The 144,179-nt window shown below is 36.3% G+C and overlaps 2 protein-coding genes across 3 annotated transcripts; both read left to right on the forward strand.

Annotated features, from left to right (window-relative positions):
- Positions 1–12,214: 12,214 nt before the first annotated feature.
- Positions 12,215–121,379, forward strand: LOC126817151 (2-(3-amino-3-carboxypropyl)histidine synthase subunit 2). Of its 2 annotated transcripts, none has more exons than XM_050543996.2 (7): positions 12,215–12,341; positions 29,401–29,541; positions 81,761–81,873; positions 84,602–84,822; positions 101,875–102,525; positions 107,716–107,892; positions 121,237–121,379. In XM_050543996.2, the coding sequence occupies exons 2-7, from the start codon at positions 29,401–29,403 to the stop codon at positions 121,359–121,361; spliced, it is 1,428 nt and encodes a 475-aa protein (XP_050399953.1). In that variant the 5' UTR covers positions 12,215–12,341; the 3' UTR covers positions 121,362–121,379. The 2 variants fall into 2 exon arrangements, with proteins under 2 accessions (XP_050399953.1, XP_050399954.1); XM_050543997.1 differs by lacking the exon at positions 12,215–12,341 and adding an exon at positions 39,667–39,760.
- On the forward strand, positions 20,120–23,335 carry LOC126817165 (uncharacterized). Its single transcript, XM_050544017.2, has one exon. It carries the CDS (start codon positions 20,642–20,644, stop codon positions 21,593–21,595), a length of 954 nt encoding a protein of 317 aa, XP_050399974.1. The 5' UTR covers positions 20,120–20,641; the 3' UTR covers positions 21,596–23,335.
- Positions 121,380–144,179: the final 22,800 nt, after the last annotated feature.

A 144,179-nucleotide genomic window follows, 5' to 3' on the forward strand; every position in this document is an offset into this window, starting at 1 on the left:
AATATACATAATTATAAGTTTTAAATACCTCAAAATTTGTGTGACGGTCCACCTTCTCAATCGCTCAATCGACAAAACAAGTATGGCTTAAAATATTATACTGCGCATGTATTAATTAGAACAAAGGAACAATTATTACAACACAGGATACTGTGAAACCTAATAAAAATTAATCAGTGTACCGACCAGGTATAAAACTTATAATAACAAAATTGATAATGTTAAATAATGTAAAGTTCAATCTGTTCACAACAGGGTCACATTCCACAAGGGGATATCTGGCTAATTCTTAGACCCAGTTGTAGGAGTGTGAGAACTTATTGTAGTATATATATATTAGCATGCAACACAAATTATTATATTATAAAACCCTAACTAAATGTATAACATTAACATCATCTTACAGTCCCCCCTGCGACGGAAAATCAGGGGTCGTTACTGATTTGAGTAGCACATAACTCCTCTCTAGTGGCTATCAAACAAAGTTTGTGAATTGGCCTTTCGTATTGACCAGTGGCAGGTTTTTTTTCACTTTCCTGACATGACCATCTGCACTAGGGTATATCTCATGTACCAGTGCGAGTTTCCATAAAGCTCTTGGTAAATGCAGGTCTAACAAAATACACAAATCTCCAACTTCAAAATTGTCTCTTGAATGAAACCACTTGTTTCTGGCAACTAATGTTGGTGCAAAATGTCTAATCCACTGTTCCCAAAATAACCGAATTCTATGCTGGACGGAATTATTTAAATGTCTAGGGTTAACAATATCTTGTTTCTCTGGCTGTGGTACGACAATGTTATGTCCTAATAATAATGAATTCGGAGTGATAGGTGGTGCATCACAAATATTATCTGATGATGGATATTATAGTCTACTGTTGACTAAGTTACTGGATTCGTAAAGAATTGTTATCCACTGACTTTGAGAATAGCTAGCAAATCCAAATACTCAATCATAGCTTTCCTGATGGATTTGATAAGTGATTCAACGGCACTATTCATATGACTGGCTGTTGGGCAATTAAATTTCCATTCAAATTTAGCTCATTGTTGGCACAGTTATTCCGAATTTTCACCAAGTTCCAATTATGAATCATTTCACGTAAGTAAGTCTGCGAACCGACAAAGTTAGTTCCATTATTAGAATAAATTAACTTTGGCCATCTTCTAATAGATGAAAATCTGCATAAGGCCATGAGGAAATGATCTGTAGATTCGTTCAATACGAGCTGTACATGGACGGCTTGTGTAGTGAGGCATGTAAAAATACATCCGTAGGCTTTTTCAATAGATCTTCTGGCGACTTTAACTTTCAGAGGACCAAACAAATCAACTGATGTATTAGCAAAGGCGGGTGTACTAACATCAGCACGAAATTGAGGCAAATCTCCCATCTGTTGGTTAGAAATTAGTGCCTTGCGTCTTCTCTTACAGATTAGACAATTGTAGTAAATGGATCTAGCAATATCTCGAACACCAATAATCCAATACTTTTGGCGAGCTTCTGCAACCAGACGTTTGTAACCTAGGTGACCTAATTTCCGATGCAAGGTTTCTAAAATTCTTCTAACCAATATGTGATTACTTGGCAATATAATGGGGTGACGTATACTGTATGGAAGGCTTTTGGCTTGTTCAAGTCTTTCTTTGGCTCTCCATATCCCATCTTTATCAAGAAACGGCTGAATCTCAATAAGTTTCTTATCGTCGGCGTCAAAGTTTTTTGGGGACTTATTGATTTAAAGCAATTGGGCTTGATCTAGTTCATCTGGTGTAAGATTACCGGATTTTCTGTCATATGAAGATAATTGACAGTTTTTTAGAAAACGTAACCATATGGCAGCATAGCGACGTATTTTGGACCAATCAAAACTGCGATTTGTGAAACAGTTTGCATTAAGGATCATCTTTACCAGATCTTTTGACGACCTCAAGAATAGGCCATTCGTCTTCAGGCAACCGAAGGAATTTTGGTTCGTTATACCAATTTTCCAGTTGATCGGGTCTAATTCCTTTGGTAAGAGAATCTGCTGGATTGCATTCACTGGGTACATATCTCCATATAACTGGGTCGTGGCTCTCTTGAATCTCAGCGATGCGTACTCCAACAAATGGCTTAAACGATCTGGGGGTGCTTCTGATCCATCCCAGAGCAGTTGACGAATCACTCCATAAAATGATTCTTTCGAAGTTAGTTCTCATGGCAGATGTGACAGTGTCTACGAGGCGAGAAAGGGTAACGCATCCCATCAATTCAAGTCTTGGAATGGTTTTCCTTTTAAGCGGAGCTACAAATGGCTTGGAGGCAACACATCGGCAATCTATGGATCCGTTTAGAAGGCGCCATCTAAGAAATGCACATGATCCATAACCATTTTCTCCTCCATCAGCAAAACCATGTAACTGTGGCAGGCCAATAGCATCACTAGGCTTCATACTTCTATGAGTTTTAAAATCTAAAATAGCAGGTAAGACATTAAACAGTTTATCCCATTTAACAGTAATGTCCATAGGTAAAACTTCATCCCAACAAAATCATTCTGACCAGAGATTTTGCATTTCATTTTTGAACTTGATCATTGGCGGGCCCACAAGTCCTATTGGATCCCAGCATTGAGCAATAACACCAAAAACAATCCTCTTTGTAAGTTTTTCAGGGATATTTGAGAAATCTTTCTCTTTTAAGCCAAAACATTCTTTATCTTTATCCCATTTATGTCCTAATACAGAAATAATTCTATCAGTATATGGTGCTTTGTCAACAAGTTGATACTATGCCAGACCATAATGTTGAAGCATACTTTCTGAAGAATGTGATCCACTTCTGTTATGGTTTCCAGAGCATTGTTCTCATTACTACTGGAGTCTGCAACATCATCCATATAAATATGATTTATTAAAGCGTCTTTACCTTTAGGGAATTCAATTTCATTGTTCTGTGCTAGAATCTGGATTCCTGAGCAGGCTAGGTCTGGTGATGACTTATCACCAAAACTCAGTCTTACCCACTGGTACACATTCGGGTCCTTTGACAAATCACAATCCCTCCAAAGGAAACGATGAAAAGGCTGATCATCAGGATGGATACTAATCATGTTAAACATCTTGCGTATCTCTCCACATTAGGCAATTGTGTCTTGTCTCCATCCGATTAAAACTTTAAACAGATCGTTCAAATAATTTGGGCCTTTCTCTAGAGCATCATTAAGGCATTTACCCAAATATTCTGCGGCAGAGTCAAAAACGATTCTGATTTGTGTGCTTTAGGCGTCTGGTCGTACAACTTCTCTGTGAGGCAGTAACCAGAAAGGTTTAGACCAGTTGATATCTTCAGGCTTTAACTTAATGCAGAAGCTGTCATCAATAAGTTTACGAATCTCATTGTTATATAGTTCTACCTTGTTACTTTTAATTAGACGTTTTTCCAGTGAACAAAGTCTTTTCAGGGCCATAGGACGATTATCTGGAAATGATGGATGACCTGGCTTCCAAGGCTTTAGTAGGCTTTACTCCAAGGCTATCAATTTCGAACAGTTTGGCAATATTCGGTGTATCCATAATAGTGACATGATTGATGTACGATACTTCGGACTGTTGTCCTAATTCTCCCAAAAGTACCCAACCTAAAGGTGTTTGCTTGGCTATTGGTGCACTTTCGTCTGAAATACAGCAGGAACCTAAGTCTTTAAAAGCGGCTGGAAAGTTGGTCCCAATAAGCAAATCGACCTTTCCACCATCGCAATAAATAAGGTCTAAAAGTCCAGACAAGTGAGGGTACAGGGACAGATTATGGTTGTCGATCGGTGGAATATCACCACAGACAGTTTCAAGCGAAGAGGCAGTCAATTCGTAAACTTGCGAATTATTAACATCAGATATTTTAAGTACATAACTTCTTGACTTTTCAACCATTTCACAACCACCAGCTAATCTAATATGAATGTCTTTGGGTTGGCCACCATGCAGTCTAAGTTTATGAGCAAACGATTTTCGAATAAGTGATTGTTGGCTACCAGAGTCCATCATTTTGATTGCTTCGTGTGTGACACCATAGTCGTCTTGAACATGAACTTTTGCGACTGGCAAGTGACCACATCCAGCTGTATTAATTGAATAACTACTTGAGTTGGCTTGTGTTGACCGACTGTAATCCTCATGAAGAAGTGGGTGATGATTCTTTTCACAACCAGATTTCGTGCACTTTTTCTTTTCAAAACAGTTTCTTGTCTGATGATTAGGTCTCAAACAGCAAAAACAACATCTATTGTCTTTAATTATTTCCCATCGATCTGGAACTTTACGCGCATAAAATGCAGGACATTCCTTAAGGGGGTGTGAGGCATCACATTTCAATAGGCAAGGCTGACTGGTGGCCTTAAACTTCTGAGGAGGCTTAAACGTCACAGAATTAGAACCGCTGACCTTGTATGATTTTCGCGCGTCATCACATACACTGGAGCGTAATTGGGCTTCATCTCCTAACCAATTGACTAAAGTTTCTAAATATTTAGGTAAATCTTTTTCATGACAATAAGACTTAAATTTGTATTGATCTTCGGTTGTTAATTTGTCAATCAAATCCACAACAATATAATCAGATTTTAGATCATGTTTTTTTATTTAAGTCGTGAATCCTGATAATAAAACTACGAATTTCTGATGCGAAAGCTTTCAACTCTTAGCTTCACCACCTCTAATTGGTTTATATGATTTTATGTCACTCAGAAATAATGTCATTAACTCGTCTGAATTTCCATATTTTGATCTAATATTTCAAATGTTGACACAATTGATTGGCAATGTGTAATGTCCTTTCTAACAGGTGGCAATACAGCTTCTTTAAGACGCTGAAGTTTTTCTTCTTCATCTTGGCAATATTTTCTCATAGCGAACTGAAAACTAGTCTTCCAGCCTGGGTAATCACAAATGTTACCCGAAAAATGTTGAATTTTCAATCTTTCAAGTTGACATTTCATTTGCATATCTGATACAGGGTGTGAACGAGGCGGTGATTTATTTTTCTCTTCTTTTTGTGCTTTCTCAACTTTTAAAACGGTCAGTTTTAAGTGTTTGACGGCTACAGTTATATCGGCTCGAACAGAATCCACTTCTTTCATATAACTCATATTATTCTGAAGTTCCTCTTCAGCACAATCGTCAGGTAGGGCTGCTAACACAGATTCGTTTGCAGTCACAAGATTATCATAGTTCAACTCCATTTTTTCAACAGCTTTCTCAATTTGGCTTATTGTGGCGAAGCCTTTTAAGTCAATATAGAAGAAAATGAATTAACAGAAAATGCGAACAAACGTTTGGCAGTTTTTCTCTGTTTTTTGGCTTCATCCATTTTCCTCGTGTAGACAGGGCTTTAGTTGACCAAAACGTTTCTCAGGCAAATTTTGAAATTGTTTGGGGGTTGCCGGCAGGCGGGCACGATTGAGATGGCAAGTTTTTTTAGTCAGATAAGGCAGAGGCTTTTCACAATAATTTGCGTATAATATTTAATCTTCAAACAGGCATGGCTTCGTGACAAATAAAAGTATTGAAGTATTTCTTATTATCTGAAAATATATAAATAAACCTTGGCTAAGTAACTAATTGAGGGATTGACAGTACTATTAAAACATGGTAAATAAAACACTGAACAATTATTAATCGAAATATGACAATGTTATACATAATTATAAGTTTTAAATACCTCAAAATTTGTGTGAAGGTCCACCTTCTCAATCCCTCAATCGACAAAACAAGTATGGCTTAAAATATTATACTGCGCATGTATTAATTAGAACAAAGGAACAATTATTACAACACAGGATACTATGAAACCTAATATAAAATTAATCAGTGTACCGACCAAGTATAAAACTTATAATAACAAAATTGATAATGTTAAATAATGTAAAGTTCAATCTGTTCACAACAGGGTCATATTCCACGAGGGGGTATCTGGCTGATTCTTAGACCCAGTTGTAGGAGTGTGAGAACTTATTGTAGTATATAAATATTAGCATGCAACACAAATTATTATATTATAAAACACTAACAAAATGTATACGTAGCAGGAGGATCGCATGATCGACTCCAGGTCGGGGTTGCACATAACAGTTGAGACCAGTTAACAACAACAGTTTATTACAGGACAATGTAATATATACTTTACAGAACAACAAAAAAAAAAACACTGAAAAGATACAAAATGATTATTTACAGAAGTGAATTATTAAATGATGTATATATTCTATTAATTACTTATAAATCAGGAGGCAAGTTATAATATAAGTACTATATTATATGTATTAAAATATCAAGACTATCTATTTACATTTAATCCATTATGACAAAGATATAAATATAGATATCAAACTAACATACCCTAAGACAGGTGTTTTCCAGGAAAGTAAATGTGACCATAGAGTTGTAAACTTTATAGACAACACAATTAGGAACACTATAAAACAATTAACAAGACATTACACAGGGGATACTATATTTAATCAATGTTTACTTATGAAATATAAAGCTACCTAGTTTCTATATATATATATTTTAATTTGCTAATAATTAATTTACTAGTTTAGAATTACTTATATAGTTTAAAATGTCTATAGTCCAGTCAAACAAATATTAAACCTACCTTGAAATAAATGATTAATTGTGCTGTAATTAAGTAGAGATGTTGATAGTTGACCAGAAAATAAAAGAGTGAGGTTAGTAACTGGGATAAAAAAAAAGCAGGTTTCTAAGACACTTAAATCTACTCACTATCTTACAATAGCATCTTTAAACTATATACTAAAGTAATTATAACTACTGGAAATACAAGGCTAGCTGGATAAACAGGACAATGGAAACTGACTAAAATCTTTAAACAGAATATAACACCCTACTAAAATAGTTAAAGAGAATATACCACCCTACTACATATAACTTTAACATCATCTTACACTTATTCTTAGTTGTGGACGACATCACCAATATTTGTGGACGAAATTACCAATGCCTTGTGGACGACTCCACCAACGGGTGTGGACGACTTTGTTTGTGGACGACTTGACTGCACCCTTCGTGTCTTGTTATTCGAGTCTAAATCGTCAACAAAGAAAATAGTGTTATACAGTACTAAGCGAGACCGATTTTTACGATTATGCTGAGCGAGGCAGATGTAAGCCTCGCCTCTTTCTTGTTTAAGTCCCTCCCATTTTATTTGAAGGTCGAGTTTAGAAAGGACTATTTATTGTTAATAATAAAAGAAATCTCAAGAACTACTACACTTACCCGCACCTAGTGGTTTCCGTGGTCCTAGTGTGTGATCATCAATAGTCGCTCTTAACACATCCTGAAAATTTAAAGTCTCTACGACCACGGGAGGTACAAGCGGTACGAAAATTCAATAGCGACAAAATGTACTCTCCCTGACCTGTTCTACATGTGTACTCGGACACTCGGAGTAGTAGAAGTAGGCTAGTCGATGAATTTCCCTATTTATGGAATATACTGTCTAATATTCTAAAAATATGTGAATCACTTTCTGAAATATCATTTAATTTACAAAATATTATTTTTCAATGTAAATAAATTCATAGAAATACTTTATAATCTTTCAAAATTAAGAAAAAGTCTCGCTACTAAGCGAGGCCGATTGTAATACTTCATGCATAGCGAGGCCGATTAGGCTCGATACGCGATATTTGGTGATGTATTTCCGTGTTTTTGGGATATATAGTATAATGTCCTTAATATACGTAAAACGTTCGAAAGAAATATGATTATTTAATCAAAATCAATTAAAAAAATATCCCCCAAATCTTTTAAACATAAGAAAAAGTCGCACTGCTAAGCGAGGCCGATTGTATACTTCATATGGTATCGTACAATGAATTCCGCTATTTCTGTGATATAAAAGATACTACTCTTTATTTATATAATACAATCACTCAAGTATTATTTTTCTATGAAAATTAATTCATAGAAATACTTTATAATCTTTAAAAAGTTAAGAAAAACTCCCACTGCTAAGCGAGGCCGATTGTATACTTCATGTGGTATAGTGCGATGAATTCCGCTATTTCTGTGATATATAAGATGCTATTCTTAATTTATATAACACAATCACTCAAGTATTATTTTTCTATGAACATTAATTCATAGAAATACTTTATAATCTTTCAAAACTTAAGAAAAAGTTCTACTGCTAATCGAGGCCGATTGGGTTCAAAGTGTGCATACTGCATATATATAGCTAGGCCGATTAGACTCTATATACGCGGTATTGGTTAATGCATTTCCGTGTTTCTGGGATATATAGTATAATGTCCTTAATATACGTAAAACGCTCGAAAAAATTATGATTATTTCATGAAAATCAATCGAAAAAATATCCCCAAATCTTTTAAACATAAGAAAAAAGCGGACTGCTAAGCAAGGCCGATTGTATACTTCATGTGGTATAGTGCGATGGATTCCGCTATTTCTGTGATATATCAGATACTATTCTTAGTTTATATAATACAAACACCCAAATATTGTATTTCGATGAAAATTAATTCATAGAAATACTTTATAATCTTTCAAAATTAAGAAAATGTCTCACTGCTAAGCGAGGCCGATTGTATACTTCATACAGTGGTATAGTGCGATGAATTCCGCTATTTCTGTGATACATACGGTACTATTCTTAAATATATTCAAAACTAGATAATGTAAAGGCAATTTGCTGAAAATTTCAGTCAAATTGATCCACTATGAACCGAGAAATAAGCAGTAAGCGATCGAAAGTTCCGAATAGCCTCGGTCATTATTACTAAAATCGGTTCGACAAAAATCATAGTCTCGATTATCCACTTAATCGTTAAATAGAGAAGGAGTTATGCAGCAAATCGGATAATAATCCAACAATTGTCTAATTAATAGTTAATATATCATTTCAGGCCTAAAGAAAGACATAGAATAGGCAAATTTAGCTCTTGCATAATGCATGTTTAATTTATATAATACATAGAAATATTTTATAACCTTTCAAAATTAAGAAAAAGTCCCAGTTAGGCCGATTAGGCTCTATACGCGGTATTGGATGGTGCATTTCCGTGTTTCTGGGATATATAAGATAGTGTGTTTAATATACGTAACACATTAGAAAGAAATATCATTATTTTATAGAAATCAATTGAAAAAATATCCGCAAATCTTTTAAACGTAAGAAAAGGGCTGACTGCTAAGCGAGGCCGGTTGTATACTTCATGTGGTATAGTGCGATGAATTCCGCTATTTTTGTGATATATAAGATGCTATTCTTAGTTTATATAATACAGTCACTCAAATACTATTTTTCTATGATAATTAATTTATAGAAATACTTTATAATCTTTCAAAATTAAGAAAAGGTCCCACTGCTGAGCGAGGCCGATTGTATATTTCATGCATAGCGAGGCCGATTAGGCTCTATACGCGATATTGGGTGATGAATTTCCGTGTTTCTGGGATATATAGTATAATCTCCTTAATATACGTAAAACGTTCGAAAGAAATATGATTATTTTATGAAAATCAATTAAGAAAATATCCCCCAAATCTTTTAAACGTAAGAAAAAGTCTCACTGCTAAGCGAGGCCGATTGTATACTTCATATGGTATAGTGCAACGAATTTCACAATTTCTGTGATATATAAGATGCTATTCTTAATTTATATAATGCAATCAGTCAAATATTATTTTTCTATGAAAATTAATTCATAGAAATACTTTATAATCTTTCAGAATTAAGAAAAGATCCCACTGCTGAGCGAGGCCGATTTGGCTCTATACGCGATATTGGATGATGTGTTTCTAGGATATATAGTATAATGTCCTTAATATACGTAAAACGTTCGAAATAAATATGATTATTTTATGAAAATCAATTAAAAAAATATCCCCCAAATCTTTTAAACGTAAGAAAAAGTCCCGATGCTAAGCGAGGCCGATTGTATAGTTCATATGGTATAGTGCAACGAATTCCGCTATTTCTGTGATATATAAGATGCTATACTTAATTATATAATGCAATCATTCAAATATTATTTTTCTATGAAAATTAATTCATAGAAATACTTTATAATCTTTCAGAATTAAGAAAAGATCCCACTGCTGAGCGAGGCCGATTTGGCTCTATACGCGATATTGGATGATGTGTTTCTAGGATATATAGTATAATGTCCTTAATATACGTAAAACGTTCGAAATAAATATGATTATTTTATGAAAATCAATTAAAAAAATATCCCCCAAATCTTTTAAACGTAAGAAAAAGTCCCGATGCTAAGCGAGGCCGATTGTATAGTTCATATGGTATAGTGCAACGAATTCCGCTATTTCTGTGATATATAAGATGCTATACTTAATTATATAATGCAATCATTCAAATATTATTTTTCTATGAAAATTAATTCATAGAAATACTTTATGATCTTTCAAAATAAAGAAAAGGTCCCACTGCTGAGCGAGGCCGATTGTATATTTCATGCATAGCGAGGCCGATTAGGCTCTATACGCGATATTCCGTGATGAATTCCCGTGTTTCTGGGATATATAGTATAATGTCCTTAATATACGTAAAACGTTCGAAAGAAATATCATTATTTTATAAAAATCAATTGAAAAAATATCCCCCAAATCTTTTAAACATAAGAAAAAGGCTGACTGCTAAGCGAGGCCGATTGTATACTTCGTGTGGAACAGTGCGACGAATTCCGCTATTTCTGTGATATATATGATATTATTCTTAATTTCTATAATACAAACACTCAAATATTATTTTTCTATGAAAATTAATTCATAGAAATAGTTAATAATCTTTCAAAACTTAAGAAAAGGTCCCACTGCTAAGCGAGGCCGATTGTATATTTCATGCATAGCGAGGCCGATTAGGCTCTATACGCGATATTGGGTGACGAATTTCCGTGTTTCTGGGATATATAGTATATAATGTCCTTAATATACGTAAAACGTTCGAAGGAAATATCATTATTTTATAAAAAATCAATTGAAAACATATCCCCCAAATCTTTTAAACATAAGAAAAAGGCTGACTGCTAAGCGAGGCCGACTGTATACTTCATGTGGTATAGTGCGATGAATTCCGCTATTTCTGTGATATATACGATATTATTCTTAATTTCTATAATACAATCACTTAAATATTATTTTTCTATGAAAATTAATTCATAGAAATACTTTATAATCTTTCAAAATTAAGAAAAAGTCCCACTGCTAAGCGAGGCCGGTGGTATACTTCATGCATAGCGAGGCCGATTAGGCTCTATACGCGATATTGGGTGATGTGTTTCTAGGATATATAGTATAATGTCCTTAATATACGTAAAACGTTCGAAAGAAATATGATTATTTTATCAAAATCAATTGAAAAAAATATCCCCCAAATCTTTTAAACATAAGAAAAAGTCCCACTGCAAAGCAAGGCCGATTGTATACTTCATATGGTATAGTGCAACGGATTCCGCTATTTCTGTGATATATAAGATGCTATTCTTAATTTATATAATGCAATCACTCAAATATTATTTTTCTATGAAAATTAATTCATAGAAATACTTTATAATCTTTCAAAACTTAAGAAAAGGTCCCACTGCTGAGCGAGGCCGATTGTATATTTCATGCATAGCGAGGCCGATTAGGCCCTATACGCGATATTGGGTGATGAATTCCCGTGTTTCAGGGATATATAGTATAATGTCCTTAACATACGTAAAACGTTCGTAATAAATATGATTATTTTATCAAAATCAATTGAAAAAATATTCCCCCAAATCTTTTAAACAAAAGAAAAAGGCTGGCTGCATCGCGAGGCCGATTGGGGGTTCTATATGTAGTACAGTGCGATGAAATTCACTATTTCTGAGATATATAAAATAAAAGAGAGAGAGAGAGAGGTGGGGGCGAATAACGATTTAGTGGACGATCCATCGATCATCTCATTTTTGCAACTACTATACAGCGAGCCTGTTTAGATTCTTTGTGATAAAGGGCGATGAGTTTGCCTACTAGATATAAGATAATATTCATAATTTATATTAACATTCAAGTATGGAACTTAATTGAGAAAATTTATATTTTGAAAATATAAACATAAGAAACGGGTGCAGGAAGATCCAAACTCTCATTTTAACCACAACTAAACATAATATCAAGGCCGTATATCGAACTGTCAATCAAATTGACTGACATGCGGCCTCGCTCAACAACGGTCTCGCTTAGCACGCTTTATCATTTACCAAAGAAAATGCCGACGAACGAATGAACTTCTCTCCGCACGTGCCTTCCCTCCCGTTAGAAATTAAAAGGTCGGTAAAATAAAAAGTTGTTTATCGATTCGGCTGATCGGGAACTGGTAGAGGTGCGAAAGTCAACAAAACGTGCAACAAGTCTCTCTTCTTTTAAACAGAAGCTCTCCGAACATGACTCTAAACCCCCAAAACATTTCTACATTGGCTCTAGGAAAACTTACTCCAGGGCGACCTTCGGATGTAGACTATAGTCGCGACTACAGTCTGAACTAGCACCCAAACGCAAATGGCCCTAGCCATTGACTATTCAATATGGTGGCGACCATGTCAGTTGTTCCGCCTGCTATATTTTCACCTATTTACTCATGTATTTGTAAGAACTGGTTAATTTTCCATACTGCGATGTGAAAGCAAGCTTAAAATAGGTTACAAATAAATAGGATTAGTCAATATCAGAATATTTTTCATTGGAATTATGTCACCCAACCAAATCATTTCACACGTACAGTTTTTTGTCGGGTGCCTACATATATTTGAATAAGAAGATCCTAATCTGTCAAATTCATCAAAAAAAGTAGCTAAGTCTGTAACTCAATATCATCCAAAATCTTTGACAATGAAAACACGAATTGTTTTGCAATTTAAATCAGTATTGGTGTTGTGATCTTACCTGGAAAAGATTGGCTTCTGATATCCAATATTTAAGACAAAATAAACATTTTACCATTGGTACACGAATCGTGTACCATAATGCGTTTCAGCGCCATTTGTAACAAGGTGCTCTTTAGAATGAGGCTAGACATATTCCACAAGTCATGTCAAACGGTGATATCATATTCTTTTTTGGAGAGCATGCGCAATAAATAATATCGGTGTTGACTTGCGGTTGAGACTTCTGCCGTATAACTGATGACAATTCACAGTAAAACGGACACGATTGAATAGAAAAACAGTTTATATAAATTCATATTACATTATTATATCTGTTGCGACCCATTTGTGCCAATTTCTAGGTCCAAAATATTAGCGATTTAGCTCCTTTAACATCTATACTACAATGCCCATTCACTAACTTTCAGGCGTTAACATGGACCCTATAATACCGACCAAGGTGTAAATAACGCAACGGCAATTGGCAATTTTATTATATTTTTTAGAAAATCTCTCAAGTGTCAGTTTTGTCAGCCATCTTTGAACTATCCCGACCGTGCTTTATCGCATGGTACGGCTGGTCACGACCACTGGTTGAACTAAATGTCATTCGCATGCAGATGGTTCCTGAAGCTGTACTTATTTGGAGCGAACTGCGACTGAATTGTTGGCGAATCAAAAAGCCACGAGCTGAAAGGCGTCAGTCGATAAATTCTAAATGCATGTCCTACCTTATTGTGTGATCCATCTCTGAACAACAAATGAATGACACTTACTGACAAACAAACGTTGTTCAGTGAAACAGGTTTATCCAATATCACATACACCAGCATTTCTTTCAGTCGCCATGTTGGGATAGTTTGACCTTTTCTTGACGTCATATCCCTTGCATTAAAATTTGAGGATCCCTGTTTTACGCGAAATGAAATGCATTTTTGTACAATATTTTTATGGATTGCGTATAGTACTGTTTTTGTAGAGGTTTTATATCGGGATAGAAGACGATGTTTGTTGAAGAATAATTAGGTCACTCTTCACACGTAGTTGAAATACACAACGTCTATTGAGAACTTAATAATTATTTGTTGCATGATTAATTAGTAGTAGTATGCCTAGATCATGACCAGTGCTTGAAATGAAGATTCTTCTACAACGGCACCAAAAATTTATAAATGCCGTAACAAAAATTAGCTGACAATTATAAGGCACAGCTGCCTTTCTTCATATTTAACAAATATACTGTTATATTTGTAGATAGACAAACGGTCCGTGCAATGATTTCCCATGTCAATTAATCTGGTTCTAATTGCGTTTGGTGGTACTGTCATAAGTATAAAATTTACAGATTCCTCTTGGAGTAATAAAGTCATCGAAATTTGTTTTCCTTTCGATCCTTTAGTTATTCGTGTTCCAAATGGTTGCCATCATGTCAACCATAACTAAAATTGATTCATCAAATTTCCCACGGCTCTGCCATAACCTTCTATAATAAGGGCACTATTTTAGAAAGTGAGCATTCTTATGAAAAAATGAACTATAAGGGTAGGCTTGGGACACTATTTACAACTAAATCTTGCATTCCTGAATTATTGACCTAATCCCAAGCCCAGCCGCCCCTGAACGACTGTATGATATATTGAAAAGTTATTACCTATCCATTTCATACGTCTGATGTATATAAAAGGCATAATTTTTTGATACGTGGACAACAGCGCGATTTGGGCTAATTTTATTATCGTGGCAGTCCGTGTTTGCTTCATCTTTTACTTTTTACGACAGTTTTGCCGTTATGCCGTGGTAAATTCTAGCATGGGCGGTATGATTGAGATTATTATTTATAAAATGTTATTAAATGTTCATTACAATATAAATCCTTAAATTTGTCGGCGTTCGTAGAATGTTTCATCGCTACCGCTTGATTATGATAGCTTCTGTCTTGTCAATGTCACGTGACATTTTCCCGCTTTTCTATCGATAGAGTTGAAAAGATCTATAATATTATGAGTCTTGTATCACACACACGGCAAATAAATAAAAGGGCCGAGTGTCATTTTAAGTAAGAGACTAGAGAGAATGCTTTGTTCACAATTTGAATAATATTTTATGAAAAGATTTATTGGCTGCTGAGTCATTTTGAACAGATATCGGCTACGCAAATATCGGTAAAATTTCTTCTGATAGGCCACTCATCGGCCAATTATGCTACTGAATAGTGAAACCGATAATTGGACCATCACTAAAAATAAATTTAAAATGATCGCCTTCAAATTATAGTCTCATGATTTAGTTTCGTTTAAAGAATTCCGTTCCAATATGCACCATGCCAGATTTCAACTTTCGCCAATGTAGGTCATTTCCTGTTTCACTGTGTTTTGTTGGTTGTAGGCGAAGATTTTTGTGAAATCTCTTAAAATAGACAGCAAAAAATATTTTTCGGAACATAGATGGATATATTTTATGTAAGTTGAATGTGTTAGCAGTGCAGATAACTGACAATTGTGAATTTTGCCGTCCGCTGAAAGAAGTAAACTAGTTATAAACTTTTGCGACAAGCTTTTGACCGTTCGGATGTTAGATGTTACGTCCTCAGAATATCAAAGAGTAACATCTAACTTGTTGGATTATAGGAAAACTGAAATTATCCACAGCAAACTACGACTTAACTTTCATGCAGTGACTAATAAATGGTCACCTGTTTTTTAGACACATCTCTGAAAATCCAGCTTGCAATTGTGGTCACCTTTTTGAGGATAGCGAACACTATCTTTTACACTGACACTGTCCAAACTTCAATACTTTTCGAAGAAAAACCATTTCTACATTACCTGATGAGTATAAGAACAGCAAAACTCTACTCTACGGCTTGCATGACTCCACAAACGAAATTTATAACCTTATCTTTACAACAGTTCAATCATGGCAGTGGCTATTTGCCACATGTGGTAAGCAAGAATTTCAAAATGGCCTTACGACTACAGACCGCAATTGTTACCCGATTTTAATAAAACTTACAGATTATGATAACATTGATAACATCTCTGATTAGCAAAACTTTCGGCCATTTCCGGTTGGCGGTTTCCGAGATATGGGGTTACCACACATTTCATGTGGCAAAGCTACAGACCGCAATTATGAACCGATATCCATGAAACTTACAAAATATGATAACATTAATAATACTGTATCTCAGAGTAGCCAAAATTTTGATCACTTCCGGTTAGCGGTTTCCGAGATGTCAGGTTACCACACATTTCATGTGGCACGGTTACAGACCACAATTATCAACCAATTTCCATGAAACTTACAGAATCTGATAACTTTAATAATATCTCAGAGTAGCCAAAGTTTCGGCCAGTTCCGGTTAGCGGTTTCCAAGATATCAGGTTACCACACATTTCATGTGGCACGGCTACAGACCGCAATTACCAACCGATTTCAATAAAACTTGCAGATTATAATAAAATTAATAATATCTCAGAGTAGCCAAAATTTCGACCACTTCCAGTTAGCGGTTTCCGAGATATCAGGTTACCACACATTTCATATGGAACGGCTACAGACCACAATTATCAACCGATTTCAATGAAACTTGCAGATTATAATTACTTCAATACTATCTCAGAGTAGCCAAAATTTCGGCCACTTCCAGTTAGAGGTTTCGGAGATATCAGGTTACCACACATTTCATGTGGCACGGCTAGAGACTGCAATTACCAACCGATTTCAATGAAACATGCAGATTATAATAACATTAATAATATCTCAAGAGTAGTTAAAATTTCGACCACTTCCGGTTAGCGGTTTTGGAGATATCAGGTTACTACACATTTCATGTGGCACGGCTACAGACCACAATTATCAACCGATTTCCATGAAACTTACAGAATATGATAACATTAATAAAATCTCAAAGTAGCCAAAATTTAGACCACTTCCGGTTAGCAGTTTCCGAGATATCAGGTTACCACACATTTCATGTGGCACGGCAACAGGCCGCAATTATGAACCGATATCCATGAAACTTACAGAATATGATAACATTAAAGGAGTACTTCACTTTACAAACTTTTCGTGATTTATGATAATTTTCAAATAAAAGAGTCAATTTAAGATGTAAAACAGTATAAAAAACATAAAAAATAAACGAGTTATCTTTCCCTAGTTAGCTCTTTCGCCATGGCGTTATGATTTCTATGCTGTGACGTCACAGTTGAACAACAGCCTTTGTTTACATGTGCTTGTAGTACAGAAGTTTTTAGCACCTGATCGGCGAATTTTACAAAAAAATGGTTCTTTGTGCTGCTGTTGGTTGTAATAATGATTCAAGAAGAACGGCTGGCATTAGCTATTATAAAATCCAGTCTCGAGCAGTTGATATACAGAAGAAATGGATGATTAATCTAAGACGAAAAAACTACGTAGTCACGGCACACTCTTGTATTTGTTCCGATCATTTTGAAGAGGGCTGTTTCGTTTGAGATTTGCAGGCAGAACTTTTAAAAATTACGAGGCCTCGTAAGATTAAAGATGACGCCTTACCAACAGTTTTCAATCATGGCATGAAGAGTTTACCAACAAAACGGAGACTACACACGGAACAACGTCTGAATGCAAAATAAAGAAAATCGGTAAGCGAAATTATGATGCAGATATTTTGTTTACTGACGCGGCACCGGAGCCACTAGTAAAGTAGAAAGATTCGTGGCATTTTATTTTTATTAAAATTACTGTAGAATAGTTTGAATCTACTATAAAATGAAAATGAATTTCCATGTAAAATACATCTATTGTATAGTTCTAAGCCAAAATCATCTAGGTCTAACAAAGGGGATCTATGGAAAGTTGCATGTGTTTTTGAATCCACGAATGTGCGTGGCAAGGAGTAGGTTCGCATGTCCAATTCATTGGTTTTCTCGGGGTCCCCCGGTTTCCTGTCATCACTTAAGACCCCTACGAACAAGTGAATTATTGAAATAAAATTGAACCATGTGTTAGCCCCAAAATGACATAGTTTGTGTCGAGTGGAAGTTACATGTAAATCCCATTTCTCTTGTTTTAAAATCGCTAGATATATGTTTATTATTGTTTTACAGGAAATCCATAACATAATATTAAGTGATGTGTCCAACATCAGTACCAGTACTGGTAATCTAATACAAGACAATCCTGAATCAGATATTTCAACTTTCGAAGCAGAACATACATATCAAAGAACGGAAGAAAGGGGCTTTCAAACTGATTACATTTTATTTCCGGATGTTTTTCCAGCTAATACCTTCAAAGGAACTGTTTCAAGGGCTACGCAAACATTTCCGAAATATTGTAATTCTTCAACCCAATACAGAGAAGAAGATTTTCTTGATGTGCAAAGTTTATTAGAATGTCATTCATACTGTTCTACTTCAATATCAACCCACTCTCTTGATAATTCACATAATCCACAAACCAGTACACCAAAAAAGAAAGTACCTATAGAATTTCTTTCTGATTCATCATCATCATCATCTGATGCACGTGACACGGATTACCAACCTAGTCAGGGTGTTGGAGATAGTTCATTTTGTTCAAGTAATGGTAGTTTTTCCAGTGACGATGCAAACCCTAACATCTGTTTAAGTAAATTAAATACAGTAGAACCACATGTAGATAGAAAATATATTGTTTTTGAAAGTTCTTTATGTAAGCTTTTTAAATTTTGCCAAATTTGTGGTAGTAACATTATTAATACAACAAAAAGTACTAGCGGTTCATTATTAAAGGTAAAAATTGTTTGTGTTTTTGGACATAGTTGTACTTGGAACTCACAACCATACATCCGGAAAATGCCTGCTGGAAATTTACTGATTGCTGCAGCTTTACTCTATGCTGGGTGCTCTTATGCTAAAATGGAAGAGTTTGCCGATTTATTAAATCTAGAATTTTTTGGACATTCGACGTATACTATTCAAAAAAAGTAGGGGATATTTGATTTTCGGGGCATAATACTAAAATATGCAAATGACTACGAAAAAAGTCACTATAGAACCTAACAGAAGAAACATTTCCAGTTACATGTGACGCCCAAACGCACCAATAGCTACCGCATGGAATGCAGGTGATGCTTGGGATCATCATGGGGGTCCAACCCAAGATTTGCACGACTCTGACTTTGAATGTTACAGTCATTGTGGCATTGAATTCCAGGGTGGAAACATCAGTTTAATTGTTTTAGTGACCAGAAAACAAATTTTGATATGCGTCGGCTTACCCAAAATGAAAGGTTACGTGCCCTTGGCATGCTACAGATCGACACAACACAGGCGGTTGTGGCGCGGACGATGAATGTTTCTCAGTCTGTCATAAGCAGGCTATGGTCCAGATACCGTGATACACAATCTGTACAGGACAGACCACGTTCAGGTCGACCAAGGGCGACAACTCAAGCCCAGGATCGATTTATCCGTACCTTGGCCTTGAGATATCGTGTCATCACAGCAAATCAGATCAGCGCTCGTCTTCAAACAGACACTGGTGTGAGAGTGAGTGGCCAGACGATTCGGAATCGACTGCATAGGGGTCACCTTCGCGCCCGACGTCCTCGCGTGATCCCTTGTTTGAGAGATCATCACATTCAGGCAAGACGTCGTTGGTGTAGGGATCGTCAACACTGGGATAATCGACGCTGGAGCAATGTGATGTTTTCAGATGAGTCAAGGTTCACTGTTGATTTTTTGGACAGACGTAGGAGGGTGTGGCGTCGTCGAAACGAGCGCTTCCAAGACGTTAACGTCATCAGACATGATCGATTTGGGGGTGGTTCTGTTATGGTGTGGGGAGGCATCACTGTTGCTGGAAGAACGGCTTTACATGTTGTTGCAGGGCGTGTTACAGGCCAGTACTACCGGGACAACATCTTGGCAGTCCATGTTGTGCCGTTCGCACGACGTCATGGCCGCCGTTTCATCTTCCAGGATGACAACGCAAGATGTCACAGGGCCAGGATCGTTACAGGTTACCTCCAACAACAGAACATCACCACATTACCTTGGCCAGCACTGAGTCCCGACCTCTCCCCCATCGAGCATGTCTGGGACATGCTTGGACAGAGGTTACGTCAACGTCAACAACGTCCTGCCAATGTCCAAGAACTTGCTGCTGCGTTGCAACAGGAATGGGACAATCTGGACCAAAATGACCTTAGACGTCTCATTAGGAGTATGCCACGTCGGATCAATGCTTGTTTGGCAAACAGAGGAGGATTTACCCGTTACTGACTTGGTTGTGATGCTGTGGTAACTTTGCTGTTTGACCCCGGGTATCATTTTACCCTTATAATGGTCAGTCTGTGCCTTACTTAGTCTAACGATCATTTGGAATAAATCGATGAATGTGAACTTCATTTCATTTTGTCATTTGTTTCTTCGTCAGTTTCATTAGGTGACTTTAATAACACTTAAAAATCAAATATCCCCTACTTTTTTTGAATAGTATATTATAAAATACAAACAGATTTATACACTATAATTAACGAGGCTTGGACAAAAGAAAGATTATCTGTTGAGAATGAATTAGTTGGCAGAGTACTGTGTGTATCTGGGGATGGAAGATGTGACAGTCCAGGATTCAGTGCAAAATATTGCACTTATTCCCTGCTTGATAGTGGTAGAGGAAAGTTAATTAACTTCAGTGTTGTACATGTTGGGCAAGTTGAACTGAAATCCACAAACATGGAGAAAGAAGGTCTAAGGCAATGTTTGACAACACTGGACGAACGCTTGAATATTAATGTATTGGCAACAGACAGGCACATACAGGTCGGATGCATGTTACGAAAGGATTATCCGAATATTATCCATCAGTATGATGTCTGGCATGTATCAAAATCATTAATAAAAAAATTATCTGAGAAAGCCAAGTCCAAACAAAATGAGCCCTTAAAACCGTGGATTCAGTCGATCCGAAATCATTTTTGGTGGTGTGTCACAACATGTGACGGTAATATCATTCTTTTGAAAGAAAAATGGATTTCTGTTCTAAAACACTGTTCTAACATCCATGAGTGGACATCAAATGAACAGTTTCATCAGTGTGAACACCCAAAACTTTCAAAACATGAAGAAGCCCAAAAAATGTGGTTAAAACCTGGGTCTGCAGCATTCCAAGTATTACAAGACATTGTTTTGGATAAATCATTTTTGAAAGTTTTAGAAAAACTTACATTAGCATGTCACACTGGAGACCTTGAAGTTTATCATTCGATGATGCTAAAATATTGTCCAAAACGACAGCACTTTTCATTTGAAGGTATGGTTGCTCGGACCCAGCTTGCTGCTCTTGACCATAACAATGGGGTTGGCACGGATCAAGCAATAGCATCCAGCGGACCCAATGAAGGCACTTACAAATACAATCAAGTGTTCCCAAAACGAACGTCTGTCTGGGTGGCAAAGCCTATCTTTGAAAAAAAGACCTATGATTTTAAGATAGATTTGATGGCTAGAACTGTTGAGGTGAGAACTGCTGGAATTGTATTACCAATATTTAATTTACCAGTTGTGCCAGAAAACATTGCTTCTGTGCCTAAGCCGCCTAAGGATGAAACTGTGAGGAAACACAGATCGCGCATGTCTAAATCCATTTTAGACGAGTCACCAGCCGTATCAGAATTATTTTGTGAATAGTTCACAAAATACTGACATTCTTGTTTATATAAAAGATGAAGTTTGTTTGTTGATTATTTGTGGTTGAACATATAAGTTTATTATAAGTAATTTAATGATTCTATTTAATTTGTATTATGAAATCATAAGGTCTGTTATTGAGTCAAATGGTGTGCTTTGGATTCTCCACTTGTAAGTGACATAAATGTGACATTTTTTTATTAAGATGCATTATGTAAGATTTAGATAAAGAGTTGGCCATTCTCGGCTATAATGGTTTAAAAATGAATATATTGAAAATTTGTCTAATTACTGCATTCTGGGCGCTGTTATGACAAGAAATAGTGTAGTCTTGATTGCCAAGCACTATATTCACAAGATAAAAAAAACAAGTCTCGGTTATCTTCAATAAAGGCAGCTATCTAAAAACTTTATTTTTAAATGGTAGTAACATAGTGAATTTTAGAAATTTATTCTGCCCACTTAAAACCAGTATAATGACCAGTTGAAGATGGGAATATTGTCCTTATTTCAGCAACAACACAGGATGGTATTACTTTTCTGATGTGTCTTCCCAATCTTTGATGTATCCAATATATGAACTGTCTATAGGCTTGGTGTCGTAAAACGCTGAAAGAAAAAAAAAAAAATAGGGGTTGTTACATTTTAACTAGGGTAATAATACTATTTGAAAAGGAAAGATGTCTTTGTTATCTGCTCTGCATTGTGTAATCAGATCTATAATATGCACTTATGTCGTAGTTATGTACATACATATATGTATGAATAAGTTTTATGAATAAGTTTGAATTGAAGATACAACTTTAATACATTTTTAGTATTCTGTATAATATGTATATACTTTTTCTTTTTACTAAAATAACTTGTATTGTAATGTAAATTGTTTTTTTTTTTCACACCTCATTTGGTGTCACTTGTGTCAAATGGGGTCTACCAACACATTTTATTTGTATTTTATTAGTATTGTTCTGATAATCTCGTTTGTATGCAATAACGTACCTTTATGAGAGTTTGTTGTAGATAAATCATATTTATTTACAAAAGAAAAACAACCAACCACTGGTTTCCAAGCTGATCTACTTCCAATTTGTTTATTTATAACGTGTTTTTTGATTGGCTAAAGAGTGTTTCCCGTACATATTGTCCAATGAAATGATAGAACAGCAGCCAAAGTATCTATTTATAGTAATGTGAGAAAATGTCGCCGAACTGTAACTCGGTAACTATAAACTGAAAGTTAAAACTTACTCATTTGAAATCGGCTGGGCTTTGTCTCCTCGCACATCAGCCCTAGCAATAGCCGAAACTTTAAGGACTTTGGCATTTAAGCAAACTGTACGAAAATCCTCATTTTCTATTACACACAAGGTTGTATGGGCGAGTCGGTGAGAAATAACGTTGGTTTCCTTGCAGCACACACATTCGTCTGACAATGGCATCGAAGAACAATTAGTGCACAGATACCAGTCTGTATTTCCTACTCGAGTATTATTATCAATAACTTTGTCCTCCGATGTATCGGTATCCGAATCCGTTCGCATTTCACCCGGAGAATATTCTGGCTCGAATTGGTAAGGTGCTATCATAGCGGAGTTCCGAGCAGCCATTACAAACAATGCTGGATACGGCTTTACTTTGTTCGCGAGTGACGTCATAATTCCATCGCGTGATATTCCTGGTTTTCAAAAGAAGAGTTCTATTTGGCAATATGGCGGCGCCCATGGCTCTTACAAATTGTTTTATAATGCCAATTAAAATATAAATAAAAATAGTTACTTAATGGGAATTGCGGGGCTTATTTGTATGAATCAAATACTTGCTTTAATAAATATTTCCATGAATAATGGAGTACTCCTTTAATAAAATCTCAGAGTAGCCAAAATTTTGACATCTTCAGGTTACCACACATTTCATGTGGCACGGCTACAGACCACAATTATCAACCGATTTCCATGAAACTTACACAATATGATAACATTAATCATATCTCAGAGTAGCCAAAAATTCGACCACTTCCAGTTAGCGGTTTCGGAGATATCAGGTTACCACACATTCCATGTGGCACGGCTACAGACCGCAATTACAAACGGATTTCAATGAAACTTGCAGATTATAATAACATTAATAATATCTCAGAGTAGCCAAAATTTCGACCACTTCCGGTTAGCGGTTTCGGAGATATCAGGTAACCACAGGAAACAAAAATTAGACATTGCACCAACCGCAGACAAAATTATTACAAAAAGAAAAGCAAAGGATCCGAAATATTTGCAAAGGCTGCCAGAAAAGCCAGATTGACACATTCAAAGTCCGTAACTAAAACAACAAATAAAGGCTAAACAGAAATGATCTTAGTGTGTTGTAATATTGTACATATTGTATATATTCTTAGTTGGAGGGCAAACAATGTGAATTGTTAACTTTATTTATTTTTTTAGTAAGTATTCTGTAAGTGAGGATAATGACCGAAGACTGTCCATTATGTAAAAGAAAGAACAACGGAGGGGCGTTAGCCCCGAAGTTTTGCGTTGTATTTACATAATGGACAGTCTGAGGCTATTATCAAACTTAAAACATAGCACTATAGAGATACAAATAATGGATAGTTTTCTAAAACAACAAGCCATAGAATAATGGATATATTCTTAAAACAACATGCACCTGCTCATGAATGCATGTGACAAAACACTCCAGTCATACAATGCAAACATACAGACAGTCCAAAATATTCTACATACAACACAGTCGAAAACAAATATTAATAATGAGAATATATTATGTGATAAGCATTTGGATACTGATTACATTGGTAGGGTGACCCACCATAAATAAATATCTCCATATATCTCGACAATTACGCCACAATATTTATATATATGCCAAGCCTCAAATTAGTTTCACACAATTATAGTCACTAAATAAACGATCATGTTGTACTTAATAAGCTATGACCATTAATCATCTATAAATAATAGACTGAAAACTGGTTCCAAGTGTCGTCCATAACATCCAGACACTTTTGAATAAAAGATAGGTTACGTGCCCTTGTTTTGAAATTAGTCTCTCTTAACCAGTCTATCGACCATTCTACGTCTGATTGACAGGTCGGGATAATCAAGACTACTTTTTTACGAAACATAACAGAAAGCTAGAACAAGAAATTGAATTTAGAAATAAGCACGTTAGGTAGCTCAACAATCGTTTTAAGAACCTTGTAAAAGTAAAATGAAACTACTGCTAGTATCATGTTCCTGTCTAACCCGAGTGATTCAGAGATATTATTTGTACTAAACCAAAAGATGCCGCTCTTAACGGTACAGTTAATGATAAAGCGATTTAAAAAATGAAACAAACGTATTTTCTAAATCTGCTGTAATAACCAAGAAGCTTAATTTCACTGCTATTCAAAATCGTCAACAATAAATTTTTTACGGCTGTAATAGTTGATAGATTTGTAGAGAATTGCACGTGCCATGGCTATTTATAGTATCATACTGTCAGAAAGTTGGTCTCGGCACGGCGACTGTGCACGCTTCAGTGGTAGTCTCGAACTATCAGCGGTAGACTTTATTTCTGTAGAGTACATGGGTCACCCTAACATTAGTAATGTACTCAATATGGAAGGTAATAGCGGTAAAAACTGTGATGATCTTGATATGGGGGATAATAGCTGTCAAAGTTGTGATGGAAAGGCTGCTCACGAGAATGATTTAGATATTGATAACTGTGGTTAATATGGAGGGTACTAGCTGTCCCAATTTTGATTTAAAAATTAATATATACTCTGATATAAGTGACAGGACACAGGATCAAAGGCACAAACCCATTCACGAAATTCAAACTCAAAACTGTCATTATGGTGAAACGGTGATATATTTGAACGTTTTTTGATATACCATATTTTTACGCTATTTGAGAATTAAGGGAGGCCATTTTGTCTGTCAGTTTTGGGCCGATTTTCACGAAATTCGAACTCAGTCGTCCTTAGGGTATAACGGTGATATAATAATACGTTTTTATACGCCCACATTTTGATGTGGACGTATATTGTCGTCGCCCCTGTCCGTACGGACCTCCGTCCACAATTTGTTTGTGGACTCTCTACAGGTCACAATTCTTGTCCGATTTTGACGAAACTTGAAATATAGGTTTATCCCCAAAAGATCTCGGCTGCTTTCGATATTGGCATGTATCGGATTGAAACTTCATGGATTATGGCCCCTGTTTGTACGAAAAATCACGTTTTTAGCTTGTGGACCCTATAGAAGTCACAATTTTTACCCGATTTTGTTGAAACTTGACATGTAAGTTTATAACCCAAAGATCTCAGTTCATTTCGATATTCGTGCATATCGGACCGTAACTTCCTGAATCATGGCCCCTGATTGTACGAAAAGTCGCGTTTTTAGCTTGTGAACCCTATAGAGGTCATAATTTTTATCTGATTTAAAAAACCGTATTATTATATCACCGTTACACCCTAAGAAAGGTTGAGTTCAAATTTCGTGAAAATCGGCCCAAAATTGACAGACAAAATGGCCGTCGTTCGTTCTCAAATAGCGTTAAAATATGGTATATCAATGTTGTGGACACTATAGAGGTCACAATTTTTATCCGATTTTCTTGAAACTTGAAATCTAAGTTGATAACTTCATGAATTATGGCCCCTGATTGTACGCAAAAACGCGTTTTTTGGCTTGTGGACCCTATAGAGGTCATAATTTTTATCCGATTTAAAAAAACGTGTTAATATATAACCGTTACACCTTAAGGATGGCTGAGTTTGAATTTCGTGAAAATCAGCCCAAAACTGACAGACAAAATGGCCGCCCTTCGTTCTCTAATAGCGTAAAAATATGGAGGTCACAATTTTTATCCGATTTTGTTGAAACTTGAAATGAAGTTTATAACTCGAAGATCTTGGTTCCTTTCGATATTTGCGCATATCGAATTGTAATTTCCTGAATTATGGCCCTTGATTGTAGAAAAAATCACTTTCGTTTTAGCTTGTTTTCTATCCATCTCTCGAAAATGTGGGCGTATCCTGCCTGGCAGCCGCTGGTTATCCGATTTTGTTGAAACTTGAAATGTAAGTTTATAACACAAAGATCTCAGTTCCTTTCGATATTCGCGCATATTGAATTGTAATTTCCTGAATTATGGCCCTTGATAGTAGGAAAAATCACTTTCTTGTTAGCTTGTTCTCTATCCATCTCTCGAAAATGTGGGCGTATCCTGCCTGGCAGCCGCTGGTTTAGCTTGTGGTCCCTCTGGAGGTCACAATTATTATCCGATTTAAAAAAACGTTTGATTATATCACCGTTACACCATATTGAAGGTTGAGTTCGAATTTCGTGAAAATCGAACCAAAATTGCCGGACAAAATGGCCGCCGATTGTACACGAATAGTGTAAAAATATGGTATATGTCAAGGTTCGATTTTGATGAAACTTGAAATTCATGTTTATAACCTAAAGATCTTGATTCCTTTCGATATTGTTGCATATCGGATCGTAACTTCATGAATTATGGCCCCTGATTATACGAAAAATCGCCTCTTTTAGCTTGTGGTCCCTCTGAAGGTCACACTTATTATCTGATTTTAAAAATCGTTTGAATATATCACCGTAACACCATAATAAAGGTTGAGTTCAAATTTCCTGAAAATCAAACCAAAACTGCCGGACAAAGTGGTCGCCACTTGTACGCGAAAGGTGTAAAAATAAGGTATATCAAGGTTGTGGACCCTGTAGAAGTTCCATTTTTAATCCGATTTTGTTGAAACTTGAAATGTAAGTTTATAACCCAAAGATCTTGGTTCCTTTCGATATTCGCGCATATCGGACGGTAACTTCCTGAATTATGGCCCCTGATTGTATGAAAAATCACTTTCTTTTTAGCTTGTTCTCAATCCATCTCTCAAAAATGTGGGCGTATTCTGCCTGGCAGCCGCTGGTTTTAAATCGGATAAAAATTATGACCTCTATAGGGTCCACAGGCTCAAAACATGTTTTTTTGTTCAATCCAGGGCCATAATCCAGGAAGTTACGGTCCGATATGCGCCAATATCGCAAGGAATTGAGATCTTTGGGTTATAAATACACATGTTCAGTTTCATCAAAATGGGCTAATAATTGTGACCTCTAGTGTGTACAGTCAGGGGCCATTAAACGGATAAGTGACATATAACGGACGGATTTAAGTGGAATTCTTTATGTAGACAAACACGTGAAATCAATATTCGGTCATGTGACATTTCGGTAACTATGACTTTTAAAGTAATTTCATGTTCTGTAATTTAATTTGTTTAGAGAATAAATTATCCCAAAATACATGTTCATTTTTCAGATACGTGTCTATTATTGATATTTTCTTAAACAATCGTCTATTATTTATAAAACTGTCCATTATTTATTGAAAACAATGGACAGTTTTATAAATAATAGACGATTGTTTAAGGAAATCGTACATTCTCCTATATAATGGTTAAAAACATCAGAGGGTGACGTCATATCTATGTTTTAAACTAATTTACTCAGTATTTTTGCTTACCGGTTACTTTAACTGATATTTCTGTAAATGGTAGAAGTATCAATTACATAAGTTTTGTATACTAAACGTTAGCATGGGGCAGAACTTTATAAAAAACAAACAAATTCTAATGGTTTTCTGATAATTACTTCATGAGTTGTTACATTTAATCAGATTTTAGTGTATTATAAATGTTTCATTAGCGAAAAAAGTAAAAGTATGCGACAACACTTGTTGACTGCCCGGACGATTTAGCTGCTGTGGGCGTATGTTTTGTTGCCTGGCAACCTATTTTTGATAATTACTGCCATAGTTATGGCCCTTGATCACTTCAAAAAATCTTGTGGACGTTCTAGAGGCCAAAGTTAATATCCGATTGACTTCAGATTGATACACAGAGTTTAAGGTTTTGAGATGAACAAGTATATTGATTTTCAATGAATTTTGATAACTTGAACAGCTAAATCCATGATATTTATGACAAAAACAGTCGGCTCACAAGGCCGACCCGGCATCTTCAAAATAAACTGATGTCGGCCCGTCCAGTTATTTATCGGTGACGGACCGACGTAAGTTTTAAACACTGTTTCGTATACTAAACGTAAGCATGAGGCAGAACTTTATAAAAACTAAACAAATTCTAGTGATTTTATGATAATTACTTCATGAGTTGTTACTCTTAATCAGATTTTAGTGTATTATAAATGTTTCATTACTGAAAAAAGTAAAAATATGTGACAACTCTTGTTGTCTGCCCGGACGATTTAGCTGCTGTGGGCGTATGTTTCATTGACTGGCAACCATTCTTTATACTACTATGTAGTATAAAAGCTATTGTTTTTGTTCGGATTATTATTATTGTTGTTATTATTTTTTCTTCCATCGCGTTTTTGGAAAAAGTACATACTCTACAGAATTAAACTCTATACTATCCGAAAGGTGTTTAGTTGGAATCGTGAATGAATCACTAAAAATTTAAAAATGGTTTGGTTTTTTTTTTCAAAGTGCCAATATTTGAACTTCGAGTGTTTTACTGTTATTTGAAGTATTTATGTGTTCAGTTCTTTAGTGCAACTGAACTCTGACCGGTAAAGCGAATACTGTTTACATCCTTACCCGATACCCCTCCATAGGTAGGGGACATTTATTGCTTCAGCAATACTCTAAGAATTCTTATTTAATAAAACAAGTTATCATCCCACCTGACTTCCATGTGATAATAACTTCTAGTAATTGTTTCCTTACATTAGACATTGAATTTTATTGATTTTCAGATGACTTTGGCATTTAGTTCCAGCTCTACAGATATCATAGAACAAAATATAGATACAGATAGTTGGTGTGTGGAAGATGTTGATTTGTTTTATGAAACAAAGAGATGTGCACAATTTATTTTGGAGGGAAACTATGAAATGGTTCGTATAAAACTACTGAGAATATTAATAATGTGATATAATAAAGTGATATGAGATTATTGTTGTAGGTGGTCAAATTACGGATAAAATAACAACACAAGGGTTCCGTTTTCAACAGTTTAAGAGATAAATATTACCCTAACCGAGGTTATTAGGGTAATATTTGTCTTACACACCGACATCAATGTTAAATCTATCCTAACTGATTTCACCTACAGTATAAGACAATGATTTAGCCCATATCGGCCCTGTGACTGATATGACAAAATTAAGAAAACAAGTCGTAAGTTGCACATGCATTACATTTTAGTAACCAGGCACGGATCCAGTGGGGGGGCAGGTGGCCGTCCCCCCCCCCACTCGTCATCACTGTTCATTCCAGCACCTGCAGCCAGCAATGGGATTCCCAGATTTTAGTTTCTGTTTAATGAGGTTGTGACGAAGACTCAGGGGACTGCACCAAACCACTAATGCATGCGGCACTCTGATGATTACCCTTTGCTCCAATGGATGGCCCTCACCCCCCCCCCCTTCGACAAAATCCTGGATCCGGGCCTGGTAACCACATGTTCACAAACTGACATTCATTTCGTGTAATGTTATGAAATGATTTGGATGACGAACTGATCCACACAAATCAGTTTTTAGAAAATATGGCTGAAAAAGAAAACGTAGATTCTGACAAAGAATTATTTAAATTTAGTCAAAGTGCAGAATTTATGCAGAAAATATTTAATAAGGATTTAATGTACTCGGATATTTCGAATTATGAGATACAAATGATAAACGCTTTTTATACGCCCACATGGAAATGTGGTCGTATATTGCCGTCGCCTCCGTCCATCCGTCGGTCCGTCCGTCCGTCGTCCACAATTTCTTGTGAACACTCTACAGACTACATTTATCATCTGATTGTTTTGAAATTGATATATGTTGTTTGCATTAGTGAGATGAAGAATCCTATTTAATTTCAATAACTTCCGTTAATTTCGTCTGGAGTTATGGCCCTTGTTTCACTTTGTTGCACCTTGTGAACGCTCTAACGACAAAAGTTATCAACCGATCTGTATGAAATTTATATGCATCATTTAAATTAGTAAAACATAGAAGCCTATTGAATTTCAGCAATTTCCATTAATTACATCTAGAGTTATGGCCTTTGTTTCACTTTGTTGAATCTTGTGAATGCTCTAATGACAACAGTTATCATCCGATCTGTTTGAAATTGATATGCATCATTTAAATTAGTGAAATGAAGAAGCCTATTGATTTTGAGCAATTTCCGTTAATTACTCTGTGAGTTATGGCCCTTGTTTCACTTTGTTGTACCTTGTGAATGCTCTAACGACAAAAGTTATTATCCGATCTGTTTGAAATTTATATGCATCATTTAGATTAGTAAAACAAAGAAGCTTATTGAATTTCAGCAATTTCAGTTAATTACATCTAGAGTTATGGCCCTTGTTTCACTTTTGCTTCTTGTGAACGCTCTAACAACAAAAGTTATCAATTGATCTGTATGAAATTTATATGCATCATTTAAATTAGTAAAACAAAGAAGCCTATCGAATTTCAGCAATTTCCGTTAATTACATCTAGAGTTATGGTCCTTTTTTCACTTTGTTGAATCTTGTGAACGCTCTAATGACAACAGTTATCATCCGATCTGTTTGAAATTGATATGCATCATTTAAATTAGTGAAACGAAGAATCCTATTGAATTTCAGCAATTTCCTTTAATTACGCTGTGAGTTATGGCCCTTGTTTCACTTTGTTGTACCTTGTTTATGACAAAAGTTATTATCCGATCTGTATGAAATTTATATGCATCATTTAGATTAGTAAAACAAAGAAGCTTATTGAATTTCAGCAATTTCCGTAATTACATCTAGACTTATGGCCCTTGTTTCACTTTGTTGAATCTTTTGAACGCTCTAATGACAACAGTTATCATCCAATCTGTTTGAAATTAATATGGATCATTTAAATTAGTGCAACTAAGATGCCTATTGAATTTCAACAATTTCCGTTAATTACACCCTGAGTAATGTCCCATTTTTCACTTTGTTGTACCTTGTGAATGCTTTAACGAAAAAAGTTATTATCTGATCTGTATGAAATTTATAGTAGGTGTCACAGCTCCATTGCCGCGTTGGAAGAAAGTCATTTTTTCCAGATTTGTAACCCTTTTTATACGCCCACATTTTCATGTGGACGTATTATGCCGTCGCCCCTGTCCGTCCGTCCACAATTGTTTGTGGACTCTCTACAGGTCACAATTCTTATCCGATTTCGACGAAACTTGAAATATAGGTTTATCCCCAAAAGATCTTGGCTGCTTTCGATATTGGCATGTATTGGATCGAAACTTCATGGATTATGGCCCCTGTTTGTACGAAAAATCACGTTTTTAGCTTGTGGACCCTATAGAGGTCACAATTTTTATCCGATTTTGTTGAAACTTGAAATGTACGTTTATAACCCAAAGATCTCAGTTCCTTTCGATATTTGCGCATATCGGACAGTAACTTCCTGAATTATGGCCCCTGATTGTACGAAAAATCACGTTTTTAGCTTGTGGACCCTATAGAAGTCATAATTTTTATCCGATTTAAAAAAACGTTCTATTATATCACCGTTACACCCTAAGGATGACTGAGTTCGAATTTCGTGAAAATCGGCTGGTTAGCTTGTGGACCCTATAGAGGTCATAATTTTTATCCAATTTAAAAAAACGTATTATTATATCACCGTTACACCCTAAGGACAGCTGAGGTCGAATTTCGTGACAATTGGCTCAAAATTGACAGACAAAATGGCCGCCGTTTGTTCTCAAAAAGTGTAAGAATATGGTATATCAAGGTTGTGGACCCTAAAGAGGTCACAATTTTTATCCGATTTTGTTGAAACTTGAAATGTAAGTTTATACCCAAAGATCCCGGTTCCTTTCGATATTCGTGCATATCGGACCGTAACTTCCTGAATTATGGCCCCTGATTGTACGAAAAATCACGTTTTTAGCTTGTTATAGAAGTCATAATTTTTATCCGATTTAAAAAACCGTTCTATTATATCACCGTTACACCCTAAGGATGACTGAGTTTGAATTTCGAGAAAATCAGCCCAAAATTGACAGACGAAATGGCCGCCATTCGTTCCCAAATAGCGTAAGAATATGGTATATCAAGGTTGTGGACCCTATAGGGGTCACAATTTTTATCCGATTTTGTTGAAACTTGAAATGTAAGTTTATAACCCAAAGATCTCGGTTCCTTTCGATATTCGTGTATATCGGACCGTAACTTCCTGACTTATGACCCCTGATTGTACGAAAAATCACATTTTTAGCTTGTGAACCCTATAGAAGTCATAATTTTTACCTGATTTAAAAAAACGTATTATTATATCACCGTTACACCCTAGGGACGACTGAATTCAAATTTCGTGAAAATCGGCACAAAATTGACAGACAAAATGGCCGCCGTTCGTTATCAAATAGCGTAAGAAAATGGTATATCAAGGTTGTGGACCCTATAGAGGTCACAATTTTTATACGCCCACATTGAAATGTGGTCTTATATTGTCGTCGCCCCTGTCCGTCCATCCGTTCATCCGTCCGTCCGCTCTAGAGGCTCAAGTTAATATCCGATTGACTTTAAAATTACATACAGTGTTTAAGGCCATGAGACGAAGAAGCCTATTGATTTTTAGCGATTTTCGATAATTATTGCCAGAGTTATGGCCCTTGATCACTTTAAAAAATCTTGTGGACGCTCTAGAGGCCAAAGTTAATATCCGATTGACTTTAAATTTATACACAGTGTTTAAGGTCATGAGACGAAGAAGCCTATTGATTTTAAGCGATTTCCGATAATTATTGCCAGAGTTATGGCCCTTGATCACTTCAAAAAATCTTGTGGACGCTCTAGAGGCCAAAGTTAATATCCCAAAGATCTCGGTTTCTTTCGATATTCGCGCATATCGGACTGTAATTTCCTGAATTATGGTCCCTGATTGTACGAAAAATCGCGTTTTTAGCTTGTGGACCCTATGGAGGTCATAATTTTTATCCGATTTAAAAAAACGTATTATTATATCACCGTTACACCCTGAGGACGACTGAGTTTGAATTTCATGAAAATCGGCCCAAAATTGACAGACAAAATGGCCGCCGTTCATTCTCAAATAGCGTAAAAATATGGTATATCAAGGTTGTGGACCCTATAGAGGTAACAATTTTTATCCGATTTTGTTGAAACTTGAAATATAAGTTTATAACCCAAAGATCTCGGTTCCTTTCAATATTTGCCCATATCGGACCGTAACTTCCTGAATTATGGCCCCTGATTGTACGAAAAATCATGTTTTTAGCTTGTGGACCCATTAGAGGTCATAGTTTTTATCCAATTTAAAAAAACGTATTATTATATTACCGTTCCACCCTAAGGACAGTTGAGTTTATATTTTGTGAAAATCGCCCCAAAATTGACAGACAAAATGGCCGCCGTTCGTTCTCAAATAGCGTAAAAATATGGTATATCAAGGTTGTGGACCCTATAGAGGTCACAATTTTTATCTGATTTTGTTGAAACTTGAAATGTAAGTTTATAACACAAAGATCTCGGTTCCTTTCGATATTCACGCATATCGGACCATAACTTCCTGAATTATGGCCACTGATTGTATGCATCATTTAAATTAATAAAACAAAGAAGCCTATAGTATTTCAGCAATTTCCGTTAATTACATCTAGAGTTATGGCCCTTGTTTCACATTGTTGAATTTTGTGAACGCTTGAACGACAAAAGTTATCACCCAATCTGTATAAAATTCATATGCATCATTTAAATTAGTGAAATGAAGAAACCTATTGAATGTCAGCAATTTCTGTCAATTACTTCTCGAGCTATGGCCCTTGTTTTACTTTGTTGAACCTTGTGAACGTTCGAACGACAAAAGTTATCATCCGATCTGTATGAAATTGATATGTATTATTTGAATTAGTAAAACGAAAAAGTCTGTCGAATTACTTCCAGAGTTACAGCCCTTGTTTTAGTTTTTAGAACCTTGTGAACCCTCAAACGACGAAAATTATAATGTCATCTGTATGAAATTGTCTATTAAATGCCCCCTAATTACCTACAAAAGAACAAATATACGACAACTCTTGTCGACCGCTTGGACGATTTAGCTGCTGTGGGCGTATGTTTAGTTGCCTGGCAACCTATCTTTAATTTCGAGTGACAAGTCATCAGTGAATGTGCAAACAGTTGGTCAGTGTGACAGAATAATAAACACGATAGTGAGCGAAAAATCCTGTGTGTGCTGGAAGATATGAGGATATAAGATTGTATTTTATGGATGTCTAGGTTCGTCTCGGAAGTAAGCAAAATAAAATGATGAATATTACCCGTATTTAGTTATGGGAATAGTTTCACATTTTCTGGATTAAGAATAAAACTGATATGGATATACTACATACTCCAGAATTTGAGTTTCAGACAAGTTCTTGATGGTCAGATGAAGAAGCTAAGTAACATGGGCCTGGCAAAGTTCGTCTTCTGAATCTTTTGACAACATTGTACAAAAAGGTGAATAAAATGTTAAAAGAAAGAATTTGTGTCCTTTTTCATTGCAGAGTGAAGTAAACCTGTTGTGACGTCATCTGAGAGGGTGATATCCGATATTGTCCCTAGGGCCGATATCAGATATCGCCCTCTGATGACCTCACAACAAGTTGATATGTTTTAGAACATGCATGGGAGATCAATGGAAATAACATCCCAAGGAGTGTAAATATCCAATAAAAACCTTGAAAGTATACAATTAACATAACAAAAAACACATATAATCAATCAGACATTTAAAATCAATTCATTCATACTCATTAAAATAATATATTACGTATCTGGCCGAATGGGTTTTGTTGTACAGGTATACATGCGTAGCTAACTTGTAGACCGCGTCTCTCACTAGTGGGTTAGTCTTAATCGTGTAAAGGTGTCACGTGACAAGTGTGCCACTGGCGTCAGAGGGATGAGGGAGAAAAGAGTATGAGACAGGCCGACAGCACTGCTCCATTGTTCTTTGTAGTTTATTTTCCGATTAAACGTCTACAACCCATGGTTTGTGTTGGCAACCCATTCAACTCTGCTGCTCGGTTACAATTGGCGTCACCGTTAGGATTGCGAACAAATTTTTGGTAAGAATTTTCCTGTTTTAATGTTTTCAAGTATTTTCCCGAAGAGAAAATGGTGGTGGGTTGAAGAGCATATCACCTGCTTGATTGCACGTTTGTTTTATGCGCCCACATTGAAATCTGGTCGTATATTGTCGTTGCCCCCCTCTGTCCGCCATCGGTCCGGCCTCCACAATTGCTTGTGGACGCTCTAGAGGCTAAAGTTAATATCCGATTAAACTTTAAATTTATACAGTATTTACGGTCATGAGACGAAGAATCCTATTGATTTTCAGTGATTTCCGATAATTACTGCCAGAGTTATGGCACTTGATCTCTTTGAAAAATCTTGTGGATGCTCTAGAGGCCAAAATGTATGCAACAATGAACAACTTACAATTTTTTTACAACGTATCATTATATCTTCGTCTATAACTTAGATGTAATCCATCAATTATTGGCTGCTATAAAATCCAAACTTTAAATTATATACGTCATACGATGAGCTTGCAGCTTCAGTTAATCTAAATCAATCATTCATAGAGCACTCGATCCACTCCACAGGGCGCTTAACGGTAAGTCACGTGGTCAGAAACGTGCCATTTTTGGGACTATATTCTTAGTCTGTCTGTTTAATCGGCGACAAATCTCCGCTGTGACAATATACATCTACTTTAAATGTCGCCCAATTCATTTCGGTGGAAGCGGATATTGAATAAAGCCATTTCACACACGTGTACATTACATGCGCATGTCATATATTTATACAATGTCCACGATGTGTTACATGTAATTGTCGCCTTCACTCCATTATTTTGAGTAGCCTACACTTTCTGAATGATTCCATTCTTTTGTACGAATGCATGACCACTTGGACCAACTAATAGAACACTCGGACGAAACAAAAAAGACTACTCGGACCATACAAAAGGACCACTCGGACCAATAATAAAGTGTTGTTTTAATACGTTTATATTTGTGTTTGTATTAATATGACTACTCGAATCAATAATAAAGTGTTGTTTTAATTGTTGTTTTAATAATTGATAATAGTGTTTGTTTTAGTATGCATATGTTTTCTTTGAAATAATAAAGTGTTATGTACTTACCTGTCGCATTGTTTCATCATGAAGCACATCAAAGAAAAACAATTAAATTGTTGATGTAATAAAGATATATATTTGCTAATATGTACTTACCGGCAGCGGATATTCTAAAGTTATGTATATACTCACCTATAAATTGTTCGCCTCTTTGTATTATGATACAATATGTTATTAATGATTAAAATCATTAATAACATATTGTCTGTATTATATTTTTAAAATGAATAAGTCAAGCCTTATAATGTAATTTAATTGGTCCGTGTGGTCCTTTGGGTTGGTCCGAATAGCAAGGATAAATATGGGTCCGATATTATGGAATATAGATGCAGGTTTGGTTTTTTTTTCTCCTTTTTTTTCTAACAATATTTATTCAATATTTACATATTATAAAGATACAATGTTCAATTATGGGATCTGAAAACAAGCCGTACAGTTATATAAATGCATTGTTTATAATTATAATCACGATTTACATACAGTTATAATTACAAAAGCAAATGCAGGTTCAATCAAGAAACTTGCGTGTTTACCGTCTAGTATAACTTTCGAGCTTCTGATATCTAGATTTTAAACGTAAACATATACATGTATGTATAAACTTCTAGATTGCAGTTACACAGGGTACATGTATATGCAGTAGGAATTCGGGAAGTTGGACGTACAAAAGAATGGAATCATTCAGAAATTGTACTCAAAATAAGAAAATTATAACGGAGTGAAGGCGAGAATTACATGTAGGCCTAACACACTCATGGACATTGTATAAATATATGACATGCACATGTAATGTACACATGTGTGAAATGGCTTTATTCAATATCCGCTTCCCCCGAAATGAATTGGGCGACATTTAAAGTAGATGTATATTGTCACAGCGGAGATTTGTCGCCGATTAACACAGACAGACTAAGAATATAGTCCCAAAAATGGCGCGTTTCTGACCACGTGACTTACCGTTAAGCGCCCAGTGGAGTGGATCGAGTGCTCTATGAATGATTGATTTAGATTAACTGAAGCTGCAAGCTCATCGTATGACGTATATAATTTAAAGTTTGGATTTTATAGCAGCCAATAATTGATGGATTACATCTAAGTTATAGACGAAGATGTAATGATACGTTGTAAAAAAAATTGTAAGTTGTTCATTGTTGCATACATTTTGGCCGACGTTATATGCATGTACAGTGCGTTAGAAAAAAATCCTAACCGATACAGAATGCCGGTAAATGTTTTCCCGAGATTACCGAACTCATTTTGTTGTTATTCAAACCAGCCTGTACATTATACATGTACACGTTTTCACGGCAGCATTACTATATTACAACTCCTTCAATATAAACATTTCATTAAAATCTGAACAACAGATTGGATGTTCAGTAACAGAATTGAATACCTGGCATAATTGGACACCTTGACTAATTTTAATCACAACTCGGGAAATTGAATGGTCCAACTAATTATTGAACAGTCATTAAAATTAAGCGGGACGCTTATAATTACACACGTGTCGACAAACTAAAAACTAGTTAATTAACGCTTGGTAATCAAAATTGCACGTTGAGATTTAAGTTGTATACAAGGACAAATTGAATGATATTAGGCCAAATTCAATGATATTTATGAATAATTCTACATAGATTAGATAGTAATGCTATTTACCCGAGATTCCACGGTACCAGTCGTATAGTGTAGACTACCTGTTTTTCTTATACATTTCACCTATGTGGTTACTTGTATAGTTAAAATTTACTACAATATGCTTACATTCATATTTCTTGTAACACATAGCAGATCATGACTCATGCTGGCATTACACAATGGTTTCTCTGGGTTTTATTCCGGATTGTTATACGCCCACATTGAAATGTGGTCGGATATTGTCGTCGCCCCCGTCCGTCCGTCCGGCGTCCACAATTGCTTGTGGACGCTGTAGAGGCTAAAGTTAATATCCGATTGACTTTAAATTTATACACAGTGTTTAAGGTCATGAGACGAAGAAGTCTATTGATTTTCACCGATTTCCAATAATTACTGCCAGAGTTATGACCCTTGATCACTTCAAAAAATCTTGTGGACGCTCTACAGGCTAAAGTTAATATCCGAATGACTTTAAATTTATACACAGTGTTTAAGGTCATGAGACAAAGAAGCCTTTTGATTTTCAGTGATTTCCGATAATTACTGCCAGAGTTGTGGCCCTTGATCACTTCAAAAAATCTTGTGGACACTCTAGAGGCCAAAGTTAATATCAGATTGACTTTAAATTTATACACAGTGTTTAAGGTCATGAGACGAAGAAGCCTTTTGATTTTCAGTGATTTCAGATAATTACTGCCAGAGTTATGGCCCTTGATCACTTAAGTTATTATCCGATTGACTTCAGATTGATACACAGAGTTCAAGGTCTTGAGACGAACAAGTGTATTGATTTTCAATGAACTTTTATGACTTGAACAGCTAAATCCATGATATTAAAAGTTTTGTATAATAAACGTTAGCATGGGGCAGAACAAATCAGATTTTAGTGTATAATAAATGTTTCATTACCGAAAAAAAGTAAAAATATGCGGAAACTCTTGTTGGCTGTCCGGACGATTTAGCTGCTGTGGGCATATGTTTCATTGCCTGGCAACCTATCTTTTGTCTGGATATTTTAGTACTGTAATGCGGATATTGTTGTTATTCAAAACCATTACCTGCAATTAGTGGAGACGACTGAAAGTCCCGATTTTGGCCCAGTAAGTAGGAAGCAAAAGTTCGCTAGGGGCGTCACAGATACTATTTTTATCACAGTCGAAAAATCTGACCGTAAAATAAGCAGGTTTTGTTCCGCAACTTCAGGAACGTGTATGAACACAAACATCGATGAGTTTACACTTTTCGTGAAGGGGAGAAAATGGAGTTTGTGTCGAGCATGGTTTGGACATCTAGAAAGGTATTTACGACTTATTTTTTGTATTTTGAAAAATTAATATCAGGAAAAAGCAAAAACGGCACTCGTCACACGAAGAATAGTATTTTCTCATAGAATGAATGACCCCTTTTCTTGTCATATTGTAGGTGTCACAGCTCCATTGCCCGCGTTGGAAGAAAGTCCATTTTTCTGGATTTGTAACCTTTTTATGCGCCAACATATTCATGTGGACCAGTGTTCACTCTGGGTTTCATTTTTTGTCCGCCAATTTCTCATTTGAATTTATTAGCCATATATTTTTTCCGCCAAAAAAAAGAAGAAAAAAAGTATCTATTATATTTTTTCAGTAATTTTTATTTACATAAGTATCTACAATATATCTTTGATATTGTAATTTACAAAATTACTCTTTACTTTGTAGAAGCCCATTTTTGGAAAGCTATTTCAACATATGGGCTGGGGTAACCACTTTTCCATTGCTTAGTAACATTAAATTACAGTGTATTTGTTTCAATGAATATCCGTATTTGTTTTTTTTTATAATATTTTGTCAACTAAACCCTCTTTCACAGTCTGCAGTTGACATATTCTATTTACGTTATTTATTATTCGATTTTTATACGCCCACATTGAAATGTGGTCGTATATTGTCGTCGCCCCCGTCCGTCCGTCTGTCGGTCCGTCCGCTCTCCCGTAGATATACTTGTGGGGACTTTAAACAGTATATGGGTTACTTGTGGGATTTTTGGTCACTTTCGGGTTGCACCACAGAAGTGATGATGCGAAAGTGCGTTTAAATGGTATTTGTGGGCTGCTGAAAGAATATGGGAAAATCACCCCTCAAATATTACGGACGAAATTTAAATCGGACAATCTGAACGGACGGACAATTTATTACCGTGAGTCTCGGCTCCAAATTGGAGTTATCTCTCTTAAACGACTTGTTAATCAAAACTATTGATCTATACATGCGCAGTAGAATGAAGCGCGAGTACAGCTAGTCTCAATCATTCAGACAAGTAAATTTTGTACGTTGAAGACTATGGAGTTCTGGGTGTCCGGTACTAGAGTACTACACGTGGGGTATTTCCTCCGTCGGCATTTTTTTTAGTTAGCAGAATCACGTGGTAGATCTACAAGAGTAATAGTTTTGGATAAGTAAAGAGAGAGGTAATATATTTTGTTTAACAATGCATGTCTTTTTGAACATGGATTAATATTTTTCCACTCTGATATGCCAAAGCCTGTCGTGGCCAATTCACCTCACAATAATTTTTCCTGACACTCAGTTGAGAAGGATTGGGCATTTTTGACTGACCCAATTAATCAATTATACGTAGAAATTGTGGAATATTACCAAACATTATATATGTATTTGCTAACAGAGGTAAGTTCTTTTGGCAGCTAATTTATGAATATCTATGGTGAAATATCTCAAATTATTTTAACTGTTGTATAATATTGTGTATTCACAGCCAGTGCTTATGGGGTGTCATATCCGTTCTTCTGGGTTGTCCTAAATGTAGCAATGCAAAAGCTTTTTTATATTTTTGAATCTGACTAAAACTGAATATTTACTAGCATTCCAGCCCCCTTCCCATTTAAAGATGGGTTCCTGCGTACAAACTGGGTGATTTAATGGTATATATGGACTAAAAACATATTTAAACTAATTAATTTGTCATAATTATGCTTCAAATCCTTCTCAAACATTGTAATTGCAAACCAATGCCCTGCTACTAAAATTCGATCAAACCAGGTCATGTTTACGTCACGTCTTGGAAATCAGAGGAGAATTCATTGCATACATAAGACGATGTTGTCTTTAATTGCTTACTATTTATTACAAATATCGAATCCTAATTAAATTCTTGTCTTTAATTGCTTACTATTTATTACAAATATCGAATCCTAATTAAATTCTCGGATTATCATTTTTATCTCAGAAAGTGTTGTACGTCTAACTCTTCATAAAATTTATCAACTTGTACATCAAGCGCTCAATGTTCGCGTGTGACCTTTGACATCACGCGTGCAGAAATTCGTAATCGTTGGGCTGTTGATTAGGGGAACCCTTACATTTTTGTCCTGTATACGCTCCATGAGTGTTTTTCGGGGAATCCAGTATTTTTCTAGTAAGATTGGAAATCTCTACTTTCCATATATACCAAAATTGCCATAATTTTATTGGAAATAACCACCCCATATATACTTTTCTGGGAACCCATCTTTAAGAAACCAAAAAAAAAAAAAAAATCGGTTAAGAAATAAAAAAGTTGTTGCACTTTTAAGACCCCAAATTGATGGATGTCAGTAGACACTTTTTTTTTAAATATTCCAAAAAAGTGACCGAAGACTATTTCTTAGCAACTATTAAAGATATTGGCATCAAATTGTCAGGAAATATCCTTCCGACCATTAACTATCTATTGGAATTTTTAAATTTGGGCTAAATAATTTATTTTGATATGGGGTCTGCAACATGGATAAAAAACCCAAATTTGGTTAATTTGCGTTGAAGACTTTTTTAAGATAGAATTCACATATGATGGACCTCAAATTTTGGGTATTGCTTTATGCCGGCAGAATTAATCCAACTTCCTAGACTGCTCCTAGATTTGTAGGTATCTAGGGATCTTTATTGTTCGCCGCTAATCTGTACATACGACCTTGTTTTTCATTCAACCTATCATTGTCAGGTTCTCTGATCCGCAAAACAAAGTGAATTCTGAGGATGGAGCACTGGACATCCCATACTCATCTAGCCCATTCTCTTTTCTGGCAACAGGGAGCCACGGTAGCTCAGTGGGTAGAACATTGGCTCACTCAACTTGATGTGCCGTGTTCAATTCCTGCATTAGCCGAGCAAATTCATTGTGTTATACACACCAGCCTCCCCCCAAATGTACAACGGTTGACCTAGCAAGTGACAACATAGTCATTCAGATAGAATAAAAAACTGATGTCCCATGTGCGCATAAAAGAAACCTCGGCAGTTGGAATTCGAAATAATAGTAGGCTATTGTGCCGCTGTTTTGGCAAAGTTTCCCCTCATAGCACACTACAATGGCGTGTTCCCCCCTACCCACACCCCCACCCTCTTCATTAGCCCAGTAACAGTAGAACATTAAACACCATTTCATTTTCTTGTATCAGATTCCATATGGCTGTCATTTGATCACCAACAAAAGAGAAAGTAATCCAAGAGATAATTTTTAAAAAAAAATTATTTTAGGGAAGTGTTATTAGAATCAATAAAATATTGTAACAATACAAAAGAAAGAATTCAAACCGTGCACCAGACTTTATACCCCTAAAAAGTGCACTTGAAAATCGTGCCTCAGAATCAGCCCACTGTTAGCAAAAGGGAAACTTGGTTTGACACGTTCACAATAACAAGAAAGCTGCTGTGGTCTGCACCCACATCAGGTGGAGTTATCTTTTCTTTTCTTCCACATGATTTGTTTTCCCGAGCTCTGGCACTAGTTCCAACGGTGATGAGATAGAGCAAATACAGGTGGCAAAATTCCTGTTATTGCAGGATACTGGTAACGTTGAAAAGTTTGCCAACAAGAAGTTAGAGGACATTCAGCTAGATGGTAGTTATTGATTTTCTTGTTGAAGTTGTCTTCATACATAAAGATCTCTGAAAACCAAATCTGAAATAAATTTCATTTTGAACAAATATGACATGAAAAGCAGAGTATGCTTGCTTTTTCTTGAACACCATGTCCCTTTTCACTGGTTTGTGTCACGTACAGGAAGTCACATTTAATATAATTTCTCAGTTCTGCCAATGTTGGAATAGATTTTTTATTTGATTGCCATTTTCAGTCAACCACCTATTTAAATTTATATCTTCTTGGTAAACAGCTGAAAACATTAGGTGAAGCTATTGTGAATGGATTGACTTCTAATGTTCATTAAAAAAATTTTACTTACAGATATTACTGTAGATGAAAATGCTGATGATGAGAAGGATTTTATAGACCCGATTGAACCAACTACAAAGTGACGCAAATGTAATGATACGAGAACCAAATCGACAAAAGAAGAAATAAGAACAACTTTTAAACCCTATTTTGAACAAAAAATAAGACAAAACCAGCGGCTTGCAAAAAAGCCATCGAGCAGAGTGGGAAAAAAAATGGCTTAATTCGTAAGCGCTCAAAAGAAACCTTGAAAAAAAAATTATTCTGGATGATTGACAAAATTAATAAAATGTAACAGAAATTTCATACCTCTGGAGGTCACAATTATTATCCGATTTAAAAAAACGTCTGATTATATCACCATTGCACCGTATTTAAGGTTGAGTTTGAATGGCCGCAGCTTGTACGCAAATAGTGTAAAAATATGGTCCACAATTTTAAACCAATGCATGTTTATAACCCAAAGATCTTGGTTCCTTTTGATATTTGCACATATCCAATCGTAGCTTCCTGAATTATGGCCCCTGGTTGTACGAAAAATCTCCTTTTTTAGCCTGTGCTTCCGCTGGAGGTCACAATTATAATACTGAAAAAAATATGCCCGATTTTGACTCGGGTATGATCTAAACTCCAGCAAAATCATGTTAATAAAAATGAGTTATACTGAAATATATATGATTTTGAGTTTGTCTTTTACCATGCAGAAGAGTATGCATACATGTACATGTATCATCACATTGGCAAAATCATGCTGATTAGTGAGTGCTAGAAATAGATACAAATATGATCAAGCAGGATATATTAATGGCATCTTGATTATGATTTTGATTACTATCAGATAGTTTGACTAAAATGTTAGCTGTACTATCATCAAATATATTTTTAAAACAGAATTAGTGTGCTACTTTCTCCAAAATTAAAGTTGCTTTTTCAACTAAATTATGGGGTGCTAACCAACCCTATTTGGGGTTTTCCCTATTTGTCACCTTTTGCACTGAGGACCGTGGGGGAACAAGAAGGGGCGTATTTTCGGTCGAACATTGACATGCACGTAAAAGATCCCTTGACAGTTGGAATTTGATGTAAGAGGCCATAGTGCTGTCTAGTCGTTTTGATGGGATGAAAAATCAAGGTCCTGTGTAAACATTGGCATGCACGTAATAGATCCCTCAACAGTTGGAATTTGATATAAGAGAGGGCTGCTGTCTAGGCTGGCTAGCAGCCCAAAATTTTAATGTACCCTTGCAGTAGAAAGTACGAAGGCACAGCAACAATCTCAAGGCGATAGTCCCATGGGAAGGTTAAAAAATATGGACTTATTTCGGTCGAATATTGGGCATGAACGTAAAAGAGCCCTTGACAGTTGGAATTTGATATTTGAGTAGGACGTAGTGCTGTCTAGTTGTTTGGATGGGACAAAAAAAAAGCAAGGTCCCGCGTACACATTGGCATGCACGTAAAAGATCCCTTGACAGTTGGAATTTGATATTAGAGTAGGCCCTAGTGCTGTCTAGTCGTTCGGATGGGACGAAAAACCAAGGTACCGCATTGGATTTTTCAACTAACTTGTGGGGTGCTAGCTAGAACTTAAGGGGTCATTTGTCTGAAATTAAAAGTTGATTTTTCAACAACGAATAGTGGGCAGCTTGGCAAGCTTGAGAGGTAGTATATATGACATGTAGTGGCCCGTAATTGACTCAATTGTGGGCTCATTTGTCTGAAATTTAGTGGGCTCTTGTCCAAAATTAAAGTAGATTTTTTTAACTTAGGTGTGGGATCCAAGGAATAACGCCAGTCTTTTGTTCCGTGAGGGAAATTTTCCCAAACTGCGGTAATACGGCTGACTATTATTTTGAATCCCAATGGTTATTGTACGTGCACGCCAAATTATTTTTGTAACATTTGAAGGACTGGATACTGTTCCTTGACAGGCCCTTCGTCCTGTCCCGACAAAGTGGAACACCACATCGAAAGTCCAGAGGAACACTGTGAGCAGTTGAGTAAAATAACATGCTACGTTTCTACAACTTAAGTGGGTTATTAAAGACTTAACATATGTTTGCAGTAGGGACAACAGGAATATAACTCTCCTCCTCTTCAATTTATCATTTATGAACTGCAAAAAAATTATTCCCCGAAAAACGGCCAGAATTCCTCTAGAAGGGGGCGTATTTTCAAAAAGGTTACATAGAGAAAAGTGGTCATGGCTGGGGGTAGAAACCTGACCCACAGGTTTAGGGAGGACTAGGATAACCCCACAGGTTGGCCTAGGTATTAACGGGAAAAAAGAAAAATTTTGGGTTAACATCCCCAGGGGTGGGGGGTCCGATACCTGCCTACCTATAATTCGACTTTTACGGGAGAACTTGAATAAAATCGGAACCCCTTGGCCGATCCTGCTCATTTTTGGTGGACACCTGCCCACGAACCCCCACTGACCACCCTCCAAACCCCCATAGGAGATGAGTTATGGGCGTTTTCTAGGGTGGCACCGAAATGACAAAATTGATTTTTTCTGTTTTCGCCGATTTTTCATTAGGATTATCGCTACACCCGACCCTTCCAGCTTTACAATCGACACCAAATTTTCAGGGCACGTACATCGCCCATCTCTCAGTCACATTTGGGATCCCTCAGACACCAAATTTTCAGGGCACGTACATCGCCCATCTCTCAGTCACATTTGGGATCCCTCAGACCCCTGGGGGATGAGGACGGGCCCCTTTTCGGAGCAAAATTCTAATAATTTTGGGTTAACATCCCCAGTGGGGATTAGGTCGAGCAGTGTTCTGATCCAATACTTGCCTACCTATAATTCGACTTTTACAGGAGAACTTGAATAAAATAGGAACCCCTTGGTCGATCCTGCTCATTTTTGGTGGACACCTGCCCACGAACCCCCACTGACCACCCTCCAAATTTCATGGACCTATTGCCTATAGGAGATGAGTTATGGGCATTTTCTAGGGTGGCACTGAAATGCCAAAATCGATTTTTTCTGTTTTCGCCGATTTTTCATAAGGATTATCCTGGATTATCGCTACGCCCGACCCTTCCAGCTTTACGATCGACACCAAATTTTCAGAGCAGGTACATCACCCATCTCTCAGCCACATTTGGGATCCCTTGGACCCCTGGGGGCTGAGTACGGGCCCCTTTTCGGAGCAAAATTCTAATAATTTTGGGTTAACATCCCCAGTGGGGATTAGGTTGAGTAGTGTTCTGATCCGATACTTGCCTACCTATAATTCGACTTTTATGGGAGAACTTGAATAAAATAGGAACCCCTTGGCCGATCCTGCTCATTTTTGGTGGACACCTGCCACGGACCCCTACTGACCCCCCGCCAAATCGCATGGACCTATTGCCCATAGGGGATGATTTATGGGCGTTTTCTAGGGGGCACCGAAATGCCAAATTCGATTTTTCAGTTTTCGCCGATTTTTCATTAGGATTATCTCTATGCCCGACCCTTCAAGAGTTACGATCGACACCAAATTTTCAGGGCAGGTACATCACCACATCGCCCATCTCTCAGCCACATTTGAGATCCCTCGGACCCCTGGGGGCTGAGTACGGGCCCCTTTTTGGAACAAAATTCTAATAATTTTGGCTAAAAATCCGAATACGCGTGCCCGTTTGTTCACAACATCCGTACCTTCGGGGGTTTCAACGTGAAATTCACTGGGTATCTACCCCAGAACATTGCGCAGTGTCCCATATCACCCACTTCTGGTTCCGACTTCCGTAAGTCGAGGGGTTGCCATTTTTCCCCAGGTTACCGACATAAATTTTGTTTTCCGAAAAATCGTAGAATATTTTGATTTTAGTTTTGAGACCAGATTCGGATGGCCTAGGTCGCCGTTATTCCATTTTGATGTGACCGGGCGACTTTTCGGGGTCGATATACTTAACGAATACCCAACATGGGACCTTGCCCACGAGCCGTTCGGGGCGTTTACAGACAAGGGTGTGTGCCAGGGGTAGCCGCGAGGACAAGTTCCGCAGAAGATTTGGAAAAATGAGAAAAAATAATTAATAAACTGCCAGAATTCCTCAGAATTTTGTCACTTTTAACCCTTTAATTGCCGTCCGAAAACGTGTCGCGCAAGTAGCGTTCGTACCCCCATGAAGCCCGCAAGTCAGAAATTGCACAAGTATATCTACGGGAGTACGTCCGTCCGTCGGTCCGGCGTCAACAATTGCTTGTGGACGCTCTACAGGCCAAACCTAATTTCCGATTGACCTTAAATTTATACACAGTGTTTAAGGTCTTGAGACAAAGAATCCTATTGATTTTCAGCGATATCCGATAATTACTGCCAGAGTTATGGCCCTTGATCACTTCAAAAAATCTTGTGGACGCTCTAGAAGCCAAAGTTAATATCCGATTGACCTTAAATTTATACACAGTGTTTAAGGTCATGAGACGAAGAAGCCTATTGATTTTCAGCGATTTCCGATAATTACTGCAAGAAGAGTTATAGCCCTTGATCACTTTGAAAAATTTTGTGGACGCTCTAGAGGCCAAAGTTAATACCCGATTGACCTTAAATTTATACACAGTGTTTAAGGTCATGAGACGAAGAATCTTATTGATTTTCAGCGATTTCCGATTATTACTGCCAGAGTTATGGCTCTTGATCACTTTGAAAAATCTTGTGGACGCTCTAGAGGCCAAAGTTAATATCCGATTGACCTGAAATTTATACACAGTGTTTAAGGTCATGAGAAGAAGAAGCCTATTGATTTTCAGCGATTTCCAATAATTACTGCCAGAGTTATGGTCCTTGATCACTTTAAAAAATCTTGTGGACGCTTTAGAGGCCAAAGTTAATATCCGATTTACCTTAAATTTATACACAGTGTTTAAGGTCATGAGATGAAGAATCCTATTGATTATCAGTGATTTCCGATAATTACTGCCAGAGTTATGACCCTTGATCACTTTGAAAAATCTTGTGGACGCTCCAGAAGCCAAAGTTAATATCTGATTGACCTTAACTTTATACACAGTGTTTAAGGTCATGAGACGAAGAAGCCTATTGATTTTCAGCGATTTCCGATAATTACTGCCAGAGTTATGGCCCCTGATCACTTTGAAAAATCTTGTGGACGCTTTAGAGGCCAAAGTTAATATCCGATTGACCTTAAATTTATACACAGTGTTTAAGGTCATGAGATGACGAAGCCTATTGATTATCAGTGATTTCTGATAATTACTGCCAGAGTTATGACCCTTGATCACTTTGAAAAATCTTGTGGACGCTCTAGAGGCCAAAGTTAATATCTGATTGACCTTAAATTTATACACAGTGTTTAAGGTCATGAGACGAAGAAGACTATTGATTTTCAGCGATTTCCGATAATTACTGCCAGAGTTATGGCCCCTGATCACTTTGAAATATCTTGTGGAGGCTCTAGAGGCCAAAGTTAATATCCGATCGACCTTAAATTTATACACAGTGTTTAAGGTCTTGAGACGAAGAAGCCTATTGATTTTCAGCGATTTCCGATAATTAATGCCAGAGTTAGGGCCCTTGATCACTTCAAAAAATCTTGTGGATGCTCTAGAGGCTAAAGTTAATATCCAATTGACTTTAAATTTATACACAGTGTTTTGAGGTTATGAGATGAAAAATCCTAGTTATGGCCCTTGATCACTTCAAAAAATCTTGTGGGCGCTCTAGAGGCCAAAGTTACTTTTCGATTGACTTTAAATTTATACACAGTGTTTAAAGGGACAATAACACTCTTGCTGGCTTGAAAGCTCCAGAAAATAAATAATATCTCTATCTAAGTACTAGATGTTTAAGTGTCCTACCTGCTGGTAAATTATCCATTAAATCCTATTTTACTTGTCCAGAGGGTTCGAAAATATTTTTAAATCGAAGTTTCATTTGAAAAGGTTTACGTTAGACGTTTCAAACCATTAATTGAAATATTCTAAAATAGTACAATTTGTTGACCAGAATAAAGATTGGGACATATTATTCAGTTACAACAAGAGTGGTATTGAGCCTTTAAGGTCATGAGACGAAGAAGCCTATTGGTTTTCAGCGATTTCCGATAATTACTGCCAGAGTTATGGCCCTTGATTTTCAACGATTTCCGCTCTAAAGGCTAAAGTTATCATCCCCGATTGACTTCAGATTGATACACAGAGTTTAAGATCTTGAGACGAACATGTATATTGATTTTCAATGAATTTTTATGACTTGAACAAATTCATGATATTAAAAGTTTTGTATACAAAACGTTAGCATGGGGCAGAACTTTATAAAAACCAAATAAATTCTAATGGTTTTCTGATAATTACTTCATGAGTTGTTGCTCTTAATTAGATTTTAGTGTATTATAAATGTTTCATTACTGAAAAATGTAAGAATATGCAACAACTGTTGTTGACTGCCCGGACGATTTAGCTGCTGTGGGCGTATGTTTCGTTGCCTGGCAACCTATTTTTATAAAATCTTCACCATGTGATTTCTTATGCCATTTATGATTTCATAGAATTAATTTAACATTTTTATACGCCCACATTTTCATGTAGACGTATATTGTCGTCGCCCCTGTCCGTCCGTCCACAATTGTTTGTGGACACTCTACAGGTCACAATTCTTATCCGATTTTGACGAAACTTGAAATATAGGTTTATCTCCAAAAGATCTCGGCTGCTTTTGATATTGGCACGTATCGGATCAAAACTTCCTGAATTATGGCCTCTGATTGTACGAAAAATCGCGTTTTTAGCTTGTGGACCCTATAGAGGTCATAATTTTTATCCGATTTAAAAAAACCATATTATTATATCACCGTTACACTCTAAGGACGACTGAGTTCGTATTTCAAGAAAATCGGCCCAAAATTGACAGACAAAATATATGGTATATCAAGGTTGTGGACCCTATAGAGGTCACAATTTTTATCCGATTTTGTTGAAACTTGAAATGTAAGTTTATAACACAAAGATCTCAGTTCCTTTCGATATTCGCGCATATCGAATTGTAATTTCCTGAATTATGGCCCTTGATTGTAGGAAAAATCACTTTCTTGTTAGCTTGTTCTCTATCCATCTCTCGAAAATGTGGGCGTATCCTGCCTGGCAGCCGCTGGTCATTATTCCCGGAAGTAATGTCATTTTGGCAAAAACTGTATTTTTAGCCTGCAAAACAAACATTTGTTAGAAGTGAGCTATATTTATTATTCGTTTAATATTATGATATTTGACTCAAATGGACATATAGATTGAAACAATACGATCATATAGATGTCCAAAAATAGCTTGTCGAAAAATAATCAATTTTGTCAGGATCACTTTTTAAGATTTTTTTCTCATTTTAATTTCCCATTAGAAAGTCAGCTAACTTAGTGGTAAGTTAGTAACAAATTTTGTCAGGATCACTTTTTTGACATATGTAACACATGGTAACAAAATAAATGTATGAATGGAATTAATATTGCCGGATTTGATTGATTCTTCGTCCATTTTACAACACGGCTGCAATGTTTATGTGGAAATCTGTTTATCGGTTCCATTGATACTGGAAGTGATGTGAGTTCAAGGGTAACGTGGCATCGAAAGGGACATACATTCAAGGGTAACTGGCACCAGTGAAACGTGTCATTACTGCTTCGCAGTTCTAGTGATGATTGTTTTTACCAAAAAAAACCCAAAACAATCATCCAATACGTTGGCCGTTTTATTTTCCACTTGAGCATATCTCAGAAACTACTTGTCGAATCGATCCCATATCTTTGCTTTTATGGAAAAGTCGGCATGACTTAGAGATTAAATCTATTTCGAACATTCGGCGACAATGCGAAATGTCCGAAATCAACAAAGTTTTTTATTTTTTTATATATTGCCATAATATGCACAATAATCGGCAGATTTTAACATTTGCTACATTTTTGATTTTCGACGAATCCTCGCTTATATTTGGCGCAAAATTTTGAAAATTTTATTTTTTACAAAAAAAATATTTTTTGATGGTATTTTACATAGGATTAAAGGGTCACCTGACTTGAGCAAAAATGTGAACAATTTTTGTCTCAGTAATTTGTGTTAGCCGCCATTGGCTAATTCAGTTTTTCGGTCCTAGATTAATTATTTATTGTTCAATTTTTTTTAAAATAAAGTTCATATGCTCCTTTTTCAAAAATGTCATTTTTATACGCCCACATTTTCATGTGGACGTATATTGTCGTCGCCCCTGTCCGTCCGTCTGTTCGTCCACAATTTGTTTGTGGACACTCTACAGGTCACAATTCTTATCCGATTTTAACGAAACTTGAAATATAGGGTTATCTCCAAAAGATCTCGGTTGCTATCGATATTGGCATGTATCGGATCGAAACTTCATGGATTATGGCCCCTGTTTGTATGAAAAATCACTTTTTTAGCTTTTGGACCCTATAGAGGTTACAATTTTTATCTGATTTTGTTGAAACTTGAAATGTAAGTTTATAACCAAAAGATCTCGATTCCTTTCGATATTCGCGCATATCGGACCATAACTTCCTGAATTATGGCCCTTGATTGTACGGAAAATCATGTTTTTAGATTGTGGACTCCATAGAGGTCACAATTTTTATCCGATTTAAAAAATTGGTTAAATAGATCACCATTACACACTAAGATCTTGGTATATCAAGGTTGTGGACCCTCTGGAGGTCACAATTTTGTGCTCATTTTGATGAAACTTGAAATGCATGTTTATAATCAAAGATCTTGGTTGTTTTTGATATTCGCGCACATTGGATCGAAACTTCATGAATTATGGCCCCTGATTTTACGAAAAATTGCATTTTTAGCTTGTGGACATTCTAAAGGTTACGTTTTTGATCCGATTTTGATCAAACTTGAAATGCATGTTTATAACCCAAAGATCTTGGTTCCTTTCAATATTTGCGTGTATCGGATCGTAACTTCCTGGATTATGGTCCCTGATTGGTGGAAAAACCACATTTTTAGCTTGTGGATTCTCTAGAGGTCACATATTTGGTTTTCGATTTTAAAAACCGTTTAGGTCACTATTCCACCATAATGAAGATTGAATTGGAATTTTGGGAAAATCGAAATGAAACTGCCGACAAAATGGCCGCGCTTTGTATGCAAATTGTATATAAGTATGTAATTCAAAGGTTATGGACTCTCTAGAGGTCACAATTTTTATCTAAATTTTATATTCCAAAAATCTCAGTCCCTTTTGATATTTGCGCATTTCAGACCATAACTTTCTGGATTATGCCCCCTGATTATACAAAAAGTCTTTTGTGTTTTTAGCTTGTTCTCTATCCATCTCCTGCAAAATGTGGGCGTATCCTGCCTGGTCCCCACCGATTATGCTTTGGGATCATTAATCGTTTGCAAGACTCCCTGCCTTCAGATTCCATTTCTGAGCCATATTTCAATGTGGGTATTGCCATAGAGTATTTAGAGCGTGTCCGCGAGAGCACCATTCAGGGGGTGATAACCCTTGGGTCAGGGATTTGGGCCAAATTTTTTCTGTGAGATGGGTTAGTACCAAGATACATCCCCACAAAATATTAGATTGATTCAGTTGATACCGACCTGGAAAATTGGAAAAGTGTTTTTTAATCGAAAAATAAGCCAAAAATAGGCAATTTTGGATCCAAATTTGAATGACCTGCTATTCGGACAATCATTGATTTGGATAGACAAAATTTGGGGCATTAGTAGGACCACTCAGGTTCCTCCTTCACACTGAGTTTGAAGTTTCTACTGCTAATGATACCTTGGTACTGGCCGGATACCCAACTCTCTCTGAAAATTGAATTTAATGAAAGCCAATGTTTAAGAGGCTATAGCTCGTTCTTTGCAGGGACTAGGACCAAAGTTGAATGTTACCCACAACTAGCAACCATCCTACTAACAGAATAAAAATGACCGGAACAGTCATATTAAAAACAGGAGAAATATATTAAAAACACCAAAAATTAGGATAAAATGTCCCGTCTATCAATACCCCAGATGAAGTATATGTATGGAGTATGGACATCTTTACAAATTTAGTCGTTAGCAGGGATGATTTAGACATGAGAGGAACAAAGTAAAATGAGATTTTAAGTCCGCTGGACACAAACTAGGTCATTTTGGGACTAGCATAATATGGTGATGCATACTGTATCTATGGACATCATCACAAAGTTAATATATTCGTTAGCAAGGGTGATTTTGACTTAAGAGAGAGAAATGGGGTTTAAGGTCCACTCAACACAAACTAGGTCATTTTGGGACTAACATATGGTACAATTTTACTTCAATAATACACTTGTGGGAAAAGAGAATATCCATTAGTGCTACTGAATACAGGTGAGAATAATCGTTGCCTGATCCTGCAAAATTATACACCAGTTAAGCCCCTTTCCTACGATGACCGCAAACGTCCGATGTTGTCACAAAAACTTCATGATTTTTAACGAAGATAGTATATTTGGCACAAGGAACGTTCAAGTAACAAAAAATAGTACTAATGTTCATAATCAACGGTCATTTGAACTCTTGAAAATAGTAGTCGGTCATCAGTGAAAAGACGAATTTCGTGGAAAATACCGTTTTTACACATTTTCAGAATATTACAGCACTCTAGTGGGTTGCGTTCCGGTCAGTTTTTATACGCCCACATTTAAATGTGGTTGTATATTTTCGTCGCCCCCGTCCGTCCGTCCGGCGGTCCGGCGTCCACAATTGCTTGTGGACGCTCTAGAGGCTAAAGTTAATATCCGATTGACTTTAAATTTATACACAGTGTTTAAGGTCATGAGACGAAGAAGCCTATTGATTTTCAGCAATTTTCCGATAATTACTGCCAGAGTTATGGCCCTTGATCACTTCAAAAAATCTTGTGGACGCTCTAGAGGCCAAAGTTAACATCCGATTGATCTTAAATTTATACAAAGTGTTTAAGGTCATGAGACGAAGAAGCCTATTGATTTTCAGCGATTTCCAATAATTACTGCCAGAGTAATGGCCCTTGATCACTTCAAAAAATCTTGTGGACGCTTTAGAGGCCAAAGTTAATATCCGATTGATCTTAAATTTATACACAGTGTTTAAGGTCATGAGACGAAGAATCCTATTGATTTTCAGCGATTTCCGTTAATTACTGCCAGAGTTATGGCCCTTGATCACTTCAAAAAATCTTGTGGACGCTCTAGAGGCCACAGTTAATATCCGATTGATCTTAAATTCATACACAGTGTTTAAGGTCATGAGACGAAGAAGCCTATTGATTTTCAGCGATTTTCGATAATTACTGCCAGAGTTATGTCCCTTGATCACTTCAAAAAATCTTGGGGACGCTCTAGAGGCCACAGTTAATATCCGATTGATCTTAAATTTATACACAGTGTTTAAGGTCATGAGACGTAATTTCCGATAATTACTGCCAGAGTTATGTCCCTTGATCACTTTAAAATATCTTGTCGACGGTCTAGAGACCAAAGTTAATATCCGATTGACTTTAAATTTATACACAGTGTTTAAGGTCATGAGACGAAGAAGCCTATTGATTTTCAGCGATTTCCGATAATTACTGCCAGAGTTATGGCCCTTGATCACTTTGAAAAATCTTGTGGACGGCCTAGAGGTCAAAGTTAATATCCGATTGACTTTAAATTTATAATCAGATTTTAGTGTATTATAAATGTTTCATTACCGAAAATTAAAAATATTTGACAACTCTTGTTGACTGCCCGGACGATTTAGCTGCTGTGGGCGTATGTTTCGTTGCCTGGCAATCTATCTTTTTCTTTTGACATTTACTTGACATGCCCTTAACAACCACACCAAGCAATTTTATGTCAGACCTGCAAAGAAGCAGCTACATGCGTTTTAGGATAGCATAGTTTTAAACATATGTAAAATGACCACTTTATGATCACTCACAGAAAATTCCACACGATTAATTCATTCCCAAACGACTGCAGGATTTTAAGACGACTACTAGGCCTATCATACCTGACCAATATCAAAAATTTAGAGACACAACACTTCGGGTAGGAGCGTTTTGAAATTAGGGTAACAAATTGGTCGAAATATGCCAACTTTTGCCCCAAAACAACAATTTCCAGTTATACCGGAAGTTGTCAGTTCAAAATTTTTTCACTTCATCATGTGACTTCTGTCGCCTAGCTGTGTCCCCATAGACCAAGTATGGTTGAAATTTGCTGACCCCCCGGGTTATCGTTTTTTTCAATTTCTGCATGGTGCTCTTCCCTACAATTTTTTATACGCCCACATTTTCATGTGGACGTATTTTGTCATCGTGCCTTTCCGTCTGTCGGTCCACAATTGTTTGTGAACAGTCTACAGGTCACAATTTTTATCCGATTTCAACAAAACTTGAAATATAGGTTTATCACCATAAGATCTCGGTTCCTTTCGATACTGGCATGTATCGGACTGTAACTTCATTGGTTATGGCCCCTGATTGTACAAAAAATCACGTTTTTAGCTTGTGAACACTGTAGAGGTCACAATATTTATCCGATTTGGTTTAAACTTGAAATGTAGGTTTATAACCCAAAGATTTCGGTTCCTTTCGATTTTCGCGCATATCGGAACGTAACTTCCTGAATAATGGTCCCTGATTGTACGAAAAATCACGTTTTTTAGCTTGTGGACCCTATAGAGGTCATAATTTTTATCGGATTATAAAAAACGTATAATTATAGCACCGTTATACCCTAAGGCCGACTGAGTTCGAATTTCGTGAAAATCGGCCCAAAACTGACAGACAAAATGGCTGCCCTTCGTTCTCAAATAGCGTAAAAATATGGTATATCAAGGTTGTGGACCCTATAGAGGTCACAATTTTTATCCGATTTTGTTGAAACTTGAAATGTAAGTTTATAACCCAAAGATCTTGGTTCCTTTCGATATTCGCACATATCGGACCGTAACTTCCTGAATTATGGCCCCTGATTGTACAAAAAAACACGTTTTTAGCTTGTGGACCCTATAGAGGTCATAATTTTTATCCGATTTAAAGAATCTTATTATTATATCACCGTTACACCCTAAGGACGGCTGGCGCTGGTTGACATACCTTTAAGATTCAGTCTTTATGCTTATGCAGTAACTTCTGATATTCAAAAAGCTTTCCTTAATATTAATATTGTAAACGATCATTGTGATTTTCTTTGTTTTTTATGGGTGAAGGATCCCTTTAAAGAATCTCCAAATATAGTTGCCTATAGATTTAATCGTGTTGTCTTGGGGGTAACATCTAGACCATTTATTTTAAATGCCACAATTCGTCATCATTTGTATGTGTATTTTGATAATGTTGATTTTATACAATCTATCTGTAAGTCTTTATATGTAGATGATTTAGCTTGTGGCTCTGATAGACTAGAATCTTTATTTAACATTTGTAAACAATTTAAATTGCGTATGAAGACAGCAGGATTTAATTTAAGGAAATGGAAAAGTAACTCTAAAGTTCTAATGAATATGTTTGAGCAATGTAAAGAATTTGAGTTAGAAGAATGTAATTCCGACAATTTAATTATAGAGGATGATAGTGGTTATTTTAATTACTTAAGTGATACCCATTGAAATGTGGTTGTATATTGTCGTTGCATCCGTTGGTCCGTCAGGCCGTCGGTCCGGCGTCCACAATTGCTTGTGAACGCTTTAGGGGGCCAAAGTTAATATCCGATTGACTTTAAATTTACACACAGTGTTTAAGGTCATGAGACGAAGAAGCCTATTGATTTTCAGCGATTTCCGATAATTACTGCCAGAGTTATGGCCCTTTATCACTTCAAAAGTCTTGTAGAGACTCTAGAGGTCAAAATTAATATCCGATTGACTTTAAATTTATACACAGTGTTTAAGGTCATGAGATGAAGAATCCTATTGATTATCATGTGACGGAGAATCCTGTTGATTTTCAGCGATTTTCGATAATTACTGCCTGAGTTATGGCCCTTTATCACTTCAAAAAGTCTTGTGGACGCTCGAGAGGTCAAAGTTAATATCCGATTGACTTTAAATTTATACACAGTGTTCAAAGTCATGAGACGAAGAATCCTATTGATTTTCAGCGATTTTCGATAATTACTGCCTGAGTTATGGCCCTGTATCACTTCAAAAAGTCTTGTGGACGCTCTAGAGGCCAAAGTTAATATCCGATTGACATTAAATTTATACACAGTGGTCAAGGCCATGAGGCGAAGAAGCCTATTGATTTTCGATAATTACTGCCAGAGTTATGGCCCTTGATCACTTCAAAAAATCTTGTGAATGCTCTAGAGGCTAAAGTTAATATCCGATTGACTTTAAATTTATACACAGTGTTCAAAGTCATGAGACGAAGAATCCTATTGATTTTCAGCGATTTTCGATAATTACTGCCTGAGTTATGGCCCTGTATCACTTCAAAAAATCTTGTGGACGCTCTAGAGGCCAAATTTAATATCTGATTGACATTAAATTGATACAGTGTTAAAGGTCATGTGACGAACAAGCCTATTGATTTTCAGCAATTTCCGATAATTACTGCCAGAGTTATGGCCCTTTATCACTTCAAAATAACTTGTGGATGCTCTAGAGGCCAAAGTTAATATCCGATTGACTTTAAATTTATACACAGTGTTTAACTTCATGAGACCAAGAATCCTATTGATTTTCAGCGATTTCCGATAATTACTGCTAGAGTTATGACCCTTGATCACTTTGAAAAAATCTTGCGGACGCTCTAGAGGCTAAAGTTAATATCCAATTGAGTTTAGATTTCTACACAATGTTTAAAGTCATGAGATGAAGAAGTCTTTTCATTTTCAGCGATTATTGATAATTACTGCCAGAGCTATGGCCCTTGATCACTTCAAAAAATCTTGTAAATGCTCTATAGGCTAAAGTTAATATCCAATTGACTTTAAGTTGATACACAGTATTTGAGGTCATGAGACGAAGAATCATGTTGATTTTCAACGATTTCCGATAATTACTGCCAGAGTTATGGCCCTTGATCACTTTGAAAAATCTTGTGACGCTCTAGAGGCTTAGGTTATCATCCGATTGACTTCAGATTGATACAGAGTTTAAAGTCTTGAGACGAACAAGTATAATGATTTTCAATGAATTTTTATGACTTGAACAGCTAAATCTATGATGTTAAAAGTTTTGTATACTAAACGTTAGCATGGCGCAGAACTTTATAAAAACCAAACAAATTCTAATGGTTTTCTGATAGTTACTTAATGAGTTGTTACTCTTAATCAGATTTTAATGTATTATAAATGTTTCATTACCAAAAAAAGTAAAAATATGTGACAACTCTTGTTGACTGCCCGGATGATTTAGCTGTTGTGGGCGTATATTTCGTTGCCTGGCAACCTATCTTGAATAGTTTACGAGATATAACCGAGGTATTATTTAATCGCTGTGTTTGTAAAGAATTGAGTAACGCAACTTCTATACAACTTCATGTATTCGCAGACGCTTCGGAAAAGGCCTATGGGGCTTGTGTCTATTTAAGATGTGAGCATAACAGTATTATACATTGTAATTTGATTGCATCAAAAACTAGAATTTCTCCTATACCACGCCTTGAGTTGTTAGCGTGCTTAATCGCGGCTCGAATAATCTTGTGTATTAAAGATGCACGGTTTGATATTTTTGACCCTTCTGTTTATTACTCTACAAAAGAATATAAACAATTTGTTAACAATCGAGTGACTGACATCAGACGATTAACAAAAACAGATGATTGGTATTATTGTCCGACCAAAGAAAATCCAGCAGACATTTTGTCTTGTGGTAGTGCAGCAAATGATTTGGTAAATAATGAACTTTGGTGGCATGGACCTTCATATTTATTGATGACCTATGAAAATTGGCCAATTAACAAATCGTGAATGATGAGTTTTTAAGTGAAGTAAAAAGAACAACAGTTTGTTTAAGTGAAATGTCTGTTACGGCTGACATTGAAAAGATTATTGATATTGTTAGACATTAATATCAATGCAGTAGTTTATATTTGACATCTTTATTAGTCCCATAGTCAGTACTCAAAAACCATGTGCTCTACAACTTAACCATTACACCTCCTACCTGGAGAGCCTTCCTCAAGGGGTATAACTTTAACAACTATATCAACTGCATAAGGGATCAGACAATAGTTAACAATCCAATCCTACTTTCTTTACAATGAAATAAATAACTATGTTGACTGAATTATTTGAAATACATAACATATATATAACATACAGAATGATTAAGATCTTATAAAATCTTTTAAACTGATAATTATTTTCAGAATGCTAAGTCTGTATAACCCCTGTTCAAATAAAACAGAAGTGTCTCAGGAGATGCACCCCGTTTTGTCAAAACATCTGCTATTTGATTACATGCAGCTGTCCATGAAATTTCGCTGATTATTTGACTTCCAATCATCTCTTTTAATGAACTTATTTCTAATCTGAGTCTCTTCTCTGTAACATGTTTGTTTGAATGTAAAGCTTCATATAAGTCTTTATTGTCCACAAAACATTTAATTGGAATTTGATATGAAGCGTTATCAAATAATAGTTCACCGAGTAATGTGCCGAGAAATATTCCATTATCTACAGCATCAGCTAAAGAGAGAGTTTCAGCAGCCAAAGTACTTCGGACGACACAACAAATTTTTTTAGACTGCCAGGATAAAGGATTGAATTTTCCGTTTGATCCAGCTAATAGTATCATGTGGCCACCTTGACTACTTCCATCTTGGAGATTACCGAAAGAGGCATCACTGTAAATTACTATCTTTAAATCACCATCTAAATGTTGATACTTCAAATTCACATTATGATTATCAGATTTCACTTTTCTTATAATTTTGTTGACTTCATAAAACTGGGCAATGGTAGAAATCTGTATTGAAGTGGAAAGTTGACAAACATCAAAACTAATATCAGGTCTGCTTAGTTTCGAAATTCACAACAACTGTCTAACTTTACCACGGAGTAATGTCTTTTGTTTTTCATTAAGTGACAAGCTTTTACATAATTCGTGATCAATAAGTACTGGTTCAATGTTGTGAGCATATTCACTCTGATTCATTAAAATTGTCTCTCCATCTTGTGTTATTCGAAGTCCAACATATTTGAAATTTGTAGTTTCTTCTTTACCAATGTTAAAATCTATTCTAATTCTGTCAATGACTTCTTTCTCAAACTCGGTCGTTCCAGCCCATAGGAAATCATCTACATGTACTGCCAGAACACCAACCAGATAGGTCTGTCTATACCAGTAGAATACAGCCGGATCCACCTTTGATATTTTTGCTCCACTTCTTATAAGAGTCTTCTTCACAGTTTCATACCATTTCAGTGAGGCATCTGCCAACCCATATACACATTTGTTCAACAACCATACTTTATTTGGGGACTTGGCTTCAAATGGAGGTTTAAGAAATATTTTTCTGGAATCGTTTTCACCCTGAAGAAAGGCAGTTTTTATGTCCATACCATGCACATTCCATTGTTTTTGACTTACAACTGACAAGATTACCTTCAGTGATTCTCTAGAACAGGTTGGGGAATCTTTCTGGAGATCATTTAAGCAATCTTCTTCAAATCCGCGAGCAACAAGTCTAGCCTTTTGAGTGAGTTGACCATCTTTTTCCTTAACAGTGCAGACCCACCGAGTAGAAATGAGTTTTTGCCCAACATCATCACATTCAGTATACACATTCTGTTTCAACCAGCTGTCTAGTTCGGCTTGTTTAGCTTTATCAAAATTAACATCAGTGAGAAATACGTTTTCTGAATCATAGCAATCTTCTGTTGACTTTATCTTCAGATTATTTACATTCGTAAAGTCAATGGAAACACTTTTACCCTTCATACTATCAGGTTGACTATACTGAATGTTGTACAAGTTTCGTTTGTCTGTAGTCACTTTACCAGCTCTTCCTAAAACAGTGGCTTCATGGGTAATACCTTCATTTTCAAAACTAATGGATTGGCCTTTATTCAACTTAACCCCCTCTTCTTTGCTTTTCCTCTCAATTATTTCCTTTCTATAATGACTTTTATCTTTCTCTGCAGACTGACTTTTATTAACTGTAGTGGTCCGACTTTGATTCTACCATGCTGTATGACGTGGTCTTAGAGACCAAGCGAGATGCGCATGCTTAGACCAGATGATGTCATTAGCATGCTGACTTTCACCGTGAAAGCACGGTGTCTGATTGTCTGGGGAAAAAACCTAAGCATTCTTCGATACTTGACAGAATTGTCACTTTATTATCATAATTTTTGATAATTAATAAGCACACCAAGGTGGTGGAAAATTTTAAGGCTAAAATTAGTCTTATCTCATTGAAAATTGTCCCCACGCTGTCGCCATTAAAGTTCAAGAAATAGCCTAAGTAATAAATAAAATGGCGTCAGTGCCTGCTCGGTCCAAATCTGTTGGGCCCATTGCTGAGAATTTTGATTTGGCAAGCCAAATATTTGATAAAAACGCCAAAAAAAAGAAAGAACCTAAACCTGGTCAACATTGTAAAAGTGCAAAAAACATTTCTTCGTTAAATGAGAAGAAAGAAAATACGATGAAAAATAATGAAAATGGCGCCACAACTACAAGTAGTGCAACCATTGCTGATGAAAACAACGATGACGGGCATACTGTTTTTATTGAATTGGAGCCTTTGCAAAAATGCAAAAAAGTTATCATGAAGAAGAATTTGACATATTTAAGCGCGAAATGCGTAGATTACACGAAGAGTCCATTAAAGATTTAAGGCAAACTATAGAAGTTTCATTAAAAGATAATTTACGACAGTCGGTTGAAAGTAGACCGGATACACGACCTAATAAGGGTACTGATATTGTCAACAAACGAAAGCGGCAATATCATCATAGTGTTAGTGAGATTTCTGACTCGTCTGAAAGTGAAATTCCATTGACACAAAAGGTTTTCAAACAAGCAACAGCAACAAAAAAGGAAGTCGAAATTACGAATCAAATTGATGATTTATTGGCTGATTCTGACTTCGATGTTTTCGAAGAGGCATTAGAAACAGAATACTGCACAAACGATGAAAAAGTTGGGAAGAATATTAGCAATAAGATTGCTGGTATAGTTAATGATATTTTTTCTCATAGTATGACAGATGAGAAAATTAAAGAGATATTTGACAAGTATCCTAGTCCTGGGAATATAGATGTCTTCTTGCCTAGAGTTAACAGAGAAATTTGGTCAAACATTAAGCCACAGACAAGATCTTCAGACATCAAGTACCAGAAAACTGAGGATAGGATAATCAAAACAGCTTATGCATTAACGAACATTGTTGATCAATTAATGATTATCAAGAAGCAACCAAATAATATCAGTATGACTGAAACGATCTCTAGTATTACTAATGTAATCAAAATGAGTATGGACTCCCTAACATTGTTAGGCCATTCTTATCAAGAAATAAATCAAAGGCGAGGAGAAGCCTTCAAGCCCGATCTGAATTTTAGGTTTAACCAACTTTGTAGTGCTACTTTGGCATCTGAATTAGGGCCTTCTAAGTACCTTTTTGGAGATGAACTGGGTAAAAGAGTGAAAGATCTGAAAGAGGCCAGTCAAGTTAGTTCTAAGGTATCCTATACCGGTACTCACTATAATAGCTATCAACCTAAAAGTTTTAAGCCAGGACCAAATAATAAAAGGCCTTTTTTAGGGTACAGGAAGGGCCTGAATCACCAAAACACTTCCAGGAGATTGGGTCCAAACCAAAAGTGGCAAGGAAGGGAGAAATATCAGAAAGAAACTCAGAGAAAGTAATACTTAATAGAAATTCACCCAATCATTTGGTGAGTAACATTATATTAGTTAGTAAAAATACATGGTTATGTTTTAAACAAGCTTTAGAAATTAACTTATTACAATTGGTTAATAATTTTCAAGCAGGAAAATTGAAAGAGCATTTTGGATATTGGAAAACTTTAACATCAGATAAACATATCTTAAATGATATTTTGGGTGTTAGTATTGAATTAAATAATATTCCAGAGCAGAATTTTATACCATATCCATATAAGTTTACACAAGACAAATGCAAACCATATCTAAACAAATTTCAAAATTACTGAAAAAGGGAATTATTGAGGAAACTGAACATGAAAAGAATGAATATATTTCTAATATTTTCACAAGGGATAAAAAAGATGGATCTTTACGAATCATTCTTGATTTAAAACAGTTCAATGATGAGGTGATATATAGGCATTTTAAAATGGACACTTTACAACATGCTCTAAATTTGATAACACCTAATTGTTATATGGCATCAATAGATTGGTCTGATGCTTACTTTACTGTTAATATAAAGAAATCGCACAGAAGATATCTCAAATTCATATGGAATAACAAACTCTTTCAATTTACTTGTTTACCCAATGGGTTAGGTTCGGCACCAAGACAGTTTACTAAGATAACAAAGGTGCTATTTTCATATTTAAGAAAATTGGGACATTTAAATACTTCATTTATCGATGACTGTTTTCTGGTAGGAGACTCTTTACAAGACTGTAGAACTAATGTTACTGATACAGTTATTTGTTCTTTGTTAGCTGGATTCACTATTCATCCTGAGAAATCAGTGATCGAACCAATGCAATCAATTACTTACCTAGGTTTTGTTTTAAATTCTGTCCAAATGACAATAAAATTAACACAAGCAAAAGCATTGCATTTAAAACTGGCTTGTACTGAATTATTGGGAGAAAATACATTCACAATAAGGAAGTTAGCTCAAGTGATAGGCTATATATGGTTTCTACTTTCCCAGCAGTACCTTATTCTCAATTATATTACAGGAGATGTGATAATTATAAAGCCAAAGTTCTTAGATTAAATAAAGGTAATTTTGAGGCCCGTGTTGAACTGCCCTTTGATTGCAAATCTGATATCAGCTGGTGGATATCAAACATCGAAAAAGCTGAAAAGTCATTGATTTCTAGTAATCCCTCAATAACCCTAAAATCTGATGCAAGCAAAAAAGGGTGGGGGGTATTTATACTAGCAGTTCAGGTCAGGTAACAAAGGCCACTGGTGGACATTGGTCAGATAACGAACAAACTTGTCATATTAATGAACTTGAGTTGTTAGCAGCCAAGTTTACACTGTTGACGTTCTGTAAAGACATGTCAGATGTTCATATTTTGTTACAAATTGATAATACTATCAGACACATGTTTGAACGGTCTATAGATAAAAATATAAGGCTTACAGCAGCTTATATTCCTGGAGTCTTAAATATAGAAGCAGATACGCAAAGTCGTATGTCACACGATAATGTAGAATGGAAATTAGATTCTAATATTTTCCAAAAAATATGTCGCAAGTTTGATTTAACCCCTGACATTGATTTATTTCCTTCACGCATAAATCACCAACTGCCATTATATTACTCTTATAAGCCTGACCCTTTTGCTAAGGTCATTGACGCTTTTTCAGTCCCATGGAACACTTCTGAATTTTATGCTTTCCCACCTTTTTGCCTAATGGGTAGAGTATTGGCTAAAATTGAAATTGAAAAAGCTAGTGGTATTTTGGTTATTCCATGGTGGACAACCCAGCATTAGTTTTCGAAAGTAATCATATTATTAATTGATTATCCTTTTATATTACCTAGGAAAGAAACAATACTGGGTCACCCAAACAAATGTCCATTAAAAGATTTGCCGAAGATGAAACTACTGGCACTCAGAATATCGGGAGATTCTTCACTAATTACAAGATTTCAAAACAAGCTAAAGACATCATTTCATCCTCCTGGAGAAAAAGTACCGAAAAACAGTATAACTATAACACATACATCAAAAGTACTGTGTTGAAAGGGAAGTTGATCCCTTTTCTCCACCTTTAGAAGTGGTTATAGAGTTTTTAACTAGTCTTTACAATCAAAATCTCAAATACAGTGCTATTAATACAGCTAGATCTGCGCTGTCTACAATAATTATTATTGACAATAAACCAGTTGGAACAATTCCAGTCATTGTGCGCTTTATGAAAGGTGTATTTAATTTAAGACCTTCAGTGCCAAGGAATAGGGTCATTTGGGACACTAGTGTTGTGCTTAAGTATTTGAGAACTTTGTCCCCAGTGAAGAAAATTACTTTAAAGATGTTGACATTTAAATTAGTTACTTTATTAGCACTTTTGACAGGGCAAAGGATTCAAGCTCTACATTTAATGGATGTTCGCAAAATAACTGTGAATAATTCTGGTATCAAAATTAGACAAGGTGATCTATTGAAGCAAACAAGACCAGGATATCAAGAAGGAGAACTTGTGATTAAAGCATATGCTCCCGATAGGAGACTATGCATTGTGATAGTGATTAATGAATATTTTAAGAGAACTGAGGAAGTTCGTTCAGAGAAAAACCTTTCAAAACTATTTTTAAGTTATGTTAAACCTTATAATCAAGTTTCACGAGACACAATCTCTAGGTGGCTGAAATCTGTTCTTAAAATGTCTGGAATTGATATGAGCATTTTTGTACCTTACAGTTCCTCCCAAATTTTTTGGACCGAAATCGCCGCGACGCGGTGAAAAAAAACTCCCGGAATTCTCTTAGATTTCACGGTGAAATTTCGCTTGATTCCGCTGCGATTTTTCTCTAAGATTCTCTAGGAATTCACCGTGTTTCTCTAGGAATTCGCCGTGTTTCGATAAGAATACATTGTGTTTTGCCGTGCTTCCCGCAAGGAATTCGAGAGCCTACCTTAAGCTAGGGTCGAACTAATATTGTCTATAATAAATTAAAGGAGTTGTAATATAGTAATGCTCCCGGGAAACATGTACAGGCAGGTTTGAATAACAAATGAGTTAGGTAATCTCGGGAAGACATTTACCGGCATTCTGTATCGGTTAGAATTTTTTCCCCAACGCACTTAATACATACATAACGCCGGCCAAAATGTATGCAAACTATGAACAACTTACAATTTTTTAAACATATCAATTCATCTTCGTTTATAACTTAGATGTAATCCGTCAATTTGGGGCTGCTATCAAATCCAAACTTTAAATTATATACGATGATCTTTCACACATTACTTCATTACTCGCAGCTTCGGTTAATCTAAATCAATCATCCATACAGCACGAAGAAAATAATCACTTCGCGGGTCGCTTAACGGTATGTTACGTGGTCAGAAACGCGCCAAACGATTGGAACTACATGTATATTCTTACGCTGTTTTACTCGGCAAATAATATCCGCTGTGACAATCTACATCTACTTTATGTCACCCAATTCATTTCGGTGGGAGCAGATATTGAATAAAGCCATTTCACACACACATACGTGTACATTACATGCGCCTCATATATTTATACAATATCCACGAGTGTGTTAATTCTTGTCTTCACCCCGTTATAGTTTACTTATTTTGAGTACACTTTCTGAATGATTCCATTCTTTTGTACGTCCAACTTGTCGATTTCCTACTGCATATACATGTACCCTGCAGTCCATGCGAAATGATATATTTTTTACTGGACATTTGGGCAGGTATTATTCCAACTATTGCTGGACCGAATGAGATTTTACTGGTCCCAAAAAGTTCATACCAAAAATATGCATAAAATAAGTAATAATGGCCTAAAACTCGAAAAACAACAAACAGTATTTTCGTTCTATTTTTACTTAATATTATCTATGATATCAAACATCGAAAAAGCTGAAAAGTCATTGATTTCTAGTAATCCCTCAATAACCCTAAAATCTGATGCAAGCAAAAAAGGGTGGGGGGTATTTATACTAGCAGTTCAGGTCAGGTAACAAAGGCCACTGGTGGACATTGGTCAGATAACGAACAAACTTGTCATATTAATGAACTTGAGTTGTTAGCAGGCAAGTTTACACTGTTGACGTTCTGTAAAGACATGTCAGATGTTCATATTTTGTTACAAATTGATAATACTATCAGACACATGTTTGAACAGTCTATAGATAAAAATATAAGGCTTACAGCAGTCCATGCGAAATGATATTTTTTTTTACTGGACATTTGGGCAGGTATTATTCCAACTATTGCTGGACCGAATGAGATTTTACTGGTCCCAAAAAGTTCATACCAAAAATATGCATAAAATAAGTAATAATGGCCTAAAACTCGAAAAACAACAAACAGTATTTTCGTTCTATTTTTACTTAATATTATCTATGATATCAAACATCGAAAAAGCTGAAAAGTCATTGATTTCTAGTAATCCCTCAATAACCCTAAAATCTGATGCAAGCAAAAAAGGGTGGGGGGTATTTATACTAGCAGTTCAGGTCAGGTAACAAAGGCCACTGGTGGACATTGGTCAGATAACGAACAAACTTGTCATATTAATGAACTTGAGTTGTTAGCAGCCAAGTTTACACTGTTGACGTTCTGTAAAGACATGTCAGATGTTCATATTTTGTTACAAATTGATAATACTATCAGACACATGTTTGAACGGTCTATAGATAAAAATATAAGGCTTACAGCAGTCCATGCGAAATGATATTTTTTTTACTGGACATTTGGGCAGGTATTATTCCAACTATTGCTGGACCGAATGAGATTTTACTGGTCCCAAAAAGTTCATACCAAAAATATGCATAAAATAAGTAATAATGGCCTAAAACTCGAAAAACAACAAACAGTATTTTCGTTCTATTTTTACTTAATATTATCTATGATACACGTAAATCATTATTATTTTCTATCAACAATAGCTTGGACTTATAATTAAATTTTTATCGCGCCAATATTTACAATCGTTTTACTGTTCTATAAATAGACCGCGTAAAGAAAATATATTCCCTTAGATGACAATCGAGTCTACCAGAAGCCAATGTTATTAATACAATATTAGTCTGGATTAACCTAGCCTACTACTTACTAGACTAGCTCGATATACGGTACTACGTACTCGAGATAAGATTTTGTTTACATTTTAAACAATAGTGAAATTAACACAATAAATTAAACGAGAATTAAACAGTCCGTGCACGAAGTGCCGTCAGTCAGTGCCAATACGGCGATGATTTAATATTTGTAAGTTGAGTGTCCGTTAACCCGTCCACAAGCAAACCCGTCCACGGTTAAGGTAATACCGGTACTTGACTTGTATATTATTTAATTGATTAGAATAGATCACTTTTACTCATTGGTTGTTTATATTGTTTTATTTACCTAATAATCAACTAGCTTGGCTCGCCATCCCGACAGCGATTAGTTCGAGTTCAAATTCTTTATTCCTTTAAGCCAAAGACTCATCAGGTATAACATATAGTACAAACAAATAAATACAATATGTACAAAAACAATATATACTATTCAAAAAAAGTAGGGGATATTTGATTTTGGGGGCATAATACTAAAATATGCAAATGACTACGAAAAAAGTCACTATAGAACCTAACAGAAGAAACATTTCCAGTTACATGTGACGCCCAAACGCACCAATAGCTACCGCATGGAATGCAGGTGATGCTTGGGATCATCATGGGGGTCCAACCCAAGATTTGCACGACTCTGACTTTGAATGTTACAGTCATTGTGGCATTGAATTCCAGGGTGGAAACATCAGTTTAATTGTTTTAGTGACCAGAAAACAAATTTTGATATGCGTCGGCTTACCCAAAATGAAAGGTTACGTGCCCTTGGCATGCTACAGATCGGCACAACACAGGCGGTTGTGGCGCGGACGATGAATGTTTCTCAGTCTGTCATAAGCAGGCTATGGTCCAGATACCGTGATACACAATCTGTACAGGACAGACCACGCTCAGGTCGACCAAGGGCGACAACTCAAGCCCAGGATCGATTTATCCGTACCTTGGCCTTGAGAAATCGTGTCATCACAGCAAATCAGATCAGCGCTCGTCTTCAAACAGACACTGGTGTGAGAGTGAGTGGCCAGACGATTCGGAATCGACTGCATAGGGGTCACCTTCGCGCCCGACGTCCTCGCGTGATCCCTTGTTTGAGAGATCATCACATTCAGGCAAAACGTCGTTGGTGTAGGGATCGTCAACACTGGGATAATCGACGCTGGAGCAATGTGATGTTTTCAGATGAGTCAAGGTTCACTGTTGATTTTTTGGACAGACGTAGGAGGGTGTGGCGTCGTCGAAACGAGCGCTTCCAAGACGTTAACATCATCAGACATGATCGATTTGGGGGTGGTTCTGTTATGGTGTGGGGAGGCATCACTGTTGCTGGAAGAACGGCTTTACATGTTGTTGTAGGGCGTGTTACAGGCCAGTACTACCGGGACAACATCTTGGCAGTCCATGTTGTGCCGTTCGCACGACGTCATGGCCGCCGTTTCATCTTCCAGGATGACAACGCAAGATGTCACAGGGCCAGGATCGTTACAGGTTACCTCCAACAACAGAACATCACCACATTACCTTGGCCAGCACTGAGTCCCGACCTCTCCCCCATCGAGCATGTCTGGGACATGCTTGGACAGAGGTTACGTCAACGTCAACAACGTCCTGCAAATGTCCAAGAACTTGCTGCTGCGTTGCAACAGGAATGGGACAATCTGGACCAAAATGACCTTAGACGTCTCATTAGGATAATGCCACGTCGGATCAATGCTTGTTTGGCAAACAGAGGAGGATTTACCCGTTACTGACTTGGTTGTGATGCTGTGGTAACTTTGCTGTTTGACCCCGGGTATCATTTTACCCTTATAATGGTCAGTCTGTGCCTTACTTAGTCTAACGATCATTTGGAATAATTCGATGAATGTGAACTTCATTTCATTTTGTCATTTGTTTCTTCGTCAGTTTCATTAGGTGACTTTAATAACACTTAAAAATCAAATATCCCCTACTTTTTTTGAATAGTATAGTTCACCAATGTTTTTGTAATAAAGAACAATAGTATTGTTTGTTGATTAGCGTTATGATTTTAGACAAAATGGTAAGTTCACCAATGTTTTTGTAATAAAGTAGACCCGTATTGTTTGTTAATTGACTTTATCCCATGATTTAAAAAATTGGCGATGGTTAATATTGGCTCAAAAATAATTCCTTAAATTGCGCCGGAGTCCATTTTAGATTAATTGAATTCGCATAAAAACAACAAAGAGTGGCTACGTGCGATTTTATTCTTTGATACACAGGACATTTCTGTTATTCAAACAAATCTGCACGAGAATGACAACATACAAGTTGACAGTTACCATTGGTTTGGGGTTCATGAAGAATAGGCTTTTCTATCGAGCCTACAGTTATTCTTTTCTAAAATAAAATGAGTGCCTTGGATTTTTGTGTGGATTTGATAGCGGTTATACTTTACTAATATTCTCTGACATCGGAGACTTGTGTCGCGTTCATTTCATTTTTGCGGTAAGTACGAGCTTCTTATGTCTGATTTGAAAGCGCTTTCGACTCCCGTTGCAAGTTCTATTTATCACTTTTGTGACTTTTGCAGTGTACCCCCTCCCACCCATATTATTTTAATACGTCATAATACATTATTATCATATACCGGTGACAGTCAAGATTTGCTAAATACTTTTCGCCAAGTAACACAGCGTAAGAATATATAGTCCCTGTGTCGAACCCAACATCTCATGTTTTCGCGCGTTAACCGCATTGCGAAGTGATTTACATGTATGGCACTGTGATTTATGAATGGTTGATTTAGATTAACTGAAGTTATGTGTAAAATCTCATCGAATATAATTTAAAGTTTGGATTTGATAGCAGCCAATAAGATGAAATGATATGTTTAAAAAATTGTAAGTTATTCATTGTTTGCATACACGTACATTGTGGCACCACGTTATACATGTACAGTGTGTTAGAAATACGACCGTAGCTGCCTCGCCAACGGTTAACATATCTTGTATTCAACTTAAATAAATTACATTTTTCATCAACATGCTTACATCGGGATGATATCGGCACTCAAGCGATTCACCGTGAAACACCATAATTCACCGCGAAACACCCTATTTCGCGGTGATTTGGCTAGCTGCCGTTTCGCTAGCGATTCTCCAAGATTCCACCGTGAAATAGAGTGTTTTTCCGCGGTGTTCGGCGATTATAGTCCCAAACTCCAGCACTGTAGTGTATAGTATTCGCTCAGTTGCATGTGCAGCAGCAAGTAAAGAGAAGGTTCCTATTAGAACAATTTTAGATACAGCAGGTTGGCCAAATGAGTCAACATTTAGACAGTATTATGATAAACCTTTAGTGGATGAGGGTGTGTTCTCAGAAACTATTTTGAATAGAGCTACTATTTAATTGGTTAATTTGAACTGTATTGTATTGGATTTCTTGTGAAAAAATAGTGATACTTTACATTATAATTGTTGTTGTTCATGGTTACAACTTTAAAAATCTCGCTTGGTCTCTAAGACCACGTCATACAGCATGGTAGAATTTATAAATTAAACGAGACTTACCTGTAAGGTGAAGTTTGATTGTAATTCTACCATTGCTGTTGACATATCTTAGAGATCAAGTGCCCACCCTTTTTGATAACCCTTCCCTTACTTAAGAATTGTGGAATTTGGGTTGTTTTTGGTACATTGACATGCATGTTTTTGTAACCATTCACACTTTGAAATATGACATCATCTGGTCTAAGCATGCGCATCTCACTTGATCTCTAAGATACGTCAACAGCAATGGTAGAATTACAATCAAACTTCACCTTACAGGTAAGTCTCGTTTAATTTATAAAAAATTTTCTGTAGACCAACTGTCACGATTTGGCACCTGACCAATTGCCACTCGTGCAAACTACCCCCCAGCTGCGTCTTCAAAATCATACTTTATATATTTATATCAGATCAGTAAAACAATCAATTTTCAGAGTTCAGTATGTCCATAGGTCACTTCCGGTGGGAATCAAACCATCAATTCACAAAAACATTATTCGTCCAACGAAAACATTAAACATAGGCCTGCAATACCTATTCTACACAGTTGAGATAATTATAGGCCTGTGGATCCTATTCTGGGATCATCTCAAATGTTCTGTTCACGATGTCAGCTACGGCTAAACTTGGCCCCAACGCCGCTCCATATCAAACGTTGCCCAACAATAATCTACACACATAAAAGTTTCACCTACTGGGCGTAATCAAACGTGGCCCAGTTCCAATGTACCTCTGATTTAATTAAACATGGTCCGATATTCACTACAGTTATGTATTCAAAGAAGAAAGGTTAAATTGGCCCCCTCCTACATAATCGATCCGATTCGGCCTGAACGAACCTTACTAAAAGACTGACTGACTGACTGACTGACTCTGATGTGCCATCCACATCTGCTTATATAGCCATACTGTGCACATGCTGCATGCCTCAGATGCAGTTGACAATCAAGATGAGTTTGGGGGATACAGCTTAGACAATTAAAATTGAGTTTGGGGGATCAAACTCAGACAAATAGGATGTGAACATAAATATTTATAAATTCGGATGTAAAAGAAAAAATATGATATTTGATTGTGACACCAACTGCTATTTCTATTTTCCTTTGTAGATGAACTTCTATTTTCCTCTCTAGACTGGCTATTAACTGCTTGGCTTCTATTTTCCTCTGCAGACTGACTATCAACCTCTGTAGACTGACTTGTAATTCTATTTTCCTCTATAGACTGGCTATTAACTGCTTGGCTTCTATTTTCCTCTGCAGACTGACTATCAACCTCTTGATTTCTATTTCTATTAACCTCTGTAGACTGATTTCTATTAACCTCTGTAGACTGATTTCTATTAACCTCCGTAGACTGATTTCTATTAACCTCTGTAGACTGATTTCTATTAACCTCTGTAGACTGATTTCTATTCTCTAATTTCTCTTCTGACTGACATCTGCACAAACTTCTATCTTTATTTGTAAACCAACTTCTGTCCTCATTAGAACTGTTATCAGGTTTTAAGGTACATGTAAGATCACTGTCTGTTCATCTTAACCTTGAAGTATGAACTCGAATGACTAATCCCCCATGTCGAACAAATACTACAACATTGTCTTGCCCTAGTACCCAGCCTGGACCAGTCCATTTGTTGTCTCGTAAATAATACACCTTATCACCACATAAAAAGTGTTCACCAGACGGTCGTACCTGTTTTCGGAGAGCTCTTCTGATTTTTTCGGATGATTCTGCAGACATATATGCCTGTCGTGCTGCATGTAGAGCTTTCAAATTCTGTGTCATAACTTGCGACATTGTAATTCCTTCTAATGCAGGTGGACAGTCAACGATAACTGATGGTAGATTTGGATTTTTGCCAAACACAATCTGATGGGGACTGTATCCATGTACGTTATGTAGACAGTTCTTTGCAGAAACTGCCCAGCTCAAAGCAATTTCCCAGGAAACATCCATGTCTTCTCTTAATTTCAATAATGCTTCAGTCAGTGTTGCATTATGTCTTTCGACCACTCCATTGGACCATGGACTGTAAGCGGCTGTTGTTTTAACACTCATATTTAAATTCTGAGCCATGTCTAAGAAATATTTATTGTTGAACTCTCCCCCATTGTCACTGTATACCCCCTTAGACGGTGCACCATAAACACTAACCCATATTTGCATGAATTTCTCAATTATAAGTTGAGGATCTTTTCTTCTGATTATAGAAGCAGCACTTAGACGACTAAAAATGCCTATAATATGTAGGTACCATAAGTTCTTGTCCAGCTGATGTAAATCCATTGATACAATTTCATTAAAGCTCGATGCCAAAGAGAAACCAACAATAGGTTTATTGTGTGGTCTCTTATGATTTCTACAAACTGAACATTCTGAACATATCTTAAATAAAATAGATTTTACATGATTAGCTACATATCCAGCACTTTTTAACAAACTATAAAGCCGATCAAAAGAAGCATGACCAAACTGAACATGAAGTTTACCTACAACTTTTTCTATTTCTTTAGAATTCATATCATTATTAACTATTAATACCTCATTTTCAATTACATGCTCTACCTGATTATTTACATAATTTACGGTTTCATCATTAAAACCTATGTCCACACAATAATGACCACTGGAGGTTAAATGGACATCAACTGGTTTGCCAAACATGAAAATTTTATCATTATTTAAATCAATTATTGTATTGGCTTTCTTTAAAGTTTCTTTACTTAAAAGCAAAGGAATATTTCTGTTTATTACTTCACAGTCAATAATAACATGATTATCACAAATTCTTGCTGGTATTTTAACCATATACGTGGAAATTACTTGGTCACCATCACCAAATTTAAAAGATGTTTGACTAGGATATGTTTCTACAAGTACTTTTTGATCCGAATTTAAATTATTTATATATGATGTGAGCCATTCCTGCCCACATACAGTTTTAGAACAAGCCGTGTCTACTATAGCAGCATCAGTACTTTCACATGTCAACACTTCATTACTTTTAATTTCTGAAATGATGTTCACATTTTCCATTGAAGTCTGATCGGTGAATAAAGCCGATTGATTGAATCGTCTATTTTCAGGACAATACCGAACCCAGTGATATTTGGAACCACAGATACTACATTTTGAGACCACACCATTGAAGACTGGATTCAGGCGCCCCTGACGATTATCGCCAGTTCCCGATACTTGATTCTTGTAACCAATACCACCTCTACCAATACCATAATAACTAGGCCTACCAGTAGGCCTACTCCTATTCATAAAGGCATCTTCAACTTTATCTTGTTCTAAGTGACTGACTGCACGAGTATCTCCAAATATTCTATTCAAGGCAGATTTCATTGATTCAAATTTCAGATCAGCACTAGCTGTCAAGGCTAACTGTCTATCTTTCCTGGTCAATCCAGCATTATCAAGGATTTTGAAAGCTAATATTGTTTCTGGTAACTCCATATCATATTTCTTAATTTCACTGTACTTTTGTTCAAATCCTATTAAATAGTCTGGCATAGTCACACTATCAGTTCTATGATACTGTTCAAAGTTTGTGTAAGCAGAGTAAGACAGATCAACAATATTTTTCTTAAAAAGTTAATCAAGTTCCATCATCAGTATATCAACACCTCCATCAACATTTAATAACCCAGCATCAATATTCAATGCTATTTCTCTTGGTTTGCCTTCTAATGACAATGCTAGTGCCAAACCTCTTTTTCTCTTTTCTAATTCAGTCACCAACTGCCACATTTTTACTTCATTTTTCCACTGCTCATATGATTTATTCTTATCCAATACTGGAGGATTCTTAAAACTATAAGAGGCCATACTTGCTAAGTTCTTCTTCCTTTTTCTATATTATAAACCAGCTCCTGCTACCATTGTTAGACATTAATATCAATGCAGTTTATATTTGACATCTTTATTAGTCCCATAGTCAGTACTCAAAAACCATGTGCTTTACAACTTAACCATTACACCTCCTACCTGGAGAGCCTTCCTCAAGGGGTATAACTTTATTAACAACTATATCAACTGCATAAGGGATCAGACAACAGTTAACAGATATAGCTTGATTCAGCACATTGTCAAAACTTTTACGTGTAACTGCTTATGTGTTACGTTTTGCGAGTCAGATAAAACGCCGTTTGAAATCTGGTGGTACGTGTATAACAGACAGACAATTCGCCACTGAAGAGATTTTAGATGCTGAGAAACTGGTTGATTTGTATACAAAATAATTGTCGTAAAGATGACAAATTTCTTCAGAGAAAACAGACTTTTAATTTGAAAATCGATGAAAATGGAATTTTAAGGTGTTTTGGTCGAATTGAGAATTCTTCACTGTCATATGACTATAAAAATCCAGTTTTTATACCCGAAAACCATGCCTATATAGTAAGCTGTTGATAGAAAAATGCCATTTGGATGTTAAACATAATGGGACTATTGAGACTTTAGTTCAATTGAGACTGAAATTTTGGATATGTCGAGGTCGACAGGTAGTCAGAAATGTGATTAGTAAATGTATTATGTGTAAAAGACTTGAAGGAAAATCATACAGAGTTCCCGAGCCAGCACCCCTTCCTGGATTTAGATTAAGTGATACTTTCGCGTTCCAAAATGTAGGCGTTGATTATGCCGGACCGTTGTATGTTCGAGACATATATTCCAAAAATCCAGACATGTATAAAGCGTTTATTTATAGCATTGTATACTTGCGCTTCGAGTAGGGCTGTACGATAATATTGCAAAGAGGGATGATATCGATATTGGCATTTTTTTCAACGATATAGTTAAATATCGCGATATTTAATAATAATGTCACTTTGCTATTAAATAAATTAAATATAAATGCATTAAAGCTGACTACAGTGTGAGTAAGAATTGATTTATTCATACACTTTAAACATTGCTTTTTTTATAATATAGATTTATTAAAATGAACAAAACAACATCCTTTTTGGATAAAAATTAAATACAAGCGCTGATGTTTAAAAAGCGTCTGCTTGTGACCTTGTGCAAGAATATTCTCAAATATCACCTGCAGCGGAAGTACGTAGGTGCGGTCTTCAAGTCTTGTATTGTAAGTTCAAACAGTTTAACAAATACTAAATGATCCGGACTATCTTCCATTAAAGCATTCGATTGGCTGCGGTATTCCTGGCCTAACAGTGACAGTAATCTATTTATAGATCGTTTTATTCTTGCTTTCAGAAATTAAGTTTTGTAGAGTTTTCTAAAAATATTCATTTTTTAAAAATATGACAACCTATTTATAGCCTGGTAATTAGCCGCGGTAGTGGGAAATTTCAGGCGTTTAGTAGGCCTAAGCTTTACGTGTAGTAAAAACTGACAATTTATTGTCGACTAAAAACAAAGTAAAAGTAACGCATACACGATGCAGTGAAAAACGGCTGCAGACACTGCGCAAGTGTTTTCAACATCTAACGATTCTCAAAACATTAGTTTTATTATAGTTTATTGCCGTCGGCTAATTTCCACTGCTGTATAGTGTATTTATTATTTATTTTTATGATATTTTTTTTCGATATTTGAAGTTTTTGGCGATATTCGATAAACCACTATATCGACGATTTTTTGCCACAAGATATTGTAGTTGGGTCTGAAAATACCATATCGCAATAAATGACTATATCATGAATATCGTACAGCCCTAGCTTCGAGTAGAGCCATACATTTGGACCTTGTCGTGACGCCAGTTCTAGTTCATTTATTCGCAGTTTCAAGCGTTTTATCGGTCGGAGAGGTATACCTGTATTAATGAATTCAGATATTAAGTGGCAATACAATGTTGAGCGTTCTCTATGGTGTGGAGGTTACTTTGAGCGTTTGGTGAAGTCGACAAATCCTTGTTTGAAAAAATGTCTTGGTAATGCTCACTTGACTTACAAGGAATTGATGACTTTATTAATTGACATTGAAGGTGTTTTAAATTCACGCCCTTTAACGTACGTCATTGATGAACTAATAGAGCCTCTTACACCCTCCCATTTGATTATCGGAAGAAGAGTATTATCAACACCGTCTTGCGATATAGTGTCAAGCCACAAACCAAGCCATCTGAGTGCCAGAAACGACAGCGACATACATGTATGAAAAATGTTCTTTCTCATTATTGGAAAAGATGGAGAACCGAATATGTAACGGAATTACGCGAATATCATCGAACTAGTAAAGATTGGACCTTTAATTTGGGAAGGTGACGTCATACTTGTTTACGACGATAAAGTTTCTCGACTGAATTGGGACTTGGCTGTTGTAGAAAAGACTTTTATGGGTAAAGACAATCGAGTTCGTGCAGTTCGTACTCATGATTCACAGGGAAAATTCGTGACATTAAACTTGAGCTTTCGAAAGACTAAATTGACCTTTAATGTTTGATTCTTAATTTTATCAAGATATTTTGACTAGTCTTTAAGTGTAATATCTTTTTATTCTTTGATTACAGATTATTAATTGGTATTATTGGATTATGATTCTTTAGTTAGAAAATAATTTTGATTTATGTAATTGACCTTACGTCAATTAGGGGGGAGTGTGTTGAAGAGTGAAAGATACGAGTGTCTGGACATTCGAATGCGTTGCTATGGTAAACAGCACGTGCAACAGTGTGCGTGAAGTAGATTCATACAGACTGACAAGACGAAAGGCCTTATTGTGTTGAAATGTGAAATTTTGACTGTATTATTGAGTGTAGCTGATATAATAAAGATCGATCATGACTATTCTGTGTATTTCTTATGAAATTAGAGCCCGTTTTCACAAAACAGTTGCTCTGATCTAAATTAGAGGTTATTAAGGGCTTTTCACACAAAATTAAGCAGATTTATTCTCCAAAATCTATCTGGGAATCTCCCTTTAAGCTTGTGGTCCCACTAGAGGTAACAATTTTTATCCAATTTAAAAAAACGTTTGAATATATCACCGTTACACCCAAGTGATGGTTGAGTTCAAATTTCGAGAAAATCGGACCAATACTGCCGGACAAAATGGCCGCCCCTCGTACGCTAATAGTGTAAAAATATGGTATATCAAGGATGTGGACACCTTCAGGTCACAATTTTCACCCGATTTTAATGAAACCTTAAATGCATGTTTATAACCCAAAGATCTTGGTTCCTTTCGATATTCCGGCATATTGGATTGTAATTTCCTGAATTATGACACATTTCATGTTTTTAGCTAGTGGTCCCTCTAGAGGTCACAATTATTATCTGATTTATAAAAACGTTCGAAAATATCACCTATACACTGTATTGTTGGTTGAGTTCGATTTTCGTGAAAATCGGACCAAAACTGATTTTGGGTTAATTCTTTGAATACGTCCAAAACAAGTTTTAAAATACAACAATTCAGACGTTAAAAGTGAATATCTACTTCAGTGGACTATTTGGCCGCTCTAAAAATCATTTTATACATTCAAAAATAGAAGGCTTCGACCATCAAAAAATGAAATTCAGCCACGTTCCAATCGCGATAAATGGTAGACCTGGATAACTGCGTTTTAGAAGGAATTCCTTCTGACGTCCTATCTAGTTAGATGTGAATGATCCAGTGTTAAACTACTGCTGGACACAGCCAGGATTGTTTACAGCGGATGATGTGAACGGCATATACGATGTCATAATTTATTCAAGAGATGATGTAGGTCTGGGAAACCTTCTCGTTTGCTATAAATAGTTTATTTCTTCCCGCTTGTACCTCCATTATGTGTCCTCTTGAGTTATTTTACGCGTGGAACAAGTGTGCAAAGTCTTAAGGTTCTGGAAAATTGAAATGAAACTGCCCAACAAAATGGCCGCTTTTTGTACGCAAATTGTGTAAAAGTATGTAATACAAAGGTCACAAATTTTATCCAAATTTGATAAACTTAAAACATATCTTTATGTGCCAAAGATAAGCCCCTTTTGATATTTGCACATTTCAGACCATAACTGTCTGAATTATTGCCCCTGATTGTACAAAAAAATTGTGTTTGTTTTTAGCTTGTTCTCTATCCATCTCGTGCAAAATGTGGGCGTCACAATTTTTATCCGATTTAAAAAAAAAAACGTGTCAATATATCACTGTTAAACACCAAGATATTGGTTCCTTTTGATAATCGCGCATATCCGAACATAACTTCCTGGATTATGGTCCGTGATTGTTCTAAAAACTGCATTTTTAGCTTGCAGATTCTCTAGAGGTCACAATTTTTTTTCCGATTTTGATGAAACTTAAAACATATCTTTATATCCCAAAGATCTCGGTCCCTTTTGATATTTGCGCATTTCAGACCATAACTTTCTGGATTATTTCCCTGATTGTTCTCTGTCCATCTCCTGCAAAATGTGGGCGTATCTTGCCTGGCAGCGGCTGGTTATTCAATTTTAAAAACTGTTTAAATATATCACCGTTAAACCTTAATGATGGTTGAGTTCAAATTTTGCAAATAGTGTAAAAGTATGTAATACGAAGGTTGTGGAGCCTCTAGAGGTCACAATTTTTAACCAATTTTATTTTAATGAAACTTGCAATGTATGTTTATAACCCAAATATCTCGGTTCCTTTCGATGTTCGCGCATATTAGATTATATCTTCCTGGATTATGACAAAAAAATCACGTTATTTTTCTTAGCTCGTTCTCTGTCCATCTCTTGCATGGCAACCGCTTGTTATCCAAGTTTAATAAACGTTTGTATATGCGCCGTTGAACCCTTTTGATGGTTGAGTAACTTGAGTTTTAATTTCGTAAAAATCAGACTGACATTACCTAACAAAATGGCCACTCCTTGTACTCAAGTAGTGTAAATTTTGATCTGATTTTGATGAAGTTGAAATATATGTTGATATCCCAAAGATCTTGGTAACTTCCTGGATTATGAGCCCTGATTGTATGAAAAAATGTGTTTTTTGGCTTGTGAGCCCTCTAGAGGTCATAATATATCACATTACATCCTAATGATGGTTGAGTTCGAATTTCGTGAATATCTGACCGAAATATCCCGATAAAATGGCTGCTCCACGAACGCAAATAGTGTAAAAGTATGTAATACCATGATTGTGGACCCTCTAGAGGTCACGATTTTGACGAAACTTAAAATATTGATTCCTTTTGATATTCATGTGTATTGGACTGTAACTTCCCGGATGGACCCTTGATTGTTCAAAAAATCACGTTTTTAGCTTGTGAAACAGTTAAGTTGTAGAGGTCACAATTTTTATCTGATTTAAAAATAAAAAACAACATAATGACAGTTGAGGACGAATGGCTGCTCCCCTTACGCAAATTTTGTAAAAGTATATATTATCAAGGTTGTGGATGCCCTAGAGGTCAAAATTTTTTATCTGATTTTAATAAAGCTTAAAATGTATGTTTATATCCCGACTTTTTTTTAGCTTGTTCTCTGCTCATCTCTTGCAAAATGTGGGTGTATCTTGCATGGCAACCGCATATTAACGGATTTTTTTCAAATTTGGTGTGAAGCATTGTATTGATGTGGACGAATCCTATTTGAATATGTTTGATATTCAGCATTCTACGACTTTCAGTTCCCGAGTTCCCCACAGATATGTGGGCGTATCTTCCATGGTATCCATTTTTCTATATATATATAATATTAGTATGATGTTTGTCATGAATATTTTTGTTCTTGACAGATTGCCTTACAGTTTCCTGATGAACTATTAGTCAATAGTGTAGAAGTTCTTGAAAAACTACAAAATTGTACAAAGCAAAAATTATTTGTACTTGGTGATACTTCTTATGGAAGGTAATCAATTCTTAGCCCATCAAGACTCAAACTAGTAATACTCTACCTATTGATACGAATGTTAAAGCCATTTTCAGAAAATAAAAGTATGGTAGACTATTCATCCAACCACGTCGGCTGCACTTATGGCTGTGGTTTCGGAATTCCATTCCCAGACATAAAGAGCAGTTCTATAATTTGGAATCTTAATGCCCAATGGGTAGAAGGACAAATATCGACAATCATGATTTTTTGATATTGTGGTTCAACCCAATGAGGTACGGTTCAACAGTGTCTCGAAGACAAACGTAGTATATTTAAAGGACAATATTGGTGTCAGTCATTACCACATATGTGATAGCAGCCCTAGAAATTCACGCGAATCTCTGAATCTAATTCGTGCATTGTCGAGTCCAACTATTGATTGTCTGTCGGGGTCAGTGTTCATAATTGGCTGTATTTTGTCGGCTTTAGCCGATTGGTAAAACAATGAACCGGCCACTATGGTATCATAAATAATCAATCTACTTTCGGCTAAATTACAACGGGTTAAATATTACTTGTTAATTAAGAAGTCAATCAACTTGCTTGTCGGCCAACAGTCATACCTTAGTGAGAAGCAGCCATATGTGGTTCATTATCCGAGTAATTAGCACATTTAACGGTTATTTTGATAATCCGGTAAAAAAAACAAAACAAGCTTGCTGATTATTCATAATAGGTTCAGTAAAATAAGCCGTGTATCGAATGAAGACAATCTCGGCATCATGCAAATCCCGCGTCTTCCATGCTCCGTCCGTGTGAATTCCAGGTAGCGGTAGATATTAAAATAATAACAGGATCTAACATTGAAGGATCCACTGACCAGTTGTTAGTTAAATTAAATCTTTATTGAATATAATCCCCTGATAGAACACCGAATACATGGAGAGAGAAACAGTGGGTATTTTCCCAACAGAATCTCCAGTGCCGAATTCCAATGACACCTGACATATCGGTTGGAATTAGGTCAATAAACCAGATCTTAATAATGTCTACCGTTATGATTTTTATACGCCAACATTTTCATGTGAATGTATATTGTCGTTGCCCCCTTCGTTTGTCTGTCTGTCCGTCCACAATTTGTTTGTGGACACAATACAGGTCACAATTCTTATCCGATTTTGACGAAACTTGAAAAATCGTGTTTTTAGCTTGTGGTCCCTCTATAGGTCACAATTATAATCTGATTTACAAAAACGTTCGAATATATCACCGTTACACCATAATGTTGATTGAGCTTGAATTTCGTGAAAATCGGAACCAAAACTGTCGGACAAAATGGCTGCCCCTCGTTCGCAAATAGTGTAAACATCTCGTACAAAAAATCACGTTTTTAGTTGTGGTCCCTCTAGAGGTCACAATTTTTATCCAATTTAAAAAAAATGTTTTAGTATATCACCATTACGCCCTTGTGATTGAGTTTGAAATTTCGTGAAAATTGGACCAAAACTGCCAGACAAAATGGCCACCCCTCGTACGCAAATAGTGTAAATATATGGTATATCAAGGTTGTGGACCCTCTATAAGTCACAATTTTGATCCGATTTTGATGAAACTTGAAATATATCTTTATAACCCAAAGATCTTGGTTCCTGTCGATATTCGCAGATATCGGATCGTAACTTCCTGAATTATGGAACTTGATTGTTCGAAAAATCGCTTTTTGTTTAGCTTGTTCTCTATCCATCTCTTGCTAATGTGGGCGTATCCTGCCTGGCAGCTGCTTGTTTACGAAAAATAACAGAAAGCTTTAACAAGAAATTGAATTTAGAAACATGCATGTTAGGCACCTCAACAACTGTTTTCAGAACCTTGTAAAAGTAAAATGATACTACTGCTAGTATCGTGTCTAAACCAAAAGATGCCGCTCCTAATGGTATAGTTAATGATAAAGCAATTTAGAAAAATAAAACGAACATAATTTCTAAAGCTGCTGTAATAACCAAAAAGTTAAATATTACTGCTATTCAGAATCGTCAATAATAGATTTTTTTACGGCTGTAATAGATGTGTAGAGAATTTCATATGCGATAGATATTTATAGACTCATAGACTCTGGTATTGTACCGTGGTACTAGCCAGAAATCACTTCGAGACAAGCCACTGAAGCGTGCACATTCACCGTGTCGAGTTCCAACTTTCAGTTCAGAAAATTTTCACTGCCCCTCAGACATTCCTGCCCCCCATGCATACACAGAGGCTGTGAAGTTAAAAGTGACACAGCAAAGTGCATCAGTAAGCGACACAGTACATTTCAATTTGTATCAGTTAATTTCATCCAAGGAGCTGTGTCCGTGTTTTGAAAATGTTATGCTGACGTCATCATTTAACGTCAAAATAAGACCTGATGACGTTGCGGGTTTGATTTATGATAAATTCTAACTAAATATTCTGACTCGCAGTTGTCATGTTTCTATTTGTATTAAATTTTTAAGGTGAAAACTCAGTTATGAGGCTCCAAATGTACATTGGGTGGCCATTTTGAATTTATGCAAATTAGGCCCTTTCCCGGCCCGAAAATTAGAGACTTTGGATATGTTATAGAAGATGATCCCACACACACAACTTTACCAATACACCTTCTGTTGCAATTTGTTCTAGGTTGCCATATATTTAACCTAGATTGACTTGACTGTAAGCCTATGGCCTATGGGCTATTATTGTATTTAAAGGATGGATAGTGTATTTATCTTAAATTTAATTTCAGTTGTTGTGTAGATGAAATAGCAGCTCAACGCTATAATGCAGATTGTTTAATACATTTTGGACGATCATGTCTTAGTAAGACAAGTAGACTTCCAGTTTTAAATATATATGGACAACATAAAATTGATGTAGATAATTGCTTCTGTGAAGTAAACAGACTTTTGCCAGATACTGATATCCATGTTATTATATTGTTTGACACCATTTATAGACATTGTGTGGGTAAGATATTTATTAACTGTGATTAAATAATAACAGACTTACATGTCGTGCGTCCTTCATCTGTTAACAATTTACATTTTCAAATTCTTCTCCTGAATATTGAACTTGGTTGTTATGCTGCTCTGGTGGTGCAAGGGCACTCTGAGTATGCTAAGAAACTAAATAATTGAGTCATAGTGAGCTTACAAGCACTGGGTCATTCCATGTCAACTGGACTAAATTCTGAGAAAATTGTCGGGTGACCCCCTCAGAATATTATGATAAAAATATATGTTATAGTCAGTGACCTTAATCGGCTGTTTATACGTCCACATGTCATCGCCCCTTTCAGTCTGAACGTCCGCCCACAATTTGTGAACCCTCTACAGGTCACAATTGAAATATAGGTTTACCTCTAAAAGATCTCGGTTCCTTTTGATATTGGCATGTATCGGACCGTAAGTGCCTGATTGTACGAAAATTCACATTTTTAACTTGTGGGCAGTCTAGAGGTCATAATTAATAAAGCTTGAAATGTATATTTATAACCCAAAACTCTTGGTTATTTTCGATATTCACGGATATCGGACCGTAACTTCCTGGATTATGGCTCCTGATTGTAAGAAAAGTCGCGTTTCATTCGCCCACCCGTCTTCATTAGCCCTGTTTAGGAGCAGAACAGTAGGACGTTAAACCCCATTTCATTTCATTTCATTCGCCCACATTTACATTTGGACGTATATTGTTGTCGCCCACAATTTGTTTTTGGACCCGTTACAAATTAAAATATCATTCAAATATATCACAGTTACACCAGGCCCAGAGCTAGCCCAAAAATTTTTGAGGGGGGGGGGGAGAAAGGTCTAGGGAGCTGTTCCCCCAGAAAATTTTGGAAAATAGGGTTTGCAATTCCAATTTTGAGGCTGAATTTGCGATATGATTGTATTATCTTTTGAAATGAACATCCTAAAAATTTAAAGGAAGGAATACGAATTCATTCGTGGACGCCTAACCAATCTCACTCGGCATTATGGGTGCCCCGCCAGTTATATTATGGGCACCCCACTAATTATATTATGGGCACCCATGATCTCGTCGTGGGCTGCCCACCAATCTTGGCATTATGGCCCCCCCCCCCCCCGGTATGATGCACCCCACCAATCATGCTGTTTATGACGCCCCATTGATGAAGCCGTGGGCGGCCAACCAATCTCACTCGGCATTATCCATTATGTGCGGCCAGACAATCACATAGTATCATTATAAGACGCCCCACCAATCATGTCATTATGGGTGCCCCTCCATGATAAGGCACCCCACAGATCACGCCGTTTTGGGCGGCATTCAATCAGGTTGTGGTGTTAATCTTGTGATTCGTTATGAGGGGGCTCACTATTTGGGTGGCCTCATATATAACATGTTTGGCGAGGCGGCCATAGAACTAAGTGACATTGGTTGGGCACCCCGCCAATCTGGTCGTGGGCACTCAATGATACTCGGCTTTATAGGGGGCCTATAGTAATATGGGCATGTTAGTCGTTGACTTCGTATTTGGTCCAATGACTATGGGCGTGGTGATGGTTGGGTTCGAATTTCGTGAAAACTGCCAGACAAAATGGCTGCTAACTGTATGCAAATACGCAAATAGTGTTAAAGTATGTAATATCAAGGTTGTGGGCCCTCTAGAGGCCACCATTTTGGTCCGATTTTCAAGAAACTTAAAACATGTGTTTATATCACAAAGATCTTGGTTCCTTTCAGATATTCGCGCATATCGGACTGTAACTTCATTGATTATGGCCCCTGATTGTACAAAAAAATCACGTTTTTATCTTGTGGACCTTCCAGAGATCACAATTTTTATCCGATTTTAAAAGCTGTTCAAATATATCGCGTTACACCATAAGGACAGATGAGTTCAGATTTCCTGAAAAATGGACAGAGACTCCCCGATAAAATGGCTGCTTTTCGTACGCTAATAGTGTAAAAGTTCTCAAATAGTGTAGAAATATGGTATATCAAGGTTGTGGACCCTAGAGGTCACAATTTTAATCCGGTTTTGTTGAAACTTGAATGTAAGTTTATAACCCAAAGATCTCGGTTCCTTTCGATATTCGCGCATATCGGACCGTAACTTCCTGAATTATGGTCCCTGATTGTACGAAAAATTGTGTTTTTAGCTTGTGGACCCTATAGAGGTCATAATTTTTATCCGATTTAAAAAACCGTATTATTATATCACCGTTACACCCTAAGGATGGCTGAGTTCGAATTTCGTAAAAATCGGCCCAAAATTGACAGACAAAATGGCTGCTGTTCGTTCTCAAATAGCGTAAACAATATGGTATATCAAGGTCGTGGACCCTATAGAGGTCACAATTTTTATCCGATTTTGTTGTAACTTGAAATGTAAGTTTATAACACAAAGATCTCGGTTCCTTTCGATATTTGCGTATATCGACTTGTAATTTCCTGAATTATGGCCCTTGATTGTAGGAAAAATCACTTTCTTTTTAGCTTGTTCTCTATCCATCTCTCGAAAATGTGGCCGTATCCTGCCTGGTAGCCGCTGGTTATCCAATTATAATGAAGCTTAAAATATGTTTATATCCCAAAGATCTCGGACCGTAACTGTATGGATTATTGCCCCTGATTGTATGAAAAATCACAATTTTTATCTGATATTAAAAAAACGTTCAAATATATCACCGTTATCACGGTTGCGTCCTGGATTATGGCCCCTGGTTGTTCGAAAAATCGCGTTTTTAGCTTGTGGACCCATGTTTTGTTTTTTACTCGCCCACATTTTCATGTGGATGTATATTGTTGTTGCCCCGCGGACATCCGTCCGTCCACAGTTTGTTTGTGGACGCTCTACAGGTCACAATTTTTATTCGATTTTGACGAAACTTAAAATATAGGTCTATCTCCCAAAGATCTTGGTTCCTTTCGATATTGACATATATCGGACCATAACTTATTGGATTATGGCCCCTGATTGTACGAAAAATCAGGTTTTTAGCTTGTGGACTATGTAGAGGTCACAATTCTAATCCGATTTTGATCAAACTTGAAATGCTTGTTTATAACCCAAAGATCTTGGTTCCTTTCGATATTTGCTCATATCGGATCGTAACTTCCTGAATTTTAGCCCATGATTGTACTAAAAATTGCCTTTTTATACGCCCATGGAAACGTCGTATATTGCCGTCCGTCCGTCCATTGTCCACAATTTCTTGTGCACACTCTACAGACTACATTTATGATCTGATTGTTTTGAAATTGATATATGTTGTTTGCATTAGTGAGATGAAGAAGCCTATTTAATTTTAATAACTTCTGTTAAATTCTTCTGGAGTTATGGCCCTTGTTTCCCTTTGTTGCACCTTGTGAAGGCTCTAACGACAAAAGTTATCAACCGATCTGTATGAAATTTATATGCATCATTTAAATTAGTAAAACAATAGAAGCCTATTGAATTTCAACAATTTCAGTTTATTACATCTAGAGTTATGGCTCTTGTTTCACTTTGTTGAATCTTGTGAACGCTCTAATGACAACAGTTATCATCCGATCTGTTTGAAATTGATATGCATCATTTAAATTAGTGAAACGGAAAAGCTTATTGAATTTTAGCAATTTCCGTTAATTACGCGACGTGAGTTATGGCCCTTGTTTCACTTTGTTGTACCTTGTGAATGCTCTAACAACAAAAGTTATTATCCGATCTGTATGAAATTTATATGCATCATTTAAATTAGTAAAACAAAGAAGCCTATTGAATTTCAGCAATTTCCGTTAACTCTAGAGTTATGGTCCTTATTTGACTTTGTTGAATCTTGTGAACGCTCTAATGACAGCAGTAATCATCCGATCTGTTTGAAATTGGTATGCATCATTTAGATTAGTGCAACGAAGAAGCCTATTGAATTTCCTCAATTTCTGTTAATTACGTCGTGAGTTATGGCCCTTGTTTCACTTTGTTTTACCTTGTGAATGCTCTAACGACAAAAGTTATTATCTGATCTGTATGAAATTTATATGTATCGTTTAAATTAGTAAAACGAACAAGCCTATTGCGCTTCAGCAAATTTCCATTAATTATGGCCCTTATTTAACTTTGTTGAATCTTGTGAACGCTTGAACGACAAAAGTTATCACTTAATCTGTATGAAATTCATATGCATCATTTAAATTAGTGAAATGAAGAAGCCTAATGAATGTCAGCAATTTCCGTCAATTACTTCTAGAGTTACGGCCCTTGTTTTACTTTGTTGAACCTTGTGAACGTTCGAACGACAAAAGTTATCATCCGATCTGTATGAAATTTATATGCATTATATGAATTAGTAAAACGAAAAAGCCTATCAAAATTCAACAATTTCTGTAGATTACTTCCAGAGTTACGGCCCTTGTTTTAGTTTTTAGAACCTTCTGATGCACACATTATCCATGCACACAAACTTTTGATCCATATAAATATCGTAATTAATTTCTTCGACATCGGCAGGACTAAAAATTTGTGCGAATCGTTGCATTAGCTTTAAGTCTGTGACTCGAAGATTCGTACAATTCCATAATCAGAATTGACATGGATTCTGCCAAGTAAAACATACGTCTCAAATCATGCTTTAAATTTAATGTAGAGGCCTATGACCTTGCCGTTGAGAAATGCGTGGAATTCAAATTCTAAAATATCGGTACAAAATTGAATTTCAAACACGAAGTTGCACCTGTACTTGACACTATTCTATTATTAACCATGTGCAGAGAGAACAGCTGATCGCGCCCCCTGGAATTCCTTTCTCACATTCCGACTAATTTACTCTAAAAAATTATATGTATATTGTTTTCTTTTGTCAAATTGTTATGTAAATTATACATAAACTTTACTTTTGGAAATTGTTTTGAATTTTTTCAGTGTTTAAATTTTCATTGGAGACAAAACGGGAAACATCGAATTGTTATGGTGCAGGCTTTGTGCCAAAATTATAAGGGAGTCAAAGTTAAACTTGGGGATTTTTTCTGTGACTTTTGTCTATGGTTTACATCAAGTCAGTATAGGAGTGAAACATTGATACTGAAATTTCATTCTAATAAATATTGAAACATATCCTTATTTTCTAAGTATTAATGGTTAATAAATGGCTTCATCTATGGTCAAAGTATGAAATACATGAATAGCTCTTCTAAATAATGGATTGCTCCTTTATTTTGAGTTGAGAAGTGCTATTTTTACAGGAGGGATTTTCAGCTGTTGTAATTTTAGAAGAGCTTTTTATGGCTCCTCTATTTTTTTCAAACGTGAAGCACTGCGTATGTTTTGTTGCCTGGCAACCTGTCTTTGTTGTTAGCTTGTTCTCTATCCATCTCTTGCAAAATGTGGGCGTATCCTGCTTGGCAGCCGCTGGTTCATTTTGGGTGAAGCCTTTATCATTACTTGTCCTGGACTATACAGCGCTCCCTTAAGCCATTCACTTGTTCATTCACTTGGGAGCCACGGTGGCTAGGTGGGTTAGACGCTGGCTCGCTAGTTTGGAGGTCGGGTGTTCGATCCCTGCATTGGCCGAGAAAGTTCATCAGGATTTTACAACGTGGTTTCCCCTTGTCAGTGGTGCAGAACGGAGGGCCTGACAAGGACAGCTGTCTAGTCCTTCGGATGACACATAAAACCGAGGTCACATGTATACATTGGAATGCACGTAAAAGATCCCTTGGCAGTTGGAATTCAATATAAGAGTAGGCGATAGTGCCGCTGCCTGGGCAAAATTTCCCTCATAGCACACTGTATGGCGTATGCCCGTCTTCATTAGCCCAGTATAGGAGCAGAACAGTAGGACGTTAAACCCCATTTCATTTCATTTCATTTCATTTGTTCATTCACTTGATTTGGTATTTGTTTATGACTGGCAACATCTGCCTCATTGGTTATGTTTGCATGTAGTGTGGTCCTCCTGTGCTTACTATTTAAATGAACATGCATTATCACGGTTTTAAAGTCTAAAAAACAAATCTAGGCTGTTGGGGTCTCGGCAAATCTCTGAGCAATATGTCCCCTGACTCTGATGTAGGCAAACTTTATGATCCATGTCATTTCATAACAAAATATTCTCAATAAAAAATCAACACCTGATCTATAATATATAAATAAATAAGTACATTTGCATAGCAAACATGGCTGAGGTAATTCAGAAAGTGAGGAAAATACGTGCGCGCAAAAGAAGCTCATTTTTATGCAACTAGCAATAGAATTACGCCATTTTTATGTATTTTTTATTATATTTTCACAAAAACAATCGATTAAATGAAAAAAAAAACTTTTTTGAAGCGTTTCGTGCTAAAAAAAAAAAATTTCAGTAGTTTTGACCCAAATAGTGTATTGAAATTGAGCTGTGGGACATCCGACTGTTTTTGTGCTGGAGGGTCACATATAGTGTAAATATATGGTATATCAAGGTTGTGGACCCTCTAGAAGTCACAATGTTGATCCGATGAAATTTGGTATATCTTTATAACCCAAAGGTCTTGGTTCCTGACGATATTCGAGCATATCGGATCGTAATTTCCTGAATTATGCCCCTTTATCGTACAAAAAATAAATCACGTTTTGGTTAGCTTGTTCTCTATCCATCTCTTGCAAAATTTGGGCGTATCCTGCCTGGCAGCCACTGGTATTTCTTACATTAAGACTTTATATTAAGACGTTTATGCTACGATTATCACCACATTGTCGTTACACCGATACACAGCTACAGTAACAGGTTTTGCTACAACAAAAATTAAAACAATCTTTAAGTTCGATGCTCAAACAAATAAACGTTTAGACTTAATTAACATAAGTGAACATTTAACTAAATAGTAATAAATAGTAAGTGCAAGAGAACCTCACCACACGAAATCCCAAACCTGCGTATTACACAAGCTTATTCACAAATTGGGGCCATCATACCGATACACAGCTACAGTAACAGGTTTTGCTACAACAAAAAATAAAACAGTCTTTAAGTTCGATGCACAAACAAATAAACGTTTAGACTTAATTAACATAAATGAACATTTAACTAAATAATAATAAATAGTAAGTGCAAGAGAACCTCACCACACGAAATCCCAAACCTGCGTATTACACAAGCTTATTCACAAATTGGGGCCGTCATAGCAATAATTATAATCTTAGAAACTGTAATGATCTAAAAGTACCACTTGTCGTTTAAAGGAGCTAAATCGCTAATACTTGGTACCTAGAAATTGACCAAAATGGGTCGCAACGCATATAATAATGTAATCTGATTGTATATAAACTGATTTACATTCAATTGTTTCCGTTTTGACTCTAATTTCAAATCAGTTTTGTCCAGCAAAATAAGGCATGTGTCTCAACCCTATAGCAATTTCTAGCGTCTGGTTATTCCAGTCTATTGATCAGGCTCACCAGTTGAATATGTCTAGCCTCGTTCTTTCTGGTCACTTGTTGCAAATGACGCTAAAACGCACTATGGTACACGATTCGTGTACCAATGGTAAAATATGTATTTTGTCTTAAATATTGGATATCAGAAGCCTGCCTTTTCCTGGTAAGATCACAACATCAATGTTGATTTGAATTGACAAATAATTCGTATTTTCAACGTGTAAGACTTTGGATGATATTGAGTTAGAGACTTAGCTACTTTAACTCTAACAAAGAACTCGCCTTTCGCTAAAACCATTCAATAGTTTACGCCCGGGTTTAAAATCCACACTACCTTTATCTGAGTTTAAACCCGATATAAAAACTAAAGTTAAACCTCCAAAATTTAGAAACATCGGCTGCAGAAAATTTATCATAATCGTATATGCCATACCTGTAATGGTCTAAATTATGATCTTAATAAATCAAACATCGTTCAAAAAACATACTGCACATGCGACAATAAAAGCATTGAAAATTCGTTTGATTGCTCAAAATATGTGTTACAGTGTCATCACTTAAACATACATTATGCAAGAGCTAAATCTGATTATTGCAAGTCTTAATTTAGGCTTCAGATGTTATATAAATTATAAATTAGATTTTTATTTAAACAACAAGCCCAAAATCAACTCTGTAGACCCACAGATCGCTCGGATACAGCTTTGATTTAAATAGGATTTCACTGATTGATTAAATCATAAATGGTGCCCCATGCGGAGATTATTAACCGTTACGTTGACGTCATCAGTTAGATCGAGGCTAAATGATTGAGTGTATGAAGCGGGCCGCTGTTGAGCGATGCCGCATGTCAGTCAATTTGATTGAAAGTTCGATATATACGGCCTTGATATTATGTTCAGTTTTGGTGAAGATACATTTGACTACCATTTCCAGTCAAATATTACAACGATGATAACTTTGTTCAGAATAAAGTAATTTGACTGAAATTTTCAATATATTCTTCTTTCATCGTCTACTTTGAAACTGTTATGGCAAGAATGGCCAACTCTCTATAAAAATCTTCCATAATGTATCTTTAATTGATAAACTTGGCTTTATAAGCAATCTACCTCGACCTGAATTGCATAAAATTTATTTAGATGGTTCTTCACCATTTCAATATCCATATAGTTCTCAACGTACAAAATTATATAGAAATGAAAAGATTCACATGTACTTTATAGCTATTATTAGCAGGGTTCAATTTAAGCAGTATTGCATCGCAAAAAGCGATTCAAATCGTGGTAAAAGCGATAAAAGTATTTTATTCATTAGCCAAAAATTGCTTTCAAACTTGTGAAGTGTGATTCATTATATATTTGATGAAAATACTTCATTTGGATAAAAGTATCACGACTAATTTCATTAATTAATCGGTAAATTGGAGAAAACAATGCCGTAGACTGGATAACAAGCTCTAAATGATGTCAGACTGGTTCCTTTGTCACTGCGCTATTCTGACTTTTTACTCTGTGCAGGTAGTGGGCAACCATCTTGCTAGGAGGAATTCCTCCCGGCAGTGAGCATCTCTTTCTGCGCATATTCCCTGTAAACAAAAACATGATCGGACACTGAAGTATGCAATAAATGCAGCAGTACTGCGGTAATGTATGTTTAGCTTGTGGATTAGAGCCAAAACTATGCAGCCGTTTTAAAAAAATAAGAACTCTAAGATTTGACCAAAATGCGAAAAAAAGTGAAAAATTAAAGTTAACATTTCAGAACAAAACTTATATTGCTGGAATCAGATTGATGACAGCTACCCAAAAATGTAAGTCGAATTTCAAAATTCCCCAAAATAACAATTTTAGAAAATTTTCCAATTATCCAATTTTCACCGAAATAATGAAAGCGAGAAAGTTTCTAAACTCGACGTTTTTGAACTGCTACCTGCTCAGAAATGTCTCCAGCTATCCAAAAATGTAAATGTCTGAAAAATCGGTTAAGAATTAACAGAATTATGGCCAATTTTCAATTTTTAAATTTGAAAAGCCTGAATGGGTTGTAAAGAGGTTAATCTTAGACCTTTTTTCACCTCTAAATCGAATTTGCTCGAAAATGAAATCGAAATTAAAAAAACTAAGCTCCGCGTTTTTTTGCGCCTTTAAAGGGCACACTCTTTTAGTTATATCAGTTTTAAAAAAAATAAAATTTGCTTTTGAAAAAATGGTACCTAACTGTCAAAATTGTAGTTTTTGGTAAAATTATGCCACTTCCGGTGCCGACAGATAACACTATCGGTAACAAAAAAAGTGACAATTGAGACAACAGAGCATATGAACTTTGTTTTATACAAATCGAACAATAAATAATTTCCGCACAGGCACTCATTTTTCTGAATTTTGTCAAAATTTGGATACCTTTCTTGACTACTTCCGGTGATTAGACTTTATATTCCTGAAGTTTGAGAAAAATCGTTGGAGCCGTTTTAAAAAATTAAGAACTCTAAGATTTGACCAAAATGCGAAAAAAAATGAAAAATCAAAGTTAACATTTCACCGAAAAAATGTGAGCGACTGCTATCTGCTCAGAAATGTCTCCAGCTATCCAAAAATGTAAATGTCTGAAAAATCGGTTAAGAATTAAAAGAATTATGGCCGATTTTCAATTTTTAAATTTGAAAAGCCTGAATGGGTTATAAAGAGGTTAATTTTAGACCTTTTTTCACCTCTAAATCGAATTTGCTTGAAAATGAAATCGAAATTAAAAAAACTAAGCTCAGCGTTTTTTGCGCCTTTAAAGGGCACACTCTTTTAGTTATATGAGTTTTAAAAAAAGATAATATTTGCTTTTGAAAAATGGTACCTAACTGTCAAAATTGTAGTTTTTGGTAAAATTATGCCACTTCCGGTGCCGACAGATAACACTATCGGTAACAAAAAAAAATGACAATTGAGACAACAGCTAGCATATGAACTTTGTTTTATACAAATCGAACAAAAAATAATTTCCGCACAGGCACCCATTTTTATACGCCCACATTGAAATGTGGTCGTATATTGTCGTCGCCCCCGTCCGTCCGTCGGTCCGGCGTCCACAATTGCTTGTGGACGCTCTAGAGGCTAAAGTTAATATCTGATTGACTTTAAATTTATACACAGTCTTTAAGGTCTTGAGACGAAGAAGCTGATTTTCATCATAAGATGATGAAGCCTGTTGGTTTTCAGCGATTTCTAATAATTACTGCCAGAGTTATGGCCCTTGAGACTTTGAAAAATCTTGTGGACGCTCTAGAGGCCAAAGTTAATATCCAATTGACCTTAAATTTATACACAGCGTTTGAGGTCATGAGACGAAGGAGCCTATTGATTTTCAACGATTTCCGATAATTACTGCCAGAGTTATGGCCCTTGATCACTTTAAAAAATCTTGTGGCCGCTCTAAAGGCCAAAGTTAATATCTGATTGAGTTTAAATTTATACACAGTGTTTGAGGTCATGAGATGAAGATTCCTATTGATTTTCAACCATTTCCGATAATTACTGCCAAAGTTATGGCCCTTGATCACTTTGCAAAATCTTGTGACGCTCTAAAGGCTAAAGTTATCATCCGATTGACTTCAGATTGATACACAGAGTTTAAGATCTTGAGACGAACAAGTATATTGATTTTCAATGAATTTTTATGACTAGAACAGTAAAATCCATGATATTAAAAGCTTTGCATACAAAACGTTAGCATGGGGCAGAACTTTATAAAAAACAAACAAATTCTAATAGTTTTCTGATAATTACTTCGTGAGTTGTTGCTCTTAATCAGATTTTAGTGTATTATAAATGTTTCATTACCGAAAAAAGTAAAAATATGCGACAACCCTTGTTGACTGCTCGGACGATTTAGCTGCTGTGGGCGTATGTTTCGTTGCCTGGCAACCTATCTTTCTGAATTTTGTCAAAATTTGGATACATTTCTTGACTACTTCCGGTGATTGGACTTTATAATCCTGAAGTTTCAGAAAAATCGTTGGAGTCGTTTTAAAAAAATAAAAACTCTACGATTTGACAAAAATGCGAAGAAAAGTGAAAAATCAAAGTTAAAATTTAAGAACAAAACTTATATTGCTGGAATCAGATTGAAGACAGCTATCCAAAAATGTAAGTCGAATTTCAAAATTCCAAAAAATAACAATTTTAGAAAATTTTGAAAACTTTCCAATTTTCACCGAAAAAATGAGAGCGACAAAGTATCTAAACTCGACGTTTTGGAACTGCTATCTGCTCAGAAATGTCTCCAGCTATCCAAAAATGTAAATGTCTGAAAAATCGGTTAAGAATTAACAGAATTATGGCCCATTTTCAATTTGCGTGCCCGTTAAAGATTTGACGCATTTCCGCTATGCGCACAAATTTTGTTTTACATTTAAGCACTAACTACCACCCAGTTTCCCGAGAAAAAATCAAACTTCAGACCTCTATCTCTTATAGTTGCTGAGAAATAGGCAAAATGGAAAAAAAAAATAATAATATTAATCTTAGTAATAACAATAGCCTTTCACCATTTTCAATGGTGAAAGCCTAACTAGAACTGCGAAGCAGTAATGACAGGTTTCACCGGTGCCACGTTACCCTTGAACTTATGTCACTTCCAGTGCCACGTTATCCGTGAACTTATGTCACTTCCGGTATCAATGAAACCGTTAAACAGATTTTCACATAAGCATTGCACAAATAGAAAATAGACGCAGAATCAACCAAATCCAGCAATATCAATTGCATCTATACATTTGTTACAATGTGTTACTTATGTCAAATGTGATCCTGACAAAATTTGCTACTGACTTACCGATAAGTTAGCTAACTTTCTAATGGGAAATTAAAATGGGAAAAATCTATAAAAGTCATCCTGACAAAATTGGTTATTTCTCGACAAGGGAAGATAATAGAAGCCATTTTTGGACATCTATATGATCGTATTGATCCAATCTATATGTCCATTGGAATCAAATATATGTATCAAAATTGTTAAACGAATAATAAATATAACTCACTTCAAAAAAAATATTTGTTTTGAAAGCTAAAAAAATTGTTTTTGCCCAAATGACATTACTTCCGGTGATAATGAAAATCCAATAATAATTAACTCTTTTACAGGCAAACTAGCGGAAATTGTGGCTCATGCAAAATTGCCCATTTTTCGGCAACTGCTCATATTACAAACTAATTTTCACATATACTATTCAAAAAAAGTAGGGGATATTTGATTTTGGGGGCATAATACTAAAATATGCAAATGACTACGAAAAAAGTCACTATAGAACCTAACAGAAGAAACATTTCCAGTTACATGTGACGCCCAAACGCACCAATAGCTACCGCATGGAATGCAGGTGATGCTTGGGATCATCATGGGGGTCCAACCCAAGATTTGCACGACTCTGACTTTGAATGTTACAGTCATTGTGGCATTGAATTCCAGGGTGGAAACATCAGTTTAATTGTTTTAGTGACCAGAAAACAAATTTTGATATGCGTCGGCTTACCCAAAATGAAAGGTTACGTGCCCTTGGCATGCTACAGATCGGCACAACACAGGCGGTTGTGGCGCGGACGATGAATGTTTCTCAGTCTGTCATAAGCAGGCTATGGTCCAGATACCGTGATACACAATCTGTACAGGACAGACCACGCTCAGGTCGACCAAGGGCGACAACTCAAGCCCAGGATCGATTTATCCGTACCTTGGCCTTGAGAAATCGTGTCATCACAGCAAATCAGATCAGCGCTCGTCTTCAAACAGACACTGGTGTGAGAGTGAGTGGCCAGACGATTCGGAATCGACTGCATAGGGGTCACCTTCGCGCCCGACGTCCTCGCGTGATCCCTTGTTTGAGAGATCATCACATTCAGGCAAGACGTCGTTGGTGTAGGGATCGTCAACACTGGGATAATCGACGCTGGAGCAATGTGATGTTTTCAGATGAGTCGAGGTTCACTGTTGATTTTTTGGACAGACGTAGGAGGGTGTGGCGTCGTCGAAACGAGCGCTTCCAAGACGTTAACGTCATCAGACATGATTGATTTGGGGGTGGTTCTGTTATGGTGTGGGGAGGCATCACTGTTGCTGGAAGAACGGCTTTACATGTTGTTGCAGGGCGTGTTACAGGCCAGTACTACCGGGACAACATCTTGGCAGTCCATGTTGTGCCGTTCGCACGACGTCATGGCCGCCGTTTCATCTTCCAGGATGACAACGCAAGATGTCACAGGGCCAGGATCGTTACAGGTTACCTCCAACAACAGAACATCACCACATTACCTTGGCCAGCACTGAGTCCCGACCTCTCCCCCATCGAGCATGTCTGGGACATGCTTGGACAGAGGTTACGTCAACGTCAACAACGTCCTGCCAATGTCCAAGAACTTGCTGCTGCGTTGCAACAGGAATGGGACAATCTGGACCAAAATGACCTTAGACGTCTCATTAGGAGTATGCCACAGAGGAGGATTTACCCGTTACTGACTTGGTTGTGATGCTGTGGTAACTTTGCTGTTTGACCCCGGGTATCATTTTACCCTTATAATGGACATGACAATGACTCAACCACAGACCAAATTTGAGGAAGATCATATTGTTAAAATTTTACAATCTTCTAAATATCGTGGGCAGTTTTGGTATAAAACTAGATTAAAGAATATTAAAGGGCCACAATGGATTATTTGCGATTTATTGCCCCAAGATCTGGTAAGACAATTCCATGCCACAAAAACACAAAAAGGCTTTGTAAAAAAGAGGCGTCCTTAAAACAAGTAGTGTTTATTTTTTAAATATACTCTTATAGTTAGATATATGGGTATCTAAGACTGATCACACTGTCATTGAATGTTTTTATTTGACCACACATATTTTTTTAACCCTATACTTACTACATTATTTTGGTTAGCAATTTTATTTTACTAAGTTCCCATGACTTATTGTGGGTAGATTGTTTTATTAATTTTCCATCTAAATATGTATGATTGGCAGTATGGCTTAATTTATATACACGATTTAGTTTAAATCTTGATTGGTTCAATTAATTATTTGGCTACCATACTAATTTGATTGGAATACTATGTTTTATTGTATATATTACCTATGACTTATGAGTGATGATGTAAAAATTGGCATTACAGTAGAGTATTTCAAGATTAAGACATTGACTTATCTATAACTTATGCATACGTAATGTGATGTTGGCAGCATGGCCATAATCATATTCATGGCAGCACAAATGTTGAAGGGTTTAATTAATTATTTTGTTACCTTATTTTAGTCAAAATATATTACTATAACTTACTGTAAACATGCATATTTTTTTATTTCAACAAGGTTTCACAAGTCGTTATCAAGTGTATATGCTTGATAACGACTTGTGAAACCTTGTTGAAACGTCGCAGTGAAATAAACCATAGTAATTGTTATCCATAAAAGTGTGTTTTTGAAGAATGTATTATGTTAATGGTAATATTTTAATACCTGTATATAGTTAATATTATAAGCTTATTTTCTAAGTCTATAATCTTCTTTGTATTCTTTTAATATTTTAATCTATTCTGTATACCTATAATATATTTCTGAATATTGCCTCTGTAATTGTTATTACTGTATCTACATTATGTACTACAACTAACTGAATCATGTGTTTATGATCTATGAATAAGAAGAGACCGCAATGAAGAACTGACAACAGTATTAAGAACCAAGCTGGTTACAACAATAAGAGGTCGTTTGATCAACGTTTAATTTGGCTAGAGCAATCTTAGACATTAAAGAAAATCTTAACAAATCTCGTAGCTTACTCATTTTAACGTTGAACGCCATCATTAGGGATGCCCGTCTATTTTTAGTAACACTACGTCAAAACATGTCTGCCCACTATCTGTCTTTATATGAAAGTCAGAAAAGAGTTAAGTAGTGCCCAGTACCAGGAAATATATTTGGCGCAAGTTGGCCAGAGTGCTGTGCCGACATGGAAATGCCATAAAACAACATTCATTCATTCAAGTAATATAAAATAAACTAAGATACGTTATTTAATCTTTAATGTTAATTGTTTATTTGTTAAGAAGTGTTACATGCACATGTAAATGAAAAATAAAAAAAAGACTATTTAAGATTATAATATTGTTTATTTATCAGAATTGCAAATTTTTGTGATGTACGCGGTTTACTGCTCCTCAAATCTGAGCAAATGCTATTCAGATTTTGAATTGATTAGTCAAAATGTGTATCTGTCACAAAAATTTGCTACTCATTTGTTTTAGACTAAATTGAACCCTGATTATTAGTATTATTGTAATTCTCCAGTGGTTTATCGAATGGTTGAGTTCTAATCTCGGCCCGAAACTGCCCTACAAAATGGCCGCTCTTTGAACACAAATAGTGTAAAAGTATGGAATACGAAGGTTGTAGACCCTCTAGAGGTTACAATATTTGTCCGATTTTGATAAAACTTAAAATATATATTTATATCCCAAAGATCTCAGTTCCCTTTGTTATTCGCTCATTTCAGACCATAACTTACTGGATTATGGCCCCTGATTGTACGAAAAATCACTTTTTTTTTTTTAGCTAGTTCTCTAACCATCTCTTGCAAAATGTAAGCATATCTTGCATGGAAACCGCTGGTTTTTGTCAGCTATAGCCACTTCATGTTCAATCAAGCTGATTTGTAAAACTTTGAAATGAAATGAAATGGGGTTTAACATCCTACTGTTCTGCCCCTGACCGGGCTTATGAAAGTTCAAATTGATCACATTCAGAGCGAAAAATTCATTTAGATATAAATCATTTCTTTTACAGTCTTCATATATTAACTGGTTTGGCCAATAAAAGTGCGTCTGAATTGTGGAAATACCCCCTTAATCTGGTCTGCCCTCTGTTTGCTCCCCCCCCCCCCCCAATAATTTTAGAAAATAAAAAAAAGTATTTGCGATACGTTTCGGTAATCAATACCTTCTACGGTGAATAAATCCCACATCCCCACTTAGTCATAAACTTGCATGTTGTAGAGCATTTCCGACAGTCTATTTTTCAAAATTTTCTTGGCGAGGTCCCCAATGGACTCGCTACTTTGGCGCTCACAAGGGGAATTCGTTGAGGTTCGCAAGTCTGTTCGTTTGACATTTTGTTCTCTAGTCGGTTAAACTAGTGATCAGGCGACGAACGGTATCTGGGCAGATCTATTTATCTCGACGATCGTTGCCTGACAGAATACTGTAAGACAGCATTTCCTGCAGTCTATTTTTCAAAATTGTCTGGGGGAGGACTCCCTACTTTGACGCTCGTGAGTGGGCTTCGTCGTGATTTTCAAGTCCGTTCGTTTGACACTTTACCTCATAACACGTACACTGTATGGTGTATGCCCATCTTCATTAGGCATGTTGGAACAGAACAGTAGCATGTTAAACCCCATTGCATTCCATTTTTTTTAATGGGTCTTTTTCATATTTGGCTTGAAGTATTGGGGTCTTCAATCCCTATCCCTAAAGGTTAGATTTCTTCAAGGATCCTATAGATCCTTATAAAATTTGCTCAACATTCAAGTTTTCCTTTCGAATAAGCTGCAGCTGAGACGAAGCTGCTCTATGGGCTTTTATTCCATCTTCTATTTTATTAAATAGTTATTTAACCTGTTTCAGGAGATCTTCTACACAAGCTACAAAAATCCTATCGAAGCGTTATATTATCAGCTATACAGGAAACTTCAAATGTAAATGGAAATATTGATACTTCAGAAAGAAATGGTGTGTGTCGGTGCCATAGAATGTTTCACCTTATAGAGGAAACAACACTAAAGGATTATTCCATGTTTTATGTCGGTAGAGAAAGTCAGACACTCTCAAACCTCATGATGAATTTTACTGAAAACAGTTTTTATTCATATGATCCAGTCAGTCAAAAAGGACGACATGAAGAAATCAATATCAATAAAACTCTAATGAAGCGTTTTTATATGATAGAACGTGTTAAAGATGCTAATATAGTTGGAATAGTTGTTGGAACTTTAGGAGTGATCAACTATTTAGAGATTATTTCTAAAATTAAAAAACTGTTGAAATCAGCTGGGAAAAAGCACTATACATTTGTTGTTGGGAAATTAAATGTTGCAAAACTAGGTAACTTTATGGAAGTGGATGTATTTGTACTAGTATCATGTTGTGAAAATACACTAGTTGATTGTAAAGAGTTTTATAAACCTATTGTAACACCATATGATTTAGAAATAGCTTGTAATGGTAATACACAATGGACAGGTCAATATACTACAGATTATACACAATTATTGCCAGGTATGATTTATTCTTTTCTTCAGCAACTGTGTCAGTATATCGATCAGTTGAAGTAAACACCTCTCTTTTACAGAAAAACAACTTATTTAATTGTGTGTTTGGCATCATCAGTGTCGATAGAAAATAAAACGTGGGGAAAAAGAATCCGCTTGCTTTATATGGAAAAGCGAAGTGCCCACGGTAAAAATACACATGGCTGGACCAGTGGATTATTTACAGTACAAACGTCGCAAAGGTTTGATGAAACACGATTATCGTGTCGTTTTTTGTTGAAAATTGCCACAATATTGCCACGATAAATAACTCAGTGTAGCAGTCGCTATCATGTGCCACGATAGGGCTCGGTGTAATTTTACATGCAAAATTAACGGTATTTAATTGTCTTAAACAATCGATGTTGTAACAATATACTGCCAACGATGTTATGAATGTTGAATATTTTCGTTAATAGTACGGACGCGTTAGGTCAGGTTGTATTGTGAGAACACGCGTGTTCACATATTCTGCACGATATATAAGCGCTTATATTTCCAAAAGGTCATGTAAAGCTGCATGTCTAATACATTTTGAAGGACACATATGCATAAGACTATTACACATTTATGCTGTCTTCAAATTGTTTTGCATATTTACTGTATTAAGAGTGTATAGTTAAGAATTACTCTCGAATCATGGCAAAGATAGACTTTTAAATTGCAAACTATAAATGTATTTTGGTTATCGGTCTTACAAATAGAAATAAGACATAAATAGAACTTGCAACGCAATTCGAACGCGCTTTCAAGTTAGACTTTCAAGTCAGCTTGTACTTACCGTAAAAATGAAATGAACGCAACACAAGTCTCCGATGTAATAGTTAATGCCTTCTTCTCTAATGTGGCCGATAAAATACTCAACTGCCCATACAGATAATACCCCTAGTAATATAAGGCTTGATGATAATAATTTAAAAACCTATGGAAACTCTAACATACCCGATGGCGTTTCTTTCAAAATTCGGTTTATGAAAACAACTGGTGTGGTTAATTCCCTACAAAAATTAGATGTTTCCAAGGCAGTCGGTCTTGATTCAATAAATCCACTTTTTCTCCGCTTAGGTGCTATTCAACTTTCTGCTAGTCTGATGCACATTTTTAACTTGTCAATAAATCATAACATGTACCCTTCTTTATTTAAACAAGCTAAAGTTATTCCACTTTATAAAGGAAGTACCAAAGATGACCCCAATAATTATAGGCCGATATCAATTCTACCAAATATATCAAAAATTCTTGAAAGACATGTTCAAAAACATCTTAGCAATTATTTAAATAAATATCAACTTTTATATAGTAATGAATCAGGTTTTCGTTTATCTAGCTCTTGTCGAACAGCCTTACTGACAACTTGTATGATTATATTAACAACAATCTCATTTGTGCAGCAATATTCTTTGACATTAAAAAAGCATTCGACTTAGTAAATCATGACATTCTTATTGTCAAATGTAAGCATTTTAAATTTTCTAGAAAGTCAATTCTCAGTCTAGAATCATACTTAAAAAACAGAAGTCAGTGCACGTCTGTTAATGGCATATTATCTGATAATAAACCTATTTATCACGGTGTACCCCAAAGATCAATATTAGGACCCATATTATTTAATATTTTTATAAATGATTTACCATTATACCTATCCGCTAAACTGACCTCTTTGCAGATGACACAACGATCTACACCTCTGGGTCTACTGTCAAAGAGTTACAACACAAACTTCAATTTGACGCCAATATAGTATTAGCCTGGTGTGATTAAAACCATGTGACGCAATAAAAAAGAAATATCCTCCCTGCTACTTTGAATATTAAATTATGTAATGAACCATTAGAAGTCGTCTCCTGGGTAAAAATATTGGGTGTTTTTCTCAATCATAAACTAATTTGGAAAGATCATACCAAGTATATCTCTAAAAAATTAAGCCAGAAAGCTTTTCAACTCGCGTCAAATTAAAAAGTATCTTCCAACTCCTTTCCGAATCCTTTTCTATAATGCCCACTTTCTACCACATATAGATTATTGTTCCTCAGTATGGGACCGTTGTAATGCTAAATCTCTTGACCGTCTTTCTCGACAGCAAATCATGGCCTTTAAAATTTTATCTTAGATGTAAAACATACTGCCGACGTTTACCCTCGACTAGACAAATTGAAAATTCTGACAATAGTAAATAGACATATCTCTTAATCAATGTATATTTATCTATAAAATTCTGCTAAAACAATGCCCTGATTACTTATTTGACCTATTACCTTATTATCAAACTCCTTATAATCATCTTAACAATAAACTTACATATAGGTCATAATTTTTATCCGATTTAAAAAAACGTATTATTATATCGGTAATTGGCTGATTGGGACCATGGCTGATTGGGACCTGGCTGACTGGGACCAGATTCTTGGCTGACTGGGACCAGATTTTTGGCTGATTGGGACCACGACAAGGCTCATTCGGACCATTACTTAAATGACGCGAGTATTTAAAATATGTTTGCATATTTTTGATAATAAGACAACTATGACAATAAATAGTGTAATTAGTCACAAATAATAGTGTAATTAGTGAATGACGGCTTCAATACAAATGAGCTAAATCACAGAAGATGCTTCACATTCTTGGCTGATTGGGACCAGATTCTTGGCTGATTCTTGGCTGATTCGGACCATGATCAGACCAATGACGAGAGTGTTTTAAATATGTTTGCATGACAATAAATACTACCCAGTATTATCAAATTGTAACCCAATATCAAATAGCCTCATATCAGTATAATTACTGCAACGAATGCGATATTTTGTAATGAGTGAAGTTGAAAAAATGACAGACAAATTGTAGGCCTACTTTGTATAATATTTTAATTAGTAAATATCACACAAATTCCCTGTTGTGGCTGTCAGTAAGATCTGAGTAATTTTCATGTAGTCATATAGTACACTTTCCTAGATATCACCTACTTGTGTTAAAATTGAGTCAATAAATCTATTATGACTTTTTCTTTACAAGGTAGGATTAACATTTTGACTGCTTTTACAAACATCATATTTGAAATAACCGATTACCGTTTCTACTGTATTGCTTATCGGACCGTAACTTCCTGAATTATGGCCCCTGATTGTACGAAAAATCGCGTTTTTAGCTTGTGAACCCTATAGAGGTCTTAATTTTTATCCGATTTAAAAAAACGTATTATTATATCACCGTTACACGCTAAGGACGGCTGAGTTCGAATTTTGTGAAAATTGGCCCAAAACTGACAGACTAAATGGCCGCCCTTCGTTCTTAAATAGCGTAAAAATATGGTATATCAAGGTTGTGGACCCTATAGAGGTCACAATTTTTATCCGATTTTGTTGAAACTTGAAATGTAAGTTTATAACCCAAGATCTCAGTTCCTTTCGATATTCGCGCATATCGGACCGTAACTTCCTGAATTATGGCCCCTGATTGTACGAAAAATCGCGTTTTTAGCTTGTGAACCCTATAGAGGTCATAATTTTTATCCGATTTAAAAAACCGTATTATTATATCACCGTTACACCCTATGGAAGGTTCAGTTCGAATTTCGGGAAAATCGGACCAAAATTGCCAGACAAAATGGCCGCCGATTGTACACGAATAGCGTAAAATTATGGTAAATCAAGGTTGTGGACCCTGTATAGGTCACAATTTTAATTTGATTTTGTTGAAACTTGAAATGCATGTTTATAACCTAAAGATCATGGTTCCTTTCGTATTAGCGCATATCGGACCATAACTTCCTGAATTATTGCCCCTAATTGTACGAAAAATCACGTTTTTTGCTTGTGGACCCTATAGAGGTCATAATTTTTATCCGATTTAAAAAAAACGTATTATTATATCACCGTTACACCCTATGGAAGGTTGAGTTCGAATTCCGTGAAAATCAGCCCAAATTTGCCAGACAAAATGGCCGCCGTTTGTACGCGAATAGTGTAAAAATATGGTAAATCAAGGTTGTGGACCCTGTATAGGTCACAATTTTAATTCGATTTTGATAAAACTTTAAGTGCATGTTTATAACCTAAAGATCATGGTTCCTTTCGATATTTGTGGATATCGGACCATAACTTCCTGAATTATGGCCCCTGATTGTACGAAAAATCGCGATTTTTAGCTTGTAGACCCTATAGAGGTCATAATTTTAATCCGATTTAAAGAAACGTATTTTTATATCACCGTTACACCCTAAAGACGGCTGAGTTTGAATTTCGTGAAAATATGGTATATCAAGGTTGTGGACCCTATAGAGGTCACAATTTTAATACGATTTTGTTGAAACTTGAAATGTAAGTTTAAAACCCAAAGATCTCGGTTCCTTTCGCTATTCGCGCATATCGGACCGTAACTTCCAAAATCGGATCAAAATTGTGTCCTCTCTCTCTAGAGGGTCCAAAACCTTGATATACCATATATTTACAATATTTGCGTACGATGGGCAGCCATTTTGTCCGGCAGTTTTGAAACTTGAAATACATGTTTATAACCCAAAGATCTTGGTTCCTTTCAATTTTCATGCAAATCGGATTGTAACTTCCTGAATTATGGCCCTTGATTGTACGAAAAATCACTTCTTTTTGTGAGCTTGTTCTCTGTACATCTCTTGCAAATTGTGGGCGTATCTTGCATGGCAACCGCTTGTTCTTCTTTTGCCCATCTTATTCAGCTATCAGAATCGAACTATTAAATTCATTAAAGGTATTCACATAAACTATTAATCTAGATCTAATTTTAAATGGCTCTACAGATCTTTCGAACACCTCCCATATCTTGATTTTTAAGGCAGTCCATTATTTTATTTAAAGTACTTAAAGGTTTTGATTCACTTTTACATATTGTTGTATAATATCAAATAATTGCATCAACTATATTTCGTATATATCATTTCCACATGAAACTGTATATATGTTCGGTTTTACAATTTATTATATTTAATCTTATTCTTATGTATATGTTATTTTATCGCTTTTTTTTTCTGTATCCCTGGGAAAGAACTTATATAGGCTTTGCCTGTTGTTCAATCCTTTTCAAATGCATAAAATATTGTTTAAACTACAACTAGATATGGAGGCGAGTAATATTCAGCAATATACACAATCCTACACTCAATATGTAAATAGTTCTCTAATTGTAGGTTCAACATCTTATGTACCAGTTTCACCAGATAAAGATAATACAGTTGTAGATGTTTCCATGGTGACCAATAAATTAAGAACAATAGGATACATTGAAAGAGACTGTGTTAATGCTGAACATAGAGAAATAAGTGAAACTGTTAATAAAACAATTACATCACAAGCCATCTCTGCAGGTAAATGTAGAATCTTAACATAAGATAAGAGTACAGTAGAGGATCACCCTTTTATACGTCCGCATTTCCATGTGGACGTATTATGTTGTTGCGCCTGTCTGTCCGATCGTCCGTTCACATTTTGTTTATGGACACTCTACAAGTTGACGAAACTTGAAATATAGATTTATATCCCAAGATCTCGGTCCCTTTCGATATTCGTTCATTCTCCACTAAACTGAACCAAATACATTATACATTGTCGCCCATACATTTTAGATAACAAATATCTATTTGGATAAAACGATTTTTAAATCTAACATGAAGTTGTTTGTCTATATTTGATCACACCCACATGTACATGAGGAAATTTTCATAATCGGCTCTTCAATAGGCCATTTTTACCATATTTTACTTGTCGCTCTTTGCTTTCTCTGTAATGTTTGTTCTGTTAATAAAAGTTACCGCATTAAAAGTTGTTATTTTTTTTATTTTTCCACAGCATATAGCGCCATTGTTTCGAATAAAATCCATTTTACCCCCTCCCCCCCGCATATTCTTGGAATTTAAATTTTATCCGTTAAAAACCTTTCGCAAATTTGGCAACAGATACGTGACGTGACCATATATTTGGAGTGGTTAAATTTTGTCATCTAGGGTTTGGTGAGGTAGGAATGCTCCCAGAATAACCGATTGTGGCATGTGTTTAATCATTTATTATGAGAAATAGCTGAATTAATTAGGATCTCTGCTATATACATCGCACAGATGAAAAGTAAACAGGTGCGTTCGGTTTTCAAAAGATACGTGATCATACTGTTCTTAGTTTACTGTAAGTAAAGCCACGTACCAGATGATTCATGGTTTTCATTACTACATAGGTGGCAGCTATGATTTGTACGACAGCGAAAGAAAGCTACAGACATTAAAATATACTTCTCGAGTGATGGTATAGTTACAAACAGATACGTGATAAACTGATACGTTACCGTTATGATTAAAATTGAAAATTAACGCCACTGCCCACTTAAATAACGTGATATCAAACGAGAATCTGACGACCACGTGTCCTTTAGACCTTGAAGCCGCCATCTTAGATTTAACGACGTTAACGACAATATAAATTCAGATATTGAAATCAGGACAGTTTTGTGTTAGTAATACTACATTTTCTGTAATTTACGATTTTGTTTACGTCGGTTCCTACTATCAACAACTTAATTTATGATTTTTAAGGTGAAAAAACAAATAATTTAATCAAATGAAGTGCTACGTTAGAGCAATGTTAAGTGACGTATCTGTTTTATGGTGGTAACGTATCTATCAAACCTACCTTTAAGCCAGTTTGATGGGGAAAAATCACTGGAAATTCTGCTGAGCTGTACCAGTAAGGTTCTTATTATATTGATATATAAACTAAATCTGTTTTATGGTGGTAACGTATCTGTCAAACCTACCTTTAAGCCAGTTTGATGGGGAAAAATCACTGGAAATTCTGCTGAGCTGTATCAGCAAGGTTCTTATTATATTGATATATAAACTAAATTAAAGAAAGACACCAAAATACTAATTTAACGGCTAGTGCTTTCTGTTCGTATTGAACATCTTCAGGCCATTTTTATACGCCCACATGGAAATGTGGTCGTATATTGCCGTCGCCCCCATCCGTCCGTCCGTCCATCGTCCACAATTTCTTGTGAACACTGTACAGACTACATTTATCATCTGATTGTTTTGAAATTGATATATGTTGTTTGCATTAGTGTGATGAAGAAGCCTATTTAATGTCAATAACTTCCGTTAATTCCTTCTGGAGTTATGACCCTTGTTTCACTTTGTTGCACCTTGTGAACGCTCTAACGACAAAAGTTATCAACCGATCTGTATGAAATTTATATGCATCATTTAAATTAGTATAACAAAGAAGCCTATTGAATTTCAGCAATTTCCGTTTATTACTTCTAGAGTTATGGCCCTTGTTTCACTTTGTTGAATCTCGTGAACGCTCTAATGACAAAAGTTGTCAACCGATCTGTTTGAAATTGATATGCATCATTTAAATTAGTGAAATGAAGAAGCCTATAGAATTTCAGCAATTTCCATTAATTTCTTCTGGAGTTATGGCCCTTGTTTCACTTTGTTGCACCTAACAACAAAAGTTATCAACCGATCGGTATGAAATTTATATGCATCATTTAAATTCGTAAAACAAAGAAGCCTATTGAATTTCAGCAATTTCCGTTTATTACATCTAGAGTTATGGCCTTTGTTTCACTTTGTTGAATCTTGTGAACGCTCTAATGACAATAGTTATCATCCGATCTGTTTGAAATTGATATGCATCATTTAAATTAGTGAAACGAAGAATCCTCTTGAATTTCAGCAATTTCCGTTAATTACGCCGTGAGTTATGGCCCTTGATTTACTTTGTTGAACTTTCTAACAACAAAAGCTATCATCCGATCTATATGAAATTTATATGCATTATTTGAATTAGTAAATCGAAAAAGCCTGTCGAATTTGAACAATTTCTGTAGATTGCTTCCAGAGTTACGGCCCTTGTTTTAGTTTTTAGAACCTTGTGAACCTTCAAACGAGAGAGAGGACACGACAGGGAGGACACGACAGGCTTCTTACAGAATTCCAGCTGATAAAAAGTCCAAAAAAAAGCTGGAAGAATGTAAACTGAAAAATCAAATTTATTGTCAGAGGTATAGAGCTAAGAAAAAGAAGATGCTTTAAATAAAAAAGGGGATGGCGACGGAACTCAGTTTAATCTCATAACAAGTACAACAAATGTTCCAGGTCCTTCTTCATCATCTGCGCCGCTATCACCTGGTCCTGAAAGACATTCTTCTGGTAACCAACTCATAGTCCAGTTTCTATTCACAGTAAAATCTTCTCCACCAAAACGTCGATCGAAAGCCCTGAAAAAAGCAAAAAAGGAAGTCAATGAATTGAAAACAAAACTACAACTGCAAGAAAGATTAACAAAGAGGTGGCGTAAAGGATGCGAAAGGTCAAAGAAAACAAAACCGCCCACCCCTGTTCAACAACATCCGACAGAATCAACGTCAAATTCAAAAACCCGGTCGGAATTAAGGAGTTGTGGAGTGAACCCAAGATCTCTCCCACGTTCGGTTGTCCGTAAATTAGTTGCAAGCAACTCTCTTTTGGCTGAAATTAAAGAATCAATAGAAAAAAAAACAGCACAGAAAGATCAAAGATTGATCAACAATGTAATCTATGGAAAAATATTAAAGAAATATAGAGCCATGAGGTATGTTAGCCGGGAAATTGGGGCAAATCGACAAAAACGCACAACACATTCTAAATTAATTTCTAATGTCAAACGACGTCGTCAGTCACGTCAGAGGCAAGAAGTAGAAATGCACATCTTGGTATATTTTGAGAGGGATGACGTGAAGAGGTAATTTATACACAGGATTTATTTATGAAAATGATAATTTTACTCTCTCATTTTCATCATTTTGCAAATTGAGACTGAAATATATTTTCTAACCTCCCTTTTATACAGAAACACATGCCTTTGCACCTCCCGTCAGAATATGGCCTTAAAACTTAAATGTCTAAGATCGCTGTATATAAACATATCGCCGAATCCGGAAATTGTTAAGAATTTCGAGGTCGGTCATGGCATGGGTCCTTGTGATGGAATAGGTGGGGCATTTAAAAGGATGGCCTCAGAAGCAGTAAAGCAGGGGAAAGCCGTTATTCAAGATGGATATAAATTCTATAAATGGGCTCACGAAAACGAAAAGTCAATTAATGCATTGTTTTACTCGCAAGTGAACTATAATTCAGCATCCCAGTTCCTGACAGACATGGTAACAAAAGTAGTTCAGAGTACTATGAAATTACATGCCGTGTAAACTCCTAGTCACGGTATAATCTTTACCCGATCGGTTTCCTGTTATTGTAGCGGCTGGATAGACCATAAAACTTACATCTTCTGCTGCTGTTGTTGGTTCTGCTACTTCTCGTTCTTCACCATCATCATCTGCTACTGGTTCTTCATCATCTGCTACTGGTTCTTCGTCATCTGCTACTGGTTCTTTGTCATCTGCTGCTGATTCTTCGTCATCTGCTGCTGATTCTTCGTCATTAGTTGCTGATTCTTCGTCATCAGCTGCCGATTCTTTGTCATCGGCTGCTGGTTCTTCATCATTGGCTGCTGGTTCTTCATCATCGGCTGCTGATGCTATGCCGTCTGCTACTGGTCCGTCATCATCTTCCTCGTCTGTTGCTATTAATGATCAATCTAATGTAAAAGAAGACGCCTTTATAGCTGCTCTTTATGACGGGGATTGGTATGTTGGTTGAGTTCTGGAGATGGAGAAAGCGGACACAGCTGAAGCTTTCGTCACATTTATGACCAAACATTATTCTAAAGGTCAACTTACTTTGCGATGGTCGGAAAGACCAGACGAATTGTTAATTCCATTATCAAATATCATCCGAATTATCGACGAACCTCTCCCTGTTGGAAGATCTAAGAGATATTATCAGTTATCGGACGGGGATTTAAATGCCCTTAAAGAAACAGATACGTTACCTTAATGTTTGAGATACATACATGCACTATTTGATGTTGATGTGCCAGAAACATAAATGGTTATCTGTTTATTGTTGTTTTTAGCGAAGTTAAAATGGTTATTTTTTACTTTCGATATTGTCTGAAAAATCAAATTATTTGCTACAGATACGTTACCGCAAAAACAAATGATACTAAATTTTAAATGGAAATTCGTCATTTATACAAGATCGCTCGATAAATTCCATATTAATAGTAGCCTTTATTCCATACAGCGATCATCATGCTCTTACCCTGTTTGATTGTCCATCTTATATTTCACAATAAAGACCCGAATTTGTCAACATTATTTAATTTTAAACATACGGAAACCACCGTGCATTGTTTGACGAGATATTTGGAAACCCTTTCAAACTTTTATCCCCAGATATATTTTCTTTTGAAATAAAACGTATTTTAAGTTACATTTTGAAGTTCACTTTTGTACACTTTGGTATTCCAATTGGCTCAGTTTAGTGGAGAATGAACGTATTGGCATGTATCAGCCTTTTGAAGAAAGCAGGGGACTATTAAAATGGGTTCGTCTGTCTGTCTGTCCGTCTGTCTGTTTGTCCTTCACACTTTTTGGGACACAATAACTCTCTTTCAAATTGAGCTAGAATGTTCAAACTTGGTGTAGGTGTTTATTAGGTCAATGCCTTGATGGAGTTCAAAGATGAGCATTTTCTGCTTAGGGTAAGCAGAGATAAGCAATTTGATTGGTTGATGCTTTGGTACATGATAACTTTAGTCCTAATTAAGTGAGAGTGATGAAACTTCATGTATAGTTTCATTACATCAATACCTTGATTAAGTTCGACAATGAGCTTTTTCTGCTTAGGGTAAGCAGAGCGATAAGCAATTTGATTGGTCGAGACTTTGGAATACAATAACTCCCATTCTAATTGATTTAGAATATTCACACTTGGCGTAGCTATCTATTAGGTGAATGCCTTGGTGGAGTTCGAAGATGAGAATTTTTTGCTTAGGGTAAGCAGAGATAGCAATTTGATTGGTTGATGATTTGGGACACGATAACTTTAGTTCTAATTAAGTGAGAGTGAGGACACTTTGTGTATATCTTTATTACATCAATACCTTGACTAAGTTCGATAATGAACGCATTCTGCTGAGGGTAAGCAGAGCGATAAGCAATTTGATTGGTCGAGACTTTGGTACACAATAACTCTCCTAATTGAGGTAGAATGTAGGCGTTACAGTAAGGAGAGAAAAGCAATCTGATTGGTTGATGCTTTGGGGCAAAATAACTTTGGTTATAATGAAGTGAGAGCGATGAAACTCAGAATATAGATTCATTTTTTCATTACCTTGACTAAGTTCAATGGTGAGAATTTTCTACATAGGCTAAAGAGAGATAAGCAATTTGATTGTTCAAGACTTTGGAACATAACAACTCTGCTTTTAATTAATAATAATAATAATAATAATAGTGAGTTCTTATATAGCGCACAGATCCATTAAAGTTAATGCTCAAGGCGCATTTAGCTCTCCGCTTATCACAAGATAAAAACACAGCTAATGTTAACAACTAATAAGCAGTCGAAAAAGATGAGTCTTTAATTGCTTCTTAAAACAGCTAAGCGATTGTAAATTCTTTAAGGTCAAGGATAATGAATTCCATAGGTTTGGTACAGTGTATGAGAAGCATCTACGACCAAATGTCTTAAGCCTATAGTTGGGTACCACCAGACGTAGTTCATGTTGGGACCGAAGATTTCTCTGGGGGACATAATCAGTTTGCATTGAGGATAAGTAGTCTGGTGCTTCACCCCTCTTGCATTTGTCGGCTATGCACAGAAGTTTGAACTTAATTCTGCTTTCCACTGGAAGCCAATGTAAAATAGAAGGCTATTGCAGTAGTCGAGTCTGGATAAAATAAAAAATCGAAACCGCGCATGTGCTGCATCTTTTGTAATCAAATTGCGAATTCGATGTATGGACCTCAAATGAAAGAAGCACGTCTTGCAAATTTGATTCACTTGTTTCTTCATGCTGAGTTCAGAATTGACTTTTGACTTATGTTTAGAAGCTGTTGTTTGGTGCCACATAAAATGACTTCTGTCTTGTCATCATTCAGTTTGAGCATGTTAGTTGTCATCCAAGATTTAATATCAATTGTACAATTGGTTATTTTATTAAAAGAAACATGTGTGGACTTGAATCTGTCCAATATTTGTGTGTCATCAGCATAGCAGTGATACAAAAGATTATACTTCTTTAGAACACTGGCGACACTTACAGTATACAACACAAACAACACTGGTCCAAGGACGGAACCTTGGGGTACTCCATTCATTAACTTAACTGAATCGGATAAGGTGTTGTGTATTTGCACAGATGGCGAGCGGCCAATAAAGTATGATTGAAACCAACTCAAAGCATTTTCTGATATTCCAAATTCACCATATAATTTCTGGAGGAGTACAGAGGAATCGATGGTGTCAAATGTAGCAGATAAATCCAGCATCACAAGGCAGCAGCAATCACCATCATCAACAGCCGATCTGATGTCATTTACAATCTTTAACAAGGCAGTCTCAGTGGAATGGTTTTGTCTATAAGCAGATTGAAAGTTATCCAGTAAAGAGTAATAATTAAGATGCCCTTTTAACCTTGAGGTAGAATGGTTACACTTGATGTAGATGTTCATTAAGTGAATGTCTTGACTGAGTTCAATGGTTAACATTTTGAGCTGAAGCTAAGCAGAACTAATCAATTTCATTGGTCGATGCTTTGGGACAAGATAAGATAATCTTGATTCTGTCTGGTAGAGAGAGATGAAACTTAGTGTACAGTTTGATTGCTCGATACTTTTGAAAAAAATAAATGTGCAATTAATTAGTATGTGTCATCTATTTATTTTGGGATTTCGGCGGTGGACATCAACCTAAAAAAAAACCAACAAAAAAACATTTAGATATACAGTTAAGCCATAAGGGGGATTGAGTTCGAATTTCATAGTGTAAAAATATCTAATACCAAGGTTATGGATCCTCTAAAGGTCACAATTTCTGTCCAATTTGGATTTAAAATTAAAATGTATGTTAGGTATCAAAGGTACAATTTTTGTCTGATTATTGTTGCGCAACAAAACTCAACTTCTTGATTAATACGGAGCCATGGTGGCTCAGTGAGTAAGACATTAGCTCTCTAACCTGGGGGTCCTGTGTTCGATCCTAGCGTTGACTGATAAAGTTCATCAAGATTTTTCGGCTTGCTTCCTCTTTGTTTTTCTAACATTAAAAGTTATCACCCAATTTGTATGAAATTTATATCCTTCATTTAAATTAATGCAGCGAAGAAGCACTTCCCCCTTGTTATTGATGTAGGACAAAGGGTCTGACAAGGACCGCTTTCTAGTCGTTCAGATGGGACGAAAAACCGAGGTCCCGTGTACACATTGGCATTCAGCATTCTACGACTTTCCGTTCCAGAGTTATCCCCCCTCCCATTGCCGAAAACCTTGTGAACGCCATATAAGCTACATTTTCGTCATTTGGAGTTATGCCCTCTTTTCCAAAAAACCTTGTGAACGACATAAAGGCTATGGTTTTTAATGGATCTTTTTCATATTTTGCTTGAATCATTAGGGTCATTGATCCCTATCGATATTCAGCCTTCCCTTCCTGAGTGGGGGGATTTGGATGACCGAATGGTTAGCACGTGCGCGCTGTGTCATAAGGTCTGTCATTGAGTCAACGGGCGGGGTTTCGATTCCACGGTTATTCGTGACAAGGAGTAGGGTCGTCTGTTCTACCTCGTGTGTTTTCTCCGGGTTCTACGTGCTAGAGAATTATTGAAATAAAATTGAACCATGTGTTAATCCCGAAATGACCTAGTTTGTGTTGAATAGACGTTAAACCCCATTTCCGACCCCTTAAAAAAATGTAAAAATCTCTAAAAATAAAACTAAAAGAAAACAGAATCCGGGGGGAAATATTTGATATGAACACCTAAGGCAGGACCGACTAGTTCAGTAGGGAGGCCTCCAGTACAGGAAAAGGGCCCTCAAGTCAAAGGAAAAGGGACCGTCAAATCGGAGAAAAGGACTCCTTTGACTTCATGGCAAGGGCCCCTGTGTCTTTGTCTAGTAGTTAGGCACATGAGTCAAGAGCCATAAGAGAAATGCGTGACCCATCATTCATTAGTTCACATAGGCCTAGCCCCAGAGATGGGATTTCGCCCGTATATTCTGGGCATATCCGACGCTGTTTTCCAAACGTCCTAAATTATCCGACCAGGAATATTCCCAATCGGACATCAAGACTTGGTGAATAATATTCATAATTCCAAAATTAATATAGTGTACTGTGTGTATAACTACCACTATTGTTGATAATGGGCTGGATTGATTAGGTAATTAAGTGATCAAAGTATTTAACAGGTTATACCGTCTGTACACCTACCTTGATTAATTAATTAATCTGCCTTCATTGACTGACTTGATCCTTTGTCGGACAATTCATCAATTTAATCTTAAACAGAAGTCATTTCTTCCCCTTTGTCGGACTATTCATCAATCCAATAAGAGTGATTATCATTTCAATCTACGTGTTTACCTCATGGTTTCTCTATTGTCGGACATTTTAATAATCGCATTGATGTGAGCCGACAATATGTATAAACTAGTGATAAATGTCACATATTATACAGGCATGAGAATTTTCCGCGGATTTCCGGGGTTTTATTTTCATTTTGGTCGATTTTGAGATCAATACAAAAATGCAATAAAAATTTTCAAGGGGGGTGAGGTCTTAAATTTCACATTCTGCCGAGCGATGTTTTCAGAACGCTCGGTAAAAATCTTGTTTACAAACTATCTGTTACCCCAGTCTGCAGTACACGTACTAGGCTTCCATTGTAATGTGCACTGCAGTGTACTATCGTACCGCAATGACTGAGGTTATTACCTGAATCCTCGCGGTACGTGCCGCCTTCTCGGCATTTAGCTTCTACATATTGTTGCGGTAGTTCACTAAAGCTCGAAAATGGCGGCCATAATTCAAAGATTGGAATCGGATGAAAGAAATTGATACGAATATTAGGAATAAGTTTCGATGGAGCTGGCTGGAGAAGTCCGTGGATATTACTTATAGAAACAGTTCGGGAAAAATCTTTACATCATCGTTTCTGTTGAAATATGGTGATGATTCAGGTCACATATCACTCAAAATGTATGAAAAAGCCAGTTTTTGACGGTTAAATGTCAAAACATTTTATGGGGGGGATGCCCCCAGACCCCCCTAGGTGAGCAGTGTGCGGGCTCACACTGCGTATTCGAGCCTCCGGCACTCAAATATTTTTCCTCCAAAAATATTTTTTCCTGTTCTCATGCCTGATTGTAAGAGTATATAACACCCCAAATCAATATATCCGTTAATTTGTCTGCGATATCACTTCGGTGGAAGCGGATGTTAATTAAAGCTATTTCACACACACACACACACACATGGTTATAATCAATAATCGAAAACTAAAGTAGAAATCTTGCGAGACACGTGAAATTACAAGAGATGTAAACGTGACAACTATCACGTCAGAGAAAAGATTCTATTTTGATGGCATATTCTCGGGTTTATGATAATATTTTGAATGGGGTATGATGTCACTGGCTCGGTATCGTGGAGAAATGGTCACTGCCCAAAAGATTTTGGGACTTCTGCTGAAAAAAGTATCAACTTATACTCCGAAAAATACTGTAATTTTGGAGGTGAATTTGAACAAAAGTAATAGTCGACACGCTTTCATTCTATCGTATTACGACAACACATAACTTTGTAGGAATATTACGGACATAAATTTGATTATTTAATTGTGGTCTGAAACCGCCTGCTTAAATAACGATAAGAGTTATGCCCCTTTATTTTCGGTAAAAATGTCAGACAAGTAAATTTGGAAATCCCATCACTGCCTAGCCCTCATTTGTTTTTTGTTATCATTTTTCAGCGCACAGTGCGCCGAATTCAGTGTCTGTCTGGATTTTCGTTATCATTGGCTATGATGGGTGCATGTAGATTCAATACACACACACACCGCCCCGCCAATTATACTGCTCTAGTGCGATTTACAGATCACTTGCGCTCCACTAGGGAGCTGTGGTGGTTCGGTTAGTAAGACATTGGCTCTCTAAACTGGAGGTCCCATTTTCTAGCCCACTGTTGGCCAAGAAAGTTAATCCCGATTTTTCGGCGTGGTTCCCCTTTGTCAGTGGTGTAGGATGGAGGGTCTGGTAAGGGTATAGCCAATCGTTTGGATGAGACGAAAGACCGAGGTCCCGTGTACACATTGGCGTGCACGTAGAAGAAGCCTTCACGGTTGGAATTCTGTATCAGAGATATCGTAGTGCCGCCGTCTGGACAAAATTTCCCTCATAGCACACTGCATGGCGTATGCCCGACTTCATTAGCCCATTCAGAGCAGAACAGTAGGACATTAAACCCCATTTCATTTCAGTGCGTTCGAATATCATCTCCAGATTAGATTCTGTCAACAATTAAAATTCAAACATTTCTTTCAAACCAATTTCTCCAAATACTTTAATTCAGCATTTACAATGGAAATAAATTTTCATTTAAAACTGTCAGATGCTTACATCTCCATAACATGGGGATTAACGTCATACTTTTCTCCACCAACCTGGTAAATGGAGTGTACTATAAGTGAAATTTTGCCCACACAGCTGCACTACTGCCAATTCCAATGGTCAATGTTTCTTTTACGTGAACGACAACGTGGACACAGGTCCTTGGTTTATTGTCCCACACGAACAACTAGATGATTGCTAAGCCCTCCATCCTGCACCACTGACAACTGGATACTTCGCCGGAAATTCCGAGGAACTTTCAAAGCAAACACTGGGATCAGGAAGAAGAGTAGGCAGAAACAACGCTCACCGGGCAAAACTGGTCCGTCATAGTACATTGCATGGCATATGCCCGTCTTCATTAATCCAGTCTTTGCACAAGAGCAGAACGTTAAACCCAATTTCATTTGTTTTGCGCTAGATTTGGGGAAATAAATCATTGGTTCCAGTCTGTTTCTAAATCGACAGGAAATACTCTAAATCTCATCTACGGTGATGTAATTTTCCAAATTTTCTTAGGGAATACCCTCGATCCCCATCACTAGGGCCCTTCTGAACTAGCCGCCTCTGGCCACTGATCCCTTATTCCGCCCCAGTAAGAGGATGAACCTGAGAGATTAGATTTCTTCCACATCCAAGTTTTTTCTTATGGATAACCTGCAGTTGAGATAATGGAGTCATAAGAGGATGAATACTAGAGATTACATTTCTTCAAGGATCCTTTTCAAATTTGCTCAACATCCAAGTTTCCCTTTCGGATAAAGTTGCTGTTGAGCCAAAGCTACTGTGTGGGCGACTGGGCGTATTATTAATACACAGATATCAGAAGGGAAAATATTAAGATATTATCATCAACATATTCGACAATGTATATTTTGTTCATTGTCCCCAATTTGGGCTAGTTCCCAAAAACTATGCAGTAGCCTTGACCAGTAAGGACACTATCTTTAAAACTGAGCCTTGAATTAGTTTTTTAATTTTGATTGATTTTTTTTTTTAACTTTGTGAAGCATGAGGACAATGAGAGGATGAGCCCTATTGATTTTCCATCTCTCTGTCCTTCTCTTGTAAAATGTGGGGGGGGGGGGGGAGGGGAGGATGGCCGAATGGTTAGCACGTGTGCGCTGTATCATACGGCCTGTCATTGAGTCAACTTAACCATGTGTTAGTCCCAAAATGACCTAGTTTGTGTCGAGTGGACGTTAAACCCTGTTTCTCTCTCTCTGTAAAATGTGGGCCTATCTTGCATGGCAACCACTTAACAGATTTTATACGCCCACATTTTCATGTGGACGTATTTTGTCGTCGCCCCTGTCCGTCTGTCTGTCCGTCCGTCCGCTCACAATCGTTTCTGGACACTCTACAGGTCCCAATTCTTATCCGATTTTGACAAAACTTGAAGCATAGGTTTATCTCCAAAAGATCTTGGTTGCTTTTCGATATTGGCATGTATCGGATCGAAACTTCATGGATTATGGCCCCTGATTGTACGAAAAATCACGTTTTTAGCTTGTTGAACCTATATAGGTCACAATTTTAAACTGATTTTGATGAAACTTGAAATGCATGTTTATAACCCAAAGATCTGGGTTCATTTCGATATTTGCGCATATCGGATCGTAACTTCCTGAATTATGGCCCCTGATTGTAAGAAAAATCGCCTTTTTTAGCCTGTGGTCCCTCTGGAGGTCACTATTATTATCACCCCACCCCTCGTACGCAAATAGTGTAAATATATGGTATATCAAGGTTGTGGACCCTCTAGAAGTCACAATTTTGATCCGATTTTTATGAAACTTGAAATATATCTCTATAACCCAAAGATCTTGGTTCCTGTCGATATCCACGCATATCGGATCGTAATTCCTGAAATATGGCCCTTGATTGTTCGAAAACTTGCTTTTTGTTTAGCTTGTTCTCTATCCATCTCTTGCAAAGTGTGGGTGTATCCTGCCTGGCAGCCGCTGGTTTTCAAATCCGATGTGACCCATAGGATGAGCCCTATTGATTGCAAAATGTGGCTGTATCTTGCATGGTAACCGCTCCTTTTAAAGATGTCATAAGAACAACAATGAAACTTTGCTGATCATTAAAGACCATCAAATTTAATGAAGTTTGAACTCAAAATGGTCAACTTTTCACATTGTTTTAATATTTCTTTTTTTAGGTCAATTTCTAGCTGAAAAGTCATGGAGGGGTTTGGAACCAAACCTGGGCGAAACGGCTGTCGTCAGAGCAACGGATGGGTTGAAGGGAATAGCCATGGAGTATTCAAATGAACCAAATTGTTAATAAACTATTTGCTTTTAATTACTATCTTATAATCTTTATATTATGGTCGCTAAAGTTATCATCCGATTGACTTTAAATTTATACTCAGTGTTTTTATGTTTTTACGTTAGAGGGCACAATATTTAATTTTAAAAACCATTACGCCATGATTATGGTAAGTTCGAAAATCGGACCTAAACTGACCGTCAAAATAGCCGCTCCCCGTTACGCAAATAGTGTAAAAGCATATAATATCCAGGTTGTGGGCCCTCTAGAGTTCACAATTTTTAAAGACCCACATTTTCATGTGCACGTATATTGCCGTCGCCCCTGTTTGACCGTCCGTTCACAATTTGTTTGTGGACACCCTACAGGTCACAATTTTTATCTGATTTTGACGAAACTTGAAATGTAGGGTTATATCCCAAAGATCTTGCGATTCCTTTCGATATTAGCATGTATTGGACTGTAACTTCATGGATTATGACCCCTGATTATAGGTAAAATCATGTTTTTAGCTTGTGCACACTTAGGCATAACAATTTTTTTTTTATTTTGATGAAAATTAAAGATGCATTTTGTAAGATTTAGATAAAGTATGTAATACCAGGGTTGTGGACCCTCTAGATGTCACAATTTTTATCCGATGTTGATGAAACTTAAAATAAATGTTTATATCCCAAAGATCTCGACTCCTTTCGATATTCGCGCATTCGGACTGTAACTCATGGGTTATGGCCTCTGATTGTCCAAAAAATCACGTTTTTATCTTGGGGACCCGCAAGAGGTCACAATTTTTATCTGATTTTAAAAAAACGTTCAAATATATCCCCGTTACACCAGTTGAGTTCGGATTTCGTGAAAACCGGACCGATACTGCCTGACAAAATGGACGCTCCTGGTACACTAGCAGTGTAAATAGTATGTAATACCAAGGTTGTTGACACTCTACAGGTTACAATTATTTTCCGATTATAATGAACTTTAAAAATATATGTTTATATCCCAAAGATCTCGATTCCTTTCGATATTCGTGCATTTCGGACGTAACACATGGATTATGACCCCTGATTGTACGAAAAATCACGTTTTTATCTTGGGGACCCGCCAGAGATCACAATTTTTATCCGATTTTAAAAACCATTCAAATATATCACCCTTACACCATAAGGACGGTTGCGTTCGGATTTCGTGAAAACTGAACTGAGACTGCCCGACAAAATGGCCGCTCCTCGTACGCTAACCTTGTAAAAGTATGTAATACCAAGGTTATGGGCCATAACTCCAGAAGAAATTAACGGAAGTTATTGAAATTAAATAGGCTTCTCCATCTTACTAATGCAAACAACATATATCAATTTCAAAACAATCAGGTGATAAATGTAGTCTGTACAGTGTTCACAAGAAATTGTTGTACCCTGTGAATGCTATCAACCGATATGTTTAAAATTTATATGCATAAGAAGCCTATTGAGTTTCAGCAATTTCCGTTAATTACGTCTAGAGTTATGGCCCTTGTTTCACTTTGTTGTACCTTGTAAATGCTCTAACGACAAAAGTTATCAACCGATCTGTATGAAATTTATATGCATCATTTAAATTAGTATAACAAAGAAGCCAATTGAATTTCACCAATTTCCGTTAATTACATCTAGAGATATAGCCCTTGTTTCACTTTTTTGAATGTTGTGAGCGCTCTAATGACAACAGTTGTCATCCGATCTGTATGAAATTCATATGCATCATTTAAATTAGTGAAATGAAGAAGCCAATTGAATTTCAGCCATTTCCGTCAATTACTTCTAGAGTTATGGCCCTTGTTTTACTTTGTTGAACCTTGTGAACATTCGAACAACAAAAGTTATCATCTGATCTGTATGAAATTTATAAGCATTATTTGAATTAGTAAAACGAAAAAGCCTGTTTAATTTCAACAATTTCTGTAGATTACTTCCTGAGTTACAGCCCTTGTTTTAGTTTTTAGAACCTTGTGAACCCTCAAATGACGAAAATTATAATGTCATCATAAATGCTCCTAATTACTTACAAAAGAATAAATATGCGACAACCCTTGTTGACCGCTCGGACGATTTAGCTGCTGTGGGCGTATGTTTTGTTGCCTAGCAACCTATCTTTAGCTTGTGGACCCATGCATTGTTTTTGTTTTCTTAAATTAAGACTTTATATTAAGACGTTTACGCTACGATAATCACCATGTTGTCGGTACACAACTACAGTAACAGGTTTTGCTACAACAAAAAATAAAACAATCTTTAAGTTCGATACACAAACAAACGTTTGGGCATAATTAACATTTACCATAGATATCATAAGTGAACATTTAACTAAAAAAATTTGTGACAAAGTGATCTATAACTTTTATCAAAGTGAACTTACTGACCTACAGCTGGTTTTTATACGCCCACATGGAAATGTGGACATATATTATCGTCACCCCCATCCATCCGTCCGTCTGTCGCTCCGTCCAATTTCCACAATTTCTTGTGAACGCTCTAACACCAAACGTTATGATCCGATTGTTTTAAAATTGATATATGTTGTTGACATTAATGAGATGAAGAAGCCTATTTAATTTCAATAATTTAAGTTCATTACGTCTAGAGTTATGGCCTTGTTTCACTTTGTTGGACCTTGTGAACCCTCTTACGCAAAAAATTATCATCCGATGTTTGTGAAATTTATATGCATTATTTAAATTAGTGACACAAAGAAGCCTATTGAATTTCAGCAATTTACTTTTATTACATCCAGAGTTATGGCCCTTGTTTCACTTTATTGAACCTTGTGAACGCTCCAACGCCAAAAGTTATCATCCGATCTTTGTGAAATTTATATGCATTATTTAAAATAGTGATACAAAAAAGCCTATTGAATTTCAGCAATTTCCGTTTTTTCGTCTAGAGTTATGGCCCTTGTTCCACTTTATTGAACCTTTTGAGCGCATTTAATGCCAAAAGATATCACCCGGTCTTTGTGAAATTTATATGCATTATTTGAATTAGTGAAACGAGGAAGCCTATTGAATTTCAGCAATTTCCCTTTATTACTTCTAGAGTTATTGCACTTGTTTCACTTTGTTGCACCGTGTGAACGCTCTAACATGTAAAGTTATCTGCCGATCTGTATGAAATTTAGATGTGTCATTTAAATTAGTAGAAAGAAGAATCCTATTGAATTTCAGCAATTTCCGTTTATTACTTCTAGAGTTATGGGCCTTGTTACACTTTGTTGGACCTTGGGAACGCTCTAACATGAAAAGTTAGCTACCGATCTGTATGAAATATATATGCGCTATTTAAATTAGTAAAAACAAGAATCCTATAGAATTTCAGCAATTTCCTTTCATTATGTCTAGAGTTATTGCCCTTGTTTCACTTTGTGAACCTTGTGAACGTTCGAATGACAAAAATTATCATCCGATCTGTATGAAATTTCTATGCATTATTTAAATCAGTGAAAAGAAAAAGCCTGTCAAATTTCAATCCTTTTTGTAAATTACTTCCAAAGTTAAGGCCCTTGTTTCAGTTTGTAGAACCTTGTGAACTCTCAAACGACAAAAATGATAATCTGATCTGTATGAAATTGTCTTGTAAATGCCCCCAATTACCTACAAAAGAATAAATATGCATCAACCCTTGTTGACCCCTCGGACGATTTAGCTGCTGTGGGCGTATGTTTCGTTGCCTGGCAACCTATCTTTGATAATATATATATGATATTCACTTTACAACTCTATATACTTCTGTTTAGTCACATTCTAATTAAACATGTAATTAATCCCATATGTCATTTACAAACTACATATGATCTGTCTTCAAGCTCCGCATGACTTTAAAGGAATACCTACTGGTCAGAAGGGCTATAATGTTGAATCAATGTATTGGGATTCACCTTCTCAGCATAATTAGGGTTTCACACCTCGTATGTTCTGGAATCCACAGCATTTTGACTTCGTGACAGAAACTTTCGCAGTGGGAGGAAACCCAGGAGGTTGGACAGGCCCTAGTCCTTGTCATGTATAATCTATGACACATCCACACCAATCGATTCAATGATAGACCTCATGATGGAATGCGGACGTGTTAACCATTGGATCACCCCCCCCCACACACACACACACACACACACACACACCCACACACACACACACACACCTTTCCTTAAAATATGTGACTGGCACTTCCACAGCTGCTTAGGTAGAAAATGACATCAAAGTGGTGCACATTACCAGAAATAGATATTCAATTTAGAAAATTGTGGTATGAAGGATTTTTGCCCGGACTGCAGCGCTATAGGGAACTTATTTAGTATTCCAATTGTTTTGGGTTGTGTTACGTGCAAGCAAATGCGTACATAGGACCTAGGTTTCTCATCCCCTCTGACTATATGTTGTCCTTTGTCAGGTCATCCATCATCCTTACACTTTTCACAAGGGAAGAACCAAGCTGGAAAATCTGATAATTTCTCGACTAATAAGGGGATTGACTATTGGACCTAGAGGTTAGCGAGTTGTGGTCTAGGGTGTACATCCAAATGTAAAAGACTTGAAATGATATAAATGGTCCAAAAGGAGCCCCAAACTTTGAAAAAAAAATGAAAAATCGTTAAATTACTGAAAATTCTCTCTTTTTTTTTCTTTTTTTTTTATCCGAAATTGATAAGTAAACCGGAAGTAGTCGATAATATATATCCGATATTTTGAAAAAATGCATAAAAATGAAGATTTATGCCAAAAACGCGATTTCTCCGTTGGATATTACCAGATCAAAAGAGCTAAAGTATCGTTCGGTAGCCCAATGAATGGACTTTTGTATGCTTTCTTTGGGTCTGTTGCCTGAATGCCGATTCAATACTGCCATGCAGGTCTAGTCTGAAAGCCTATTGAGATTACTAAAATTATTATTATTATTATTTACCGCGGGAGCCTATTTCTCCATGATCGAAAACAGATATCGATCTCGGGTTCAATTTTCTATCTGGAAACCATGTGGTGGTTACTTGATAATCTATTTTTGAAACTTCTGCGCAGACCGGAAGTGGCCGAATTTTGAAAGGGTAGCAATAATTCAAAAAGCGGCCGTGGTTTCGCCAATCCTTTACCTATTTCAAAACAATTCACATTTTTGGAAACCCTGAATCTTTTCCGAGACAATGGCTATCTCACATTTTTCAATTTCGTACATTCATCTATGGCTTTTGTCGTTCGAAATTTGAAAATACGTTGTTAAGGAGACAATTTCTGTAATTTTTCAAAATTTTCAAGTTTGACCTACATTTTTGGATACCTGAACCCAGTTAACATTGATGGTTAGATTTACGTTAAGTTTACGTCATTATGGTTAGATTTTGATTAGCGTCCAATAATGGTAAGATTCTACGGTTACATTTACGTTACTTTTACGTCAGATTGGTTATGGTTACTTTTACGACAGAAAAAGACGTAAATCTAAAGTAAATTTTATGACGGTTTTCTAACCATATTTTCTTCATTTCGAATACTTCTTCATTAAATAACCATACCAGTGTATGCACATTCTAACAATTGATAAATAGTCAGAATTCAGACATAGTAATGAAATATGTATTATTGGTTACAAATCGAGCGTTAATCTAACGTAAATTTTACGTCAGGTTTCTAACCGTTAGTTTATGGTTAGTTTTCTAACCGTTAGTTTATGGTTAGTTTTCTAACGTAAATCTAACGTTAGTTTGCTAACGTAAATCTAATGCTAGTTTGCTAACGTAAATCTAACGTTAGTTTGCTAACATAAATCTAACGTTAGTTTTCTAACATTAATGTAAGTAATAGTTATATACCTTGTTTTCAAGGTGTATGGGTTGATACGCCGTCTCTTTTTTGAGTGGGGCTCCGAGGCAAAGCCGAGGAGATCTCCACTCAAAAAAGAGACAGTGTATCAACCCATACACCGAGAAGGTATGTAACTGACTTATACTAAATACTTTTTCGAGAAATAGAGATTTTTTCTATTTTTCCCAATTTCAAAAGCATTTTTCATTACACAAATTTATCAAAGTTTCCCATTCAGAGCCCCCAATTATCTCATCGCAAACGCTTATTTCTACTCAGGTAAATGATGTCAGTACACCGCACGTGCATTTCACGGTTTAAATCAGGTCAGGGAAAATGTTCATAACAGGGATGTTGATTGGTTGAGAAAAGCAAACGTCATCCAATCATTTTGTACAATACATGTAGCCATTTCTTGTTGTTTTGCCAACATCCTGGCAGAAATGAATGCGGGAATTCGTCGAAGAATCCTACTTTATAATGTCACAGATAAGACCGAGAATATCAGTTCTGCAAGAGATTTCAATGATCGCGAAGATTTAGAAGCCCGATCCTTCACAGAACAAGAAATTAAAGCCATGCAGATGAGTCGAATTCTGCCAAACATTTCCGCACAGATCAATTCATTAACTTCGCGAGGTATTGACATCCACTGACAGACAAAAACAAGAACAGCCATTAAATGAAGACGAGTTGGAATTGTAGAGTTCTCAAGTTTGTAGTGTAGAAAATGCCAATGGATTAATTTATACTAGTAATATATTTGGATTGCGTGCTGCGGATGAGCATAAAACGCGACAAAATGTGAAAGTTTTTAGTGTTGAAAACGCCAAGAAATTAATTTATAATAGTAAAATATTTGGATTATGTGCTGTGTATGAGCATAAGCCGCGACAAAATGTGAAAGTGCGACTAGATATAAAAATGTAAAGAAATGTGAGACAAAATGTAAGAATCTGACTGAGAGTGACGCACATTCGAAAAGTGCTGAGACAGTTGAAAATTATGACTCTTTTACCATAACATGTTCAAAACGGGTTGTAGATGTTCAAATAAATATGTAAATCATGATTGTGTTATTTTTGTCCCTTTTCAACTGATACACGGCCACTTTTCAACTGATACACGGCCACTTTTCAAAAGTGGCCGTGTATCGGTGTATACCCTCCCATTTTCATCAAAGAGTCGAGAAAAAGTATGGGTATAACGTTAGATTTGTCAGAATTGTAATCCAATGAATTCATTTTAGCTCCAGGAAGACGAGTGTATTTTAAGGGACGATTATGAGCGGGCACAAGTAGTGATCGTCTGAATAGCGAGTAAATTGCGTCGATCAAATAACCTGTACAAAACGTAAGCTTGCTGTGGTAGCTGCTAAAACAGACTAGGCCTTTCTGACCAAAGAATCACCAATTCTTCTTCTTTCGTCACACTCCACGCTTCAGCAGTGGAGTAAGCCATTTTGAGATCATGTGGTATCAATAATGTTTCCTATTGGCTTATGAAAATGATTCGCTCGATAATATACGCTGGACACGAGAAGACGAGTGGATATGCCGACCGAAATTATCTAACATGCTAGATACCGGTTGATCGGTCGGGCAAATGGATCGGCGAGCAGAATCGTCATTGGGGTGAACGGGCACACAGGTGATTTTTTCGAGCTTAAGCAGTGGAGGAATCCATTTTGAGATCATGTAATATCAATAATGTTTCCGATTGGCTTATGAAAATGATTCGGTCGATAATATACGCTGGACACGGGAAGACGAGCGGATATGCCGACCGAAATTATCTAACATGCTAGATACCGGGTGATCGGTCAGGTAAATGGATTTGCGAGCAGAATCGTCATTCGATTTTTTCGAGCGATTTTAAAAATTGGTGTGATTGGACGAAAAAATATGCCCGTCTGCCCTAGGTATAGAGTTACTCACTGGGGATTGGGTATAGACCCATATAAATAGGTAAACCCATTGGTGGATCATGCCGAAATGGAACTAAATCTATTAATAACTAGGTATAAAGTTACTCACTGGGGATTGGGCATAGACCCATATAAATAGGTACAATCCTTTAGTGGAACTAAATCTATTAATAAATGCAACCTGTAGACTATTTACAGACAAAATGTTAACAAAAAAGTAGGTGTGACATCGCAAACACAACTTATTGGTCAATTTAAATCAACAACTGTCATTCAATTTCGACTATTTGCATATTTCGTCGAACAAAACGGATTAAAAATTACAGAAAACACAAAAATGATTGAACGTAATTGCGTTTATATACATTTATATATTTCATTTTTATATGCCTTGCTACCAATTTGGGTCCATTTCTGGGATCACGGTGGCTAAGTGGGTAAGATACTGGCTCACTAGCCTGGATGTCGGGTGTTCGATCCCTGTATTGGCCGAGAAAGTTCATCCTGATATTCCGTCGTGGTTTCCCCTTGTCAGTTATGCATGACGAGGGCCTGACAAGAACAGTTGTCTAGTCGTTTGGATGGGTCGAAAAACCGAGGTTCATGTACACATTGGCGTGCACGTAAAAGATCCATTCGATATAAGAGTAGGCCTTAGCGTCATTGCCCGGGCAAAATTTACCTCATAGCACACTGTATGGCATATGCCGTCTTCATTAGCCCAGTTCGGAGCAGACCAGTAGGACGTTAAACTCCATTTCATTTCATTTCATTTCATTGTCCATTTCTAGGTACCCAAGAATAGAGATTTAGCTCCTTTAACCCTTGTCCTGCGATACCCGGATTATTCCGGGATCGGCACGAGCCCTCCATATACGGCACCCGGAAGATTCCGGGATTACCGATTGTATTTATTTCCGGGCGTTTCAATAGAGTTAACTCCCATGTTCGATAGGTGGCATTTCACTAAGCGAAAGAAGCGCAGTCTGCTGTCATTCTTGTTGCTTTATTTACAATTGTTTCGCTAATTTTCTGAAGATTTGGGGGACGTATGTAATGATACATGTCCAAAAAAAAACCCGAAGTTATGTCACAGCTAACTGTCGAGGAAGTGTTAAACGTATTATTTAACGATGAAGGTAGTGAATTCTTTCAAAATTTGATCAAAGTTGTTGACTAAGATTTTTACAGTGTCAGTGGTAAAAATCTGATCGGCAGATTCTGGCAGCTATATCAGTTTTTATGGAGGCACCCAACGTCTTGCATGTATTCCCAAAACAATTCAGTTAACGACGTCATATGACGTCTACAATTCAGTCGAATCCCCGGTTGTACGTGACAAGGAGTAGGGTCGCCTGTCCAACCTCGCAAGCGAATTATTGAAATAAAATTAAACCATATGTTAGTCCCGAAATGACCTAGTTTGTGTCGAGTGGACGTTAAACCCCATTTCTCTCTCTCTCTCTGTCTACAATTCAGCAGCTAAAAGGTTAAGATAGATTGTCTTAGGTATCAAGCCCCCCCCCCCCACCCCTGCAAAAATTCCTTGATTTGCCTCTGCATGGGCCAAGTAACTTTAATTTAAACACACATTTCCATAATTACCTATGAACCAAATAAATGAACTAATCATGAATGAGCGTTGAGCAGCAGACTGTATCCTAATCCAGGCCTAATGCTTAAAGCAGACTGAATAATGAAGAATGGGTCTAGTGCTATATAGCCACAGTTTATTACTGGTACACTAGTTTTAAGAGTCTTAGGCCCATATTTTCGAACAGTGTCTAAAATAATCTGTGATTAGGTCTAATCAGTAACTAGCTAGTTAGAGATTAGTGGTTGACTAAGTTTGGTATTCTCAAAAGTCAGATTAGCTAATCGTTGACTACTATTTTTTGTAATCAACGATTATAATTCATGTTTAAACTTTGATTATAATTAAACATTTAATCAATGATTATATATAATCAGTGATTAAAAAGGATTTTGTCATTGATAAAGGGGGCCAAATTACAGGAAGTAGATTAGAAAAGTACATGTTTTAGAACAGTTTTTCCCATCCTAGGGTCTGTGAAATTATTTTTAGGGTCCGCAAAGTCAAAGGGGTTCATATGGGTGGGCAGGAAGGAAATAAATGTATGAAAAAAAGGCAATTAAAATGGAGTTCGGATATGTTTAGTATTCGAAATGAAATGAAATGGGGGTTAGGCCTACTGTTCAGCTCCAACTGGGTTAAGGGAGACAGCTGCACTACGGCTCACAGTTATACCAAATCTTAACTGCCAAGGGTTATTTTACGTGCACCCCAATGTGTACACGGTACTTACTAACTTAGGTTTATTATCCAATCCAAACGACTCAACCTTGTCCCATCCATCCTGCATCACCGTGGCTCCCTTTTAGTAATCGAAATATGTATTTCTGTTGCTAATATCAAAGTCCCATTTATTCTCCTGATGCAATTAATTTTATGCCACCTCTTTCCTATTAAAATCCAAAATTATCACTAATTATCTATTGTACGGTGTCTGATAAGAGACATGAAAAATAATATAATTTTTTTTTTTTTAATATTTACCCAAGTCAATTTTAATATAATTTGTTTTTTTATAAGTCAATTTTAATTTTCACCCAAGTCAATTGTAATATAATTTTTTTTTTATAATTTTCACCCAAGTCAATTTTAATATAATTTGTTGTCCCCCGCCTTTCGAAGAAAGCAGGGGACTATTAAAATGGGTTCGTCCGTCTGTCTGTCCGTCCGTCCGTCCGTCCGTCTGTCTGTCCGTCACACTTTTTGGGACACAATAACTCTCTTTCTAATTGAGCTAGAATGTTCAAACTTGGTGTATGTGTTTATTAGGCCAATGCCTTGATGGGGTTCGAAGATGAGCATTTTCCGCTTAGGGTAAGCAGAGATAAGCAATTTGATTGGTTGATGCTTTGGGACACGATAACTCTCTTCCTAATTGGGCTAGAATGTTCAAACTTGGTGTATGTGTTGATTAGGTCAATGCCTTGATGGAGTTCGAAGATGAGCATTTTCCGCTTAGGGTAAGCAGAGATAAGCAATTTGATTGGTTGATGCTTTGGGACACGATAACTTTTAATTGAGCTAGAATGTTCAAACTTGGTGTATGTGTTTATTAGGTCAATGCCTTGATGGAGTTCGAAGATGAGCATTTTCCGCTTAGGGTAAGCAGAGATAAGCAATTTGATTGGTTGATACTTTGGGGCACGATAACTCTCTTCCTAATTGAGCTAGAATGTTCAAACTTGGTGTATGTGTTGATTAGATCAATACCTTGACTATGTTCGATGATGAGCATTTTCTGCTCAGGGTAAGCAGAGCGATACGCAATTTGATTGGTCGAGACTTTGGAAAACAATAACTCTCCTACTTTGATTGTTAGACTATAAGTAAAGATATACTGTTTGATTGTTCAATACTTTGTAAAAGATAATTTGTGATAAATTTATATGTGTCCTCTAATTATTTTCCTATTTCGGCGGGGGACATCAGCCTCACTGTTGGCTTGTTTTTTATAATTTTCACCCCTATGTCGACCCCTGCACGTTTATTTTCCCAATGGCGGGCGAAAATTAATGTTTTGGAAACGAGGCTAATTGAGATGACATCACGCGCTGGGTGGAAATTCAACAGAATTGAAATTATATTAAAAATAACTTTGGTGAAAATTTAAAATTGACTTGGGTGAAAATTAAAATTGACTAGGGTGAAAATTATAAAAAAACAAATTATATTATTTTTTATGTCCTTATTTTTCAGCCACCGTACTATTGTGCATACACTTGCTATATCTGTATTATTAATTTAGTTAACCGCTTTTAATACCACACTTTCCCAAATTGTAGTGGGATTTTGGTTTTCTTCGTATATGGGCGATTTTATTAATTATTATTTATAACAAAGTTTTACGAGTTGCTTGACCTATTGAGACACAAGAAGTATGCATTTTTTTATATACAACTTTTGAAGTGAATGCGAAACATATAAAATGTCATTAAGCAACATTAATTATTGTATAAAAATGTGAAACATTGATTTACATTTATCAAGTTTCAAAGAACTCGACTGTCTTTCGTTTCTTAAATCTCTTACGTCGGAAACATTGCTTGAACAGCTAAAACTAAGAATGTAACAAATTCTTTTTTATTCACAAAAAGAAAGCCATAAAGATTATGTTTGTATACTATTACTATGCTTCAATATTTCTATTGGTTCTTTCATGTATTCAGTACTAGGCTTGAAATTTATACACAGTGTTTAAGGTCATGAGGCACAAAAGCCTATTGATTTTCAACAATTTCCGATAATTACCTCCAGAGTTATGGCTCTTGATTACTTTGAAAAATCTTATGGGCGCTCCATAGGCTAAAGGTTATATCCGATTGACTTTAAATTTATACACAGTATTTAAGGCCATGAGACGGAGGATCCTATTGATTTCTGATCTTTACTACTAGAGTTATTGTCCTTGATCACTTTGAAAGCTAAAGTTAATATCCGATTGATTATAGATTTATACACAGTGTTTAGGGTCATGAGATGAGGAATCCTATTGATTTTCAACGATTTCCGATAATTACTGCCAGAATTATGGCCCTTGATCACTTTGAAAAATATTGTGGATGCTCTAAAGTTAATATCCCATTGACTTGAAATTTATACACAGTGTTTAACTTCATGAGAGGAGGGGGCCTATTGATTGTCAATTCTTTCCGATGATTATTTCCAGAATTATGGCCCTTGATACTAAATGTTTTGTATAGTAAACGTTCGTAGAGGGCAGAACTAGAAACCAAACAAATTCTACTGATTTCTGATATTACTTAATGGGTTGTTACTCGTGCTCAGATTTTAGAGTCGTAAATGTTTTCATTGCTGACCAAAGAAAAAAAATATATGACAACCCTTGTTGACTGCACAGACGACTTAGCTGCTGTGGGTTCCCTTTTGTGCCAAGAGGTTGATTTGTTCCGCTCTTTGCAATTCCTTTTGTTAAAATCTTCTTTGACACTTCTAAAAATTATTTATATTTTGTAGTTTATTCATTTTGACTAAAGTCGCATAATTATTTATGTTTTATATTATAGAGAATGTTGAATATTTCAAAAATCTTTTTTAACAGAATTTACGATGAATGTGAATTTGTTGCTTTCGTAGCAAAATATAAGTGCAGTGTGTCTGAATTCAATGAAAAATAATCATTTCTATAACATTCAATACGTTGTAATTGCATATCCATGTACTTAATCCATCCTTAAACTACCCCCCCTGAGATGACTAAATATTGGAATGATTTGTTCAATGATTAAGTACAAGTCAACGTTCGAGAATACCACATTTTATGGTATTCTCGAACAATGATTTACTCACTGATTAGGCTAATCAAAGTTTATAAAAATCTTAGCTTAAAATTTAATTAGCTTTTCAGAATACGGCTGGTCAGAAAATCAGAGATTAAATCTATGATTAGCACTAATCCACTTTCGAAAATTCGGGCCTTAAATTCTAAATACAACCCATTTCGGCATTTGTCAATTTAAAGAAATAAGGTTTTTGGAAACGCTGATAAAACAAAGAGAGAAAGAGAAATGGGGTTTAACGTCCACTCGACACAAACTAGGTCATTTCGAGACTAACACATGGTTCAACTTTATTTCAATAATTCGATTGCACGTAGAGGTCTTTAGCAGTGGGAGGAAACCGGAGGACCCAGAGAAAACCCACGAGGTTGGACAGGCGTCCCTACTCCTTGTCATGTACAACCGGGGAATTGAAACCACACCAGTTTACACAGTGACAGACCTTATGATAGAGCGTGCATGTACTAACCATTCGGCCATCCACCCCCCTGCCTAAAACATGTTGTACAAATCAACTATATATAGAGTATTAAGATTGGTGCTAGACACTGTTTGTTACACTAGCTGATTTTAAATTTTCATTCATTTCTTGGGTTGTATTCCCAGCTTGTATGTTTCAAGGACAGCCACAGAGACTCAGTGAGTAATATGTTGGCTGGTTAAAGTCCTTTGTTTGATCCTCGATTGACCTAGTAGAAATGGTGAAAATAAATTCATCGGGATTTTCTAGCGTGGTTGCCACTTGTCAGTGGTGCGACAGAGGGCCTGAAAGGGGACGACGTACATAGTCGTTAGAACTGTTTTAAAAAAATCAAGGTCTGTGTACACATTGGAGTGCATGTAAAACATTCCTTTTGCCTGTACAGTCACTGTTCAGGCAACATTCCTGTCAAATGCACATCTCCATTAGCTAAGTCGGAATAGAACGGTAGGACGTTAAACCCCATTTCATTTTGTACATGACATGGACCACAAATTCATCTATCCAACTTCCTGGTTTTTTTTTGAGTCCTATGATTTCCTCCAACTACAAAAGAACCCTAGCACAAGTGAATTATTGAAATTATATTGAATCATATGTAAATCCTAGTTTGATGAAACAAATATGGATTAATGCAAGAAAACTGTCCCTTTAAGTATGAGTGGCTCCAGACTCAAAAGTTATCAGATTTTAGACACTTTATTTTGTCAACTATGGCTACATGTAAGGTAAAAAAAAATTCCCCCCAAACAGTACCATAAATACTTTTTTCTGCACTGCCCAAAAAATCTTACAGCCCAAATGTTGTTGGGTAGCATACACCTATGCCAACTATGAATTGTATTTGCTAATTTCTACCATTTCAAACAATAATCATCATTATATATTTATGTGTACATTTTGTATTTGTATTTTGTAACACGATCAATAATATAAGGAGATGGGTTGATTAAAAGCTTTTAGCTTGTCTTTAAATCTTTACATATATGACAATATAATAGCATCTTCTTAAAATGAAACTTACCTGAATACAACATTAGTTAAATTTAAAGATTTAGATGTCTTGTAATGTGTACATAAAGATGGCCGCTGGGTGGCGGTTTATATATAAAATAGGTCATGATAAGGGTTTGTTCGGTTTTTTTATATCCGATTTTAAAAGTTTTACGCTTGTCGTTATATATAAGTTGTAAAACCAGACAAAAAAAAGAAAGCTTATCAAATTTATTGGAGATATGGCCTCCTATAATAATATGGGTGAATTGGAATTTGCAATCAAATTTAATCCAAAACACATTTACATTGACAAGGCTATCACTTTGTGTTTGAACTTTGACCCAGTTATTTCACGATCCATCGAGTCGACATATCGTCCCCTATAAAAGACATCTGAAAATTAAAATTTTTCTATTTGATGATTCTTATAATATTAAGTAGTTATACGGCCCTAATATAAAATCTAGTAGAGCGCACAGAAATATACTATTCAAAAAAAGTAGGGGATATTTGATTTTTAAGTGTTATTAAAGTCACCTAATGAAACTGACGAAGAAACAAATGACAAAATGAAATGAAGTTCACATTCATCGATTTATTCCAAATGATCGTTAGACTAAGTAAGGCACAGACTGACCATTATAAGGGTAAAATGATACCCGGGGTCAAACAGCAAAGTTACCACAGCATCACAACCAAGTCAGTAACGGGTAAATCCTCCTCTGTTTGCCAAACAAGCATTGATCCGACGTGGCATACTCCTAATGAGACGTCTAAGGTCATTTTGGTCCAGATTGTCCCATTCCTGTTGCAACGCAGCAGCAAGTTCTTGGACATTGGCAGGACGTTGTTGACGTTGACGTAACCTCTGTCCAAGCATGTCCCAGACATGCTCGATGGGGGAGAGGTCGGGACTCAGTGCTGGCCAAGGTAATGTGGTGATGTTCTGTTGTTGGAGGTAACCTGTAACGATCCTGGCCCTGTGACATCTTGCGTTGTCATCCTGGAAGATGAAACGGCGGCCATGACGTCGTGCGAACGGCACAACATGGACTGCCAAGATGTTGTCCCGGTAGTACTGGCCTGTAACACGCCCTGCAACAACATGTAAAGCCGTTCTTCCAGCAACAGTGATGCCTCCCCACACCATAACAGAACCACCCCCAAATCGATCATGTCTGATGACGTTAACGTCTTGGAAGCGCTCGTTTCGACGACGCCACACCCTCCTACGTCTGTCCAAAAAATCAACAGTGAACCTTGACTCATCTGAAAACATCACATTGCTCCAGCGTCGATTATCCCAGTGTTGACGATCCTTACACCAACGACGTCTTGCCTGAATGTGATGATCTCTCAAACAAGGGATCACGCGAGGACGTCGGGCGCGAAGGTGACCCCTATGCAGTCGATTCCGAATCGTCTGGCCACTCACTCTCACACCAGTGTCTGTTTGAAGACGAGCGCTGATCTGATTTGCTGTGATGACACGATTTCTCAAGGCCAAGGTACGGATAAATCGATCCTGGGCTTGAGTTGTCGCCCTTGGTCGACCTGAGCGTGGTCTGTCCTGTACAGATTGTGTATCACGGTATCTGGACCATAGCCTGCTTATGACAGACTGAGAAACATTCATCGTCCGCGCCACAACCGCCTGTGTTGTGCCGATCTGTAGCATGCCAAGGGCACGTAACCTTTCATTTTGGGTAAGCCGACGCATATCAAAATTTGTTTTCTGGTCACTAAAACAATTAAACTGATGTTTCCACCCTGGAATTCATGCCACAATGACTGTAACATTCAAAGTCAGAGTCGTGCAAATCTTGGGTTGGACCCCCATGATGATCCCAAGCATCATCTGCATTCCATGCGGTAGCTATTGGTGCGTTTGGGCGTCACATGTAACTGGAAATGTTTCTTCTGTTAGGTTCTATAGTGACTTTTTTCGTAGTCATTTGCATATTTTAGTATTATGCCCCCAAAATCAAATATCCCCTACTTTTTTTGAATAGTATAGATTACATGATAGATTCCATTATCAGAAATACGAATAGAAGTATATATGAAAGTAAGTGTCTTTTTACACACGAACATCGGTCTACATATAATGTAGTAAAATTGCCCAGTTTCCCTTATTAATAATGGACTGGGCTAGTTTTTATAATGGACTGGGCCGATGCATGTGTTTGGAGAAGTGATAAAAGGCCAGTTTCATATGCACATGCTCTCTCACTCCAATAGCAAGTTCTCCTACCCTATATGATTAGTTGAATGGTATTACCAGAGTTGGACCGGAGTTGGTGTTGTGGTGTAACAGATATACATAAAGAGATTGGTTGATAAGTACCCTATATATATATAGTTCATAATAAGCTGACTAGCTTTCCTGGGTTGTCCAGGGAGACACCCCTCAACCCATCTGCCTTCCCGGGCCATCGTAGGCTGATGGTGGTTGCCTCCCAGCTATAGGTATAGCCTGATGTGTTTTTAGAAGATCCTCGGTCACGGATGCAACCCCTCTTGTACCCGAGTCAAGATGTGCGAAGTAAGGAGCAACACCCTTACCCCAATTCATTTGAAAGGGGGGGGGGGGGTGTTGTTAGACATGACTCTCGATATCAAACAAGGGAAGCTTCCTTTAACCCTTCAACTATTCCTCGCTCCTTAGTGTATAATGGGATATCAGATGGAAGTTGGGATACTTTCAGTGATAAGTTTGTTAGGTTTGCTTTATCCCAACCATGGGGGTCGAATAGCTCTCGTTGTAAGGATTACTTATGTTATTGTCTGATGGATAAGGCGGTCGAATATTTCACCAATATAACCGTCGATTTCTATCCAGATGATTACGGGTATAAGATAATTTTGACAAAGAAGCAACAATATCAATTCAAAGACTAATTATTACACACAGCTATCAACTATTTCTGTTACAGGGTCACTAAACCCATATATTGGATAGAAGAAAACACTCATAGTTGAAATAATTTTAGTTCAAATATCATCACTGATAAAAGCACTCTTGAATTGGTTCTATACGTTGACAAAACGTACAGATTGTATCCCCTCTTATGTTTCGCTTAACAATGAAAGGTGCCGTGTTCAAATTTCGATCCCTTTGTTAGGTACTCCTGAAATTTGGAACTGTTGTACAATGGTTTTATATATAACACTACTGATAGGCCTCTCTGTAGAAGAAGTTCCAAAAAAGAATTATGTTGACTTTTCGAGAAATAGGCCTCTAAAAATGCTCCAAATCGTAAAAATACGACGTTTTCGATTTTCGATCTCTTTTTTCGGCTACCCCTGACATTTCAAAAAATGATACAGTGGTTTCACAAAACAGAGTACCCATTTATCTCCCGATTGAGAAAGTTTTAAAAAAATCGTTTTGGGCGTTTCCGAGAAACATGCGTCTAAAATTGCTCGAAATCGCAAAATACCTTACTTTTCAAAGTCACATAACTTTTTTAGTTTTTGATAGAAACTTGTCGCTGAAGTACCATCTGATAGACAATTCAATTGGCTATTAAACGATATAAAACTTTAACTAAACGCCAAGAACAGAATTGATACATCGCATTTTCCGTACAGGCACCCACTTTTCACAATTTTGTCAAAGGTTGGATACCTTTCTTGACTACTTCCGGTGATTAGAGGATTTTCATTTATAGTTCATGGACTGGTTTGGTACTTCGACTTCATATTCCTGAAGTTTCAGAAAAATCGTTGGAGCCGTTTTAAAAAAATAAGAACTCTACGATTTGACCAAAATGCGAAAAAAAGTGAAAAAACAAAGTTAAAATTTCAGAACAAAACTTATATTGTTGGAATCGGATTGATGTCAGCTATCCAAAAATATAACTGAAATTTCAAAATTCCCAAAAATAAAAATTTTAGAAAATTTTGAAAATTTTCCATTTTTCACCAAAAAAATGAGAGCGACAAAGTTTCTAATTTCCACAGTTTAGAACTGCTATCTGCTCAGAAATGTCTCCAGCTATCCAAAAATGTAAATATCTGAAGAATCAATTGAGAATTGAGAGAATAATGGCCGATTTTCAATTTTCGTGCACGTTAAAGATTTGACGCATTTCCGCTATGCGCACAAATTTCGAAATAGCTTTAAGCAGTAGCTGCACACCACTTTTCCGACAGAAAATTAAATTTCAAACCTCTATCTCTTATAGTTGCTGAGATCTAGCTTCCCCCAATAAAAAAAATAATAACTAGATCTGCATAGCAGATATCAAAGCTTTCATATAAACTTCAAAAGGGGTTATTAGAATCTATGAATCATCAACCACTCTGACGGATGTAGAAAGGAATATATTGTTACTAAATCTGTTGTACTGTTTCTTGTTATGGTAAAGAAAACATGAATACAACTATGAGATTTGTATAGAATTGGCATTAATCAATATATTTATTGTTTAATACTACATGTATATTATAGATACAAAGTGAATTAAATGAACCCAATTACATGTACTTTATATAAGCAATGTTTTTTTATTCATCGTTACTTTGAAATCACATTATTTTCATTGATGATAAAAAGGTTGTATTTGTACCGAATCCAAAAAGTATGTTGTATGACATTGCATTATCTGTACCAATTATTTATTTGCAAACCAATATACAATGTTTATTTCTACTCCAATATATTTGTTTCAACCCATGATAGTTTATTCACTCTTCTCACTTAAATACAAGAATAACACACGATTAAATTACTGAAACAAGTAATGCTGGTAGATTATAATTTGATATTGTATACCATTTACTCTCTGTTAGATAAGGCGACGTGGTAATCTGTTAGCTAAACATACATGGAAGTATATGTTAGATAACTACAATTTATGATATATTTTAAACCAAGGAAGTGGCCTTTCTAAAAATAAAAAAAAATAAAGGAAAATATATTTCATACAATTGTTATACTGTTACTGTTATCGTGAAGAAACATGATTGTTTATTTAATGTTGTTTATGACAAACATGTAATCATGTACATTTTTTAAATAAGAACAATTATGCTACATGTATGAATAACTCTCAAAAATTATGTTTTCATCAATCCAAGTATTTTTTTATTTGTATTACTTGATTTATACTGAATAAAGATTACACAAACATACAAAATGGTGTTGGCTGTGTGACTGAATTCCTCGTTGAGAAGTGGTATCGGGTGTCCCATAGAGAAGAAGCAAACCCTCCTTGTGATACACTTGTGAACATTTTAAAAGACCCATTTCGCTGTGTTCCAGAAAAATCCCCATTATAGCTAGTGCATTACATGGTTGTTGTTGGGGGAAAGGTGGGTCTTTTCTATTGGCAATGATTTACTTTTTATAGGCCCACATTGAAATGTGGTCGTATATTGTCGTCGCCCCCCTTTTGCTGTTAATATCCGATTGACTTTAAATTTATACGCAGTGTTTAAGGTCATAAGACGAAGAAGCCTTTGATTTGCTCTGCCCAGGCAACGTTCCTGTGCTCCGATTGCCTTCAAATATGCACAGAATGTACCTTGGGATTCTAGCTATCACATATTAAAAATAGAAGAGTGTTGGATTCCGAGAACGTTCAAAATAAATTCAAAACCCGCCCCCAACAATCAAAGGTTTTTTGCTTAAAAAATTGCCGTATTTTATCGAATTTTTATTGTTCTTGATATCTGAGGATTTTTCTCAATTTAGTATGTGATAAATATCATCGCGGCGCAGCCAACCGCTAGAAATTCCAGAGATTTGGACCACCGGAATGATGCCTCAGCAGTCAAAAAAGGTCAAAATAGGCGATTTCGGTTTCTAGTGTCGATACATCGTTACGGTCATTTTAAAAAATTGTCTTTTAAGGATAATGTGTATAGTACCAGTACCTATCACATACGGAAGAGGCGATAAAATCTCTTTGCATTTGCAATTTCAAAATTAATTAAAACCAATATTAAATTCCGAAAATCGTTTTTTTGCTAAAACTTTTTTTTTTTTAATCGGTCAAAATGGGAGTAAGGCACAGAGTCCGGGGTGGTAATGGGCGTATTGTGTCCAAATTTCATGGTTTTCGGACAATCGGTGCCGGTGTCACGGCGAAATTCCACTTTTTTCCCCTCATGGAAGCCGTAAATTGACTTGAAGCCAGGGTCCTTGAAGTTGTACAGCTGCACCCGGTGACCGATATTTATTTAACGGGGAATAAGTGATAATTCATATTATAGCAGTAAATAATTAAAATATTTCATAGGGATTATAATAATATCTATATCTTGTCTGGGTACAGGGTTAAAACCAATATTAAATTCCGAAAATCGTTTTTTTGCTAAAACTCTTTTTTTTTAATGGGATCAAAATGGGGGTAAGGCACAGAGTCCGGGGTGGTAATGGACGTATTGTGTCCAAATTTCATGGTTTTCGGACAATCGGTGCCGGTGTCACGGCGAAATTCCACTTTTTTCCCCTCATGGAAGCCGTAAATTGACTTAGAAAAAAAACGACGAAAGGCAGGTGACAAGAACAAACGACTTGAACGAATGCAGGTATCACCTTGAAATTTTCAGGGTACCTAGGTACCAACGTGAAAAGTTGCTCGCCGGAATTTAGTACTCATGGTACCTTTGGTTCCAGCGTAGCGCATGCGCGAAGTCAAATCCAGCTAAACTCGAAAACAACCTTGTCGGCACGGAAAACATCAAAGGAGAAATTCGAATAAAAAATGATACAATGATTTCACACAACAGGCCAGCTATTAGCCTCTCGATTGACAAGAGTTTCATCGCCCTCCATTCATTATAACCAATGTCATCGTGCCCTAAAGAATCAACAAATCAGCTTGCTTATCTCTGCTTACCCTAGGCAAAAAATGCTCATCTTTGAACTCAATCATGACATTGACCTAGTGAACGCCTACACCAAGTTTGAACATTCTAGCTTAATTAGAAGGAGAGTTCTTGTGTTCCAAAGTCCCGGCCCTTCAAATTGCTTCTATTTTTCATTTTCAATTCAAAATGGTGACCATCACGTGACCGAAATCAAAATTCTGATCCGATAGATTTTTAGGTATTCCTTCCAGGATTCCGAAAATATGACGACCGAGTCTGTAAGTAAAATAGCAAAAAAGCCTTTTTGATTTTTCACGTTTAAAGATGGTGGCACTTCCGGTTCGATCGACAAACTCCATATTTTGTGTACGAATCAGTAATTACTTGTCTAGTATCGAATTTTTTTTTTAGGTCATTCTGACCTATATTTCGACGATTTTTTTGAAAACTTTGATCCTTAATTTCACCAAGGGGAGATAATTTAGAAAATTTCCAAGGACATCATTGAAGTCGCATTGGCAAGATCTACTAACATTCTAAATTTCACGAAAATCGCACAACTATTAAAGAAGTTGTCAAATTGGTAATAACTTCCGGTTCGAAATGACAGCGACGAATTTTCGAAATGCCAAAATCCGAAATTGCAGATTTGAAGTAAATGTTTCAAGATACTCAAAGAAAAAAGAATTAGTAAAATAGGTCAAATAGTCACAGAGTTACAGCATTGTAGGTCAAATGCATTCCTTCGTAAAATTCGGTGATTTCGGATTCGTAAAACGTTTTGAAAATATATTTAATCAACAGCCACCACCCATTTTTGGGGGGATAGGTAAAAGTTTCAGAACGATCCTATGGTTAGATTCTGAGAAATCCGATTTGTGGACAAAACACAAAAAAAAAATAACAATAACTAGATCTGCATAGCAGATATCAAAGCTTTCATATAAACTTCAAAAGGGGTTATTAGAATCTATGAATCAACAACCACTCTGACGGAAGATATTCTCTGGGCTAAAAAATCTTTTTTCTCTCAGCTACGAGAGATACGTAGAATTAAACCGGCCCAGAGCCGACCGTGTTGATACGAAGCCGCTTATTTGACAGTGACACATAACTGAAGGTGAATAGGCCTACCCGTCCAGTTAATACAATGGGCAATCTCACATCGGTCCACTAAAGAGAGGCACATGCTAGTCGCCCCCTACTTCCCCAAGACATTTAGTCCAAACCTTGACTCTCATACATATAAACCATTTGGTACTACATGTACATGTATTTCGTACTTATATCATATTAAACCCCTCGGCCGCCATGTTGAATCACACAGTATTTAACGTTCTATATCCTAACATCTTTATGAAATCAACGACAAATCTAAACTTGGGCACTCCA

This window comes from Patella vulgata, chromosome 4 (genome assembly GCF_932274485.2).
Source record: "Patella vulgata chromosome 4, xgPatVulg1.2, whole genome shotgun sequence".
In the NCBI taxonomy this organism is placed as follows: Eukaryota; Metazoa; Mollusca; class Gastropoda; family Patellidae; genus Patella; species Patella vulgata.

Excerpts from the sequence above, each read along its gene's own strand:
- LOC126817151 (XM_050543996.2), top strand. The coding sequence starts at position 29,401 with ATGACTTTGGCATTTAGTTCCAGCTCTACAGATATCATAGAACAAAAT. Across the intron at positions 29,542-81,760 it reads TGGAGGGAAACTATGAAATG|ATTGCCTTACAGTTTCCTGA; the intron begins GTTCGTATAAAA and ends TGTTCTTGACAG. Across the intron at positions 107,893-121,236 it reads ATCACAAGCCATCTCTGCAG|GTCAATTTCTAGCTGAAAAG; the intron begins GTAAATGTAGAA and ends TTCTTTTTTTAG.
- LOC126817165 (XM_050544017.2), top strand. The coding sequence starts at position 20,642 with ATGGAGAAAGAAGGTCTAAGGCAATGTTTGACAACACTGGACGAACGC.